The 144,179-nt window shown below is 48.0% G+C and overlaps 1 protein-coding gene across 1 annotated transcript; it reads left to right on the top strand.

Moving 5' to 3' along the window:
* The first annotated feature begins 31,442 nt into the window (after window positions 1–31,442).
* On the top strand, window positions 31,443–123,511 carry WDR74 (WD repeat domain 74). Its single transcript, XM_063945010.1, is given in 12 exon segments — window positions 31,443–31,573; window positions 31,837–31,943; window positions 32,163–32,284; window positions 40,528–40,591; window positions 74,155–74,298; window positions 75,099–75,200; window positions 104,319–104,419; window positions 107,552–107,607; window positions 107,692–107,747; window positions 107,749–107,835; window positions 116,555–116,611; window positions 122,777–123,511. Coding segments are annotated over 12 exon segments (1,134 nt in total). The 5' UTR covers window positions 31,443–31,515; the 3' UTR covers window positions 122,957–123,511.
* The last annotated feature ends 20,668 nt before the right edge of the window (window positions 123,512–144,179 follow it).

The raw sequence follows: 144,179 nt of genomic DNA, 5'->3' as shown, positions 1-144,179 counted from the left end.
ATGTGTAAAACAGGGGACGCCGTCTACTGTAATGTGTAATAAGGGCACACTGTCTGCCGTAATGTGTAAAACAGGGGACGCCGTCTACCGTAATGTGTAATAAGGGCACACTGTCTGCCGTAATGTGTAAAAAGTGGACGCTGTCTACCGTAATGTGTAAAAAGTGGACGCTGTCTGCCGTAATGTGTAATAAGGGCACACTGTCTGCCGTAATGTGTAAAAAGGGGACGCTGGGGTAAATTTACTAAGATTCGTGTTTTCCCGTTTGAGGTCAAAGTTCAATCACGAATGACATCGAAAGTGTAAATATGCAACTTTTTGAATTGATTACGACTAATTTACTAAGCTGCCGTATTCTGCATTTTCGGGTTTTCCGATGTCGATGTCATTCGTTTTTTTTGGCAGTGTTTTACGTGAGTGACTTGTAAAACACTGCCGACTTTAATACAATGAATCTCGGCCGGATCTGAGAGATCCGTGCTGGGCTTCATTGTGCACTTTGTTAAAAAAAAAAAAAAAAAAAGTTTAAATGTAAAAAAAAAATTGCGTGGGGTCCCCCCTCCTAAGGCAAACCAGCCTCGGGCTCTTTGAGCCGATCCTCGTTGCAGAAATATGGGAAAAAAATGGACAGGGGTTTCCCCATATTTAAGCAACCAGCATCGGGCTCTGCGCCTGGTCCTGGTTCCAAGAATACGGGGGGGAAAAGAGTAGGGGTCCCCCGTATTTTTGAAACCAGCACCGGGCTCCACTAGCTGGACAGATAATGCCACAGCCGGGGGTCACTTTTATACAGTGCCTTGCGGCCGTGGCATCAAATATCCAACTAGTCACCCCTTGCCGGGGTACCCTGGGGGAGTGGGGACCCCTTCAATCAAGGGGTCCCCCCCCCAGCCACCCAAGGGCCAGGGGTGAAGCCCGAGGCTGTCCCCCCCCATCCAATAGGCTGCGGATGGGGGGCTGATAGCCTTTGTGAAAAGTGATTGATATTGTTTTTAGTAGCAGTACTACAAGGCCCAGCAAGCCTCCCCCGCAAGCTGGTACTTGGAGAACCACAAGTACCAGCATGCGACGGAAAAACGGGCCCGCTGGTACCTGTAGTACTACTACTAAAAAAATACCCCAATAAAGACAACACACACACACCTTGAAAGTATAACTTTAATACATCCATCCACACCTCCATATACACATACTTACCTTATGTTCCCACGCAGGTCGGTCCTCTTCTCCAGTAGAATCCATGGTGTACCTGTAGAAAAAATTATACTCACATAATCCAGTGTTTTCGGCTCCTCTGTAAATCCTTTTGTAATCCACGTACTTGAAAAAATAAAAAAACGGATACCCGACCACGAACTGAAAGGGAACCCATGTTTTCACATGGGCCCCCTTTCCCCGAATGCCAGAAACCCACTCTGACTGATGTCTAAGTGGGTTTCTTCAGCCAATCAGGGAGCGCCACGTTGTGGCACCCTCCTGATCGGCTGTGTGCTCCTGTACTGTCTGACAGGCGGCACACGGCAGTGATACAATGTAGCGCCTATGCGCTCCATTGTAACCAATGGTGGGAACTTTCAGGTCAGCGGTGAGGTCACTTTCGGTCAACCGCTGACCTGAAAGTTCCCACCATTGGTTACAATGGAGCGCATAGGCGCTACATTGTAACACTGCCGTGTGCCGCCTGTCAGACAGTACAGGAGCACACAGCCGATCAGGAGGGTGCCACAACGTGGCGCTCCCTGATTGGCTGAAGAAACCCACTTAGACATCAGTCAGAGTGGGTTTCTGGCATTCGGGGAAAGGGGGCCCATGTGAAAACTAGAGATGAGCGCCGGAAATTTTTCGGGTTTTGTGTTTTGGTTTTGGGTTCGGTTCCGCGGCCGTGTTTTGGGTTCGAACGCGTTTTGGCAAAACCTCACCGAATTTTTTTTGTCGGATTCGGGTGTGTTTTGGATTCGGGTGTTTTTTTTAAAAAAACACTAAAAAACAGCTTAAATCATAGAATTTGGGGGTCATTTTGATCCCAAAGTATTATTAACCTCAAAAACCATAATTTACACTCATTTTCAGTCTATTCTGAATACCTCACACCTCACAATATTATTTTTAGTCCTAAAATTTGCACCTAGGTCGCTGGATGACTAAGCTGGGCGACCCTAGTGGCCGACACAAACACCGGGCCCATCTAGGAGTGGCACTGCAGTGTCACGCAGGATGTCCCTTCCAAAAAACCCTCCCCAAACAGCACATGACGCAAAGAAAAAAAGAGGCGCAATGAGGTAGCTGACTGTGTGAGTAAGATAAGCGACCCTAGTGGCCGACACAAACACCGGGCCCATCTAGGAGTGGCACTGCAGTGTCACGCAGGATGTCCCTTCCAAAAAACCCTCCCCAAACAGCACATGACGCAAAGAAAAAAAGAGGCGCAATGAGGTAGCTGACTGTGTGAGTAAGATAAGCGACCCTAGTGGCCGACACAAACACCGGGCCCATCTAGGAGTGGCACTGCAGTGTCACGCAGGATGTCCCTTCCAAAAAACCCTCCCCAAACAGCACATGACGCAAAGAAAAAAAGAGGCGCAATGAGGTAGCTGACTGTGTGAGTAAGATAAGCGACCCTAGTGGCCGACACAAACACCGGGCCCATCTAGGAGTGGCACTGCAGTGTCACGCAGGATGTCCCTTCCAAAAAACCCTCCCCAAACAGCACATGACGCAAAGAAAAAAAGAGGCGCAATGAGGTAGCTGACTGTGTGAGTAAGATAAGCGACCCTAGTGGCCGACACAAACACCGGGCCCATCTAGGAGTGGCACTGCAGTGTCACGCAGGATGTCCCTTCCAAAAAACCCTCCCCAAACAGCACATGACGCAAAGAAAAAAAGAGGCGCAATGAGGTAGCTGACTGTGTGAGTAAGATAAGCGACCCTAGTGGCCGACACAAACACCGGGCCCATCTAGGAGTGGCACTGCAGTGTCACGCAGGATGTCCCTTCCAAAAAACCCTCCCCAAACAGCACATGACGCAAAGAAAAAAAGAGGCGCAATGAGGTAGCTGTGTGAGTAAGATAAGCGACCCTAGTGGCCGACACAAACACCGGGCCCATCTAGGAGTGGCACTGCAGTGTCACGCAGGATGTCCCTTCCAAAAAACCCTCCCCAAACAGCACATGACGCAAAGAAAAATTAAAGAAAAAAGAGGTGCAAGATGGAATTGTCCTTGGGCCCTCCCACCCACCCTTATGTTGTATAAACAGGACATGCACACTTTAACCAACCCATCATTTCAGTGACAGGGTCTGCCACACGACTGTGACTGATATGACGGGTTGGTTTGGACCCCCACCAAAAAAGAAGCAATTAATCTCTCCTTGCACAAACTGGCTCTACAGAGGCAAGATGTCCACCTCATCATCATCCTCCGATATATCACCGTGTACATCCCCCTCCTCACAGATTATCAATTCGTCCCCACTGGAATCCACCATCTCAGCTCCCTGTGTACTTTGTGGAGGCAATTGCTGCTGGTCAATGTCTCCGCGGAGGAATTGATTATAATTCATTTTAATGAACATCATCTTCTCCACATTTTCTGGATGTAACCTCGTACGCCGATTGCTGACAAGGTGAGCGGCGGCACTAAACACTCTTTCGGAGTACACACTTGTGGGAGGGCAACTTAGGTAGAATAAAGCCAGTTTGTGCAAGGGCCTCCAAATTGCCTCTTTTTCCTGCCAGTATAAGTACGGACTGTGTGACGTGCCTACTTGGATGCGGTCACTCATATAATCCTCCACCATTCTTTCAATGTTGAGAGAATCATATGCAGTGACAGTAGACGACATGTCCGTAATCGTTGTCAGGTCCTTCAGTCCGGTCCAGATGTCAGCATCAGCAGTCGCTCCAGACTGCCCTGCATCACCGCCAGCGGGTGGGCTCGGAATTCTGAGCCTTTTCCTCGCACCCCCAGTTGCGGGAGAATGTGAAGGAGGAGATGTTGACAGGTCGCGTTCCGCTTGACTTGACAATTTTCTCACCAGCAGGTCTTTCAACCCCAGCAGACTTGTGTCTGCCGGAAAGAGAGATCCAAGGTAGGCTTTAAATCTAGGATCGAGCACGGTGGCCAAAATGTAGTGCTCTGATTTCAACAGATTGACCACCCGTGAATCCTTGTTAAGCGAATTAAGGGCTCCATCCACAAGTCCCACATGCCTAGCGGAATCGCTCCGTGTTAGCTCCTCCTTCAATGTCTCCAGCTTCTTCTGCAAAAGCCTGATGAGGGGAATGACCTGACTCAGGCTGGCAGTGTCTGAACTGACTTCACGTGTGGCAAGTTCAAAGGGCATCAGAACCTTGCACAACGTTGAAATCATTCTCCACTGCGCTTGAGACAGGTGCATTCCACCTCCTATATTGTGCTCAATTGTATAGGCTTGAATGGCCTTTTGCTGCTCCTCCAACCTCTGAAGCATATAGAGGGTTGAATTCCACCTCGTTACCACTTCTTGCTTCAGATGATGGCAGGGCAGGTTCAGTAGTTTTTGGTGGTGCTCCAGTCTTCTGTACGTGGTGCCTGTACGCCGAAAGTGTCCCGCAATTCTTCTGGCCACCGACAGCATCTCTTGCACGCCCCTGTCGTTTTTTAAAAAATTCTGCACCACCAAATTCAAGGTATGTGCAAAACATGGGACGTGCTGGAATTTGCCCATATTTAATGCACACACAATATTGCTGGCGTTGTCCGATGCCACAAATCCACAGGAGAGTCCAATTGGGGTAAGCCATTCCGCGATGATCTTCCTCAGTTGCCGTAAGAGGTTTTCAGCTGTGTGCGTATTCTGGAAACCGGTAATACAAAGCGTAGCCTGCCTAGGAAAGAGTTGGCGTTTGCGAGATGCTGCTACTGGTGCCGCCGCTGCTGTTCTTGCGGCGGGAGTCCATACATCTACCCAGTGGGCTGTCACAGTCATATAGTCCTGACCCTGCCCTGCTCCACTTGTCCACATGTCCGTGGTTAAGTGGACATTGGGTACAACTGCATTTTTTAGGACACTGGTGAGTCTTTTTCTGACGTCCGTGTACATTCTCGGTATCGCCTGCCTAGAGAAGTGGAACCTAGATGGTATTTGGTAACGGGGGCACACTGCCTCAATAAATTGTCTAGTTCCCTGTGAACTAACGGCGGATACCGGACGCACGTCTAACACCAACATAGTTGTCAAGGCCTCAGTTATCCGCTTTGCAGCAGGATGACTGCTGTGATATTTCATCTTCCTCGCAAAGGACTGTTGAACAGTCAATTGCTTACTGGAAGTAGTACAAGTGGTCTTACGACTTCCCCTCTGGGATGACCATCGACTCCCAGCAGCAACAACAGCAGTGCCAGCAGCAGTAGGCGTTACACGCAAGGATGCATCGGAGGAATCCCAGGCAGGAGAGGACTCGTCAGAATTGCCAGTGACATGGCCTGCAGGACTATTGGCATTCCTGGGGAAGGAGGAAATTGACACTGAGGGAGTTGGTGGGGTGGTTTGCGTGAGCTTGGTTACAAGAGGAAGGGATTTACTGGTCAGTGGACTGCTTCCGCTGTCGCCCAAAGTTTTTGAACTTGTCACTGACTTATTATGAATGCGCTGCAGGTGACGTATAAGGGAGGATGTTCCGAGGTGGTTAACGTCCTTACCCCTACTTATTACAGCTTGACAAAGGCAACACACGGCTTGACACCTGTTGTCCGCATTTCTGTTGAAATACTTCCACACCGAAGAGCTGATTTTTTTGGTATTTTCACCAGGCATGTCAGTGGCCATATTCCTCCCACGGACAACAGATGTCTCCCCGGGTGCCTGACTTAAACAAACCACCTCACCATCAGAATCCTCCTGGTCAATTTCCTCCCCAGCGCCAGCAACACCCATATCCTCCTGATCCTGGTATACTTCAACACTGACATCTTCAATCTGACTATCAGGAACTGGACTGCGGGTGCTCCTTCCAGCACTTGCAGGGGGCGTGCAAATGGTGGAAGGCGCATGCTCTTCACGTCCAGTGTTGGGAAGGTCAGGCATCGCAACCGACACAATTGGACGCTCCTTGTGGATTTGGGATTTCGAAGAACGCACAGTTCTTTGCGGTGCTTTTGCCAGCTTGAGTCTTTTCAGTTTTCTAGCGAGAGGCTGAGTGCTTCCATCCTCATGTGAAGCTGAACCACAAGCCATGAACATAGGCCAGGGCCTCAGCCGTTCCTTGCCACTCCGTGTGGTAAATGGCATATTGGCAAGTTTACGCTTCTCCTCCGACAATTTTATTTTAGGTTTTGGAGTCCTTTTTTTACTGATATTTGGTGTTTTGGATTTGACATGCTCTGTACTATGACATTGGGCATCGGCCTTGGCAGACGACGTTGCTGGCATTTCATCGTCTCGGCCATGACTAGTGGCAGCAGCTTCAGCACGAGGTGGAAGTGGATCTTGATCTTTCCCTAATTTTGGAACCTCAACATTTTTGTTCTCCATATTTTAATAGGCACAACTAAAAGGCACCTCAGGTAAACAATGGAAATGGATGGATACTAGTATACAATTATGGATGGACTGCCGAGTGCCGACACAGAGGTAGCTACAGCCGTGGACTACCGTACTGTACTGTGTCTGCTGCTAATATAGACTGGTTGATAATGAGATGTAGTATGTATAAAGAAGAAAGAAAAAAAAAACCACGGGTAGGTGGTATACAATTATGGATGGACTGCCGAGTGCCGACACAGAGGTAGCTACAGCCGTGGACTACCGTACTGTACTGTGTCTGCTGCTAATATAGACTGGATGATAATGATATGTAGTATGTATAAAGAAGAAAGAAAAAAAAAACCACGGGTAGGTGGTATACAATTATGGATGGACTGCCGAGTGCCGACACAGAGGTAGCTACAGCCGTGGACTACCGTACTGTACTGTGTCTGCTGCTAATATAGACTGGTTGATAATGAGATGTAGTATGTATAAAGAAGAAAGAAAAAAAAAAACCACGGGTAGGTGGTATACAATTATGGATGGACTGCCGAGTGCCGACACAGAGGTAGCTACAGCCGTGGACTACCGTACTGTACTGTGTCTGCTGCTAATATAGACTGGATGATAATGAGATGTAGTATGTATAAAGAAGAAAGAAAAAAAAAACCACGTGTAGGTGGTATACAATTATGGATGGACTGCCGAGTGCCGACACAGAGGTAGCTACAGCCGTGGACTACCGTACTGTACTGTGTCTGCTGCTAATATAGACTGGATGATAATGAGATGTAGTATGTATAAAGAAGAAAGAAAAAAAAAAACCACGGGTAGGTGGTATACAATTATGGATGGACTGCCGAGTGCCGACACAGAGGTAGCTACAGCCGTGAACTACCGTACTGTGTCTGCTGCTAATATAGACTGGTTGATAATGAGATGTAGTATGTATAAAGAAGAAAAAAAAAAAAACCACGGGTAGGTGGTATACAATTATGGATGGACTGCCGAGTGCCGACACAGAGGTAGCTACAGCCGTGGACTACCGTACTATACTGTGTCTGCTGCTAATATAGACTGGTTGATAATGAGATGTAGTATGTATAAAGAAGAAAGAAAAAAAAACCCACGGGTAGGTGGTATACAATTATGGATGGACTGCCGAGTGCCGACACAGAGATAGCTACAGCCGTGGACTACCGTACTGTACTGTGTCTGCTGCTAATATAGACTGGATGATAATGAGATGTAGTATGTATAAAGAAGAAAGAAAAAATAAACCACGGGTAGGTGGTATACAATTATGGATGGACTGCCGAGTGCCGACACAGAGGTAGCTACAGCCGTGGACTACCGTACTGTACTGTGTCTGCTGCTAATATAGACTGGATGATAATGAGATGTAGTATGTATAAAGAAGAAAGAAAAAAAAAACCACGGGTAGGTGGTATACAATTATGGATGGACTGCCGAGTGCCGACACAGAGGTAGCTACAGCCGTGAACTACCGTACTGTGTCTGCTGCTAGTATAGACTGGATGATAAATAATGATATAAAAAATATATATATATCACTACTGCAGCCGGACAGGTATATATTATATAATGACGGACCTGCTGGACACTGTCTGTCAGCAGAATGAGTTTTTAAATTTTTATAGAATAAAAAAACACCACACAAGTCACACGACGAGTGTACTTTTTCAGGCAGACATTCAATCACAATATACTATACTGGTGGTCAGTGTGGTCAGGTCACTGGTCACAGTGGTCAGTGGTCAGTCACACTGGCAGTGGCACTCTGGCAGCAAAAGTGTGCACTGTTTAATATGTACTCCTGGCTCCTGCTATAACCTATAACTGCTCCCCAGTCTCCCCCACAATTAAGCTGTGTTAGCACAGTCAGATATTATACATAGATGATGCAGCACACTGGGCTGAGCACAGATATGGTATGTGAGTGTGACTGAGTCACTGTGTATCGTTTTTTTCAGGCAGAGAACAAGAACAGAACGGATTATTAAATAATAATAAATTATAAAACTGCACTGGTGGTCAGGTCACTGGTCATCAGTCACTAGTATAACTCCTCCTAAGCTCCAGTAAGTAAATGAAGTGTCTCACTCTCACTCTCCTATCTATTTTAATTTCTAAACGGAGAGGACGCCAGCCACGTCCTCTCCCTATCAATCTCAATGCACGTGTGAAAATGGCCGCGACGCGCGGCTCCTTATATAGAATCCGAGTCTCGCGATAGAATCCGAGCCTCGCGAGAATCCGACAGCGTGATGATGACGTTCGGGCGCGCTCGGGTTAACCGAGCAAGGCGGGAAGATCCGAGTCGCTCGGCCCCGTGTAAAAAAAACTGAAGTTCGGGCGGGTTCGGATTCAGAGGAACCGAACCCGCTCATCTCTAGTGAAAACATGGGTCCCCTTTCAGTTCGTGGTCGGGTATCCGTTTTTTTATTTTTTCAAGTACGTGGATTACAAAAGGATTTACCGAGGAGCCGAAAACACTGGATTATGTGAGTATAATTTTTTCTACAGGTACACCATGGATTCTACTGGAGAAGAGGACCGACCTGCGTGGGAACATAAGGTAAGTATGTGTATATGGAGGTGTGGATGGATGTATTAAAGTTATACTTTCAAGGTGTGTGTGTGTTGTCTTTATTGGGGTATTTTTTTAGTAGTAGTACTACAGGTACCAGCGGGACCGTTTTTCCGCCGCATGCTGGTACTTGTGGTTCTCCAAGTACCAGCTTGCGGGGGAGGCTTGCTGGGCCTTGTAGTACTGCTACTAAAAAATAAGAATTTACTTACCGATAATTCTATTTCTCGTAGTCCGTAGTGGATGCTGGGGACTCCGTAAGGACCATGGGGAATAGCGGCTCCGCAGGAGACTGGGGGAATAGCGGCTCCGCAGGAGACTGGGCACAAAAGTAAAAGCTTTAGGACTACCTGGTGTGCACTGGCTCCTCCCCCTATGACCCTCCTCCAAGCCTCAGTTAGGATACTGTGCCCGGACGAGCGTACACAATAAGGAAGGATTTTGAATCCCGGGTAAGACTCATACCAGCCACACCAATCACACCGTACAACCTGTGATCTGAACCCAGTTAACAGCATGATAACAGAGGAGCCTCTGAAAAGATGGCTCACAACAATAATAACCCGATTTTTGTAACAATAACTATGTACAAGTATTGCAGACAATCCGCACTTGGGATGGGCGCCCAGCATCCACTACGGACTATGAGAAATAGAATTATCGGTAAGTAAATTCTTATTTTCTCTGACGTCCTAGTGGATGCTGGGAACTCCGTAAGGACCATGGGGATTATACCAAAGCTCCCAAACGGGCGGGAGAGTGCGGATGACTCTGCAGCACCGAATGAGAGAACTCCAGGTCCTCCTCAGCCAGGGTATCAAATTTGTAGAATTTAGCAAACGTGTTTGCCCCTGACCAAGTAGCTGCTCGGCAAAGTTGTAAAGCCGAGACCCCTCGGGCAGCCGCCAAAGATGAGCCCACCTTCCTTGTGGAATGGGCTTTTACAGATTTAGGCTGTGGCAGGCCTGCCACAGAATGTGCAAGCTGAATTGTACTACAAATCCAACGAGTAATAGTCTGCTTAGAAGCAGGAGCACCCAGCTTATTGGGTGCATACAGGATAAACAGCGAGTCAGATTTCCTGACTCCATCCGTCCTGGAAACATATATTTTCAGGGCCCTGACTACGTCCAGCAACTTGGAGTCCTCCAAGTCCCTAGTAGCCGCAGGCACCACAATAGGCTGGTTCAAGTGAAATGCTGAAACCACCTTAGGGAGAAATTGAGGACGAGTCCTCAATTCTGCCCTGTCCGTATGAAAAATTTGGTAAGGGCTTTTATAGGATAAAGCCGCCAATTCTGAGACACGCCTGGCTGAAGCCAGGGCTAACAACATTACCACTTTCCAAGTGAGATATTTTAAGTCCACAGTGGAGAGTGGTTCAAACCAATGTGATTTTAGGAACCCCAAAACTACATTGAGATCCCAAGGTGCCACTGGTGTTAGGCGCCGGGGTCCGCTCGTCGGTGCGGCCCGGCGCCTAGCAACCAGGGACGCCGTGCGCGTACAGCCGCCGGCTCCCTGGCAACGCTAGACGCCGGGCGCACGGAGCCGCTCTGACCCTAGCAACGGGGACGCCACGTTCGGGCCGCGTTCCCCGTTGCTGGGTCTGTTCTAATTGTATCATGATGTGCTGATTGTATCATGGTGTGCTGGCCGTGCAGCATGCAAGCTGCACGGCATTAATTGTGATGACCCAGTTTGGCTCCTGATTGGGGAGCTCACACTTATAAGCACCCTTTGGACTTCTCACAGACGCCGGTGATAGCTTCCTGTTTGCCTTTGTCAGTTGCAGAGTGTTTCCAGTCCTGCTCAATCCGGTTGTTCCTGTTCTCAGTGGTCCTGTACTCGGATATTTGTCATCTATTCCTGGAGTCTGACCGAGCACCTTTAACATCCTGTGGTGTTCGTGAGTCGCGGCGCAGCCGTGTGTTGCGGCTTGTCCGCTTACTGTTTATTATTTAGTTTATTTGTGTTCTGGAGCTTTTGCGGAGGATTCCGCTCCCACAGATCCACTCTGGTATCCAGCGGTGCTGGATAGGAGTAACGGATCAGTGGATCTTTGGTTGTCCTTTTCCCTGGCGGCTAGTCCGCACATACCTTGGTTTAAGTTAGTTAGCTTGTAACCCCTGGCCTGGTTGCTTAGTCAGAGGGCCCCTTGTTATCACCCTGTCTCGGATTTCCCTTTGTCTCCCATTAAGACCTGAGGGGGCATCGGGGTTGGGCAGACATAATCCGCCCTTCGAACGCGGCTGCCATGGGCTCAAGCAACCATAGTCTCGCAGGGGATTTCTGATAACACGGGCGAGACAACGGAGTTAGGGCGCAAGGGGTTACTAGGCTCTCCTGCTCCCACAACCAGCAAATCTTCCCAGTACTCAGACCTCTGCCATTAGATCTCCTCTGGTCTGGAGTACGGGAATCATAACATTATCACCGGCCAGACAAAAAAGAAAATTAAAATTAACAGGAGTTGATTTTTTTTTACTTATTCAGTTGGGAGATTTTTGTCGGCCTCATGAATCCCACCGGTGTTGGGCCAAATCCTGGCCAGCTTCTAGTTAGTCAGATTCAAGAACTTACTCAGATGGTTCAGGATCTGTCCCTCCGGGTGAGGTCACAGGAAGATCTGTTACGGACTTCCCCGAGGGTCATTCCTGAACCAAAGATGCATCTGCCTGACCGTTTTTCTGGGGATAGAAAACAGTTTTTTAATTTTAAAGAGTCTTGTAAACTTTATTTTCGTTTAAGACCAGTCTCCTCAGGTACGGAGGCTCAGCGGGTTGGAATTATTATTTCTCTGCTTCAGGGGGATCCTCAGACCTGGGCTTTTGGTTTAAAGACAGACGATCCAGCCTTATTGTCTGTAGACGCCTTTTTAAAATCGTTAGGGCTACTGTATGACGACCCTGATAGAGAGGCGTCCGCTGAGAGTCAGTTGCGTGCTCTCAGACAGGGTAGGAATCCCGCAGAGATTTATTGTACGGAGTTTCGCCGTTGGTCGAACGACTGTGGATGGAATGACCCAGCCCTGCGCAGTCAGTTTCGCCTCGGCTTATCTGAATCTATTAAAGACTGTCTCCTTCAGTATCCCGCTCCTGAGACTCTCGATAAACTCATGGAGCTCTCTATTAAGATAGATCGTCGGCTCAGAGAGCGGAGGGCTGAAAAAGGAGCGTCTGTCGGGTCTACTCCTTGTGTTTTTTCCATCCCTGTGGACATGGAGGAGCCTATGCAGATAGGTCTCTCCAAATTGTCTCCTGAAGAAAGAACCAGGAGGCAAAATTCTGGTCTTTGTTTATACTGTGGAGGTAAGGGACATTTTGCCCGTAGTTGTCCGAACAAGTCGGGAAACTTCCTGACCAAGTGAGTTGTGAGGGGGTTCACTTTGGTCTGCAGCTTATCTCCTCAAATAATTCACTGTTAGTTCCTGCTAAAGTTTCCTTTGGCAGCCTCTGTTCCTCGGTCTCTGCTTTTGTGGACAGTGGAGCTGCAGGGAACTTTATGGATTTAACATGGGCCAAGGCCTTAGGTATTCCTCAGTTAACCTTGGGTAGGTGTGTCACCATGCATGGTTTAGATGGGAGTCCCTTGTCCAATGGGGTTATTTCTCTCTGTACACCTCCTGTTTTACTTTCGGTAGGAGCTCTACATTCTGAAAAGATTGAGTTTTTCCTTACCCATTGTCCAGCAGTTCCTGTGGTTCTGGGTCACCCTTGGCTGGCCTTTCATAATCCCATCATTGATTGGCAGTCGGGGGAGATCTTACAATGGGGTACCATCTGTAATAAAGAATGTATTACGCTTCCTATCCGAGTAGCTGCCGCCGTTCCCGCACCCATTCCTGTGGAATACCAGGATTTTGTTGATGTATTTTCCAAGGGCAATGCGGATATTCTGCCTCCCCATAGGCCTTATGATTGTGCCATTGAGCTAATTCCTGGTGCCACGTTGCCTAAAGGAAGGTTATATGCATTGTCTGGTCCTGAAACTGTGGCCATGAATGAGTATGTGAAAGAAAGCCTTGGGAAAGGATTTATCAGGCCATCCAAATCCCCTTTAAGTGCAGGTTTCTTCTTCGTAGAGAAGAAGGATGGTTCTCTCAGACCCTGCATTGATTTTAGAGCTTTGAATAAAATCTCAGTAAAGAATACTTACCCTCTGCCGCTGATCTCTGTCCTCTTTGATCAGCTACGTTCGGCTGTGATTTTTTCTAAGATTGACCTGAGAGGAGCATATAACCTCATCAGAATCAAGTCAGGGGATGAGTGGAAAACGGCATTCAGTACTCAGTCAGGCCACTATGAGTATCTGGTCATGCCATTTGGCCTGTCTAACGCTCCGGCAGTCTTCCAGGATCTCATTAACGATGTGCTCCGTGAATTTCTTGGAAGGTTCGTTGTAGTCTACTTAGACGATATTTTGATATATTCTGATTCTGTAGAACAACATGTTACCCAGGTGCGTCAAGTTCTAAAAAAATTACGTGAAAATCACCTGTATGCCAAGCTGGAGAAGTGTGAATTTCATGTTACGGAGGTATCCTTTTTAGGGTACATTATTTCCCCTCGGGGATTCTGTATGGAACCAAAGAAGCTCCAAGCCATCCTTAGTTGGGCGCAACCCACCAACTTAAAATCAATTCAGCGCTTTTTAGGGTTTGCGAACTACTATAGAAGATTTATTCACTCTTTCTCTGACCTAGTTGCTCCCATTGTGGCACTAACTAAGAAGGGAGCAGATCCTACCAATTGGTCACGTGAAGCTGAGTTATCTTTTCAGGCCTTGAAACAAGCCTTTGTCTCAGCCCCTGTCCTCAGACATCCCAACCCAGAATTGCCTTTCATTGTTGAGGTTGATGCCTCGGAGGTTGGAGTGGGGGCTATCCTATCTCAGAAGGATCCGGATTCCCTTGAATTACATCCTTGTGCCTTTATGTCCAGGAAATTCTCATCTGCAGAATCCAACTACGATGTTGGTAACCGGGAATTGCTGGCTATTAAATGGGCTTTCGAGGAGTGGAGACATTGGCTTGAAGGAGCGACTCATACTATTTCAGTTTTGACTGATCACAAAAATCTTCAATACATTGAATCAGCTAAGCGACTGAATGCCCGGCAGGCTCGTTGGGCTTTATTTTTTACTCGTTTCAAATTCATTATCACCTTCAGGTCAGGTTCCAAGAATACTAAGGCAGATGCCCTGTCACGCAGTTTTCTTCCAGTTCAAGACAACAGTCCTGTTACTCCCATACTGCCGTCCTCAACCATTCGGGCAGGCCTCACACAGGATGTATTTACCCAGTTAAAGCTGCTTCAACATCAAGCTCCTGGAAATACTCCTGCTGGTCGTCTTTTTGTCCCTGAGTTTTTGAGAGCAACTGTTTTGACGGAGTTTCATGATAGCAAAGTTGCCGGGCATCCGGGAATCGCTAAGACTTTGGAATTAGTCTCCCGCTCAGTATGGTGGCCTGGTCTTTCCAAAGACATTAAAGAGTTTGTTTTTTCGTGTCAGGTCTGTGCACAGCATAAAGTTCCCCGTTCTTTACCCATCGGTCAACTTATGCCCTTGAATGTTCCTCTTAGGCCATGGTCGCATATCTCCATGGATTTTGTGGTGGACCTCCCTCTGTCAGCCGGATGCCGAGTCATATGGGTGGTAGTGGACCGTTTTAGTAAAATGGCCCATTTCATTGCTCTTCCCCGATTGCCATCTGCCCAGGGATTGGCAGTCTTGTTCCTCCGCCATGTTTTCAGACTCCATGGCTTACCCACTGATATTGTTTCTGATCGGGGTCCACAATTCATTGCACAATTTTGGAAGTCTTTTTGTGCTTCATTAAAGATGAAGTTATCTTTAACGTCCGGCTATCATCCCCAATCCAATGGGCAGACTGAGCGAGTTAATCAATCTCTAAAACAATATTTGCGTTTGTACTCGGCCAAACTCCAAAATGACTGGTCGGAGTTTCTTCCATTGGCGGAGTTTGCTTATAATAATGCCTGTCATTCTTCCACCAATGTGTCTCCATTTTTTGCAGTTTTTGGTTTTCACCCCAGAGCTAATTCATTTTTTCAACATTCCTCTGTCTCCTCACTGGCCCTGACCTCTCATCTTAAACTTATTTGGAGAAAAGTGCACCTGGCTCTCAGAAAAGCGGCATTCCGGGAAAAAAGATTTTCTGACAGGCTCCGGCGGCCGTGCACTTTTAAAGTAGGAGATAAGGTGTGGTTGTCGACTCGCAACATTAAACTTCGACAAACCTCAGCCAGATTGGGTCCTAAATTTATTGGACCATTTCACATTATCAAAAAAGTCAATCCAGTTGCTTTCCGGTTACGTTTACCAAAAACTTTACGGATCGGAAATACCTTCCATTGCTCATTGCTGAAACCATATGTTTCGTCCAGTAGATTTCCTCGTAAAATATCTCAGGGGAGATCACCTATAAATGTACAGGGTCAGCAGGAGTTCTTAGTGGAGAAGGTTCTCGATTCCAAGTTGTCCCGGGGTCGGCTTTATTTTTTGGTACATTGGAGAGGTTATGGGCCAGAGGAAAGGTCTTGGGTCCTGGATGAGGATCTTCATGCCCCGAGGCTCAAAAGGGCATTTTTTCGAGAATTTCCTCAGAAACCTGGCTTTAGGGGTTCCTTGACCCCTCCTCAAGGGGGGGGTACTGTTAGGCGCCGGGGTCCGCTCGTCGGTGCGGCCCGGCGCCTAGCAACCAGGGACGCCGTGCGCATACAGCCGCCGGCTCCCTGGCAACGCTAGACGCCGGGCGCACGGAGCCGCTCTGACCCTAGCAACGGGGACGCCACGTTCGGGCCGCGTTCCCCGTTGCTGGGTCTGTTCTAATTGTATCATGATGTGCTGATTGTATCATGGTGTGCTGGCCGTGCAGCATGCAAGCTGCACGGCATTAATTGTGATGACCCAGTTTGGCTCCTGATTGGGGAGCTCACACTTATAAGCACCCTTTGGACTTCTCACAGACGCCGGTGATAGCTTCCTGTTTGCCTTTGTCAGTTGCAGAGTGTTTCCAGTCCTGCTCAATCCGGTTGTTCCTGTTCTCAGTGGTCCTGTACTCGGATATTTGTCATCTATTCCTGGAGTCTGACCGAGCACCTTTAACATCCTGTGGTGTTCGTGAGTCGCGGCGCAGCCGTGTGTTGCGGCTTGTCCGCTTACTGTTTATTATTTAGTTTATTTGTGTTCTGGAGCTTTTGCGGAGGATTCCGCTCCCACAGATCCACTCTGGTATCCAGCGGTGCTGGATAGGAGTAACGGATCAGTGGATCTTTGGTTGTCCTTTTCCCTGGCGGCTAGTCCGCACATACCTTGGTTTAAGTTAGTTAGCTTGTAACCCCTGGCCTGGTTGCTTAGTCAGAGGGCCCCTTGTTATCACCCTGTCTCGGATTTCCCTTTGTCTCCCATTAAGACCTGAGGGGGCATCGGGGTTGGGCAGACATAATCCGCCCTTCGAACGCGGCTGCCATGGGCTCAAGCAACCATAGTCTCGCAGGGGATTTCTGATAACACGGGTGAGACAACGGAGTTAGGGCGCCAGGGGTTACTAGGCTCTCCTGCTCCCACAACCAGCAAATCTTCCCAGTACTCAGACCTCTGCCATTAGATCTCCTCTGGTCTGGAGTACGGGAATCATAACAACTGGAGGCACAAAAGGAGGCTGTATATGCAGTACCCCCTTGACAAACGTCTGAACTTCAGGAACTGAAGCCAGTTCTTTCTGGAAGAAAATCGACAGGGCCGAAATTTGAACCTTAATGGACCCTAATTTTAGGCCCATAGACAGTCCTGTTTGCAGGAAATGTAGGAAACGACCCAGTTGAAATTCCTCTGTAGGGGCCTTCCTGGCCTCGCACCACGCAACATATTTACGCCAAATCCGGTGATAATGTTGCACGGTCACATCCTTCCTGGCTTTGATCAGGGTAGGGATGACTTCATCCGGAATGCCTTTTTCCTTCAGGATCCGGCGTTCAACCGCCATGCCGTCAAACGCAGCCGCGGTAAGTCTTGGAACAGACAGGGTCCCTGCTGAAGCAGGTCCTTTCTTAGAGGTAGAGGCCACGGGTCCTCTGTGAGCATCTCTTGAAGTTCCGGGTACCAAGTCCTTCTTGGCCAATCTGGAGCCACGAGTATAGTCCTTACTCCTCTCCTTCTTATGATCCTCAGTACCTTGGGTATGAGAGGCAGAGGAGGGAACACATACACTGACTGGTACACCCACGGTGTTACCAGAGCGTCCACAGCTATTGCCTGAGGGTCCCTTGACCTGGCGCAATACCTGTCCAGTTTTTTGTTGAGGCGGGACGCCATCATGTCCACCTTTGGTTTTCCCAACGGTTCACAATCATGTGGAAGACTTCTGGGTGAAGTCCCCACTCCCCCGGATGGAGGTCGTGTCTGCTGAGGAAGTCTGCTTCCCAGTTGTCCACTCCCGGAATGAACACTGCTGACAGTGCTATCACATGATTTTCCGCCCAGCGAAGAATCCTTGCAACTTCTGCCATTGCCCTCCTGCTTCTTGTGCCGCCCTGTCTGTTTACGTGGGCGACTGCTGTGATGTTGTCCGACTGGATCAACACCGGCTGACCCTGAAGCAGAGGCCTTGCTTGACTTAGGGCATTGTAAATGGCCCTTAGTTCCAGGATATTTATGTGAAATGACGTTTCCATGCTTGACCACAAGCCCTGGAAATTTTTTCCCTGTGTGACTGCTCCCCAGCCTCTCAGGCTGGCATCCGTGGTCACCAGGACCCAGTCCTGAATGCCGAATCTGCGGCCCTCTAGAAGATGAGCACTCTGCAACCACCACAGGAGAGACACCCTTGTCCTTGGAGACAGGGTTATCCGCTGATGCATCTGAAGATGCGATCCGGACCATTTTTCCAGCAGATCCCACTGAAAAGTTCTTGCGTGGAATCTGCCGAATGGAATCGCTTTTAAGAAGCCACCATTTTTCCCAGGACCCTTGTGCATTGATGCACTGACACTTGGCCTGGTTTTAGGAGGTTCCTGACTAGCTCGGATAACTCCCTGGCTTTCTCCTCCGGGAGAAACACCTTTTTCTGGACTGTGTCCAGAATCATCCCTAGGAACAGCAGACGTGTCGTCGGAATCAGCTGCGATTTCGGAATATTTAGAACCCACCCGTGCTGTCGTAGTACTACTTGAGATAGTGCTACTCCGACCTCTAACTGTTCCCTGGACCTTGCCCTTATCAGGAGATCGTCCAAGTAAGGGATAATTAAAACGCCTTTTCTTCGAAGAAGAATCATCATTTCGGCCATTACCTTGGTAAAGACCCGGGGTGCCGTGGACAATCCAAACGGCAGCGTCTGAAACTGATAGTGACAGTTCTGTACCACAAACCTGAGGTACCCTTGGTGAGAAGGGCAAATTGGGACATGGAGGTAAGCATCCTTGATGTCCAGAGACACCATATAGTCCCTTTCTTCCAGGTTCGCTATCACTGCTCTGAGTGACTCCATCTTGAATTTGAACCTTTGTATGTAAGTGTTCAAGGATTTCAGATTTAAAATAGGTCTCACGAGCCGTCCGGCTTCGGTACCACAAACAGCGTGGAATAATACCCCTTTCCCTGTTGTAGGCAGGGTACCTTGATTATCACCTGCTGGGAATACAGCTTGTGAATGGCTTCCAATACCGCCTCCCTGTCGGAGGGAGACGTTGGTAAAGCAGACTTCAGGAACCGGCGAGGGGGAGACGTCTCGAATTCCAATTTGTACCCCTGAGATACTACCTGCAGGATCCAGGGGTCCACTTGCGAGTGAGCACACTGCGCGCTGAAATTCTTGAGACGACCCCCCACCGTACCTGAGTCTGCTTGTAAGGCCCCAGCGTCATGCTGAGGACTTGGCAGAAGCGGGGGAGGGCTTCTGTTCCTGGGAAGAGGCTGCCTGCTGCAGTTTTTTTCCCCTTCCTCTGCCCCGGGGCAGATATGAGTGGCCTTTTGCCCGCTTGCCCTTATGGGGACGAAAGGACTGAGCCTGAAAAGACGGTGTCTTTTTCTGCTGAGAGGTGACCTGGGGTAAAAAGGTGGATTTCCCAGCCGTTGCCGTGGCCACCAGGTCCGATAGACCAACCCCAAATAACTCTTCCCCTTTATACGGCAATACTTCCATATGCCGTTTGGAATCCGCATCACCTGACCACTGCCGCGTCCATAACCCTCTTCTGGCAGAAATGGACAGCGCACTTACTCTTGATGCCAGAGTGCAAATATCCCTCTGTGCATCTCGCATATATAGAAATGCATCCTTTAAATGCTCTATAGTCAATAATATACTGTCCCTGTCCAGGGTATCAATATTTTCAGTCAGGGAATCCGACCAAGCCACCCCAGCACTGCACATCCAGGCTGAGGCGATTGCTGGTCGCAGTATAACACCAGTATGTGTGTATATACTTTTTAGGATATTTTCCAGCTTCCTATCAACTGGCTCCTTGAGGGCGGCCGTATCAGGAGACGGTAACGCCACTTGTTTTGATAAGCGTGTGAGCGCCTTATCTATCCTAGGGGGTGTTTCCCAACGCGCCCTAACCTCTGGCGGGAAAGGGTATACTATAATGCCAATAATTTTTTAGAAATTAGCAGTTTTTTATCGGGGGAAACCCACGCTTCATCACACACCTCATTTAATTCATCTGATTCAGGAAAAACTACGGGTAGTTTTTTCACACCCCACATAATACCCTTTTTTGTGGTACTTGTAGTATCAGAAATGTTCAAAACCTCCTTCATTGCCGTGATCATGTAACGTGTGGCCCTACTGGAAAACACGTTTATTTCCTCACCGTCGACACTGGAGTCAGTGTCCGTGTCTGGGTCTGTGTCGACCATCTGGGGTAACGGGCGCTTTAGAGCCCCTGACGGTGTTTGAGACGCCTGGACAGGTAATAACTGATTTGCCGGCTGTCTCATGTCGTCAACAGTCTTTTGTAAAGTGCTGACGCTATCACGTAATTCCTTCCATAAGACCATCCAGTCAGGTGTCGACTCCCTAGGGGGTGACATCACTATTACAGGCAATTGCTCCGCCTCCATACCATTTTCCTCCTCATACATGTCGACACAACGTACCGACACACAGCACACACCCAGGGAATGCTCTGATAGAGGACAGGACCCCACTAGCCCTTTGGGGAGACAGAGGGAGAGTTTGCCAGCACACACCAGAGCGCTATATATATACAGGGATAACCTTATGTAAGTGTTTTTCCCTTATATAGCTGCTGTATTGATTAATCTGCCAAATTAGTGCCCCCCCTCTCTTGTTTTACCCTGTTTCTGTAGTGCAGGACTGCAGGGGAGAGCCAGGGAGCTTCCCTCCAACGGAGCTGTGAGGGAAAATGGCGCTTGTGTGCTGAGGAGATAGGCTCCGCCCCCTTCTCGGCGGCCTTTCTCCCGCTTTTTTAAGGAAAAACTGTCAGGGGTTAAATGCATCCATATAGCCCAGGAGTTATATGTGATGTATTTTTCGCCATCTAAGGTGTTTTTATTGCGTCTCAGGGCGCCCCCCCCCAGCGCCCTGCACTCTCAGTGACCGGAGTGTGAAGTGTGCTGAGAGCAATGGCGCACAGCTGCGGTGCTGTGCGCTACCTTATTGAAGACAGGACGTCTTCTGCCGCCGATTTCCCGGACCTCTTCTGTCTTCTGGCTCTGTAAGGGGGCCGGCGGCGCGGCTCTGGGACCCATCCATGGCTGGGCCTGTGATCGTCCCTCTGGAGCTAATGTCCAGTAGCCTAAGAAGCCCAATCCACTCTGCACGCAGGTGAGTTCGCTTCTTCTCCCCTTAGTCCCTCGGTGCAGTGAACCTGTTGCCAGCAGGACTCACTGAAAATAAAAAACCTATACTTAAACTTTTTCACTAAGCAGCTCAGGAGAGCCACCTAGTGTGCACCCTTCTCGTTCGGGCACAAAAATCTAACTGAGGCTTGGAGGAGGGTCATAGGGGGAGGAGCCAGTGCACACCAGGTAGTCCTAAAGCTTTTACTTTTGTGCCCTGTCTCCTGCGGAGCCGCTATTCCCCCAGTCTCCTGCGGAGCCGCTATTCCCCATGGTCCTTACGGAGTCCCCAGCATCCACTTAGGACGTTAGAGAAACAATATCAATCACTTTTCACAAAGGCTATCAGCCCCCCATCCGCAGCCTATTGGATGGGGGGGACAGCCTCGGGCTTTACCCATGGCCCTTGGGTGGCTGGAGGGGGGGACCCCTTGATTGAAGGGGTCCCCACTCCCCCAGGGTACCCCGGCAAGGGGTGACTAGTTGGATATTTGATGCCACGGCCGCAAGGCACTGTATAAAAGTGACCCCCGGCTGTGGCATTATCTGTCCAGCTAGTGGAGCCCGGTGCTGGTTTCAAAAATACGGGGGGACCCTTACTCTTTTTGTCCCCCGTATTTTTGGAACCAGGACCAGGCGCAGAGCCCGATGCTGGTTGCTTAAATATGGGGGAACCCCTGTCCATTTTTTTCCCATATTTCTGCAACCAGGATCGGCTCAAAAAGCCAGAGGCTGGTTTGCCTTGGGAAGGGGGGACCCCACACAATTTTTTTTCTGAAAATTTATAACATTTCCCCCCCGTTCCCACTGAAAAACATGCACGGATCTCATGGATCCGTGCATGCCTATACAAACACGGGATAAAAAAGCAGGTCTGTTTTTTTTTAGCACTTTTTCACGATTTGTATTTTATCACGGCAGTGTTTGGCTATTGTCGGTAGTGTTTGTGTTTTGCACTTTTTAGTAAATTCCCGATTTCTAGCAAATTGCAGGCGTATTTGACCGATGGTGTATTGATTCGTGATTTTTTCCTAGGACTTCCAAAATATTACGAATGCCCTCATCACTGCCGTGATTTTTGCTTAGAAAATTACCGAGATGACACTTTGATGAAAAAACGGCATCTCGGTCAAAATCGGGACCTTAGTAAATATTCCCCGCTGTCTGCCGTAATGTGTAAAAAGTGGACGCTGTCTGCCGTAATGTGTAATAAGGGGACGCTGTCTGCCGTAATGCGTAAAACGGGATGCCGTTTACCGTAATGTGTAATAAGGGTGACTCGCTGCCGTAATGTGTAAAAAGGGGGACTGGCTGCCGTAATGTGTAAAAAGGGGGACGCTGTCTGCTGTAATGTGTAAAAAGTGGACGCTGTCTGCCGTAATGTGTAATAAGGGGATGCTGTCTGCCGTAATGTGTAAAAAGAGGATGCTGTCTGCTGTAATGTGTAAAAAGGGGGGCTGGCTGCCGTAATGTGTAAAAAGGGGGACACTGTCTGCCGTAATGTGTAAAAAGGGGGACTGTCTGCCATAATGTGTAAAAAGGGGGACTCGCTGCCTTAATGTGTAAACAGGGGGAATGGCTGTCGTAATGTGTAAAAAGGAGGACGCTGTCTGCTGTAATGTGTAAAAAGGGGACGCTGTCTGCCGTAATGTGTAAAAATGGGGACTGGCTGCCGTAATGTGTAAAAAGTGGGACTGTCCGCCATAATGTGTAAAAAGTGGATGCTGTCTGCCGTAATGTGTAATAAGGGGACGCTGTCTGCCGTAATGTGTAAAACAGGGGACGCCGTCTACCGTAATGTGTAATAAGGGCACACTGTCTGCCGTAATGTGTAAAAAGTGGACGCTGTCTACCGTAATGTGTAAAAAGTAGACGCTGTCTGCCGTAATGTGTAATAAGGGCACACTGTCTGCCGTAATGTGTAAAAAGGGGACGCTGTCTGCCGTAATGTGTAAAAAGTGGACGCTGTCTGCCGTAATGTGTAAAAAGTGGACGCTGTCTGCCGTAATGTGTAATAAGGGGACGCTGTCTGCCGTAATGCGTTTAAAACGGGATGGCGTCTACCGTAATGTGTAATAAGGGCACACTGTCTGTCGTAATGTGTAAAAAGTGGACGCTGTCTGCCGTAATGTGTAAAAAGTGGACGCTGTCTGCCGTAATGTGTAATAAGGGGATGCTGTCTGCCGTAATGTGTAAAAAGGGGATGCTGTCTGCTGTAATGTGTAAAAAGGGGGGCTGGCTGCCGTAATGTGTAAAAAGGGGGACACTGGCTGCCGTAATGTGTAAAAAGGGGGACACTGTCTGCCGTAATGTGTAAAAAGGGGGACTGGCTGCCGTAATGTGTAAAAAGGGTGACTCGCTGCCGTAATGTGTAAAAAGGGGGACTGGCTGCCGTAATGTGTAAAAAGGGGGACGCTGTCTGCTGTAATGTGTAAAAAGTGGACGCTGTCTGCCGTAATGTGTAATAAGGGGACGCTGTCTGCCGTAATGTGTAAAACAGGGGCGCCGTCTACCGTAATGTGTAATAAGGGCACACTGTCTGCCGTAATGTGTAAAAAGTCGACGCTGTCTGCCGTAATGTGTAATAAGGGGACGCTGTCTGCCATAATGTGTAAAACAGGGGACGCCGTCTACCGTAATGTGTAATAAGGGCCCACTGTCTGCCGTAATGTGTAAAAAGTGGACGCTGTCTACCGTAATGTGTAAAAAGTGGACGTTGTCTGCCGTAATGTGTAATAAGGGCACACTGTCTGCTGTAATGTGTAAAAAGTGGACGCTGTCTGCCGTAATGTGTAATAAGGGGATGCTGTCTGCCGTAATGTGTAAAAAGGGGATGCTGTCTGCTGTAATGTGTAAAAAGGGGGGCTGGCTGCCGTAATGTGTAAAAAGGGGGACACTGTCTGCCGTAATGTGTAAAAAGGGGGACTGTCTGCCGTAATGTGTAAAAAGGGGGACTCGCTGCCTTAATGTGTAAACAGGGGGAATGGCTGCCGTAATGTGTAAAAAGGAGGACGCTGTCTGCTGTAATGTGTAAAAAGGGGACGCTGTCTGCCGTAATGTGTAAAAATGGGGACTGGCTGCCGTAATGTGTAAAAAGCGGGACTGTCCGCCATAATGTGTAAAAAGTGGACGCTGTCTGCCGTAATGTGTAATAAGGGGACGCTGTCTCCCGTAATGTGTAAAACAGGGGACGCCGTCTACCGTAATGTGTAATAAGGGCACACTGTCTGCCGTAATGTGTAAAAAGGGGACGCTGTCTGCCGTAATGTGTAAAAAGTGGACGCTGTCTGCCGTAATGTGTAAAAAGTGGACGCTGTCTGCCGTAATGTGTAATAAGGGGACGCTGTCTGCCGTAATGCGTAAAACGGGATGGCGTCTACCGTAATGTGTAATAAGGGCACACTGTCTGTCGTAATGTGTAAAAAGTGGACGCTGTCTGCCGTAATGTGTAAAAAGTGGACGCTGTCTGCCGTAATGTGTAATAAGGGGATGCTGTCTGCCGTAATGTGTAAAAAGGGGATGCTGTCTGCTGTAATGTGTAAAAAGGGGGGCTGGCTGCCGTAATGTGTAAAAAGGGGGACACTGGCTGCCGTAATGTGTAAAAAGGGGGACACTGTCTGCCGTAATGTGTAAAAAGGGGGACTGGCTGCCGTAATGTGTAAAAAGGGTGACTCGCTGCTGTAATGTGTAAAAAGGGGGACTGGCTGCCGTAATGTGTAAAAAGGGGGACGCTGTCTGCTGTAATGTGTAAAAAGTGGACGCTGTCTGCCGTAATGTGTAATAAGGGGACGCTGTCTGCCGTAATGTGTAAAACAGGGGCGCCGTCTACCGTAATGTGTAATAAGGGCACACTGTCTGCCGTAATGTGTAAAAAGTCGACGCTGTCTGCCGTAATGTGTAATAAGGGGACGCTGTCTGCCATAATGTGTAAAACAGGGGACGCCGTCTACCGTAATGTGTAATAAGGGCCCACTGTCTGCCGTAATGTGTAAAAAGTGGACGCTGTCTACCGTAATGTGTAAAAAGTGGACGCTGTCTGCCGTAATGTGTAATAAGGGCACACTGTCTGCCGTAATGTGTAAAAAGGGGACGCTGTCTGCCGTAATGTGTAAAAAGTGGACGCTGTCTGCCATAATGTGTAATAAGGGGACGCTGTCTGCCGTAATGCGTAAAACAGGGGATGCCGTCTACCGTAATGTGTAATAAGGGCACACTGTCTGCCGTAATGTGTAAAAAGTGGACGCTGTCTGCCGTAATGTGTAAAAAGTGGACGCTGTCTGCCGTAATGTGTAATAAGGGGATGCTGTCTGCCGTAATGTGTAAAAAGAGGGTTGCTGTCTGCTGTAATGTGTAAAAAGGGGGGCTGGCTGCTGTAATGTGTAAAAAGGGGGACACTGTCTGCCGTAATGTGTAAAAAGGGGGACTGGCTGCCGTAATGTGTTAAAAGGGTGACTCGCTGCCGTAATGTGTAAAAAGGGGGACTGGCTGCCGTAATGTGTAAAAAGGGGGACTGGCTGCCGTAATGTGTAAAAAGGGGGACGCTGTCTGCCGTAATGTGTAAAAAGTGGACGCTGTCTGCCGTAATGTGTAATAAGGGGATGCTGTCTGCCGTAATGTGTAAAAATGGGATGCTGTCTGCCGTAATGTGTAAAACAGGCGACGCCGTCTACCGTAATGTGTAATAAAGGCACACTGTCTGCCGTAATGTGTAAAAAGTGGACGTTGTCTGCCGTAATGTGTAATAAGGGGATGCTGTCTGCCGTAATGTGTAAAACAGGGGACGCCGTCTACCGTAATGTGTAATAAGGGCACACTGTCTGCCGTAATGTGTAAAAAGTGGACGCTGTCTGCCGTAATGTGTAATAAGGGGACGCTGTCTGCCGTAATGTGTAAAACAGGGGACGCCGTCTACCGTAATGTGTAATAAGGGCACACTGTCTGCCGTAATGTGTAAAACAGGGGACGCCGTCTACCGTAATGTGTAATAAGGGCCCACTGTCTGCCGTAATGTGTAAAAAGTGGACGCTGTCTACCGTAATGTGTAAAAAGTGGACGCTGTCTGCCGTAATGTGTAATAAGGGCACACTGTCTGCCGTAATGTGTAAAAAGGGGACGCTGTCTGCCGTAATGTGTAAAAAGTGGACGCTGTCTGCCGTAATGTGTAATAAGGGGACGCTGTCTGCCGTAATGCGTAAAACAGGGGATGCCGTCTACCGAAATGTGTAATAAGGGCACACTGTCTGCCATAATGTGTAAAAAGTGGACGCTGTCTGCCGTAATGTGTAAAAAGTGGACGCTGTCTGCCGTAATGTGTAATAAGGGGATGCTGTCTGCCGTAATGTGTAAAAAGGGGATGCTGTCTGCTGTAATGTGTAAAAAGGGGGGCTGGCTGCCGTAATGTGTAAAAAGGGGGACACTGTCTGCCGTAATGTGTAAAAAGGGGGACTGGCTGCCGTAATGTGTAAAAAGGGTGACTCGCTGCAGTAATGTGTAAAAAGGGGGACTGGCTGCCGTAATGTGTAAAAAGGGGGACGCTGTCTGCCGTAATGTGTAAAAAGTGGACGCTGTCTGCCGTAATGTGTAATAAGGGGATGCTGTCTGCCGTAATGTGTAAAAATGGGATGCTGTCTGCCGCAATGTGTAAAACAGGCGACGCCGTCTACCGTAATGTGTAATAAAGGCACACTGTCTGCCGTAATGTGTAAAAAGTGTACGTTGTCTGCCGTAATGTGTAATAAGGGGATGCTGTCTGCCGTAATGTGTAAAACAGGGGACGCCGTCTACCGTAATGTGTAATAAGGGCACACTGTCTGCCGTAATGTGTAAAACAGGGGACGCCGTCTACCGTAATGTGTAATAAGGGCACACTGTCTGCCGTAATGTGTAAAAAGTGGACGCTGTCTACCGTAATGTGTAAAAAGTGGACGCTGTCTGCCGTAATGTGTAATAAGGGCACACTGTCTGCCGTAATGTGTAAAAAGGGGACGCTGTCTGCCGTAATGTGTAAAAAGTGGACGCTGTCTGCCGTAATGTGTAATAAGGGGACGCTGTCTGCCGTAATGCGTAAAACGGGATGCCGTCTATCGTAATGTGTAATAAGGGCACACTGTCTGTCGTAATGTGTAAAAAGTGGACGCTGTCTGCCGTAATGTGTAAAAAGTGGACGCTGTCTGACGTAATGTGTAATAAGGGGATGCTGTCTGCCGTAATGTGTAAAAAGGGAATGCTGTCTGCCGTAATGTGTAAAACAGGGGACGCCGTCTACCGTAATGTGTAATAAGGGCACACTGTCTGCCGTAATGTGTAAAACAGGGGACGCCGTCTACCGTAATGTGTAATAAGGGCACACTGTCTGCCGTAATGTGTAAAAAGTGGACGCTGTCTACCGTAATGTGTAAAAAGTGGACGCTGTCTGCCGTAATGTGTAATAAGGGCACACTGTCTGCCGTAATGTGTAAAAAGGGGACGCTGTCTGCCGTAATGTGTAAAAAGTGGACGCTGTCTGCCGTAATGTGTAATAAGGGGACGCTGTCTGCCGTAATGCGTAAAACGGGATGCCGTCTATCGTAATGTGTAATAAGGGCACACTGTCTGTCGTAATGTGTAAAAAGTGGACGCTGTCTGCCGTAATGTGTAAAAAGTGGACGCTGTCTGACGTAATGTGTAATAAGGGGATGCTGTCTGCCGTAATGTGTAAAAAGGGAATGCTGTCTGCTGTAATGTGTAAAAAGGGGGGCTGGCTGCCGTAATGTGTAAAAAGGGGGACACTGGCTGCCGTAATGTGTAAAAAGGGGGACACTGTCTGCCGTAATGTGTAAAAAGGGGGACTGTCTGCCGTAATGTGTAAAAAGGGTGACTCGCTGCCGTAATGTGTAAAAAGGGAGACTGGCTGCCGTAATGTGTAAAAAGGGGACGCTGTCTGCTGTAATGTGTAAAAAGTGGACGCTGTCTGCCGTAATGTGTAATAAGGGGATGCTGTCTGCCGTAATGTGTAAAAAGGGGATGCTGTCTGCTGTAATGTGTAAAAAGGGGGGCTGGCTGCCGTAATGTGTAAAACAGGGGACGCCGTCTACCGTAATGTGTAATAAGGGCACACTGTCTGCCGTAATGTGTAAAAAGTGGACGCTGTCTACCGTAATGTGTAAAAAGTGGACGCTGTCTGCCGTAATGTGTAATAAGGGCACACTGTCTGCCGTAATGCGTAAAAAGTGGACGCTGTCTACCGTAATGTGTAATAAGGGGACGCTGTCTGCCGTAATGTGTAAAAAGTGGACGCTGTCTGCCGTAATGTGTAAAAAGTGGATGCTGTCTGCCGTAATGTGTAATAAGGGGACGCTGTCTGCCGTAATGCGTAAAACGGGATGCCGTCTACCGTAATGTGTAATAAGGGCACACTGTCTGTCGTAATGTGTAAAAAGTGGACGCTGTCTGCCGTAATGTGTAAAAAGTGGACGCTGTCTGCCGTAATGTGTAATAAGGGGATGCTGTCTGCCGTAATGTGTAAAAAGGGGATGCTGTCTGCTGTAATGTGTAAAAAGGGGGGCTGGCTGCCGTAATGTGTAAAAAGGGGGACACTGGCTGCCGTAATGTGTAAAAAGGGGGACACTGTCTGCCGTAATGTGTAAAAAGGGGGACTGGCTGCCGTAATGTGTAAAAAGGGTGACTCGCTGCCGTAATGTGTAAAAAGGGGGACTGGCTGCCGTAATGTGTAAAAAGGGGGACGCTGTCTGCCGTAATGTGTAAAAAGTGGACGCTGTCTGCCGTAATGTGTAATAAGGGGATGCTGTCTGCCGTAATGTGTAAAAAGGGGATGCTGTCTGCTGTAATGTTTAAAAAGGGGGGCTGGCTGCCGTAATGTGTAAAAAGGGGGATACTGTCTGCCGTAATGTGTAAAAAGGGGGACTGTCTGCCGTAATGTGTAAAAAGGGTGACTCGCTGCCTTAATGTGTAAACAGGGGGAATGGCTGCCGTAATGTGTAAAAAGGAGGACGCTGTCTGCTGTAATGTGTAAAAAGGGGACGCTGTCTGCCGTAATGTGTAAAAAGGGGACGCTGTCTGCCGTAATGTGTAAAAATGGGGACTGGCTGCCGTAATGTGTAAAAAGTGGGACTGTCCGCCATAATGTGTAAAAAAGAGGACTCTGTCTGCCGTGCCCCTATATATTTTTTGCGCGCCTATGGCGCGCACTGCCCCTGTTTTGCATAGGGGGGGCGCCGAGGCAGTTTCTTGCACACAGCGCTAAAATGTCTAGTTACGGCACTGCCGAGTTCCTTCATTTCCTTTTCTCTCCCTTCGGAATTAGAAAACTGGTCACTATGATGTAATTTATATTTTGATTTCTACTGACTGTGTTATATCCCAGTTTACTCATACTTGCCTACCTGACCCTCTCCATGAGGGAGAAAATGCTCTGTTCCTGGACTTTCCTGGTAATGTATGATTGCCATCACCTGTGGTGAGCTAGTTAATTGATAAGAAAGGTGTTTCACCCAGAGGCGTATCTAGGGTAGGGCGAGCGGGGCACGTGCCCTGGGCGCCTTGGCAGGCCCAGGAGAGGGGGGCGCTGCCGGCGTCCAGGGCATCATGCCCCACTCGCCCCCGTCAACCCTAAATGTGAGGGGAGGAGAGCGCAGTGTCTCTCCCTCCCCTCACCGCCGCTGCCAGCATTAGCAGCGCTGTCAGCAGCGCTGCTGTGTCCGGTCTCCGGCGCTAGCCAATCAGAGCTTGCGGACCGGCTCCTGATTGGCTGCCGGTCCACGAGCTCTGATAGGCTAGCGAACCGGCGCCAGACAGCCGCCGGAGACCTGGAGCGGTGAGGGGAAGGAGAGGCGCTGCGCTCTCCTCCCCTCACATAACAACAAGCCAGCGGCCGGTGAGTGACGGGGGGGGGGGGGGGGGGGTCCGGCGGCACGGGGGGGGGGGGGGGGTCCGGCGGCACAGTGGGGCAAGTATCTGGCACCAAGTAGGGCAATGTAACTGGCACTGTGGGGCAATGTATCTGGCACTGTGGGGCAATGTATCTGGCACTGTGGGGCAATGTAACTGGCACTGTGGGGCATTGTATCCGGCACTGTGGGGCAATGTAACTGGCACTGAGTGGGGCATGTATCTGGCACTGTGGGGCAATGTATCTGGCTCTGTGGGGCATGTATCCGGCACTGTGGGGCATTGTAACTGGCACTGTGGGGCATGTATCTGGCACTGAGTGGGGCATGTATCTGGCACTGTGGGGCAATGTAACTGTGGGGCAATGTAACTGGCACTGTGGGGCAATGTAACTGGCACTGAGTGGGGCATGTATCTGGCACTGTGGGGCATGTATCTGGCACTGTGGGGCAATGTATCCGGCACCGTGGGGCATGTATCCGGCACTGTGGGGCAATGTAACTGGCACTGTGGGGCATGTATCCGGCACTGTGGGGCAATGTAACTGGCACTGTGGGCCATTTTCAGTGGCCACACCCCTTCTGGAGCGTAGCCACACCCCTTCTGGTGTGTGGCCACGCCCATTTTTTCGTCGCGCACACATGCTTCTTTGTGTGTGTTGTTGTTGGTTTTTTTTGGGGGGGCGCCATTTTCCATCTTGCCCTGGGCTCCGAAAACCCTAGTTACGCCTCTGGTTTCACCACAGGTGATGGCAATAATACATTACCAGGAAAGTCCAGGAACAGAGCATTTTCTCCCTCATGGAGAGGGTCAGGTAGGCAAGTATGAACTATGCTCTCTTCTCCATGTCAATGTTTCCATTTGCTGTGACCTTTCAATAAACTTTATATTAAAATGTTGTCATGGGGCCCACAATTGTCTTCACCCCTTGCTTGGTACACTATGGCCCTCATTCCGAGTTGATCGGTCGCAAGGCGAATTTAGCAGAGTTACACACGCTAAGCCGCCGCCTACTGGGAGTGAATCTTAGCTTCTTAAAATTGCGACCGATGTATTCGCAATAATGCGATTACTAACTACTTAGCAGTTTCAGAGTAGCTCCAGACTTACTCTGCCTGTGCGATCATTTCAGTGCTTGTCGTTCCTGGTTGACGTCACAAACACACCCAGCGTTCGCCCAGGCACTCCCACCGTTTCCCCGGCCACTCCTGCGTTTTTCCCGGAAACGGTAGCGTTTTCAGCCACACGCCCCTGAAACGCCGTGTTTCCGCCCAGTAACACCCATTTCCTGTCAATCACATTACGATCGCCGGAGCGAAGAAAAAGCCGTGAGTAAAAATACTTTCTTCATAGTAAAGTTACTTGGCGCAGTCGCAGTGCGAACATTGCGCATGCGTACTAAGCGGATTTTCACTGCGATGCGATGAAAAATACCGAGCGAACAACTCGGAATGAGGGCCTATGTATTAAGCAGATGCTCTCAGAAAAGGCGAAGCGGGTGATTGCCTGCAGTTCATCTTTCTGCCATTAGATGGCAATATATTTCCTTGTTATAAGCAGAAATATACCCCGGCCTGCGAGCTAGTTGGAACTACATTTCCCAGTAACCCCTGCGACTAGTTTGGAAGTCGCAGAACGGAAGTTTACCTATTACCCTATCCTTCACTTGATTAGTAAATATGGCGGCGCCCGCACGGAATCACGTGTGGGTCGGTACCGAGACCGGGATTCTAAAAGGTCAGGGGCCATATAGATTACTTTTTCCCATTAACGAAAAAGCGTACAGTAAATATCCACAACTTCTTGTTGTATGGTAAAATGAATGTAATGACACGGTATATTGTGTGTGCTCATTGGTGTTTGGTAATTGAAGTGTTTGCAGTATGACTGACAGTCAGCAACCCTGCACATAGAGACATCCTTTATACTTCCCATATTTCCCCTTGGGTATAGTGTAAGTGTAATAATAAGGTGTTTGCTTAATTGTTATCCCTTTTCAGGCATAAATCTAGTAAAGAAACAGGCCACTAACTACACAGAAGTTTCCTCTCTGAGCCATGGACAGGAGGTGAATGTAATGTGCTTTGGAGATGCGCAGGAATCTGAGGTGAGAGCGGATTTTTTCCCCACTAGTTACGTCCTTCTTTGTGTGTACCGTGAACCTGTCTACATTGCGGCTAAACAAATGTACTCTACATTTTATGAATTCAGAAAAATATATTTTCATTATTTAGCTGATTGTTGTGCTGTTATACTTGACTATATGTTTGAGTAGTATGACAGTCTGCCCCACGTCGTGCTTATGCAATGGTCTTCTCTTCTGCAGGTACTGATAGGGTGCCAAGATGGGACAGTAAAAGTCTTCAACACTGAAAAATCCAAATTTACTGAAGTTCATGAATGCAGAGGAGGCGATGGGGTGTTCCGAGGTCTTGGGGTCCTGGACAAGTGAGTAACTTCATACTTTCAACACTAAGGGGGACATTTACTAAGCAGTGATAAGAGCGGAGAAGTGACCCAGTGTAGAAGTTGCCCATAGCAACCAATCAGCACTGAAGTAACATCTATAATTTGCATACTATAAAATTATACAGAGCTGCTGATTGGTTGATGGGGCAGTTTCTCGGCTCTTATCACTGCTTAGTAAATGTCCCCCTTAGTCATGGGAAGTGGTCGAAGGGAAAATAGGATATGCTGGCTATGGCCAGATTGGCCCTCACCAATAAATTTTATTATATTGTATCTGTCGTGATGTAATGCATAGCGATGCTGACATGGGGCCATTCCATGAAAATAAGTAAAAATGTCCCAAGTTAATGTATAGCCCTTTCTCATCTTTTCATAAATAAAAAAATAACACAGGCTTTTCATTTGGAGTTGAGGGGAATTATCAAATACAAGTTTCCGTTACAAAACAGTGGTGGATTTGGCTTGTCCCATACTTGACAACTGTATCTTGTCAAATATTTTTCTCTTGCGTCCTAGAGGATGCTGGGGATTCCGTAAGGACCATGGGGTATAGACGGGCTCCGCAGGAGACATGGGCACCTAAAAGAACTTTTAGTATGGGTGTGCACTGGCTCCTCCCTCTATGCCCCTCCTCCAGACCTCAGTTAGATCTTGTGCCCAGAGGAGATAGGGTGCATTACAGGGAGCTCTCCTGAGTTTTCTGTAAAAGAACTTTGTTAGGTTTTTTATTTTCAGGGAGCTCTGCTGGCAACAGACTCCCTGCAACGTGGGACTGAGGGGAGAGAAGCAGACCCACTTCTTAAGAGTTTAAGGGCTCTGCTTCTTAGGCTACTGGACACCATTAGCTCCAGAGGGAGTTGGAACACAGGTCTCACCCTGGGGTTCGTCCCGAAGCCGCGCCGCCATCCTCCTCACAGATGCCGGAAAAAAGAAGCCGGGTGAGTAAAGAAGAAAGAAGACGTCAGGCGGCAGAAGACTTCAGATCTTCCTGAGGTAAGCGCGCAGCAGTAAGCTGCGCGCCATTGCTCCCACACTTTACACACATACAGGGCACTGATGGGTGCAGGGCGCAAGGGGGGCGCCCTGGGCAGCAATAATCCTCGTTTGGGCATAAAATTAAGTAGTTAGGCTGCGGAGGCAGTAAACTACAGATCCCCCGCCATTTTTTCAAATATACGAGCGGGACCGAAGCTTGATCCCTCAGCATTAACCAGCGCCATTTTCTCCAGAGGCTGCAGAGAACGCTGGCTCCCCGGACTCTCCCCTGCTGAACATCAGAGGGCTGGAAACAAAGAGAGGGGGGCACATAATTGGCGCAGTGAGTGGGGAAAAATCAGTATATATATGATATAAAAGCGCTGTCTGGGTGTTTTCCTGGGTCAGTTTGGCGCTGGTGTGTGCTGGCATACTCTCTCTCTGTCTCTCCAAAGGGCCTGCTTTAGGGAATTGTCCCCTCAAAGCTATATCCCTGTGTGTGTGGGGTGTCGGTACGTGTGTGTCGGCATGTCTGAAACGGAAGGCTTATCCAAAGAGGAGGTGGAACAGATGAGTGGTGGGTCCCAGTCGGCGGTGCCGACTCAGGATTGGATGGATATGTGGAATATGTTAAATGCTAGTGTAGCTAACTTGCATAAGAGGCTGGACAAAGCAGAGTCCAGGGTGTCGGCAGGTGGTCAATCTACGGATTGTGCCGACTCACAGGACTCGTCGGGGTCTCAAACGTCCATTCTCACAAATAGGGGACACAGATACCGACACGGACTCTGATTCCAGTGTCGACTATGATGAAGCAAGATTGCACCCCAGGGTGTCAAAAAGTATTCAGTGCATGATTATTGCAATAAAAGATGTTTTACATATCACTGATGAGCCCTCGGTGCCCGACACGAGGATACACATGTTTAAGGGAAAGAAACAGGTTATAAACTTTCCTCCTTCCCATGAACTTAATGAGTTATGTGAAAAAGCATGGGAAACTCCAGATAAGAAGCTGCAGATTCCCAAAAGGATTCTTATGGCGTACCCTTTCCCTACACAGGACAGGGTACGTTGGGAATCCTCTCCCACAGTGGATAAAGCCTTAACACGCCTTTCCAAGAAGGTGGCGCTACCGTCCCCTGACACAGCGGCCCTCAAGGACCCTGCGGATCGCAGGCAAGAGACTAGATTAAAGTCTATTTACACACATACTGGTACTTTGCTTAGACCGGCAATTGCGTCGGCATGGGTATGTAGTGCATTAGCAGCTTGGACAGATACCCTGTCAGCTAACCTTGATACCCTAGATAGGGATACCATTTTGTTAACATTAGCTCATATTAAGGACGCAGTCTTATAGATGAGGGACACTCAAAGAGACATTGGATTACTGGGTTCAAGAGCCAATGCTATGGCTATTTCGGCAAGAAGAGCCTTATGGATCCGCCAATGGACGGGGGCTGCAGACTCAAAAAGGCATATGGAGGTTTTACCTTACAAAGGTGATGTATTGTTTGGGGACGCCCTCGCAGACCTGGTTTCCACAGCTACCACGGGTAAGTCTACCTTTTTACCTTTTGTTCCCCAACAGCAAAAGAAACCTCCACAATATCAGATGCAGTCCTTTCGGTCGTAAAGATCCAGAAGAGGTCGGGGCTCCTCTTTCCTCGCCAGAGGTATGGGTAGAGGCATGAGGACACCTGCTGCGGCTAGTTCCCAAGAGCAGAAGTCCTCCCCGGCTTCCGGTAAGTCTACCGCATGACGCTGGGGCTCCCCTGCGGGAGTCTGCACAGGTGGGGGCACGCCTTCGACTATTCAGCCAAGTCTGGGTTCAGTCAGACGTGGACCCTTGGGTGATAGAAATAGTCTCCCAGGGCTACAAGCTGGAATTCGAAGAGGTGCCCCCACGCCGATTTTTCAAGTCGGCCTTACCAGCTTCTACCCCAGAGCGGGAAGTAGTGCTAGCTGCAATTCAAACGCTGTGTCAACAGCGAGTGATTATCAGGGTTCCCCTGAGCCAACAGGGAAAAGGGTATTATTCAACCCTATTTGTGGTCCCGAAGCCGGATGGTTCGGTCAGGCCTATTTTAAATCTAAAATCCCTAAACCTGTACCTGAAAAGATTCAAATTCAAGATGGAATCGCTCCGAGCCGTGATAGCCTGCCTGGAAGGGGGGGATTTTATGGTGTCACTGGACATAAAGGATGCTTACCTTCATGTCCCCATATATCCCTCTCATCAGGAGTACCTGAGATTCGCGGTACAGGATTGTCATTATCAGTTTCAGACGTTGCCGTTTGGGCTTTCCACGGCCCCGAGGATTTTCACCAAGATAATGGCGGAAATGATGGTGATCCTGCGCAAGCAAGGAGTCACAATTATCCCATACTTGGACGATCTCCTGATAAAAGCGAGATCAAGAGAGCAATTACTGGAGAACGTGTCACTCTCTCAGAGAGTGCTTCAGCAACATGGGTGGATTCTCAATCTGCCAAAGTCACAGTTGGTTCCAACAACTCGACTAGCGTTCCTAGGCATGATACTGGACACGGAACAAAACAAAGTTTTCCTCCTGTTGGAAAAAGTCCAGGACCTCCAGAACATGGTCCGAGACCTGCTAAAGCCAAAAAGAGTGTCAGTTCATCAATGCACTCGAGTTCTGGGGAAAATGGTTGCAGCTTACGAGGCCATTCCCTTCGGCAGGTTCCATGCGAGGACGTTTCAATGGGATCTACTGGACAAATGGTCCGGGTCCCATCTACAATTACATCAAAAAATAACACTGTCCCCCAGGGCCAGGGGGGGGGGGGGGTCTCTTCTATGGTGTCTGCAAAGTGCTCACCTTCTAGAGGGTCGCAGGTTCGGCATTCAGGACTGGGTCCTGGTAACCACGGACGCGAGCCTCCGAGGATGGGGAGCAGTCACCCAAGGAAGACATTTTCAAGGACTGTGGTCAGACCAGGAGTCCTGTCTACACATCAACTTGTTAGAATTAAGGGCCATATACAACGGCCTTCGACAAGCGGAGAGTCTTCTTCGCAACCTACCGGTTCTGATTCAATCAGACAATGTCACAGCAGTGGCTCATGTGAACCGCCAAGGCGGGACAAGAAGCAGAGTCGCGATGGCGGAGGCCACCAGGATTCTTCGCTGGACGGAAAATCACGTAAGCGCTCTGTCAGCTGTCTTCATTCCGGGAGTGGGCAACTGGGAAGCGGACTTCCTCAGCAGACACGATCTCCATCCAGGAGAGTGGGGACTTCATCAAGAAGTCTTTGCAGAGATAACAGGTCTCTGGGGAGTTCCTCAAATAGACATGATGGCGTCACGCCTCAACAAGAAGCTTCGGAGGTATTGTGCCAGGTCCCGGGACCCTCAGGCAATAGCAGTAGACGCTCTGGTAACGCCATGGGAATTCCAGTCGGTCTATGTGTTTCCTCCTCTTCCTCTCATCACAAAAGTGTTGAGGATCATAAGACGAAAAAGAGTACAGACAATACTCATTGTTCCAGACTGGCCTCGAAGGGCCTGGTACTCAGATCTTCAGGAGATGCTCACAGAAGATCCTTGGCCTCTTCCTCTAAGGGAGGACCTGTTACAGCAGGGGCCCTGCATGTTCCAAGACTTACCGCGGTTACGTTTGACGGCATGGCGGTTGAACGCCGCATCCTAGCTGAGAAGGGTATTCCGGAGGAGGTCATACCTACTCTAATAAAGGCTAGGAAGGAAGTGATGGCAAAACATTATCACCGTATCTGGCGGAAATATGTCTCTTGGTGTGAAACCAAGAATGCTCCTACGGAAGATTTCCATCTGGGTCGTTTTCTCCACTTCCTACAGACAGGAGTGGATATGGGCCTAAAGTTAGGCTCTGTTAAAGTACAGATTTCAGCCCTGTCGATATTCTTTCAGAAGGAATTGGCTTCTCTTCCAGAAGTCCAGACTTTTGTAAAAGGAGTGCTGCACATCCAGCCTCCTTTTGTGCCCCCAGTGGCACCATGGGACCTGAACGTGGTGTTGCAGTTCCTTAAATCACACTGGTTTGAACCCCTTAAAACGGTTGAGTTGAAATTTCTCACCTGGAAGGTGGTCATGTTATTAGCCTTGGCATCTGCGAGGCGTGTGTCAGAATTGGCAGCCTTGTCTCACAAGAGCCCCTACTTGATTTTTCATGTGGATAGAGCGGAATTGAGGACTCGGACTCAATTTTTACCTAAGGTGGTGTCTTCATTTCATATGAACCAACCTATAGAGGTGCCTGTGGCTACGAGTGACTTGGAGGATTCCATGTCCCTGGATGTAGTTAGGTCCTTAAAGATTTATGTAGCCAGGACGGCTAGAATTAGGAAAACAGAAGCATTGTTTGTCCTGTATGCTGCCAACAAGATTGGCGCACCTGCGTCGAAGCAGACTATTGCTCGCTGGATCTGTAACACGATTCAGCAGGCTTATGTTACGGCTGGAATGCCGTTACCGCATTCACTAAAGGCCCATTCCACTAGGAAGGTGGGCTCTTCTTGGGCGGCTGCCCGGGGCGTCTCGGCACTACAGCTTTGCTGAGCGGCGACTTGGTCGGGTTCAAACACTTTTGCTAAATTCTACAAGTTTGATACCCTGGCTGATGAGGACCTAGCATTTGCTCAGTCGGTGCTGCAGAGTCATCCGCACTCTCCCGCCCTATTGGGAGCTTTGGTATAAACCCCATGGTCCTTACGGAGTCCCCAGCATCCTCTAGGACGTAAGAGAAAATAAGATTTTAAACCTACCGGGAAATCTTTTTCTCCTAGTCCGTAGAGGATGCTGGGCGCCCGTCCCAGTGCGGAAAATCTGCAAGACTTGTATATAGTTATTGCTTACATAAGGGTTATGTTACAGTTAGAATCGGTCTTGGACCGATGCTGTTGTTTGTTCATACTGGTAACTGGTTATGTGTATTCCAGGTTATATGGTATGATTGGTGTGGGCTGGTATGAATCTTGCCCTTAGATCAGGCATTCCCAACCTCGGTCCTCAAGGCACACTAACAGTCCTGGTTTTAGTGATATCCAGGCTTCAGCACAGGTGACTTAATTAGCACATCAGTTATTTTGATTTAACCATCTGTGCTGAAGCCTGGATATCACTAAAACCTGCACTGTTGGTGTGCCTTGAGGACCGCAGTTGGGAATGCCTGCCTTAGATTAACAAAATCCTTTCCTCGTGTTGTCCATCTCCTTTGGGCACAGTTCTCTAACTGAGGTCTGGAGGAGGGGCATAGAGGGAGGAGCCAGTGCACACCCATACTAAAAGTTCTTTTAGGTGCCCATGTCTCCTGCGGAGCCCGTCTATACCCCATGGTCCTTAAGGAGTCCCCAGCATCCTCTACGGACTAGGAGAAAAAGATTTACCGGTAGGTTTAAAATCTTATTTTTTTCAGCCTAAAAAAATAAGCCTAATTAGACACTTTAATATTACATAATTTTTTATTTTTAAACTGTGTGTTAAGTATTAACACTATTTGATATTTTAAAACTTGTATAAATGTCCCATACGTGACAGTGGAATGGTCTGTTGGGAAACAGTTACAGTGGTAGGAGGCAGCAGTGTTCAAATGGAGGGTTATGGGTCGTTGGGTCGACAGGCATTAGGTCGACAGGTGAAAAGGGTTTTTGGAGGTTTTTTGTGTCGTTTTCTTTGTAAAGTGATGGGGAACCCGAAATAGTGCACCGTGTCCCCTCACATGGTTCGCTTCACTCGCCATGCTTCGGGCAAGGTACCTCGCACCGCTACTGCTTCGCTTGGCACAGGTTACCGATCCAATCGTAGTCCACGTGGATCGTCCAGTATGGAAAACTAAAAATAAAATAAAATTAAAAACTCATGTCGACCTAATGACCATGTCGACCTAATCTCTGTCGACCTAACGACCGTATCCCCAAATGGAGTTGAAGGAATGATGTGGAGGGGGAGGTGTGCATGAGCAGAAGGCGCAGGTTGGATATAGTGTCGCAAACAACAGCCACTCCGGTTCCTAGTGTCTGCCAGCTGTGACAGGAAAGCAGAGGCAGCACATCTAACACCGGAAGCTAGGCAAGGGGCATTGCTTGTGGCAGTGTGGGGGGGCACTTGGGTGTCAGCCCCATACGCCTCCTTTATAATCCTGCCCTGGATATGACTCCTCTCTCTATCACTAGATCATCTAGATGTATTGAGCTTAATGTATTTATATTTGCTCTCTTCTTTTTGCTGAAGTCACTAAACACTCTGGGGGTCATTCTGAGTTGATCGTAGCTGTGCTAAATTTAGCACAGCTACGATCATGTTCCCAGACATGCATGGTACGCCCAGCACAGGGCTAGCCCGCTCCACATGTCTGTCCGCACCCCCCCTCCACAAGTACAAAAGCATCGCTCAGCAGCGATGCTTTTGTACTTGTTGAGTAACTCCCGGCCAGCGCAGCTCCTGCGGCTGACCGGAAGTTGCTCGTCGCTGTGGCCCGCCCGGCCACGCCTGCGTTGGCCGGACCGTGCCCCCAAAACGGCGGGCAAATGCCGCTGTGCCACCCCCTCCCGCCTAGCGACTGCCTCTGCCTGTCAATCAGGCAGAGGCGATCGCTAGGGAACGACGGCCTTTGGCCGTCCGGCATGCGCCGGCGCACTGCGACGCCGGTGCATGCGCAGTTCCGTCCCGATAGCTGCGAACAACTGCAGTGAGCGATTGAGTCGGAATGACCCCCTCTCTTTGTTCCATGCAATGATTTGCCATGTATATAATTCGGTTGTTAACATATTTGCTCAGCAATGCAGGGAGATCACAAGACCTGTCTTCTCGTATGTGTACAGACCTTGGGGTAAATTTACTAAGATGGGAGTTCTATTTAAGATGGGATGTTGCCCATAGCAACCAATCAGATTCCAGGTATTATCTTCTAGAAGGTGCTAGATAAATGAGAAGTAGAATCTGATTGGTTGCTATGGGCAACATCCCATCTTAAATAGAACTCCCATCTTAGTAAATTTACCCCCTTGTGTCGGTCTTGCTGGCACCCCACTAACAGTTACTTCTTGGCAGATCCTCTCTCTCTTGCAATTGCGGGGCTTAACTACTTTAATAAACTATTTTCTTGTAAATTATAAGTCATGTCCTGCATAGGGAACACATACAAATCCCCTCTGTCCTAGTGCTCGGCAGCAATTTCAGATCACAGCTGTGCATTTTACACATAACCAATTGCAATGCCAATCGCCATTCTTTTGAATTCCAGTGCACTTCTTACCTGTGTGGAGTCAGGATTACTGAAGGTGTGGAAGGAAGGAGCATGTGATAATGTGAGTATATATGAAGGTAACAAACACAATTCAAATAGCTACAGATAGTTTGAGGTTCTGTGGTCTCACCCCTAAGAACCTTTTAACCTTGAGAAAAGTGTCACGTAAAACTCATAGGGATCTTTTTATTATTAATTGCTTATTCAATACAATCTGGCGTGATATTAACACCCAGGATCGCCTTGCAATATCATTTGTGTCAGGCCAATGTATTATAGAGCCACCCGCATGGGGCCCATTCCTGCAATATGCTGAGTGTGGAAGTGGGGCTACTGCGCATGTGCGGTTCCGCTGGCCACACATGCACAGCAGCAATTTCCTGGAAGGGTTCCGAGGGGAACCCTCTGCTAGATAGCTTTGCGATGTGTAGCCCATAGGCTACAGCAGGCTACCGCCATCTTCAGGTGGCAGTAGATCAGGGGTGGGGAACCTCTGGCCCGCGAAGCCGTTTGGTCCGGCCCACCAGCTTGTGTCAGTGAGACACGCTGCCGCTCAGTCCGGCGGCAGCGTGTCTCAGCTGTCAGAACAGGGAGGAGAGCGCGGCTGTCGGGTGGGAGCGGCGGCGTGTATGACTTGAAACCAGCCGCCGGTTCGTGAGCAAATCAGAGCTCGCGGACCGGCAGCCAATCAGAAGCCGCAGCTGCCGGTCCGCGAGCTCTGATTGGCTCTCGAACCGACGGCTGGTTTCAAGTCCTACATGCCGTCGCTGCGCTGTCCTCCGTGTCCCGCCGAAAGCAGCACGGTAAGCAGCACGGAGGGGGGGGGGGCAGGGCATGGCAGGGCATCTGTATACCTGGCACTGTGGGGGGCATCTGTATACCTGGCACTGTGGGGGGCATCTGTATACCTGGCACTGTGGGGGGCATCTGTATACCTGGCACTGTGGGGGGCATCTGTATACCTGGCACAGTGGGGGGCATCTGTATACCTGGCACTGTGAGGGGCATTTGTATACCTGGCACTGTGGGGGCATCTGTATACCTGGCACTGTGGGGGCAATTGTGGATCTGGCACCGCACTATTGGGGGCATATGTGTATCACGTCCCATTTTAACTGGCCACACCCATTTTTTGGCGCGTGCGCCTCCGGCGCGCACACACAGTACCTCTAAGGGGCAGACCTACTGGGGGGCAGGGTAATTTTTTAAGTTGAGAATTTTTGTATGGACCCCAAAGGATTATATAAATATCCAAATGGCCCTCGGTAGAAAAAAGGTTCCCCACCCCTGCAGTAGATGCTGGGGGGGGGGGGGGTCTTGGCGTTCCAGAAATGAATACATTTGTCAGCATTGCATCCCCCATAGAAATCTATGGAGGGAATTCTGCCAGCGGGAATGGAGGATCGCAGCAGGTATCCGATATCTGCTGCAGCCCCTCCATACATTTAGGTGATACTAAATATTTGTGGCTAACCCCCGAAAACGGAGGTTTTCGGGGGAACAAGCCACAAATATTTTTTGATAAATGGACCTATTAGTGTATTAGGTTTCATCATTGTAAAGGGGCAAATTCTGGATTTAGTAATAGCGTTATGACAGATTCCTTTATCTAAAGATGATTAACTAAGACAGCGTACATAATACTTTGATAAACCGTCGTTACCTGTTGCACATGAGGGCTAATTCAGATAAGTAGCCTGTTTTGAAAAGGAAGTAAAACTTATTTCTGCAGCGGGGTACACTGGGTTTCCACAGGGAATAAATTGGGGTGTAGAGTTGGATCTTGATCTGAGGCACCAACAGGCTAAAGCGTTGACTTCCCAGGATGCACTGCACCGCCTCTTCTATAGCCCCGCCTCCAGTCTTTGGAGCTTAGTTTGTAAGTTGCCTGCATAGCAGGTCACTAACAGGTGGGGCTGCGCTAAGCACCCCTGAAAAGAGCTTTTTAAGAAGACTTCAAGGGCCGCAACACTGTTTATGTCATTCTGACATTCTGTGCTCCGGCTCCATCACCTCCCCAGCAGCGCTGCATACTCCCGCGGGCGGGTTCCCGGGTACTTACAGCGGAGGCGCACCGGTCTTCAGGCACACCACCACTGACGCTCTCCCGGATCGCGTGGCTGCTCATCAGGGAAGGAGGTAAGAGGGTCCCCTAGGTGGGACCTGCCGGTAAATTGCAGTCCGGTCGCGGTCCCAGGAAACGGACCGGGCCGCTGGCGTGGACGCTGTACTGCTCAGTGACCCCACTATATCCTCCAGTGCAGGGAGCACAGGTCGGCTTTACTAAAATCCGTTTTACATAGGCTCCACAGTACCCATTGCTGAGGACCAGCATAGGGGATAAGGCTCTGACCTGTAGCCACTCCCCCAGCTCTGGGCACTATCTACTGCTGGTGTTCCCGAACTGGAGCTGCATTTCACTCTCCCTCACTCCCTGACAGAGGTTTTGGCGCCATCTTTACATAGCTGAGCTGATCTCCGGGACTGCAGGGCACTGTCTCCTCTGTAAAGGCGTCTGCCTCATCAATGTTGTGCATTTACAGGCACTTAAGTATTCTACATGTCATTTTAGACAGTGTTAGTTAAGAACAAGTGCACTGTTACCTGAATATTTAGTACGAGTATTCTGTGATATACATCCAATATCTACTGTGCATTGTTTTATCTATTGTTTATCTGTAATAACTTCTGCATTGTACCTGTGATTGAGTGTGCCTGTAGCTTCTGTGTGGATTCATCCTCGTTTGTCACACTTCTTGATATCACTATATTCTGTGCCCTGGGGGTTTAGGTGTGTGAGGGTCATATATATATATATATATATATATATATATATATATATATATATATATATATAATGTATAAGCTGTTTTTCTTTACAGGACTGGAGTGCCGAATACTTCTCTTTGATATATATATATATATATATATATATATATATATATATATATATATATATATATAATCTATATCAATGTGTTTATATTTCTCTTACGTCCTAGAGGATGCTGGGGACTCCGTAAGGACCATGGGGTATAGACGGGCTCCGCAGGAGACATGGGCACTATACAGAACTTTAGATGGGTGTGCACTGGCTCCTCCCTCTATGCCCCTCCTCCAGACCTCAGTTGTATCCTGTGCCCAGAGGAAACTGGGTGCATTACAGGGGAGCTCTCCTGAGTTTCTCTGAAAATAATTTTGTTAGTTTTTTTATTTTCAGGGAGCACTGCTGGCAACAGGCTCCCTGCATCGTGGGACTGATGGGAGAGAAGCAGACCTACTTAAATGATAGACTCTGCTTCTTAGGCTACTGGACACCATTAGCTCCAGAGGGTCGGAACGCATGTCTCACCCTCGCCGTTCGTCCCGGAGCCGTGTTGCCGTCCCCCTCACAGAGTCGGAAGATAGAAGCCGGGTGAGTATCAGAAGAAAGAAGACTTCAAAGGCGGCTGAAGACTTCAGATCTTCTCTGAGGTAACGCGCAGCGGTAACGCTGCGCGCCATTGCTCCCACACACAGCACACACAGCGGGCACTGACGGGTGCAGGGCGCAGGGGGGGCACCCTGGGCAGCAATATTAAACCTCTTGGGACTGGCTAAAGTATATAGATATACTGGGGAGGCAGTATATAAGATAATCCCCCGCCAGGATTGTGAATTTGAGCGGGACCGAAGCCCGCTGCTGAGGGGGCGGGGCTTGATCCTCCAGCACTAACCAGCGCCATTTTCTCCACAGCACACTGCAGAGAAGCTGACTCCCCTGCTGAACACGGTGACAGAGGGCAAAAAAGAGGGAGGGGGGGGTACATTAGATTGGCGCAGTGAGTGTATATACATATATTGGTATAAAAGCGCTGTTTAACTGGGAATTCTGTTTCCAGAGTCAGGTGGCGCTGGTGTGTGCTGGCATACTCTCTCTCTGTCTCTCCAAAGGGCCTTAGTGGGGAATTGTCTCCATATAAATATATCCCTGAGTGTGTGGGGTGTCAGTACATGTGTGTCGGCATGTCTGAAGCGGAAGGCTCATCTAAGGAGGAGGTGGAGCAAATGATTGTGGTGTCGCCGTCAGCAACGCCGACACCGGATTGGTTGGACATGTGGAATGTTTTAAATGCAAATGTGTCTTTATTACATAAGAGATTGGACAAAGCAGAGTCCAGGGATAGAACAGGGAGTCAATCCATGGCTTTGACTGTGTCACAGGGCCCTTCAGAGTCTCAGAAACGTCCCCTGTCCCAAGTAACAGACACTGATACCAACACGGATTCTGACTCCAGTGTCAACTACGATGATGCGAGGTTACACCCAAGGGTGGCCAAAAGTATTCATTCCATGATTATTGCAATAAAGGATGTTTTACATATCACTGATGACCCCTCGGTCCCTGACACGAGGGTACACATGTTTAAGGAAAAGAAACCTGAGGTAACCTTTCCCCCATCTCATGAGCTGAACGAGTTATTTGAAAAAGCTTGGGAAACTCCAGACAAGAAACTGCAGATTCCCAAAAGAATTCTTATGGCGTATCCTTTCCCTGCACAGGACAGGTTATGGTGGGAATCCTCGCCCAGAGTGGACAAGGCGTTAACGCGCTTGTCAAAAAAGGTGGCGCTACCGTCTCCAGACACAGCAGCCCTCAAGGATCCTGCTGATCGCAGACAGGAAACTACCTTAAAGTCAATTTATACACATACGGGGGCCTTGCTCAAACTGGCAATAGCGTCGGCTTGGGTTTGTAGATACCTTGTCAGCTGACATTGATACCCTAGATAGGGATACCATTTTATTCACCTTAGGTCATATTAAAGACGCAGTCTTATATATGGGAGACGCTCAGAGAGACGTTGGGCTACTAGGTTTAAGAGCCAACGCCATGGCAATGTCAGCTAGGCGAGCCCTGTGGACCCGCCAATGGACGGGTGATGCCGACTCAAAGAAGCATATGGAAGTTTTACCTTACAAAGGTGAGGATTTATTTGGGAAGGTCTCGCGGACCTGGTTTCCACAGCTACCGCGGGTAAATCTGCCTTTTTACATTATGTTTCTCTGACGTCCTGAGTGGATGCTGGGACTCCGTAAGGACCATGGGGAATAGCGGCTCCGCAGGAGACTGGGCACAACTAAAGAAAGCTTTAGGACTACCTGGTGTGCACTGGCTCCTCCCTCTATGACCCTCCTCCAGACCTCAGTTAGAATCTTGTGCCCGGCCGAGCTGGATGCACACTAGGGGCTCTCCTGAGCTCCTAGAAAAGAAAAAGTATATTTTAGGTTTTTTATTTTCATTGAGATCTGCTGGCAACAGACTCACTGCTACGAGGGACTGAGGGGAGAGAAGCGAACCTACCTGCTTGCAGCTAGCTTGGGCTTCTTAGGCTACTGGACACCATTAGCTCCAGAGGGATCGACCACAGGGCCCGACCTCGATCGTCCGTTCCCGGAGCCGCGCCGCCGTCCCCCTTGCAGAGCCAGAAGCAAGAAGAAAGTCCAGGAAATCGGCGGCAGAAGACTCCGGTCTTCATTAAGGTAGCGCACAGCACTGCAGCTGTGCGCCATTGCTCCCTGTGCACACCACATACTCCGGTCACTGATGGGTGCAGGGCGCTGGGGGGGGCGCCCTGGGCAGCAATTAGAGTACCTTAAAAGTGGCAAATCACACATAATATAGCCTAATAAGCTATACATGTGTAAAATACCCCTGCCACATTATTATTATAAGAGCGGGAGAAGTCTGCCGAAAAAGGGGCGGGGCTATCTCCCTCAGCACACTGGCGCCATTTTCTCTTCACAGTGCAGCTGGAAGACAGCTCCCCAGGCTCTCCCCTGTAGTTTTCAGGCTCAAAGGGTTAAAAAGAGAGGGGGGGCACTAAATTTAGGCGCAAAATTGTGTATTATAGCAGCTATAAGGGAAAAATCACTGTGGGTAGTGTGAATCCCTGTATTATATAGCGCTCTGGTGTGTGCTGGCATACTCTCTCTCTGTCTCCCCAAAGGACTTTGTGGGGTCCTGTCCTCAGTCAGAGCATTCCCTGTGTGTGTGCGGTGTGTCGGTACGGCTGTGTCGACATGTTTGATGAGGAAGGTTACGTGGAGGCGGAGCAGATGCCGATAAATGTGATGTCGCCCCCTGTGGGGCCGACACCAGAGTGGATGTATATGTGGAAGGTATTAACCGACAGTGTCAACTCCTTACGTAAAAGGCTGGATGACGTAACAGCTATGGGACAGCCGGCTTCTCAGCCCGCGCCTGCCCAGGCGTCTCAAAGGCCATCAGGGGCTCAAAAACGCCCGCTACCTCAGATGGCAGATACAGATGTCGACACGGAGTCTGACTCCAGTGTCGACGAGGTTGAGACATATACACAATCCACTAGGAACATCCGTTGCATGATCTCGGCAATGAAAAATGTGTTACACATTTCTGACATTAACCCAAGTACCACAAAAAAGGGGTTTTATGTTTGGGGAGAAAAAGCAGCCAGTGTTTTGTTCCCCCATCAGATGAGTGAATGAAGCGTGGGTTCCCCCGATAAGAAACTGGTAATTTCTAAAAAGTTACTGATGGCGTACCCTTTCCCGCCAGAGGATAGGTCACGTTGGGATATATCCCCTAGGGTGGATAAGGCGCTCACACGTTTGTCAAAAAAGGTGGCACTGCCGTCTTAGGATACGGCCACTTTGAAGGAGCCTTTTGATAAAAAGCAGGAGGCTATCCTGAAGTCTGTATATACACACTCAGGTACTATACTGAGACCTGCAATTGCCTCAGCATGGATAGTGCTGCTGCAGCGTGGTCTGATACCCTGTCAGATAATATTGATACCCTAGACATGGATACTATTTTGCTAACCATAGAGCATATTAAAGACGTCGTCTTATATATGAGGGATGCACAGAGGGATATTTGCCGGCTGGCATCCAGAATTAATGCAATGTCCAATCTGCCACGAGGGTATTAGGGACCCGGCAGTGGACAGGTGATGCTGACTTTAAAAGGCACATGGAGATTCTGCCTTATAAGGGTGAGGAATTGTTTGGGGATGGTCTCTGGGACCTCGTATCCACAGCAACAGCTGGGAAGAAAATTTTTTACCTCAGGTTTGCTCACAGCCTAAGAAAGCACCGTATTATCAGGTACAGTCCTTTCGGCTTCAGAAAAGCGAGCGGGTCAAAGGCGCTTCCTTTCTGCACAGAGACAAGGGAAGAGGGAAAAAGCTGCACCAGACAGCCAGTTCCCAGGATCAAAAACCTTCCCCCGCTTCATCTGAGTCCACCGCATGACGCTGGGGCTCCACAGGTGGAGCCAGGTGCGGTGGGGGCGCGTCTCGGGAACTTCAGCGACCAGTGGGCTCGCTCACAGGTGGATCCCTGGGTTCTGCAAGTAGTATCACAGGGATACAAGCTGGAGTTCGAGGTGACTCGCCGTTACCTCAAATCAGCCTTGCCTGCTGCCCTCGGAGAAAGGGGAGGTAGTACTGGCGGCAATTCACAAGCTGTACTTCCAGCAGGTGATAATCAAGGTACCCCTCCTTCAACAAGGCCGGGGTTACTATTCCACAATGTTTGTGGTACCGAAACCAGACGGTTCGGTGAGACCCATTCTAAAATTGAAATCCTTGAACACTTATATACGAAGGTTCAAGTTCAAAATGGAATCGCTCAGGGCGGTTATTGCAAGCCTGGACGAAGGGGATTACATGGTATCACTGGACATCAAGGATGCTTACCTGCATGTCCCCATTTACCCTCCTCACCAGGAGTACCTCAAAATTGCGGTACAGGACTGTCATTACCAATTCCAGACGTTGCCGTTGGTCTGTCCCTGGCACCGAGGGTATTTACCAAGGTAATGGCCGAAATGATGATACTCCTTCGAAAAAAGGGAGTTATAATTATCCCGTACTTGGACGATCTCCTTATAAAGGCGAGGTCCAGGGAGCAGTTGTTGGTCGGAGTAGCACTATCTCGGGAAGTGCTACAACAGCACGGCTGGATTCTGAATATTCCAAAGTCGCAGCTGGTTCCTACGACGCGTCTACTGTTCCTGGGTATGGTTCTGGACACAGAACAGGAAAAAGTGTTTCTCCCGGAGGAGAAGGCCAAGGAGTTGTCATCTCAAGTCAGAGACCTCCTAAAACAAATACAGGTGTCGGTGCATCAATGCACGCGAGTCCTGGGAAAGATGGTAGCTTCTTACGAAGAAATTCCATTCGGCAGGTTCCAGGCAAGGATCTTCCAGTGGGATCTGTTGGACAAGTGGTCCGGGTCGCATCTTCAGATGCATCGGCTGATAACCCTGTCTCCAAGGGCCAGGGTGTCGCTGTTGTGGTGGCTGCAGAGTGCTCATCTTCTAGAGGGCCGCAGATTCGGCATACAGGACTGGGTCCTGGTGACCACGGATGCCAGCCTTCGAGGCTGGGGGCAGTCACACAGGGAAGAGACTTCCAAGGACTATGGTCGAGTCAGGAGACTTCCCTACACATAAATATTCTGGAACAAAGGGCCATTTACAATGCCCTAAGTCAGGCTAGTCCCTGCTTCAACACCAGACTGTGCTGATCCAGTCAGACAACATCACGGCGGTCGCCCATGTAAACCAACAGGGCGGCACAAGAAGCAGGATGGCGATGGCAGAAGCCACAAGGATTTTCCGATGGGTGGAAAATCATGTGTTAGCACTGTCAGCAGTGTTCATTCCCGGAGTGGACAACTGGGAAGCAGACTTTCTCAGCAGGCACGACCTCCACCCGGGAGAGTGGGGACTTCATCCAGAAGTCTTCCAAATGATTGTACACCATTGGGAAAGGCCACAGGTGGACATGACGGCGTCCCGCCTCAACAAAAAGCTAAAACTATATTGCGCCAGGTCAAGGGACCCTCAGGCGATAGCTGTGGACGCTCTGGTAACACCGTGGGTGTACCAGTCGGTGTATGTGTTCCCTCCTCTGCCTCTCATACCCAAGGTACTGAGAATAATAAGAAGGAGAGGAGTAAGAACTATACTCGTGGTTCCGGATTGGCCAAGAAGAGCTTGGTACCCAGAACTTCAAGAAATGATCTCAGAGGACCCATGGCCTCTGCCGCTCAGACAGGACCTGCTGCAGCAGGGGCCCTGTCTGTTCCAAGACTTACCGCGGCTGCGTTTGACGGCATGGCGGTTGAACACCGGATCCTAAAGGAAAAAGGCATTCCGGAGGAAGTCATTCCTACGCTGATTAAGGCTAGGAAAGATGTGATCGCAAAACATTATCACCGCATATGGCGAAAATATGTTGCTTGGTGTGAGGCCAGGAAGGCCCCAACGGAGGAATTTCAACTGGGTCGATTTCTGCACTTCCTACAGTCAGGAGTGACTATGGGCCTAAAATTGGGGTCCATTAAGGTCCAGATTTCGGCTCTGTACATTTTCTTCCAAAAAGAACTGGCTTCACTGCCTGAAGTTCAGACTTTTGTTAAGGGAGTGCTGCATATTCAGCCCCCGTTTGTGCCTCCAGTGGCACCGTGGGATCTCAACGTGGTGTTGGATTTCCTGAAGTCGCATTGGGTTGAGCTAAAATACCTCACGTGGAAAGTGGTCATGCTGTTGGCCTTGGCGTCGGCCAGGCGTGTATCAGAATTGGCGGCTTTGTCATGCAAAAGCCCTTATCTGATTTTCTTATATGGATAGGGCGGAATTGAGGACTCGTTCCCAATTCCTTCCTAAGATGGTATCAGCTTTTCATGTGAACCAACCTATTGTGGTGCCTGCGGCTACTTGGGACTTGGAGGACTCCAAGTTACTGGACGTAGTCAGGGCCCTGAAAATATATGTTTCCAGGACGGCTGGAGTCAGGAAAACTGACTCGCTATTTCTCCTGTATGCACCCAACAAGCTGGGTGCTCCTGCTTCTAAGCAGACTATTGCTCGCTGGATCTGTAGCACGATTCAACTTGCACATTCTGCGGCTGGACTGCCGCACCCTAAATCTGTAAAAGCCCATTCCACGAGGAAAGTGGGCTCTTCTTGGGCGGCTGCCTGAGGGGTCTCGGCTTTACAACTTTGCCGAGCTGTTACTTGGCCGGGTTCAAACACTTTTGCAAGAGTCTACAAGTTTGATACCCTGGCTGAGGAGGACCTAGAGTTTGCTCATTCGGTGCTGAAGAGTCATCCGCACTCTCCCGCCCGTTTGGGAGCTTTGGTATAATCCCCATGGTCCTTACGGAGTCCCAGCATCCACTTAGGACGTCAGAGAAAATAAGATTTTACTCACCGGTAAATCTATTTCTCGTAGTCCGTAGTGGATGCTGGGCGCCCATCCCAAGTTCGGATTGTCTGCAATACTTGTATATAGTTATTGTTTAACTAAAGGGTTATTGTTGAGCCATCTGTTGACAGGCTCAGTTATATTTCATACTGTTAACTGGGTATAGTATCACGAGTTATACGGTGTGATTGGTGTGGCTGGTATGAGTCTTACCCGGGATTCAAAATCCTTCCTTATTGTGTCAGCTCTTCCGGGCACAGTATCCTAACTGAGGTCTGGAGGAGGGTCATAGAGGGAGGAGCCAGTGCACACCAGGTAGTCCTAAAGCTTTCTTTAGTTGTGCCCAGTCTCCTGCGGAGCCGCTATTCCCCATGGTCCTTACGGAGTCCCAGCATCCACTACGGACTACGAGAAATAGATTTACCGGTGAGTAAAATCTTATTTTCCCCACAGCAAAAGAAAACGGCGCATTATCAGATGCAGTCCTTTCGGTCGCATAAGTCCAGAAGAGGTCGGGGCTCTTCCTTCCTCGCCAGAGGTAAGGGTAGAGGGAAAAAACTGCCGACTACGGCTAGTTCCCAGGAGCAGAAGTCCTCCCCGGCTTCTACTAAATCCACCGCATGATGCTGGGGCTCCACTGAGGGAGTCCGCGCCGGTGTGGGCACGTCTTCGACTCTTCAGCCACGTCCGGGTTCAGTCAGACGTGGATCCTTGGGTGATGGAAATTGTATCCCAAGGTTACAAGCTGGAATTCGAGGACGTGCCTCCTCGCCGGTTTTTCAAATCGGCTTTACCAGCTTCTTCCCCAGAAAGGGAGATAATTTTAGCGGCAATTCAAAAATTGTGTCAACAACAAGTGGTTGTCGAGGTTCCCCGGGTTCAACAGAGAAAAGGGTACTAGTCAACCCTATTTGTGGTCCCGAAACCGGATGGCTCGGTCAGACCCATTCCAAATTTAAAATCCCTAAACCTGTACTTGAAAAAGTTCAAATTCAGGATGGAATCGCTCCGGGCAGTAATCTCCAGCCTGGAAGGGGGGGATTTTATGGTGTCACTGGACATAAAGGATGCATACCTTCATGTCCCCATATATCCCCCTCATCAGGCTTACCTGAGATTCGCTGTACAGGACTGTCATTACCAGTTTCAGACGTTGCCGTTTGAGCTTTCCACGGCCCCGAGTATTTTCACCAAGGTAATGGCGGAAATGATGGTGCTCCTGCGCCGGCAGGGAGTCACAATTATCCCGTACTTGGACGATTTCCTGATAAAAGCGAGATCGAGAGATCAGTTACTGAAAAGCGTGGCGCTCTCCCTGGGAGTGCTGCAGCAACATGGCTGGATTCTAAATCTACCAAAGTCACAGTTGGTTCCAACAACTCTTCTATCGTTCTTAGGCATGATTCTGGACACGGAACAAAAGAGGGTTTTTCTCCCAACGGAAAAAGCCCAGGAACTCCAGAACATGGTCAGAGACCTGTTAAAACCGAAAAGAGTGTCGGTCCATCAATGCACTCGAGTACTGGGGAAAATGGTGGCGACCTACGAGGCCATCCCCTTCGGCAGGTTTCATGCGAGGACTTTTGAGTGGGACCTTCTGGACAAGTGGTCTGGGTACCATCTCCAAATTCATCAGAAAATAAGCCTATCCCCCAGGGCCAGGGTGTCTCTCCTATGGTGGCTGCAGAGTGCTCATCTTCTAGAGCAGTGTTTTTCAACCACTGTGCCGTGGCACACTAGTGTGCCCTGAGCAGTCTCCAGGTGTGCCGCCATAGAAGCACAGCCAGGCCCGTCAGTGTTTTGCCACTACTGAGGCCCTGGAACGATCAATACTGGTGGGTTTAGTAGTTGCAGAGCCAGTTCTAATTTTGGGCCCAGGCAGTGTTGGGCTCTTCTGGCTTTCTCAGTTGTGGCTCAGGCATTACCAATGGAGAAGCTGCAACATGACATCCTAGTACACGCAACTGCACCGTGCATCACCATTATATTTGAATGTGCCTTGTCAATATTTAAAACTTGTTCCGTGTGCCGCGAGTTGTAAAAGGTTGAAAATCACTGTTCTAGAGGGTCGCAGGTTCGTCATTCAAGACTGGGTTCTGGTGACCACGGACGCGAGCCTCCGAGGGAGGTTGGGGAGCAGTCACACAAGAAACTTTCAGGGGATATGGTCAAGTCAGGAGGCTTGTCTACACATCAACGTACTGGAATTGAGGGCCATATACAACGGCCTACGTCAAGCGAAGAATCTTCTTCGTGACCTACCGGTTCTGATTCAATCAGACAACATCACAGCCGTGGCTCATGTAAACCACCAAGGCGGAACAAGGAGCAGAGTGGCAATGGCGGAAGCCACCAAGATTCTGCGCTGGGCGGAAAATCACATAAGCGCTTTGGCAGCAGTCTTCATTCCGGGAGTGGACAACTGGGAAGCAGACTTCCTCAGCAGACACGATCTCCATCCAGGAGAGTGGGGACTTCATCAAGAAGTTTTTGCAGAGATAACAAGTCAGTGGGGACTTCCTCAAATAGACATGATGGCTTCACGCCTCAACAAGAAGCTTCGGAAGTATTGTGACAGGTCGAGGGACCCTCAGGCAGTAGCAGTGGACGCCCTGGTGACACCATGGGTGTTTCAGTCGGTCTATGTGTTCCCTCCTCTTCCACTCATCTCAAAGATATTGAGAATCATAAGACGAAAAAGAGTACAGACAATACTCGTTGTTCCAGATTGGCCTCGAAGGGCCTGGTATTCAGATCTTCAGGAAATGCTCACAGAAGATCCGTGGCCTCTTCCTCTCAGGGAGGACCTTTTGCAACAGGGGGCCCTGCGTGTTCCAAGACTTACCGCGGTTACGTTTGACGGCATGGCGGTTGAACACCGAATTCTAGCTGGGAAAGGCATTCCGGAAGAAGTCATCCCTACTCTGATAGAGGCTAGGTAGGAAGTGACGGCGAAACATTATCATCGTATCTGGAGAAAGTATGTATCCTGGTGTGAATCCAAGTATGCTCCTACGGAAGATTTCCATCTGGGCCGTTTTCTCCACTTTCTACAGACAGGAGTGGATATGGGCCTAAAGTTAGGCTCCATTAAGGTACAGATTTCGGCCCTATCAATTTTCTTTCAGAAGGAATTGGCTTCTCTCCCAGAAGTCCAGACTTTTGTAAAGGGAGTGCTACACATACAGCCTCCTTTTGTGCCTTCAGTGGCACCATGGGACCTTAACGTGGTGTTACAGTTCCTAAAATCTCACTGGTTTGAACCTCTTCAAACGGTTGAGTTAAGATTTCTCACTTGGAAGGTGGTCATGTTGTTGGCCTTGGCATCTGCAAGGCGGGTGTCCGAATTGGCGGCTTTGTCGCACAAGAACCCCTATCTGATTTTCCATGTGGATAGAGCAGAATTAAGGACTCGTCCTCAATTTTTGCCTAAGGTGGTTTCATCGTTTCACATGAACCAACCTATTGTGGTACCTGTGGCTACGAATGACTTGGAGGATTCCAAGTCCCTGGATGTAGTCAGGGCCTTAAAAATTTATGTAGCCAGGACGGCTCGGGTTAGGAAAACAGTGGCACTGTTTGTCCTGTATGCAGCCAACAAGGTTGGCGCTCCTGTTTCTAAGCAGACTATTGCTCGCTGGATCTGTAACACGATACAGCAAGCTCATTCTACGGCTGGATTGCCGTTACCAAACTCTATAAAGGCCCATTCCACTAGGAAGGTGGGCTCTTCTTGGGCGGCTGCCCGAGGCGTCTCGGCGTTACAGCTTTGCAGAGCGGCGACTTGGTCGGGTTCAAACACTTTTGCAAAATTCTACAAGTTTGATACCCTGGCTGATGAGGACCTTATGTTTGCTCAATCGGTGCTACAGAGTCATCCGCACTCTCCCGCCCGGTCTGGAGCTTTGGTATAATCCCTATGGTCCTTACGGAGTCCCCAGCATCCTCTAGGACGTAAGTGAAAATAAGATTTTAAACCTACCGGTAAATCTTTTTCTCCTAGTCCGTAGAGGATGCTGGGCGCCCGTCCCAGTGCGGACATTTTTTCTGCAAGGCTTGTATATAGTTATTGCTTACATAAGGGTTATGTTACAGTTGAGATCAGTTTTTGGCTGATGCTGTTTTGTTCATACTGTTAACTGGTGGCGTATATTCCATGTTATACGGTGTGGATGGTGTGGGCTGGTATGAATCTTGCCCTTAGCTTAACAAAAATCCTTTCCTCGTATTGTCCGTCTTCTCTGGGCACAGTTCTCTAACTGAGGTCTGGAGGAGGGGCATAGAGGGAGGAGCCTGTGCACACCCATCTAAAGTTCTTTATAGTGCCCATGTCTCCTGCGGATCCCGTCTATACCCCATGGTCCTTACGGAGTCCCCAGCATCCTCTGCGGACTAGGAGAAAAAGATTTACCGGTAGGTTTAAAATCTTATTATTTATTTGCGCTACACAGTCTATACTGGTTTTTTTTTTATGTTTTACAGTGTATTTACTGTCACATAACTCAGGGGGTTAGTTGCAGGTATTATGTTTGTCTAGCTATACTGTATTGTTACGCTCTAAGGCTACATTCCCTATAATGTCTGTCACATAGGGCGGGAAATCCGCAGACGCTTCTGCATCATGCAGTGCTGGCACCATGGATTTACCTGAGGGGGAAGTTTTAACTGATGGTTCAGGCACTGGGTGCCATACATCTCCCAGTCAGCCCGTAGCATCTGTGGCCAATCAGGAACCACCTTGGGCAGCGTTCTCAAGTATGCTGAATACGTTTGTGACACATCTAACGCCCTCTGTGGGACATCCTGTGCCATTGCAGCCACATATTGTCCCTGTGGTTAATCCGCCCTGGGCGGACACTCTGTCTACCCAGTTACAACAATTAAATCAATCCTTGGTTAAACAAAAGTCTACCCCACGCCCCTCTGGGGTCAAGGGGTCATCTAATCGGACCTGTTGTTCCTCACAATCCACTAATATTTTGGATGTTTCTTCTGATGAGCATGGGGAATATACTGATCCGTCAGACACTGATAGTCACTTCTGATGAGGAATCTACAACTCAGGTTGATGTTCCTGGCCTAGTGGAGTCTATTAAGTTGATTCTCCAAATTGATGAGATCGATCCCACTACTGCGTCTAAGAAACCTGATAAGTTCAAACGTCAGAAGGTTACTAAAGTAGTCTATCCACATTCTGACCATTTAATTGACATTCATCAGGAATCCTGGTCGTCTCAAGGAAAGAAATTTTCCCTGTCTAAAAAGATGCTAGCTCGTTATCCTATTCCTGCGGAGTTGAGTAACAAGTAAGAAACTTCACCACCGGTGGACTCCCATGTCGCCCGTCTTGTGGTGTCATCTACTCTGCCTGTCACCTCACTGAAGGAACCGACGGATAAGCATGTGGAGGGATGCCTGAAGCATATTTACTCCCTTACCGGTGCTGTACATAGGCCCACTATAGCAGCCTCTTGGGCCGCTAAAGGAATTGAAGCATGGGTTCAGGCAATTGAGGATGAGCTGCCTCAGGATATTTCTGACACTGCCAGACAATATCTGTCTCGTATTACCACTGCCTCCCACTACATTCAGGAGGCGTCCTCTGAGGCAGGTGTAATGGAGGCCAAGGCATCTACTACGTCTATACTGGCTCGCCGAATTCTGTGGTTGAGGTCCTCGAAGGTGGACCTGGACTCTAAAAAGACCTTGGAGGTACTTCCTTTTAAGGGAGACATCCTATTTGGGGAGGATCTGAATAAGATTGTGACTGACTTGGCGACTGCTAAGACTGCGTTTCTTCCAAGTACTATTCCTTCTGCACCGAAGGCTAAGAGTACCACTTCTCGTTCCTTTCGACCTCCAGGGAAAGCATAGGTCAGACGTACCCGAGACAGGCTCGTGCTTCAAAACCACTAAGCCCAAACCTAAACAGTCCTGGGTCGCCCGTCAACCTGCTTCCAAACAAGACAAGCCTGCTGCATGGGGGATCCCATGGTGGGAGGCCAACTTCTGCAGTTCACCCAGGCCTGGTTAAAGACCGCTTCGGATGTCTGGGTGCGGGAAATTGTCTCTTACGGGTACGCAATCTCTTTCAAGAAACGTCCCCCTCGCCAGTTCTACTCAACAGTTATCCCTTCGGATCCGTTGAAAGTGCAAATTCTTCACCTGGTTTTGCGATCCCTCCTGGACACAGGAGTGGTAGTGCCGGTACCTCTGTCCCAGAGAGGCAGAGGGATACTATTTGACCCTGTTTTTAGTCCCGAAACCTAATGGGTCTTCCGGCCTATACTCAACCTCAAATCTCTGAATAAATTTGTGAGAGTGTCCAAATTCTGTATGAAAACCCAGTGCTCTATTGTACTGGCCTTGGAACTTGAAGACTATATGGTATCCCTGGACATACAGGATGCTTTACCTACATATACCTATTGCATTATCGCATCAGCAATATCTGCGGTTTGCTATTGGCAACCTACATTATCAATTTTGGGCTCTGCCATTTGGACTGGCCACGGCCCCTCGGATCTTCACCATGGTCATGGCGGTTATGATGGCCCTTCTCCGCCGTCAGGGAATCGGGATCCTGCCGTATCTGGACGACTTGCTGATCCTGGCGAACTCCCAAGATATCCTTCTCAGTCATCTGGAACTGACGGTCCAATTCCTACAAGCCCAAGGGTGGCTCATCAACTGGAAAAAGTCCTCACTGGTTCCTGCTCGGAGCATGGTGCACATGGGGGCACTGCTGGGGACACACAGTCAAAGATTGTTTCTGTCTCCTGAGAAAGTCCTGAAGCTTCAGGACAGGATCAGATACTTCCTCTCTCGCCCAAGAGTGTCGATACACTCGGCGATGCAAGTACTAGGCCTCATGGTGTCTGCTTTCGACATGGTAGAGTATGCTCAATTTCACTCCCGCCCTCTGCAGAGGTTAATCCTTTCCAAGTGGGACGGCCTGCCTCATCGGATCAGATCTCAAAAGATCTCCTTGACTCCGGAGGATCGTCTGTCACTGAGCTGGTGGCTACAGGACCAACGGTTGAGCAGGGGCCGCCCTTCTGGATCTCCCACTGGGTCCTCCTAAAAACGGACACCAGTCTGCGGGTTTGGGGCGCGATGTTAGAGCAACACTTGCTCCAGAGTTGGTGGACCAAGGAGGAATCTCTCCTCCTGATAAACATTCTGGAATTGCGGGCAGCGAACAATGCGTTGACACTTTCCCTGCCTCTGATACAGAACACGCCTGTTCAAGTACAATCAGACAACGCCACCACGGTGGTGTACATAAGTCATCAAGACGGCACTCGAAGGTATGACAAAGGTATCAAAAATCAAAAAGAGCGGTCTTTGGATGTGGTACGGGCTCTCCGTATTTACGTGGAGAGGACTGCCTCTCTCAGGAGGTCCGATACCCTTTTTGTACTTTTTGGTTTTCACGAACGTGGCTTGTCTGCGAATAAGCAAATCTTTTTGTGGCATTAGCTGCTGGTCCCTTCTCCTGTCGTGAGAACGGGGTTCTATGTGACTAACATCTGCCTTCTCTTTTACCTACTACTGTATTGGACTGGTTAACAAAACTGAGCTCCTGTGCACGGAGGTGGCGTTATAGAGTAGGCCATGCAATGCATCCTGGGAACAGTTAAAGCTTTAGTCTGATGGTGCCTCGGATCAAGATCCAACTCTACACCCTGATGTATTCCCTGTGGAATCCAGTGTACCTCGCAGAAAGATTTAACCATGTTAAGTCTACCATAGATCTCCTTTTCATTTTATTAAGTCTAGAAATATTATTAATCTGCTACGTCTTTAATATGTAATGTTAAAGAGTCTCAATAGGTGTTAAGAGGAATATAATGACGTCATGCATATAAAGTTTTTGTTGCAAAAGTCTGATTCTGCATCGTACATATTGTAAGAAATAGCTAAAGACTGAGAGCGCAATATAGTAAAAATTGATAAACATTTAATGAAGCATATTTTATACACAAAAATACAGTAATTAAAAATGCAATTCAAAGACAGAAAAATGAAATAAAAGTTAAAAAACACCATGTAAATTAGATGTACATGATGTGATTTTATATCTGGGATTGCTATGAAATAGAAAGGTTCCTTGGAAAAAACACCTGTTACTTTATACAGAATATTTGAGACCATGAATCTATAAACAGTTACAGTTGTCTAGTGTTCACTCTAGGAGTGAAAAGGGGCAGGGCGCCGGACTCAAAGGGGCACATGTGCAAAGCCGCGCGCGTGTCCGAAATGGGGGCGCGGCCACGCAAATTAGGGGGCGTGGCCACGCCTCCGTCATTTTAGGGGGCGGTGCGGCCCACAGACGCTACTATAGAGAGCGTCTGTGGCCGCCGACGTCACTGTTGGGGGCGTGCCCAGCACCTCCGTCGGTGCTGGGCTTCCCCCAGCCCTCTCCCAATGCGTGAATGGATGCACCGCGCATGCGCACGGCATCTATACACGCCGGGAGGGCAGGGAGCGGGCGGCTGTTCTAGCAGGGCGCCGCAAAAGGGGCAGGGCGGGTTTTGCCTGTTAAAAAACGGGCAGGGCGCGGCGCCCTGCTAAAACAGCCTAGAGTGAACACTAGTTGTCATCGCTCCAGGAAGCCTATTGTCTGTGTTTGCAAGCTTGCTAAAAAAAAGAAAAAAGTCCATGTGCGTAATCCAGGTTGAGGTGTTTTTACAGTGGTTAACTGAGAAGGCCTTTAACCCTTAGTAGGGAAGTGAACCTTTTGTCTCCTTTATATAGATCCAAAGATTTAGGCTGGGTATAAACTTGCCGATGTGTACCCTATATTGTTAACGATGCGCGTTCCCGCTGGTTGTTAACGAGGTACAATATTTGAAGTTTTCAACTTGAAATATAAAGATATTGTACGAGACAGCATGCACCTGGATGTGGGTGCATGCCGTCACTGACGAGACGCAAACGATATTGTTTGCGGGGGATTTTGCACGATGTCGCTGACATCGGCAAAGGTGTGTACCCAGCCTTATATTCACTGGGTGCTTGTTGGAAAACATTAGTACAGCAAAATCTTGCGGCGACTTTTTCCCACGTTGCCACAATGGCAAGCGTGCTGTGGTGCAGTCACAGGGCAGTACGGATGGTGTAATGGTTAGCATTACTGCCTCATAGCACTGAGGTCATGGGTTCAATTCCCACCATGTCCCTAACTGTGCGGTGTTTGTATATTCTCCCCGTACTTGCATGGGTTTCCTCCGGGTACTCCGGTTTCCTCCCACGATCCAAAAATATACTGGTAGATTAATTGGCTTTCAACAAAAAATAACCCTAGTGTGAATGTGTGTCTGTGTGTACATGTGATAGGGAATATAGATTGTAAGCTCCACTGGGGCAGGGACTGATGTGAATGGGCAAATATTCTCTGTACAGCGCTGCGGAATATGTGTGCGCTATATAAATAACTGGTAATAAATAAATAATAAATAAGTGATTGTGACAGTGAGGCCAGCTTTGTGTGTTGGTGGCTGTAACTGCTGTATGTCATCCTCTGCCGTGCAGAGGCTGACCACCCACTGTATCAGTTGCTATATCTGTCTCCGGCTGTATTTTTGTGTGTATAAATTATGCTTCATTATTTCCTTTTTTGAGTTTTTACTGTATTGCGCTCTCAGTCTTTAGCTATTCCTTTCATCTTGGTTTCTCTAGCATCCATAAGGGATATTGGGGGTAACTAGTACGATAGGGGTATAGACGAGGTCCAAAGGAGCCAGTGCTCTTTAAATTTCTTCAATTGGGTGTGCTGGCTCCTCCCCTCTATGCCCCCTCCCACAGGCAGCTTAGAAAAAGTGCCCTCAGGAGAGGATGCACATCTCTGCAGCGCCAGAGAGTTTTCTTAAACTTTCTTTTAAACTTTTTTATTTTCGGTGTGCTGTCTGGGCAACAGCATACCTGCGCCGTGGGAGTTAGGGGTGGGACGGTCACTGGCCTTACAAGGTGCAGAGCTGCTTCCCCGCTGCAGGGGTTGTTGTTCAGCCGGGCCCTGCGCCTTGGCTGTCACAGCTGCAGCACGCTGCACACCCCTAACGCTGCCTGAAGGTGACACCGGTGGTGACATCGGGTCCCCCAGTTCAAAGTGCGGCTGACCACGGGCGTGCCGTACAGGACCCTCCTGGGGGTGTCCCGCTAAGATCTTCCATGTAGAACTGACACAAATGGGCTTGACTAGCACTTGAGTGATGTTTTAAGCTATGAAGGAGCCTTTGCCAGTATAAATATTCATTATTTCTCCAGCGCCATTAGAGGGGGCGGAGCTAACTTGGAGTGGGACCTGAGGTGTTTTGGCACCTTGCTCTGCTTACAGCAGCCATCTACAGTGCACACAGCGCGTCTTGCCTCACAAGACACGCTGGAAAACTGGTACAGGGTGTAGCAAAGGGGGAGAGCCGCTTGTGTACACTATCCTGCTCCTCTGTAGGACTTAAATTGTTAGTGTTTACTGGGTTTAGAAAGCTGACAGCCTCACTGGGGCTGTGCAGCTCAGGGTGTGCTGGTGTCCTTCTCTCTGTGTCTCTCCTCTCACTTACAGTAGGGCAGACTTGCATTATAACTGTCTGTGTGTATGTTATTGTGCTTACTGTGAAATATGGGTAAAACCCAAGCGCTGCAGTGTATGTCACACCAGATTCTCTCCATTATCTAATGATTCTGTTTCCTGTGAACAATGCAGTCAATCTTCACAAATCAGTTAAGGGGCTGGGGGAGAGGGTCCAAAGCCCCACTGGTTAGGGTCTCTTAAGACTATGATGTCAAGATATGTCTTCCCAGCTCACTGCTAATGTGCAGAAGACTTAGCTACTGCAAAAAGCTTTTGCAGATTTAGCTGCTAGGAAAGATGCACAGCCCCCCTCTAGTATGCAGGTCCACAGAAGCGTGGTTTACCTGCTCTATCAGATTCAGATGATATTCAAGATGATGGGGATGACCTGGATCCCAATTCTACTCAGGATATTGAACCCCTCATTTTGGCTATAAGAGATGTGTTGAAGCTTCCTCTAGAGGATGCTGCATCACAGCAGACGTTTATCTTTGTCCAAAACAAGCCCAATGTCACTTTCCTTGATTCCCCAGAGTTAGTTGACTTATTCACACAGGCCTGGAAAAATCCAGACAAAAAAAAAATTCCAAGTGTCCCAAAAATTTTTGCGCACTTTCCCATTTGCTCCTCAAGATAGAAAATTTTGGGAGGAACCCCCTGGGGTGGATGCCTCAGTCTCTCGCTTGTCTAAGAAGGCGATGCTGCCTGCCCCGGGCTCCTTTACTATGAAGGATTCTGGGGATCGAAAGATAGAGACTACCCTAAAATCTATATACACTGCAGCCGGCATTTCACAAAGAACGGTCATTGCAGGATGAACCTTGCTGTTCATTCTTGGACCACGCAAATTCAGGGTGGCCTCTCGGGTGATATTTCCTTAGTTACTAAGGTAACCCTCCTGAAGCACATTCAGGACACTACTTGTGTCCTCTGTGATTCCCTCAAGGAGATGGGGAACATTAATGCTTGGACGTCTTACATGGCAGTGTCGTCGCACAGAGCCTTGTGGTTGCGTCGGTGGATTGCGGACACAGAATCCAAATGTAATGTGGAATCCCTTTCCTTTTCTGGGGAATGGCTTTTTGGGGTTGAACTGGATGCATGGATTTCCAAAGTTACAGCTGGGAAATCCACGTTTCTCCCCTCTGGGGCCCCGCCGGCGAGACACTCCTATCCGGGGCCGTCTGTCCAGTCCTTGCGGTCTCGTACATTTCGATCAAAGGCCAGAGGTGCCTCCAATTCGGCTAGAGGCACCAGAGGTAAGTCCAGAAACCTGCAAATACCGGTTCTCCGGAACAGCCCACCAGTTCTGCCTCAGCATGACGATGCCTACCCACCCCGAGGAGACCTCGAGGTGGGAGCCCGACTGCGTCACTTCAGCCGCGTCTGGGAGAACTCCTGGGTCAGAGAGCTCGCTTCTTAATGCTACAACCTGGAATTCGACAGTACTACCCCCCCCCCCCCAATGATTTTTCAAATCAAGCTTACCAGCTTTGGAGGATATGCAAGTTACGTTGCAACAGGCTATCCTAAAGTTGGTCCAGTCCCACATCATTATTCCAATACCACTTCCGCAATGCAGCAAGGGGTTTTACTCAAACCTGTTTGTGGTGCCGAAGCTGGACGGTTCGGTCAGACCCATTCTGAATCTGAAATCTTTGAATCCTTATTTAAGGGTGTTCCATCTCAAAATGAAATCCCTTTGAGCAGAGATTGTGGGCCTGGAAGAACAGGAATTTATGGTCTCCTTGGATATCAAGGATGCCTATCTCCATATTCCGACTTGTCCGCCTCATCAGGCGTACCTGCGGTTTGCATAAAGACCAAGAGAAGGAAGTATTCCCTATTCTGGGCACACTCAGACAATAATCTCAGTCAGATGTCAGTGACACCTGACCACTAATGTTAAAATATAACTTTTATTTATGGATTTCTTAAAACTTCTGCGAAAATATTGTGCAAGTGAAAGGAAATGTGAATGTGCTAAACAAATGTGAAAATAAATTAAAAGTTCAGCCACTGCAGCCTTCAATTATTTCACTCTCCCAAGTGTTCAGAATGTATGCATATTAGTTGTAATGTTTTCTTTCCTAATGGAAACAATTGTATCTTTTAAGTGTGGCACAGTGAGATAGCTAATTCCACTACCTGGGATTGGGTTGTCTTCTTAATCTATTGTCTCTCTCAGTATTGACAGTGTGCGCATCACTGTTACCACGAGAGTAATCTGTATATTGAGACAATACCCTATCCTATCTGGACGTATCGTTATGTCCTACTTTTCTGGTTCAAGTGGATGTCTATCACACAGGGTTATCCTTGATAGCCTCCCAATTCAAGAATAATGGTTTATGGGGACTCAAATATAATATGCCCCTTTTCCCTATGTTCTCAACCACTGACCCAGATCATCCAATAATAGAATTTCCTTCTTAATGAATGTGTGTGATACTAATCCTATATTGTGCTAATAATTGATGCACAAATAAGGCATAGGTATTACAGGTGAGATTGATATGTGTATGAATTTATGGTATTAATTCATACATACACTTCGTTCATTTTGTATGTCTTATGGGGTGAAAAGAATCCCCTATTGCTTTTAGTTTTCGTAGTCCCGCCAGTTGAAAATATGAGGCGGCGCTCTACTATCAGCTATTATCTGCTGGTCGTGGCTTGTGTTACCACAATCGCCCTCTATCTTTAAAACCCTGTCAATTGATGTATGTGACAGCTATGTCTTGCTAGTGTGCGTTTTATACAGAGATAAGTGGTGAGGACAGAAGTGATATAATATCCTACTACCACATATCCCAGTTAGTATCTATTGGTCGTGGTTTATATCCCCAAGACCACAACTGTAATTGTCAGCGTTTTATGATCTAATTATCATTCCTATCCAAGATAACAGGTGATTTAATTCATGATGCTCAGTATATCTCACATAAATAAATGGTATTTATCAGTCAGTGTAAATTCTTGAAATTAATGGAGGGCTGATACTATAGTTAGCTGGTGGCTACATATGGCAACTTTTGTATGCTATTCATAATAATACTGTTTCAAAGTTTATATATTCCCAATAGTGTTAAACAAGTATGTATAACTATAAGGGTGCAACGCGTCTCGGCGTGCATCCACTTACCGCGGCTCTCAGCTCCCAGGTCATACACGTTACAGACACCGTGTGAGACCAGCTGGGGCAAGGTTGATAGAGCCGCGGTCTGTTACAACGTGCAGCCGCCAGCCGCTGTTAGCCGTCTCCCTGATCACACACGCTGCAAGCAGCGTCTATCAGTGTAAAGCCGCCGGGTGTATATCCCGCTGCGGCCGCGGCTATTATATTGATCCGTGTCACAATAAGCATATAGAATACGTGGAGTGCAGTGGCTTAAACAGTTAAAATGACAGACACACTGCCGTGTGAGCTGTCACCCTAACGATCGTTTCGCATGAGCTTAGTCATAGGAAAACCGATTGTCGGGTTTGGGAGGGCTAAATACCCAGTCAGTCTCTCTCATTGGCCACAATCTTTGATTGACATATCAGATATCCAATCATCGTTTTTTTTATTAAGAAAAAGGTGTTTATTAATACATTTAATACCAAAGTGGATAGCTTGTTGATGTTTTACAGTTTATATTAATTTCAGAGTTTGATGTTTTAACTCTGTGATCAGCAAATTTTAATCCTTCTATGAATTTTATTTGTCTATATTTTCCAATTACATTTTCATAGGTATTTTTCAATTTATTTAACTATATTGTTATTTTATTGACCTCCATGTCCCCCAGTATCCAGAACGTGGTAACCAAATTCAACCTAATAATGTGTGAAGTTGCATATAAAATATATGATGGTCATTCATATCCATCTGATGTGAGATAGCAGTGCAATAATAAATAATACATAAAAATAAATAAAATTTAATTCCGTGATATAACTTAATGTCTGAAGTGCCATTCCAAATCATCTTTGATGACTATTGTGATAATCCGTGCATGTGCGGCTGTTAAACCGTCGTACAAGTAAATGTAGTTTAACTGTGTGTTAAGATATGAATATAGTTATACCAAAAGTGTGACAAAAATGTGACCTCCTGGGTCAGAGAGCTTGTTTCTCAATGCTACAACCTGGAATACGACAGACCCCCCCCCCAATGATTTTTCAAATCAAGCTTACCAGCTTTGGAGGATATGCAAGTTACGTTGCAACAGGCTATCCAAAAGTTGGTCCAGTCCCACATCATTATTTCAATAAGACTTCCGCAATGCAGCAAGGGGTTTTACTCAAACCTGTTTGTGGTGCCGAAGCTGGACGGTTCGGTCAGACCCATTCTGAATCTGAAATCTTTGAATCCTTATTTGAGGGTGTTCAAGCTCAAATTGAAATCCCTTTGAGCAGAGATTGTGGGCCTGGAAGAACAGGAATTTATGGTCTCCTTGGATATCAAGGACGCCTATCTCCATATTCTGACTTGGCCTCCTCATCAGGCGTACCTGCGGTTTGCCCTGCTGGACGATCACTTCCAATTTCAGGCACTGCCCTTCAGCCTGTCTACAGCCCTGAGGGCCTTCACGAATGTGATGGTGGAGATGATGCTTCAACTCCGGGTTCAGGGGGTCAGTGTGGTCCCTTATCTGGATGATCTTCTGATAAAGGCAAGATCCAGGGAGCTTTTGTTGCTCCATATCGACCACACCATCTGTCTTCTGTCCGACCATGGGTGGATCTTCAACTGACAGAAGTCCCACCTGGAGCCAACTCAGCGGATCCTGTTCCTGGGCATGTTGCTGGATACTGTGGCCAAGAAGGTATTTCTACCAGAGGACAAGGCGAAAACACTTCAGGAGATGGTCCGCATGGTGCTCCGACTTACTCGAGTGTCCGTACATCTTTGCATAAGATTGTTAGGAAAGATGGATGCCTCATATGAGGTGATCCAGTATGGGAGGTTCCATGCCAGAATGTTTCAGTTGGATCTCCTGAGCAAGTGGTCCGGATCGCACCTCCAGATGCACCAAATGATTCAGCTGTCACCTCAGGCCAGGATTTCCCTCCTGTGGTGGCTACAGTCCTTCAGTCTCCTGGATGGTAGATAGGAGTTTTGGATTCAGGATTGGACCCTCCTCACGACGGATGCGAGCCTGAGAGGATGGGGAGCTGTCACCAAGTGGCGCAGTTCCAGCACAGGTGGTCAGCCCACGAAAGCCTCCTTCCGATCAACATTCTGGAACTTCGGGCGATCTACAATGCTCTGCTTCAGGCCTCTCCTCTGCTCAAGGATCAAGCGATCCAGGTACAGTCGGACAACGCCACGGTGGTGGCGTATATCAATCGACAAGGAGGGACAAAAAGCAGAGCCTGCATGCGAGAGGTGTCAAAGATACTCCTCTGGGCGGAAAGAAATGCAAGTGCACTGTCCGCAATCTTCATTCCGGGAGTGGACTTCCTGAGTCATCACGATCTCCACCCGGGAGAGTGGAGGCTTCACCATCAGGTGTTTCAGCTGATCATCGACTGGTAGGGTTGCCCACATAGACATGATGGCTTCTCGACTCAACAAGAAGCTTTGTTGGTATTGCTCACGAACCAGGGACCCTCAGACGTGGTCTACCTGTTTCCTCCGATTCCATTGCTCCCACGGGTGCTCAATCGAATCAGGAATCAAAGAGTCCAGGAAATTCTGATTGCCCCGGATTGGCCTCAGAGGGCTTGGTACGCGGATCTTCTGGACTTGTCCGTCGAAGACCCTTGGCCTCTGCCACGGAGAAGAGATCTGCAACAAGGACCGTTCGTCTACCCGGACGTACGGCGGCTTCGTTTGACAGCATGAAGGTTGAGCGGAACATCCTAGCTCACAAGGCCCTTTCCAAAAAGGTTATTGGTACCATGGTGCAGGCCAGGAAGCCTGTGACGTCCAAACACTATCATCATATCTGGAGAAGATATGTCTCTTGGTGGGAGGAACGCATGTATCCGCCTGCCACGTATCCGCCAAGTTCCACTTGGGACGTTTCCTGCAGACTGGTGTGGATAAGGGCTTACGTCTGGTTTCCATTAAGGTCCAGATTCCAGCTCTCAATTTTCTTCCAGAAGAAATTGGCGGTATTGCCAGAAGTTTAGACTTTCTTGCAAGGAGTGCTTCACATTGAACCTCCTTTTGTGCCGCCCACGGCACCGGGGGATTTGAATTTAGTATTGGAATTTCTACAGTCCTCCTGGTTTTAACCTCTGTTGACGGTAGAAGACAAGTACCTCACATGGAAGACTGTGATGTTACTGGCCCTGGCTTCTGCTAGCCATGTCTCAGAATTGAGGGCCTTATCGCGTAAAATATCCTACTTGGTCTTTAATGAGGACAGAGCGGAGCTCAGGACTAGTCAGCAGTTCCTGCCAAAGGTTGTCTCTGTGTTCCACTTGAATCAGCCTACTGTGGTTCCGTCTAGTTCTGGCACTTCTGCTCCTCCAGAGGCTTTGGATGCTGTGCGAGCCTTGAAGATCTATGTCAAGAGAACGGCTCGAATCAGAAAGACCGAATCCTTTTTTCGTGCTATATGATGCGCAGAAAAAGGGTTGGCCTGCTTCGAAACAGTCCATTGCTCGTTGGCTTCGACTAACTATCCAACAGGCCTACGTGTGGGCAGCATTTACTGAGGTCTGGGATACCGGCAGAAGGCTTTTTGGTGCCTCGGCACCGTTTTTCAAACCCCCGCCGGCATTTTCATTTTTCAAATTTAGCGAGCTGAAGCGCGCCGGGAAGGGGCGGAGCATAGTCGCGCGGCTCACCAGCGCCATTTTCCCTCATACACGCGGCTGCATGAGACGCTGGCCCGGGACCTCTAAAAGCTCCACTACAAGTAACAGGGAGCTAATCGGGGGGGCACAGTTTTATGGTGCATATTTATTGTTTTATAGCAGCGCTTTTTACATATATTAGTTGGTGTGATATATGGGCGCTGGGGTGTGAGCTGGCATACTCCCTCCGTGTTCCTCTATCCGGGCTTCCTTGTGGGCCTGTCCCCTAGCTGAGACGTGTGTGTTTGTCGGTGTGTCGATACTCAGTGTCGGCATGTCTGAGGCTGAATGTTATTCACCGGAGGAGGTTACTGGGGGAGCTGATGCGGGTCTGGAGTTGACTCTGTCGGCGCAGCCGACACCTGAGTTATTCATTGTTAAGTACACTTAATACAAATGTGGCTTCTTTGTCAAAGAGGTTAGATAAATCAGAGTCGCAGACACAGGTGCGTAGAAAATCCATGGAGGATGCTTTGTCTCAGGTGCAGACCCCATCGGGGTCGCAAAAGCGTCCGTTTACCCAGGTAGATACTGATACCGACACGGATTCTGATTCCGAGGTCGATTTCACTGAGGCTGCTTTACATCCACGAGTGGTTAAGAGTATTCAATACATGATTGTGGCTATAAAAGATGTTTTACATATTTCTGACGAACCTGTGGTGCAGGAAACAAGGATTTGTTTGTTCAAAGGGAAAAAACCTGAGGTGAAGTTTCCCCCCTCTGATGAAATGAATACTCTTTGTGAAAAGGCTTGGGAGTCGCCGGACAAGAGGTGGCAGATTCCCAAGAGGATTTATATGGCGTATCCTTTCCCCTCTGATGACAGGGAAAAATGGGAGGCGTCTCCAAATGTTGACAAAGCTCTATCTCGTTTGTCTAAGAAGGTGGCGCTTCCGTCTCCTGACACGGCAGCTCTCAAGGATCCGGAGGATCGCAAGCTGGAGATGTCTCTGAAGTCCATTTTCGCTAATACGGGTGCATTGCTCAGACCTGCTGTGGCGTTGGTATGGGTGAGTAGTGCTATTGCTAAATGGGCTGAGAATTTAGCTGCTGATATGGATACCCTTGATAAAGATAATGTTCTTTTGACTCTTGGTTATATCAAGGACGCTGCAGATTACCTGAAGGATGCGGCGACGTATGTTGGTCTCTTGGGATCAAGAGGCAATGCCATGGCAATCTCGGCCAGGAGGGCGCTGTGTATCCATCAATGGAATGCTGATGCCGACTCCAAGAGAGCTATGGAAGCTTTGCCCTTCAAATGTAATGTCTTGTTTGGGGACGGCTTGGCTGACCTGGTTTCTACTGCTACTGCGGGTAAGTCGTCTTTTCTTCCCTATGTTTCCACACAACAGAAAAAGGCACCACATCAGCAGATGCAGTCCTTTCGTCCAAATAAATACAGGCGTGGAAAGGGTTCGTCCTTCCTCGCTTCAAAGGGTAGAGGAAGGGGAAAGAAGTCGCCTGCAGTGTCAGGTGCCCAGGACCCAAAGTCCTACCCTGCCTCTACCAAGTCCACTGCATGACGCTGGGGCTTCCCTGGGGGAGCCCGGACCGGTGGGGGGGCCGTCTGCGGATCTTCAGTCAGGTCTGGATTCGATCAGGCCTGGATCCTTGGGTCCTAGAGATTGTATCTCAGGGATACAAGCTGGAGTTTCAGGAGGCACCGGCTCACCGGTTTTTCATTTCAGCCTTACCAGTGTCTCTTCCGGACAGGGAGGAGGTGCTGGCAGCAATACAAAAGTTGTGTCAACAGAGGGTCATTGTTCCCGTTCCCCCGTCCCAACGGGGGGAGGGGTTCTACTCAAGCCTCTTTGTTGTACCGAAACCGGACGGTTCGGTCAGACCGATTCTGAACCTAAAATCCCTCAATCCATACTTGAAAGTTTTCAAGTTCAAGATGGAATCTCTTCGAGCTGTGATTGCCAGCTTAGAAGGAGGGGGATTTTATGGCATCTGTCGACATAAAGGATGCCTACTTACACGTCCCAATATATCCTCCACATCAAGCCTTCCTCCGGTTTTCGATACAGTATTTTCATTACCAATTTCAGACGTTGCCGTTTGGGCTTTCCACAGACCCGAGGATTTTCACCAAGGTCATGGCAGAAATGATGGTTCTCCTTCGCAAGCAAGGGGTTACCATTATCCCGTACTTGGACGATCTCCTGATAAAGGCGAGGTCCAAGGAACGATTGCTGAGAAGTGTGAATTTGTCACTATCAGTTCTGCGCCAGCACGGTTGGGTGCTAAATTTGCCAAAATCTCAGTTGATTCCGACCACTCGACTGCCTTTTCTGGGCATGATTCTGGACACTGCGTTACGGAGAGTGTTTCTTCCGGAGGAAAAAGCTCTGGAACTACGGACGATGGTCAGGGAGCTTCTGAGGCTGACAAGTGTGTCGATTCATCACTGTACTTGGGTTCTGGGGAAGATGGTAGCGGCGTACAAAGCCATTCCATATGGCAGGTTTCATGCCCGGGTGTTTCAGTGGGACCTGCTGAGCAAATGGTCCGGGTCTCACCTGCACATGCACCGAAGATAAGTCTATCTCCCAGGGCCAGGATTTCTCTCCTGTGGTGGCTACAAACCTCTCACCGCCTAGGAGGGCGCCGGTTCGGTATCCAGGACTGGGTACTACTGACAACAGATGCAAGTCTCCGAGGCTGGGGCGCAGTCACCCAAGGAAGAAATTTCCAGGTGAAATGGTCGCTCCAGGAAGCTTGTCTCCACATAAATGTTCTCGAGTTAAGAGCCATTTACAACGGCCTGCTGCAAGCAAGATGCCTTCTTCAGGGTCGACCTGTCCTGGTACAGTCGGACAACATCACAGCGGTGGCGCATATAAACCGTCAAGGCGGAACAAGGAGCAGGGCGGCTATGGCGGAGGCCACAAAAATCCTTCGCTGGGCAGAACAACATGTGAGCACCCTGTCAGCAGTCTTCCTTCCGGGAGTGGACATATGGGAAGCAGATTTCCTCAGCAGACACGATCACCAAGAGGTATTTGCAGAAGTGACGAAGCGTTGGGGAATTCCGCTGATCGACATGATGATGTCTCGCCTTAACAAGAAGCTTCCAAGGTATTGTTCCAGGTCAAAGGACCCCCAAGCCAGTGCAGTGGACGCCCTGGTGACTCCGTGGGTGTTCCAGTCGGTGTATGTGTTCCCTCCATTTCCTCTCATTCCAAAGGTACTGGGAATCATTCGACGAGCAAGAGTTCAAGCGATTCTCGTCGTTCCAGATTGGTCAAGAAGGGCCTGGTATCCGGATCTTCAGGAATTACTTGTGGAAGATCCGTGGCCGCTTCCTCTGAGAGAGGACCTATTATTGCAGGCACCATGCCTGTTTCCAGACTTACCGCGGCTGCGTTTGACTGCATGGAAGTTGAGCGCCAAATCTTAGCTCGAAAAGGTATTCCCGGGGAGGTCATTCCCACTCTCCTTAAGGCTAGGAAGGAGGTTACGGCGAAACATTATCACCGTATTTGGAGAAAGTATGTTTCGTGGTGTGAGACTAAAAAAGCTCCTGCGGAAGAATTTCACTTGGGTCGGTTTCTCCATTTTTTGCAGGCAGGCGTCGATGCTGGCCTGAAATTAGGTTCCATCAAAGTGCAGATTTCGGCTTTATCTATTTTCATTCAAAAGGAATTGGCTGCCCTCCCAGAGGTTCAGACCTTTGTGAAGGGAGTGATGCATATCCATCCTCCGTTTGTGCCCCCTGTGGCACCATGGGATCTTGAGGTGGTCTTACAGTTTCTTATGTCTTCCTGGTTTGAACCTTTACGCAAGGTTGAGTTAAAGTTTCTCACTTGGAAGGTAGTCATGCTGTTGGCTCTGGCGTCTGCCAGGCGTGTGTCGGAGTTGGTGGCCTTGTCTCATAAGAGTCCGTACCTGATTTTCCATTCGGATAGGGCGGAATTAAGGACTCGTCAACAATTTCTGCCGAAGGTGGTTTCATCGTTTCACATTAACCAACTTATTGTGGTACCCGTGGCTACAGATGCTGTGGCAGTTCCAAAGTCTCTGGATGTTGTGAGAGCTTTAAAAATCTACGTCGCCAGAACGGCTGTTGCCAGGAAGAAAGAGGCGCTGTTTGTCCTGTATGCTTCCAACAAGATTGGTCATCCTGCTTCAAAACAGAATATTGCACGCTGGATTTGTAGTACGATTCAGCAAGCTCCCTCTTCGGCTGGGCTGCCGGTGCCGAAGTCAGTGAAGGCCCATTCTACCAGGAAAGTGAGCTTATCTTGGGCGGCTGCCCAAGGGGTCTCGGCACTTCAGCTTTGCCGAGCAGCTACGTGGTCGGGTTCAAACACCTTTGCTAAGTTTTACAAGTTTGATACCCTAGCTGAGGATGACCTCATGTTTGCTCAATCGGTGCTGCAGAGTCATCCGCACTCTCCCGCCCGTGTTGGAGCTTTGGTATAGACCCCATGGTCCTTCTGGAGTCCCCAGCACCCTCTAGGACGTAAGAGAAAATAGGATTTTAGTACCTACCGGTAAATCCTTTTCTCCTAGTCCGTAGAAGATGCTGGGCGCCCATCCCAGTGCGGTCTGTTACTTGCAGTGTATTCTTGCTGGTTAAATTAGTTTATACACGGATTGTGTATTTATTGTTTTCAGCTTGTTGCTGTTATTAATTTATACTGTTATCTGGTTTACTGTTACTCCGGTTGTACGGTATGTTTGTGGTGTGGGCTGGTATGTTTGTAGCCCTTAGTTTAAACAAAACTCCTTTCCTCGAAATGTCCGTCTCTCCTGGGCACAGTTCCTATAACTGAGGTCTGGAGGAGGGGCATAGAGGGAGGAGCCAGTTCACACCCAGTTAAAGTCTTTTCAGTGTGCCCAAGCTCCTGCGGATCCCGTCTATACCCCATGGTCCTTTTGGAATCCCCAGCATCCTCTACGGACTAGGAGAAAAGGATTTACCGGTAGGTACTAAAATCCTATTTTTAGCTTGTAACACTTATTCAGATCACATAGGAATCACGATGCGACCGCAATTTACCCTAACAGCCGCCAATGCGCTCACTCAGGTAACATCCTACGCATATGTGTCCTGGCCAATGCGTTCGCCTTACTGACCGGCAGAGACGTTTGCGGAGCAGCGACTCGGTGGTGGGACGCCACAAACGGGGGCGGGGCAGCAGCGTTTTTGGGGTGGCTGTGTGACGTCACATGCAGCGGCTCAGGGGTTGTCCACAGTTGCTGTGACCGCTATAAAATTGCCAGCATGTAGTTTCTGTTTTTTAGAAGAATCTGCAATCCAACCTGAATAGGGTACATAGTCTGCAGTAATAGACTATGGGGGTCATTCCGAGTTGATGGCTCGCTAGCTATTTTTTGCAGCGCTGTGAACAGATAGTCGCCGCCTATAGGTGAGTGTATGTTTGCTTTGCAAGTGTGCGATCGCATGTGTAGCCGAGCACTATAAAAAAGTTTTTTGTGCAGCTTTTGAGTAGCTCAGAACTTACTCAGCCGCTGCGATCACTTCAGCCTGTTCTTGCCCGGAATTGGTGTCAAGATACCCGCCCTGCAAATGCTTGGACACGCCTGTGGTTTTCCAACCACTCCCAGAAAACAGTCAGTTGACACCGACAAATGCCCTCTTCCTGTCAATCTCCTTGCGATTGACTGTGCGAATGGATTCTTTTGTAAAATCCATCGCTCAGCAACGATCTGCTTTGTACCCGTACGACGCGCCTGCGCTTTGCGGTGCATGCGCAGTTCTGACTGGATCGCAGCACAGCAAAAAATCCTAGCGTGCAATCAAGTCAGAATGACCTCCTAGAACTGTTTTAAATTTATTATTATAAAAAATATATATTTTTTAGCAAATCTGTTCATGGGTGATCCACTGCAGAACTACTACTAGTCCCCTTTATTATGCTCTGCTTTGGTGCAGTGTCTTTATCATTTACGTTTTGGAGATGTTCCGTAGATGTTTCTGCAAGCAGTGTTTACTTATGGATAAGTAGCTAACTTTTTACAATGTATTTAAACTAGTTGGAGCTGCAAGTTGGCCCTGGTATTGAGAAGATGCGTCCGTGTAATGCTCAGCGTCACAAAGTTGGGACTGGAGGCAAAGAAAATGACTTAAAAATCTGGGATCTGCAAAAACCAGAAGAACCAATTTTCAGAGCCAAGAATGTAAGTTTCCTTATATGTGACATAATGCGTCTTCTAGCAATGGGACGTGCGTCATGCACACAGTCTAGCACTTACTGAAGTAAAGAAACGGGCAACTCCAGTGCCCTCTGGGTTATAGGTGCAGAGATGAAAGAAGACAGTGGCACCAGTGCATATATTGTAGTCATATGCGCCATGGTTCATGTAACTACAATGTATGAATTGGACTACATGGTAGTTTTATTTGCCGTCAGCTGTCGTGTTACTTCCTTCCTATAGATATGTAAGTTTGTCCAAATTTTGTGACCTTTCAGTATACAATGTAACAGGGAATATACAGGTGTGAGGTGCAAAATGTATATAAATAGCCAATGCAACAAAAATACAGATTAAATGCAAACAAATCCAGAGACTCTTAAAATAAAGTTTTAGCTCTTAAGGTGGGTACACACTTCGCGATAAAGTCAACTACGTTGCTCATTTTGACCCTTCCTGATCGACGTTGTTTACTTTATCGCTAAATGTGTGTATGCCGCCGAGGGACGTGCTGCCCTGCGGGTCGTTGACTACCCTCGGTCTCGGCTGTACATGCAGCTCAATTTGGACTCATCGTCCAAAACTGCATGCTCCAGCCGGCTGCGGCATGATGTCACTGTGCAATATCATTAGTGATATCGCACAGTGTGTTCAGCCCGGGAGAGGAAATACTAGGCAGCGCTCATCGAGCACATCGCCTAGTGTGTTCCCACCTTTATAGTCATATAAATACTGAAATGTTTCCTATCAAATCACAGTGCATTACTTAAAATTTCTCTTTTCAGTTGAGGAATGATTGGCTAGATCTTCGTGTGCCTGTGTGGATTCGTGACCTGGATTTCATCCCAGAGTCAGATAAAGTAGTCACCTGTACAAGCTATTATCAAGTGAGTGTGAAGTGTTTTGCTTGTCATGTGCATCAGTGCTCTGAAATACTAAGTGAAGCCATCTTGGAAGATTTAATAAAAGATAGGCAAACATTGGTATAGGTTATTTTCATTTGTTTGGAGTTCTGTAATATCGTATTTATAAATTAAATGAAGTCTCTATTTCCCATAAATTCCAAATGATATGGTTTTATATAACAGCACACTATATTAGAAAAAAAAATATTTCTGCAGCGGAGTACACAGGTTTCCACAGGGAAACATCGGGGTGTGAAGTTGATCTTGATCCAGAGGCACCAACAGGTAAAGCTTTAGCTGTCCCAGGATGCATGTCCCAGGATGCCTCCTCTATTACCCTGCCTCCAGGCACTGAGAGCTCAGTTTTTCAGTTGGTGCCTGCAGCAGCAGGTCACTGAACAGGGGGGCTGCGCTGAGCAGCCCTGAAAGCTTTCAAACAAAGAAGATATTTAGCTTTTCTGACAATGTCAGAGTGACATTCAGCGCTGCAGCTCCATCACCTCCTAAGCAGCGCCTCACACTCCCGTTGGCCTGGTTCCCGGGTACCTGCGGCGGAGGCGTCCCGACTTAGGCATGGTCGCAGACTGCTCTCCTGGATCGCGTGGCTGCTACGGGGAGGAGGTAAGAGGGTCTCCTAGGCAGGACCCGCCATTAAATCGCGTTCTGTTCGCTGTCTGGGGAGACGGACCGCGGCACTGGCGTGGACACTGTCACTGGGCATGGACCCCACTAGACCACCAGGGCATTCGGAGCACAGGTCAGGTGTTTAACAAGGCTCCACAGTACTTGGGGTGGAAGACCAGCATAGGGGAGGCGGCGCTTGACCTGTAGCCCCTCCCCCGGCCCAGGGCGCCATCTCCTCACAGATTTCCCGCCCTGGAGCGGCCTCACTCTTCCTCACAGAGACTCTGGGCGCCATCTTAACAGCAGAGCTGCAGTAGGTCTCCGGGAATTGCAGGGCAAGGTCTCCCATGTAAAGCCACCTGTGTACAGCGCTGAGACTTTACATTCACTTGAGTATCCTACATGTCTTAGACAGCGTTAGTTGAGAAAAGGTGTACATTGCAGAGTATATTGTATGAGTATTCTGCTATATCCTCCGGTCTGTCACCACTGTCACCTCACTGAGGGAGCCGACAGATAAGCGTGTGGAGGGATTCCTGAAATCTGTGTACTCCCTTACAGGGGCTATTCATAGACCCACTATAGCTGCCTCTTGGGCTGCAAAAGTTATTGAAACGTGGGTTCAGGCATTAGAGGTGGAGCTGCCCAAGGATATTTCTGACAATGCCAGACAATACCTGTCTCATATTACCACCGCCTCTTATTACATTCAAGAGGCGTCCTTTGAGGCGGCAGTATTGGTAGCCAAGGCGATTGCTATGTCTGTCCTAGGGCGCCGCAAATTGTGGTTGAGCTTGTAGAAAGTGGACCTGGACTCCAAAAAGACTTTGGAGGTCCTCCCCTGCACTGGGGACATTTTGTTTGGGGAAGACCTAAATAAAATTGTCTGAACTGGCAGCTGCTAAGACAGCTTTTCTCCCAACTACTAATCCTTCTGCACAGAAAGCAAAGGGATACCACTTTTCGCTCCTTTCGGCCCAAGGTAAAGCAAAAGGTCAGACATACCCCCGGGACAATCTCTTGCTCCCAAAACCGCCAAGGCGAAACAGTCCTGGGCAGCCTGTCGGCCTGTTGCAAAACATGACTAGCCTGCTGCATGACGGGGCGGGCTATTCCTGGGTGGGAGGCTGACTTCTGCCGTTCGCCCAGGTCTGGTTCACGACCACTTCAGATGCATGGGTACTGGAAGTTGTCTCTCACGAGTACGCTGTCTCCTTAAAGAGACGTTCCACTCACCAGTTCTGCACTACGGCTCTCCCTTTGGATCTCTTGAAAGCGTAGGATCTGCAAACGGTTGTAGGTTCCTGAGTACAGGAGTGGTTGTGCCGATACCGGAGTTCCAGAGGGGCAGAGGTTACTACTCGACCCTGTTTCTGGTCCCGAAACCCAATGGGTCTTTCCGGCCTATATTCAGCCTCAAATCTGAACAAGTTTGTGAGAGTATCCAAGTTTTGTATGGAAATGCTGCGCTCAATTGTGCTGGATATGGAACACGGAAACTATATGGTATCCCTAGATATACAGGATGCATATCTGCATATTCCTATTGCCATATCGCATCAGCAGTTCCTGCGGTTTTCTATTGGCAACCTTCACTACCAATTCCATGCTCTGCTATTTGGACTGGCTCCTCGGATCTTCACCAAGGTCATGGCCGTAATGACGGCCCACCTCCATCGCCAGGGAGTCAGAATCCTCCCGTACTTGGACGACCTACTGATTCTAGCAAATTCTCAGAAAGTCCTCCTCAGTTATCTGCAACTGACGTTGAATTTCCTGCAATATGGGTGGCTAATAAATTGGAAGAAGTCCTCGCTGGTCCTAGCTCAGAGCATGGTGCACCTAGGGGCACTCTTGGACACATACAGTCAGAGACTGTTCTTGTCTCCATACAAAGTCCTGAACCTTCAGGACAGGATAAGACACTTCATTCGTCGCCCCTGAGCGTCGATACACTCGGCGATGCAAGTCCTTGGCCTGATGGTGGCGTCTTTCGACATGGTAGAGTACGCTCAATTTCACTCTCGTCCTCTGCAAAGGTTGATCCTGTCAGAGTGGGACGACCTACCCCATAGGATCAGATACCAGATGGTCTCGTTGACTCTGGAGGTTCGTTAGTCGCTGTCCTGGTGGCTCCAGGACCAGCAATTGTGCTGGGGCTATCCATTCTGGATCCCCAACTGGGTCCTACTGACTACGGACGCCAGTCTACGGGGATGGGGAGCAGTGTTGGAGCAACACTTGTTTCAGGGTCGTTGGACCAAGGATCACTCCTCCTGATCAACATTCTGCAGCTGAAGGCAGTTTTCAATTAACTATCCCTTGCCCTGCCTCTGGTATGAAACAGGCCTGTTCAGGTATAGTCAGACAACGCCACCACGGTGTTAAACATAAACCATCAAGGCGGCGCTCGAAGCCGCATGGCAATGATGGAAATGTCAAAAATCCTTTGTTGGCCAGAACGCCATATGCCCGCCATATCGTCAGTGTTCATTCCTGGCATCCTAAACTGGGAAGCAGACTTCCTCAGTCACCAGGACGTTCAGTCCGGAGAGTGGAGCCTTCATCCAGAAGTCTTTGAACTCCTGGTGGACAGGTGGGGCCTACCAGACATAAACATCATGGCGTCTCGACACAATCATAAGGTTCCGGTCTTCAGATCACGGACCAGGTATCCTCAGGCAGCGTTCGGGGATGCACTGGCAGTTCCGTGGAACTTTCAGATGCCTTACATATTCCCTCCGGTGTCATGCCTTCCCAGGTTACTGCGGAAGTTCAAGCAAGAAGGCGGAATACTAATTCTAGTCGCTCCAGGGTGGCCTAGACTGCCCTGCCTATTTTGTCAGTCCCGGGCCCTGCAGTTTCTGATGGCAGCCCTGAATAGGGGAGTAGTACAAATATTATACCTCCCTCTTTCCTTCTGATATTCTCTCTCTCTCTCTATTATTTAGAGAGTGCTGGTGTGAATTGTATGCGTCTCCACTCTCCGTCACAATGGCAGACAAGGGACCAGCTAATAAGGCATCACAAAAACTATTTATCTGTGCTAAGTGTAAAAAAATAAATAAAAATAATCTCCCTCTCTCTCTACTGGTATCTTTCCCTCTCTGTTTAAACATGCAGTGATTACTCCCATTCTAAAAAAAAAAAACACAACTTTGACCCAAACACACTCTCTAACTACCGTTCCATTTCTCAGCTACCAGGTCCCTCCAAGCTACTTGAGAGACTTGCCTACACTCGCCTTACACACTTTCTTAACTCCCACAACTTATTGGACCCACTTCAGTCAGGCTTTCGTGCCCAACACTCCACAGAGACGGCACTGACCAAAGTAGTGAATGATCTAGTCACCGCTAGATCAAAAGGCCATTACACACTACTTATTCTTCTAGATCTCTCTGCTGCTTTTGACACTGTTGACCACTCTCTTCTCATACAAACACTACAATCCCTAGGTCTTCAGGACACAACCCTTTCTTGGTTCTCATCCTACCTATCTAATCGCTCTTTCAGTGTTCACTTCTCTGATTCTACCTCCTCTTCTCTACCTCTATCAGTTGGAGTACCGCAAGGCTCAGTCTTAGGTCCTCTGCTTTTCTCAATCTATACCTCCTCTCTTGGTAAACTAATCAGCTCCTTTGGATTTCAGTATCATTTGTACGCTGATGATACTCAAATCTACCTATCCTCCCCAGATTTGTCACCATCTGTATTGGCTCGTGTCACTGGATGCCTGTCTGCCATTTCATCTTGAATGTCATCTCGCCACCTCAAACTCAACATTTCCAAAACAGAATTAATTATTTCTCTAACGTCCTAGTGGATGCTGGGGACTCTGTAAGGACCATGGGGAATAGACTGGCTCCGCAGGAGACTGGGCACTCTAAGAAAGATTTAGTACTACCGGTGTGCACTGGCTCCTCCCTCTATGCCCCTCCTCCAGACCTCAGTTAGAATCTGTGCCCGGAAGGAGCTGGGTGCATTTTAGTGAGCTCTCCTGAGCTTGCTAATAAGAAAGTATTTTAGTTAGGTTTTTTTATTTTCAGAGAGCTTCTGCTGGCAACAGACTCTCTGCTACGTGGGACTGAGGGGAGAGAAGCAAACCTACCAACTGCGGCTAGGTTGCGCTTCTTAGGCTACTGGACACCATTAGCTCCAGAGGGATCGAACACAGGAACTTAACCTTGGTCGTCCGTTCCCGGAGCCGCGCCGCCGTCCCCCTCGCAGAGCCAGAAGACAGAAGCCGGCGGGTTGAAGCAAAAAGACGTCAAAATCGGCGGCAGAAGACTCCTGTCTTCATATGAGGTAGCGCACAGCACTGCAGCTGTGCGCCATTGCTCCCACACTAACCCACACACTCCGGTCACTGTAGGGTGTAGGGTGCAGGGCGCAGGGGGGGGGGGGGGGCGCGCCCTGGGCAGCAATTGAGTACCTCCTGGCAAAAAGCAGCATATATACAGCTGGGCACTGTAATATGCATGAGCCCCCGCCATTATTTTTACACAAAATCGCGGGACAAAAGGCCTTGTGGGGGTCCTGTCCTCATATAGAGCATCCCCTGTGTGTGTGTGGTGTGTCGGTACGCTTGTGTCGACATGTTTGACGAGGAGGGCTATGTGGAGGCAGAGCAGGTGCAGATGAATGACGTGTCTCCGCCGACGGCGCCGACACCTGATTGGATGGATATGTGGAAAGGTGTTAAATGATAATGTAAACTCCTTGCATAAAAGGTTGGATAAAGCTGAAACCATGGGACAGTCGGGGTCTCAGCCCATGCCTGATCCTACAGCGCAGAGGCCGTCAGGGTCTCAGAAGCGCCCACTATCCCAAATTGTTGACACAGATATCGACACGGATTCTGACTCCAGTGTCGATGGCGATGATGCAAAATTGCAGCCTAAAATGGCTAAAGCCATCCGCTACATGATTATAGCAATGAAGGATGTATTGCACATATCAGAGGTAAACCCTGTCCCTGACAAGAGGGTTTATATGTTTGGGGAGAAAACGCAAGAGGTGACTTTTCCCCCTTCACATGAGTTAAATGAGTTATGTGAAAAAGCGTGGGATTCCCCCGATAGGAAAGTGCTGATTTCCAAAAGGTTACTTATGGCGTACCCTTTCCCGCCAACGGACAGGATGCGCTGGGAATCCTCCCCTAGGGTAGACAAAGCTCTGATACGCTTATCTAAGAAGGTGGCCCTGCCGTCACAGGATACGGCCTCCCTAAAGGATCCTGCGGATAGGAAGCAGGAAAGTATCCTGAAGTCTGTTTATACACATTCAGGTACTCTACTGAGGCCGGCAATTGCGTCGGCCTGGATGTGTAGTGCTGTAGCAGCATGGACAGATAATCTGTCTGAGGAACTGGATACCTTGGACAAGGATACTATTTTACTGACCCTGGGGCATATAAAAGACGCTGTCCTATATATGAGGGATGCCCAGAGGGACATTTGCCTACCGGGCTCTAGAATAAATGCAATGTCAATTTCTGCCAGAAGGGTCCTGTGGACTCGGCAATGGACAGGTGATGCCGACTCCAAAAAGCACATGGAGGTTTTACCTTACAAGGGTGAGGAATTGTTTGGGGACGGTCTCTCAGACCTAGTTTCCACAGCTACGGCTGGGAAGTCAAATTTTTTGCCATATATTCACTCACAGCCTAAGAAAGCACCGTATTACCAAATGCAGTCCTTTCGGTCACAAAAAAGCAAGAAAGTCAGAGGTGCATCCTTTCTTGCCAGAGGCAGGGGTAGAGGAAAGAAGCTGCACCATACAGCTAGTTCCCAGGAACAGAAGTCCTCCCCGGCTTCCACTAAATCTACCGCATGACGCTGGGGCTCCACAGGTGGAGCCAGGAGCGGTGGGGGCGCGTCTCCGAAATTTCAGCCACCAGTGGGTTCGCTCACAGGTGGATCCCTGGGCTATACAGATTGTGTCTCAGGGATACAAGCTGGAATTCGAAGTGATGCCTCCTCACCGTTACCTCAAATCGGCCCTGCCAGCTTCCCCCATGGATAGTGTTAGCGGCAGTTCACAAGTTATATCTCCAGCAGGTGGTGGTAAAGGTTCCCCTCCTTCAACAGGGTAGGGGATACTATTCCACAATGTTTGTGGTACCGAAACCGGACGGTTCGGTCAGACCCATCTTGAATTTAAAATCCCTGAACATTTATCTGAAGAAATTCAAGTTCAAAATGGAATCGCTCAGAGCGGTCATTGCAAGCCTGGAAGAGGGGGATTTTATGGTGTCTCTGGACATCAAGGGTGCTTACTTGCATGTCCCCATTTATCCACCTCATCAGGAGTACCTGAGATTTGTGGTACAGGACTGTCATTACCAATTCCAGACGTTGCCGTTTGGGCTCTCCACGGCACCGAGAATATTTACCAAGGTAATGGCGGAAATGATGGTGCTCCTGAGAAAGCAAGGAGTCACAATTATCCCATACTTGGACGATCTCCTCATAAAGGCGAGGTCCAGAGAGCAGTTGCTGATCAGCGTAGCACACTCTCAGGAAGTGTTGCAACAGCACGGCTGGATTCTGAATATCCCAAAGTCGCAGCTGATTCCTATGACGCGTCTGCCCTTTCTGGGCATGATTCTGGACACAGACCAGAAGAAGGTGTTTCTCCCGGCGGAGAAGGCTCAGGAGCTCGTGACTCTAGTCAGAGACCTCTTAAAACCGAAATAGGTGTCTGTGCATCACTGCACGCGAGTCCTGGGAAAGATGGTGGCATCATACGAACCCATTCCCTTTGGCAGGTTCCATGCAAGGATCTTTCAGTGGGATCTGTTGGACAAGTGGTCCGGATCGCATCTTCAGATGCATCGGCTAATAACCCTGTCCCCCAGGGCCAGGGTGTCTCTTCTGTGGTGGCTGCAGAGTGCTCACCTTCTCGAGGGCCGCAGGTTCGGCATACAGGACTGGTTCCTGGTGACCACGGATGCAAGCCTCCGAGGATGGAGGGCAGTCACTCAGGGAAGAAACTTCCAAGGGTTGTGGTCAAGTCAGGAGGCTTGTCTGCACATCAATATCCTGGAACTAAGGACCATATACAACGCCCTGAGTCAAGCGGAGCCTCTGCTTCGCAACCAACCGGTGCTGATTCAGTCAGACAACATCACCGCAGTGGCTCATATAAACCGCCAGGGCGGCACAAGAAGCAGGGTGGCGATGGCGGAAGCCGCCAGGATTCTTCGTTGGGCGGAGAATCACGTGCAAGCACTGTCAGCAGTGTTCATTCCGGGAGTGGACAACTGGGAAGCAGACTTCCTCATCAGGCACGACCTCCACCCGGGAGAGTGGGGACTTCATCAAGAAGTCTTCACGCAGATTGCAAACGATGGGAACTGCCACAGGTGGACATGATGGCGTCCCGCCTCAACAAAAAGCTAAAAAGGTATTGCGCCAGGTCAAGGGACCCTCAGGCGATAGCTGTGGACGCACTAGTGACACCGTGGGTTTTCCAGTCGGTCTATGTATTTCCTCCTCTTCCTCTCATACCCAAGGTGCTGAGAATCGTAAGGAAAAGAGGAGTGAGAACAATACTCATTGTTCCGGATTGGCCAAGAAGGACTTGGTACCCGGAACTGCAAGAAATGCTCACAGAGGACCCATGGCCTCTGCCTATCAGACAGGACCTGTTGCAACAGGGGCCCTGTCTGTTCCAAGACTTACCGCGGCTGCGTTTGACGGCATGGCGGTTGAACGCCGGATCCTAGCGGAAAAAGGCATTCCGGATGAAGTTATTCCTACGCTAATAAAGGCTAGGAAGGAGGTGACCGCAAAACACTATCACCGTATATGGCGAAAATATGTTGCCTGGTGTGAGGCCAGGAATGCTCCTACAGAGGAATTCCAGCTGGGCCGGTTCCTGCACTTCCTAGAGTCTGGAGTGACTATGGGCTTGAAGTTGGGGTCCACAAAGGTCCAGATTTCAGCCCTATCCATTTTCTTTCAAAAAGAACTGGCTTCTCTTCCTGAGGTTCAGACGTTTGTTAAAGGAGTGCTGCATATTCAGTCCCCTTTTGTGCCACCAGTGGCACCTTGGGATCTCAACGTGGTGTTGGGTTTCCTGAAATCCCACTGGTTTGAGCCACTTAAGACCGTGGAGCTAAAGTATCTCACGTGGAAGGTGGTCATGCTATTGGCCTTAGCTTCGGCTAGGCGTGTGTCAGAATTGGCGGCTTTGTCATGTAAAAGCCCCTATCTGGTTTTCCATGTGGACAGGGCAGAATTGCGGACTCGTCCACAATTTCTGCCGCAGGTGGAGTCATCTTTTCATTTGAACCAACCTATTGTGGTGCCTACGGCTACTCGTGACCTGGAGGATTCCAAGTTGCTTGATGTAGTCAGGGCTTTGAAGATTTATGTGGCCAGAACGGCTGGAGTCAGGAAAACTGACACGCTGTTTATCCTGTATGCATCCAACAAGCTGGGTGCTCCTGCTTCAAAGCAAACTATTGCTCGCTGGATCTGTAACACGATTCAGCAGGCTCATTCTGCGGCGGGATTGCCGCATCCAAAATCAATAAAGGCCCATTCCACACGGAAAGTGGGCTCTTCTTGGGCGGCTGCCCGAGAGGTCTCGGCATTACAGCTTTGCCGGGCAGCTACTTGGTCGGGTTCAAACACCTTTGCAAAATTCTACAAGTTTGATACCCTGGCTGAGGAGGACCTTGTGTTTGCCCATTCGGTGCTGCAGAGTCATCCACACTCTCCCGCCCGTTTGGGAGCTTTGGTATAATCCCCATGGTCCTTACGGAGTCCCCAGCATCCACTAGGACGTTAGAGAAAATAAGATTTTACTCACCGGTAAATCTATTTCTCATAGTCCGTAGTGGATGCTGGGCGCCCGTCCCAAGTGCGGACTTTCTGCAATACGTGTATATAGTTATTGCTTAATAAAGGGTTATGTTATGTTGGCATCCGTGGTTGATGCTTTGTTGTTGTTCATACTGTTAACTTGGTATGTTATCACAAGTTATACGGTGTGATTGGTGTGGCTGGTATGAGTCTTACCCTGGATTCCAAAATCCTTTCCTTGTAATGTCAGCTCTTCCGGGCACAGTTTCCTTAACTGAGGTCTGGAGGAGGGGCATAGAGGGAGGAGCCAGTGCACACCAGTAGTACTAAATCTTTCTTAGAGTGCCCAGTCTCCTGCGGAGACCGTCTATTCCCCATGGTCCTTACGGAGTCCTCAGCATCCACTACGGACTACGAGAAATAGATTTACCGGTGAGTAAAATCTTATTTTTCCCACCAGCTAAGAGTAGTTACCAACCTGATATCTCCATAACTGTTGACAATGCAACTATCCACCCTACCCCACAAGCTCGTTGCCTAGGTGTCACCCTTGACTCTGAACTGTCCTTTGTTCCACACATTCAATCTGTCTCTAAATCATGTTACATGCACCTTAAAAACATATCCAAAATACGCCCTTATCTTACACAAGACACTACAAAAACTCTAATCCATGCACTCATCATCTCCCGCATTGATTATTGTAATATTCTCCTTACTGGTCTTCCCAAACATAGGCTCTCACCACTTCAATCCATTTTAAATGCAGCTGCGAGGCTAATCGTCCTCGCCAGACGTTCTTCATCTGCTGATCCGCTCTGTCAGTCCCTCCATTGGTTACCGGTATTCTACTGTGTCAAATATAAAATACTTTTACTTACATACAAGGCTATTAACCAAACTGCACCATCATACATCTCAAAATATCTCCCTACCAGACCTCTCCGCTCTGCACAAGATCTGCGTCTCTCATCCACATGTATTACCTGTTCCCACTCAAAATTACACGCACAATAAGACTCTCCTCTAGTCTCCAAACGTTCCCTGAAAACTCATCTCTTCAGACAAGCCTACAAAATTTCAGACCCACACACATAACCTTCAATGCTTCTCTATCAAGTTACATCCCCTCTGTACAGTCCACATAAACTCACATTTTGTCTTCCAACATTGCTGGGTGATCATATCATACAACCCATTAAGAACCTAGCAATCTGGGGAACCATTATGTAACAGGTAGCATCTATCCTTGTGTATCAATGCCTATTTCCCTATAGATTGTAAGCTTGCGAGCAGGGCCTTCCTACCTCTGTCTGTCTGTCTTTGCCCAGTTTTGTTCTATAACTGTTGTTCTAATTGTAAAGCGCAACAGAATATGCTGCGCTATATAAGAAACGGCTAATAAATAATAAAATAAAAAAAGCTCACGCAGACGATTCCTTCCTGTGTGAAGCATGTGCTTCAGAGGTTACGTTAGTTAATTCGTCCCAAGACGCTAATTTTCCTCCCTGGGCGGTAGCGCTCAAAGGTATCCATCTCACAATTGCATAAAGAGGTGTCTGCTTTACTGAAGGCGGTTAAGGAGATCCCTCAAAATGATGTACTTTCTATTGCTACAGAACCACCCTGGGTGGCAGGTCTTCTCTCTCAGGACGAAGCTGAAGAGGACGATCGTGAGTTGGGCGAAATTACTAACCCAGACGAAGTTCCACAGGAACCTTCTCAGGGGGTTGAACCTCTTATTTTCGCTATAAGCTAAGTTTTGAAACCAGATTCACCATATACTGCTTTATTTGGTAAAAAGCAGCGTTCATCGGTCGCTTATCCTTTTTCCAAGAAACTGGATGATCAACTGACGGAGGCTTGGGAACACCTGGACATACGTTTTCAGATGCCTAAAAGTTTTCTAAGTATTTTTTTTTTGCATCCATAAGGGTTATTGGGGGAAACTTACTACGATGTGGTATAGACTGGGTCCAAATGAGCCAGTGCACTTTAAATTTTTTTCACTGGGTGTGCCGGCTCCTCCACTCTATGCCCCCTCCCACAGGCAGTTTAGAAAAAAGTGCCCTCAGTAGAGGATGCACATCTCTGAGCCCCAATTTCTTTTTTTCTGTTTGTTATTTTCGGTATGCTGTTTGGGCAACAGCATACCTGCACCATGGGAGTTAGGTGGGGGGCGGTCACCGGCCTTTCAGAGGTGCAGAGCCGCTTCCCCCGCTGCAGGACAACCGTCCTGAGGGGGGATTGTTCAGCGGGGCATTGCGCCTTGGCTGTCATAGCTGCAGCATGCCGCACACCCCTAACGCTGCCTGAAGGTGACATCAGTGGTAAGTACAAACAGGGGGCCCCGGTTCACAGTGTGACTGATCACAGGCACGGCGTACAGGACCCCCCCGGGGGGGTCCCGCTAAGATCCCCCATGTAGACTGGCACAAAACCGCTAGAACTAGCACTTGTGTGATGTTTTTTAGCTGAAAAGAGACTTTGCCAGTATAAATATTCACCGTAGCTCTGGTGCCATTGGGGGGGCGGAGCTACCCCAGAGCGGGACCAGAGGCATTTTGGTGCCTTCCTCTGCTTAATGCAGCCACAGACAGCACACACAGCACTTCCTGCCTCACAAGACATGCTGGAAAACTGGTACAGGGTGTAGCAAATGGGGAGAGCCGCTATTGTACTCTATCTGGGCATAAATTCTGTGTTTACTGTGATCTAGCAAGCTGCAAGCCTCACTGGGGCTGTACAGCTTGGGGTGTGCTGGTGTCCTTCTCTTGTGTCTCCTCTCACATACAGTTAGGGCAGGCTTGCAAATGTCTTTTGTGTATGTTATTGTGCATACTGTGAACATGGGTAAACACAAGCTGTGCAGTGTATGCCACACCAGATTCTCTCCTCTGTCATCTGATTCTGTCTCGTGTGAAAAATGCAGCCAATCTTCACAGATCAGTGAAGGGGCTGAAGGAGAGTGCAGATCCCGCATGGTTGGGGTCTCTTAAAAATATGATGTCTGATATGTGATCACTGCTAATGTACAGAAAACTCAGCTACTACAACAAGCTGTTGCAGATTTAGCTGCTAGGGCACATGTTACACAGCCCCCCTCCTCTCGTGCAGGTCCACAGAAGAGTGGTTTGCCTGCTCTACTATCTGACACAGATGAGGATATACAGGAGGATGGGGAGGATTTGGACCCCGTAAGTGGGGATCCTGATTCTGCTCAGGTTATTGAACCCCTAATTCTGGCTATACGGGACGTGTTAAAGCTCCCTCTAGAGTACACTGTGTCACAGCAGTAGTTTTTCTTTACACAAAACAAGCCTAATGTCACTTTCCCTGATTCTATGGAGTTAGATGACCTATTTAAGCGCGCCTGGAAAAATCCAGACAAGAAATTCCAAGTGTCAAAAAAGTTTTTGCGTGCTTTCCCATATGCTCCTGAAGGTAGGAAATTTTGGGAGGAACCCCCGGGAGTTGATGTATCAGTCTCTCGACTGTCCAAAAAGGCGGTGCTGCCTGCATCGGGCTCTCTTACTATAAAGGATCCTGGGGATATGAAAATAGAAGTTACGCTCAAATCTATTTTACATGGCAGCAGGTGTATCGCAACGACCGGTCATTGCAGGTTGCTGGATGTTACATGCCATTCATTCATGGGCTACTCAAATTCAGGAGGGCCTCTCTGGTGGTATGCCTCTGGTCACTATGGTGACCCTCCTTAAGCACATTCAGGAAACTACCCGCGTCCTGTGTGATTCGCTCAAGGAAATGGGAAATATTAATGCTAGGACTTCTGCCATGGCAGTGTCGGCGCGCAGGGCCCTGTGGTTGCATCAGTGGATAGCAGATGCGGAATCCAAACGCAGTGTGGAAACCCTCCTTTTCAGGGGAAATGGCTCTTTGAGGTTGAATTGGCTACCTGGATTTCCAAAGTTACAGCTGGGAAATCCACGCTTCTCCCCTCTGGGGCCCCACCGGCGGGAAGCTCCTACCCGGGGCCATCTGTACAGTCCTTTCAGTCTCACAGATTTCGGTCTAAGGCCAGAGGTGCTTCCAATGCGACTAGAGGCACCAGTGGTAAGTCAAGAAAACCTGCTAGCACCAGCTCTCGGGAACAGACCACCAGTTCTGCTTCCACTAAGGCCTCAGCATGACGGTGCCCACCCACCCCGAGGGGATCTCGAAGTGGGAGCTCGACTGTGTCACTTCAGCTGCGTCTGGGAGGCTTCCTGCCAGGATACCTGGGTCAGGGATCTCATTTCTCAAGGCTACAAGCTGTAGTTAGACAGTGCTCCTCCCTTACGATTTTTCAAATCAAGCTTACTAGCTTTGGAGGCTATGCGGGTTACGTTGCAACAGGCCATCCTAAAGTTGGTCCAGTCCCACGTCATTGTTCCAATACCAATTCCACAACGAGGCAAGGGTTATTACTCCAACCTGTTTGTGGTGCCGAAACCGGACGGTTCGGTAAGGCCCATTTTGAATTGAAAGTTATTGAATCCTTACCTGAAGGTGTTCAAGTTCAAAATGGAATCCTTGCGAGCAGTGATTGCGGGCCTGGAATAACAGGAATTCATGGTTTCCTTGGATATCACGGACGCCTACCTCCATATTCCGATTTGGCTGCCTCATCAGGCGTACCTGAGGTTTGCCCTGCTGGACAATCGCTACCAATTCCAGGCTCTGCCCTTCGGCCTGTCCACAGCTCCGAGGGTGTTCACAAAGGTGATTGGCGGAGATGATGTTCCAGCTCCGGGTCCAGGGGGTCAACATTGTCCCTTACCTGGACTATCTTCTTATAAAAGCAAGATCCAAGGACCTCTTGTTGCTCCATATCGACTGCACTATCCAACTTCTGTCACATCATGGATCCAACTCAGCGGCTCCTGTTCCTGGGGATGTTGCTGGATACTGTGGTCCAGAAGGTGTTCCTACCAGAGGACAAAGCAAGAACACTTCAGGAGATGGTCCGCATGGTGCTCCTGCGTACTCGAGTGTCCATCCATCTTTGCTTAAGATTGTTGGGCAAGATGGTCGCCTCATACGAGGCGATCCAATATGGCAGGTTCCATGCCAGAACTTTTTCGTTGGATCTCCTGAGCAAATGGCCCGGTTCACATCTTCAGATGCACCGGATGATACGGCTATCGCCTCAGGCCAGGATTTCCCTCCTGTGGTAGCTGCAGTCCTCCAGTCTCCTGGAGGGCTGGAGTTCCGGGATTCAGGATTGGACCCTCCTCATGCCAGATGCAAGTCTCTGAGGATGGGGAGCTGTTACCCAAGGGGCGCAGTTCCAGGGCAGGTGGTCAGCCAACGAAAGCCTCCTTCCAATCAACTTCGGGCGATCTACAATGCTCTGCTTCAGGCCTCTCCTCTACTCGGGGATCATGCGATCCAGGTACATTCGGACAGCGCCACAGCAGTGGCGTACTTCAGTCGTCAAGGAGGGGCAAAAAGCGGAGCCTGCATGCAAGAGGTGTCAAGAATACTCCTCTGGGCAGAAAGAAATGCAAGAGCAATGTCCGCAATCTTCATTCCGGGTGTAGACAACTCGAAGCGGACTTTACTGAGTCGTCACGATCTCCACCCAGGGGAGTGGGGGCTACACCAGCAGGTGTTCCAGCAGATCATCCACCGGTGGGGCTGCCCACAGATAGACATGATGGCTTCTCGTATCAACAAGAAGCTTCACTGGTATTGCTCATGAATCAGGGACCCTCAGCCGAGGGCAGTAGATGCGCTGACGTCGCCTTGGCCTTACCAGCTGGACTACCTGTTTCCTCCGATTCCGTTGCTCCCAAGGGTGCTCAAACGAATCAGAAATCAGGGAGTCCAGGCAATTCTAATTGGCCTCAGAGGGCGTGGTACGCAGATCTTCTGGACATGTCCGTCGAAGACCCTTGGCCTCTACCATTACGAAGAGACCTTCTTCAAAAAGGACCGTTCGTCTACCCGGACATACGGCGACTTCGTTTGATGGCATGGAGGCTGAGTGGAACATCCTTGCTCACAAGGGCCTTTACAAGAAGGTTATTGCTACCATGGTTCAGGCCCGCAAGCTTGTGACGTCAAAACACTAACATCATATCTGGTGAAAATATGTCTCTTGGAGGGCGGAACGCACATATCCACCTGCAGAGATCCACTTGGGACGTTTCTTACGTTTCCTCTAGGCTGGTGTGGATAAGGGTTTGCGTCTGGGTTCCATTAAGGTCCAGATTTCAGCTCTCTCCATTTCTTCCAGAAGAAATTGGCAGTGTTGCCAGAAGTGCATACCTTCTTGCAAGGCGTACTCCACATACAACCTCCGTTTGTGCCGCCTACGGCACCCTGGGATTTGAATGTGGTGTTGAAATTTCTACAGTCCTCCTGGTTCGAACCACTGATGACGGTAGAAGACAAGTACCTCACGTGGTAGACGGTGATATTACTGGCCCTGGCTTCTGTTAGGCGTGCGTCAGAATTGGGGCCCTTATCGTGTAAAAGTCCCTACTTGATCTTTTACGAGGACAGAGCGGAGCTCCGGACTAGACAGTAGTTCCTGCCGAAGGTTGTCTCAGCGTTTCAACTGAATCAACGTGTTCTGGTTCTTCTGCTCCTCTGGAGGCATTGGATGCTGTGCGAGCCTTGAAGATCTATGTCATTTGGACGTCTCGAGTCAGAAAGACCGATTCCTTGTTCGTGCTCTGTTATGCGCAGAAAAAGGGTTGTCCTGCTTCAAAGCAGTCTATTGCTCGTTGTCTTCGGCCTATGAGTCTGCAGCCTTACCTGTTCCTAAGTCTCTGAAGGCCCACTCTACAAGATCGGTGGCGTCTTCCGGGCAGCTGCCCGTGGAGGCTCGGCCTTGCAACTATGACGAGCTGCTACCTGCTCGGGGAAGAACACTTTCATTAAGTTTTACAAGTTTGATACCCAGTTTGGGCAGGCGGTGCTGCAGCAGTCTCTGCACGTTCCCGCCTGTTCTGAATGCTTTGGGACATCCCCATCGTACTAAGGGGGTAATTCCAAGTTGATCGCAGCAGGAAATTTTTTAGCAGTTGGGCAAAACCATGTGCACTGCAGGTGTGGCAGATATAACATTTGCAGAGAGAGTTAGATTTGGGTGGGTTATTTTGTTTCTGTGCAGGGTAAATACTGGCTGCTTTATTTTTACACTGCAATTTAGATTGCAGATTGAACACACCACACCCAAATCTTTCTCTCTCTGCACGTTATATCTGCCTCCCCTGCAGTGCACATGGTTTTGCCCAACAGCTAACAAAAATCCTGCTGCGATCAACTCAGAATTACCCCCTAAATTTCCCCCAGTATCCCTTATGGATGCTAGAGAAAATAGGATTTTAAGCAGGTTCTCTTTTATGTGGTTACCTATTCAGCTGTTGCTGCTGTTGTCACCAGCTGTTGCTGGTTGTTATATGTTAGTGGTGTGCTGGTGGATAAATCGCACTACTTTTTTGTTCTCATAATTTCTTCTCTCATATATGTAATTTCTCCTTCGGGCACATTTTTACCTATAACATTTTTACCTATAAGGGGGCATAGAGGGGAGGAGCCAGCACACCCAGTGAAGAAAATTTAAAGTGCACTGGCTCCTTTGGACACCATCTATACCCCATCGTACTAAGTTTCCCCCAATATCCCTTATGGACTACAAGAAAAGGATTTACCGGTAGGTATTTAAGATACTATTATCTATTTCTCTAACGTCCTAGTGGATGCTGGGGACTCCGTAAGGACCATGGGGATAGACTGGCTCCGCAGGAGACATGGGCACTTTAAGAAAGAATTTAGGTTCTGGTGTGCACTGGCTCCTCCCTCTATGCCCCTCCTCCAGACCTCAGTTTGATACTGTGCCCAGACGAGCTGGGTGCTTTTCAGTGAGCTCTCCTGAGTTCGCTGAGAGAAAGTATTTTGTTAGGTTTTTTATTTTCAGGGAGCTCTGCTGGCAACAGACTCCCTGCATCGTGGGACAGAGGGGAGAGAAGCAGCCATACTCTCTGAAGCTAGGTCCTGCTTCTTAGGCTACTGGACACCATTCGCTCCAGAGGGATCGTACGCGGGATCTCACCCTCGCCGTCCGATCCCAGAGCCACGCCGCCGTCCCCCTCGCAGAGCCGGAAGACAGAAGCCGGGTAAGTATGAGAAGCAAGAAGACTTCAAATCGGCGGCAGAAGACTCCGTTCTTCACTGAGGTAACGCACAGCACTGCAGCTGTGCGCCATTGCTCCCACACACCTCACATACTCCGGTCACTGTAAGGGTGCAGGGCGCAGGGGGGGGGGGGCGCCCTGGGCAGCATTTGGATCCTCTTTTTGGCAAAACTAAACATATATACAGTTGGGCACTGTATATATGTATGAGCCCCCGCCAAGAAAATGCATATTTAAGCGGGACAGAAGCCCGCCGTCGAGGCGGCTGGGCTTCTTCCTCGGCACTCACCAGCACCATTTTTTCTCCACAGCTCCGCTGAGAGGAAGCTCCCCAGGCTCTCCCCTGCAGATTCACGGTAGGAAAGGGTAAAAAAAAGAGGGGGGGCACATAAATTAGGCGCAAAAACACAATATAACAGCAGCTACTGGGTTAACATTAAGTTACTGTGTTATTCCTGGGTTATAGCGCTGGGGTGTGTGCTGGCATACTCTCTCCCTGTCTCTCCAAAGGGCCTTGTGGGGGAACTGTCTTCAAAAAGGGCATTCCCTGTGTGTGTGGTGTGTCGGTACGCTTGTGTTGACATGTCTGATGAGGAAGGCTATGTGGAAGCAGAGCGGGAGCAAGTGAATGTGGTGTCTCCGCCGACGGCGCCGATACCTGATTGGATGGATATGTGGAAGGTTTTAAATGATGATGTTAATTCCTTGCATAAGAGGTTAGATAAAGCTGAAGCCTCAGGACAGTCAGGGTCCCAACCCGTGCCTGATCCTATGTCGCAGGGGCCGTCAGGGTCTCAGAAGCTCCCACTGTCCCAAATTGTTGACACAGATACCGACATGGATTCTGACTCCAGTGTCGATGACGATGATGCAAAGTTACAGCCAAGGTTGGCTAAATCACTCCGATATATGATTATAGCAATTAAGGATGTTTTGCACATCACACAGGAAACCCCTGTCCCTGACACAAGGGTTTATATGTATAAGGGAAAGAAACCTGAGGTAACTTTTCCCCCCTCACACGAACTGAATGAGTTATGTGAAAAAGCTTGGGAATCTCCAGATAAAAAAATGCAGATTTCCAAACGGTTTCTTATGGCGTATCCTTTCCCGCCAACGGACAGGTTACGATGGGAATCCTCCCCTAGGGTGGACAAAGCTTTAACACGCTTATCCAAAAAGGTAGCCCTGCCATCACAGGATACGGCTACCCTCAAGGATGCTGCTGATCGCAAACAGGAGGGTACCCTGAAGTCCATTTATACACATTCAGGTACCTTGCTCAGACCGACAAAATCCTCCCCTAGGGTGGACAAAGCTTTAACACGCTTATCCAAAAAGGTAGCCCTGCCGTCACAGGATACGGCTACCCTCAAGGATGCTGCTGATCACAAACAGGAGGGTACCCTGAAGTCCATTTATACACATTCAGGTACCTTGCTCAGACCGACAATCGCGTCGGCCTAGGTCTGTAGTGCAGTAGCGGCATGGACTGATACCTTATCAGAGGAGTTGGATACCCTAGATAGGGATACTGTTTTATTGACCCTGGGGCATATTAAAGACACTGTCCTTTATATGAGAGATGCTCAAAGAGACATTAGTCTACTGGGTTCTAGAATAAATGCTATGTCAATTTCTGCCAGAAGGGTCCTGTGGACTCGGCAATGGACAGGTGATGCCGACTCAAAAAGGCATATGGAGGTTTTACCTTACAAGGGTGAGGAATTGTTTGGGGAGGGTCTCTCGGACCTGGTCTCCACAGCTACTGCTGGAAAGTCACATTTTTTGCCATATGTTTCCTCACAGCCTAAGAGAGCACCGTATTATCAAATGCAGTCCTTTCGATCACAGAAAAACAAGAAAGTCCGAGGTGCGTCCTTTCTTGCCAGAGGCAGGGGCAGAGGAAAGAAGCTGCACAACACAGCTAGTTCCCAGGAACAGAAGTCCTCCCCGGCCTCTACAAAATCCACCGCATGACGCTGGGGCTCCACAGGCGGAGCTAGGCCTGGTGGGGGCACGTCTTCGAAATTTCAGCCACAAGTGGGTTCACTCCCAGTTGGATCCCTGGGCAATAGATATTGTGTCTCAGGGATACAAGCTGGAATTCGAGGAGATGCCCCCTCACCGATACCTCAAATCGGCCCTGCCAGCTTCCCCCCACGAGAGGGAAATAGTGTTAACTGCAATTCACAAATTGTATCTTCAACAGGTGGTGGTCAAGGTTCCCCTCCTTCAGCAGGGAAGGGGTTATTATTCGACCATATTTGTAGTCCCGAAACCGGACGGTTCGGTCAGACCCATATTGAATTTAAAATCCCTGAACATATACCTGAAAAGGTTCAAGTTCAAGATGGAATCGCTGAGAGCGGTCATCGCAAGCCTGGAAGGGGGGGATTTTATGGTGTCTCTGGACATAAAGGATGCATACCTTCATGTCCCCATTTATCCACCTCATCAGGCGTACCTCAGATTTGTGGTACAGGATTGTCATTACCAATTTCAGACGTTGCCGTTTGGTCTCTCCACGGCACCGAGAATATTTATCAAGGTAATGGCAGAAATGATGGTACTCCTGCGGAAGCAAAGAGTCACAATTATCCCATACTTGGACGATCTCCTCATAAAAGCGAGATCAAGAGAGCAGTTGCTGATCAGTGTAGCACTTTCTCTGGAAGTGTTACGGCAACACGGCTGGATTCTAAATATTCCAAAGTCGCAGTTGGTTCCTACGACTCGTCTGCCTTTCCTGGGCATGATTCTAGACACAGACCAGAAAAGTTTTTATCTCCCGATTGAGAAAGCTCAGGAACTCATGACACTGGTCAGGAACCTATTAAAACCAAAACAGGTGTCAGTGCATCACTGCACTCGTGTCCTGGGAAAGATGGTGGCATCATACGAGGCCATTCCCTTCGGCAGGTTCCATGCGAGGACCTTTCAATGGGACTTACTGGACAAGTGGTCCGGATCACATCTTCAGATGCATCGGTTAATCACCCTATCCCCCAGGGCCAGGGTGTCACTCCTGTGGTGGCTGCAGAGCGCTCACCTTCTCGAGGGCCACAGATTCGGCATTCAGGACTGGGTCCTGGTGACCACGGACGCAAGCCTCCGAGGTTGGCGTGCAGTCACACAGGGAAGAAATTTCCAAGGTCTGTGGTCAAGTCAAGAGACTTGCCTTCACATCAACATCCTGGAACTAAGGGCCATATAAAACGCCCTACGTCAAGCGGAGACCCTGCTTCGTGACCAACCGGTTCTGATTCAGTCAGACAACATCACCACAGTACAGAAACAAAAATAGGAATAATTTGTGCGCAATGTCTGATAGCAGCTGGTAATGTCTCAAAGGCTCCTAGAGGTTTCCTTCACCCCTCACCCATAAAGTGCACAACAAATAAAAAATGGAGACTGAGACTTAACTAGCGCTTCTTGTTCCTGATGATGTTTGTTTTCCACAGGCTTCCGTCACTCACTGATTCAGACTTTTTGAACCTTGAGAAAGACCCCAGCCCGGGGTGGAAACGCGTAGGTTACCTCCTAACAAGCCGAAGGACGGACATAAGGACCGGTATCCAGTAAGAACTAACGTGTGTGTGGTGGGATTATCCGGAAATCCCTATACCATCTCCCATGCGCTTTTAGAACTGCTTAACCACAGTTCTAAATGATCCGGTAATTAGCCTGTCTTTCTTATGCTGCTTGAAGAGAATTGTGCAATATCTGACCTTTTGTTCTTTTTAATGTGTGGTATATGTGTATGCGATTAAAACGTTATTTCACTATATGCACTTTATATTTATTTTTATGATTTATATCCGTGAGTGACGGAAGCCTGTGGAAAACAAACATCATCAGGAACAAGAAGCGCTAGTTAAGTCTCAGTCTCCATTTTTTATTTGTTGTGAACATCACCGCAGTGGCTCATGTAAACCGCCAAGGCGGCACAAGGAGCAGAGTGGCGATGGCGGAAGCCACCAGAATTCTTCGCTGGGCGGAGAATCACGTAAGCGCACTGCCAGCAGTGTTCATCCCGGGAGTGGACAACTGGGAAGCAGACTTCCTCAGCAGACACGACCTCCACCCGGGAGAGTGGGGACTTCATCAGGAAGTCTTCGCACAGATTACAAGTCGGTGGGAACTGCCACAGGTGGACATGATGGCATCCCGCCTCAACAAAAAGCTACAGAGGTATTGCGCCAGGTCAAGAGACCCTCAGGCGATAGCTGTAGACGCCCTGGTGACACCGTGGGTGTTCCAGTCGGTCTATGTATTTCCTCCTCTTCCTCTCATACCCAAGGTGCTGAGGATAATAAGAAAAAGAGGAGTGAGAACAATACTCATTGTTCCAGATTGGCCACGAAGGACTTGGTATCCAGATCTGCAAGAAATGCTCACAGAGGACCCGTGGCCTCTTCCTCTAAGACAGGACTTGTTGCAACAGGGGCCCTGTCTGTTCCAAGACTTACCACGGCTGCGTTTGACGGCATGGCGGTTGAACGCCGGATCCTAGCAGAGAAAGCCATTCCGGATGAGGTTATTCCTACGTTGATAAAGGCTAGGAAGGACGTGACAGCTCAACATTATCACCGTATATGGCGAAAATATGTTGTTTGGTGTGAGGCCAGGAATGCTCCTACAGAGGAATTCCAGTTGGGCCATTTCCTTCACTTCCTACAGTCCGGAGTGAATTTGGGCCTAAAATTGGGTTCCATTAAGGTCCAGATTTCGGCCCTATCCATTTTCTTTCAAAAGGAGTTGGCTTCTCTACCTGAAGTTCAGACGTTTGTAAAGGGAGTGCTGCATATTCAGCCCCCTTTTGTGCCTCCAGTGGCACCTTGGGATCTTAACGTGGTGTTGAGTTTCCTGAAATCCCACTGGTTTGAACCATTCAAAACGGTGGAGTTGAAATATCTCACGTGGAAGGTGGTCATGCTATTAGCCTTGGCTTCGGCTAGGCATGTGTCAGAGTTGGCGGCTTTGTCACATAAAAGCCCCTATCTGGTTTTCCATGCGGATCGAGCAGAATTGCGGAACTGTGCACAATTTCTGCCGAAAGTGGTTTCATCTTTTCATATAAACCAACCTATTGTGGTGCCTGTGGCTACTACTGACTTGGAGGATTCCGAGTTACTTGATGTGGTCAGGGCTTTGAAGGTTTATGTAGCCAGAACGGCTAGGGTCAGGAAAACAGAGTCTTTGTTTATCCTGTATGCTTCCAACAAGCTTGGTGCTCCTGCTTCAAAGCAGACTATTGCTCGCTGGATCTGTAACACGATTCAGCAGGCTCATTCTGCGTCTGGATTGCCGCTCCCGAAATCAGTTAAGGCCCATTCCACTAGGAAGGTGGGCTCTTCTTGGGCGGCTGCCCGTGGGGTCTCGGCATTACAGCTTTGCCGAGCGGCTACTTGGTCAGGTTCAAACACTTTTGCAAAGTTCTACAAGTTTGATACCCTGGCTGAGGAGGACCTTGTGTTTGCTCAATCGGTGCTGCAGAGTCATCCGCACTCTCCCGCCCGTTTGGGAGCTTTGGTATAATCCCCATGGTCCTTACGGAGTCCCCAGCATCCACTAGGACGTTAGAGAAAATAAGATTTTACTTACCGGTAAATCTATTTCTCATAGACCGAAGTGGATGCTGGGCGCCCGTCCCAAGTGCGGACTTCTTCTGCAATACTTGTATATAGTTATTGCTTCAATAAGGGTTAAGTTATGGTTGCATCAGGGTTTGACCGGATGCTCTGTTATTTGTCATAATGTTAACTGGTTGTTATCACTTGTTATACGGTGTGATTGGTGTGGCTGGTATGAATCTTGCCCTGGATTACCAAAATCCTTTCCTTGTACTGTCAGCTCTTCTGGGCACAGTTTCTCTAACTGAGGTCTGGAGGAGGGGCATAGAGGGAGGAGCCAGTGCACACCAGAACCTAAATTCTTTCTTAAAGTGCCCATGTCTCCTGCGGAGCCCGTCTATCCCCATGGTCCTTACGGAGTCCCCAGCATCCACTATGGACTACGAGAAATAGATTTACCGGTAAGTAAAATCTTATTTTCCATGAGCCATGACGGAATAATGGGAGATGTTGCCTCGAGTGGACTCCTCTCTATCCAGGTTGTCCAAAAAGACTGCATTACCTATTCTGGGAGCAACTTCGTTGAAAGACCCGTCTGACCGGAAGCTGGACACCATGTTGAAGTCCATCTGTTCGCCCGCAGGTGTCTCACTTAGACCAACCTTGGTAAGTTCCTGGGTGAACAAGGCAGTGGAGCATTGGGCCACTAAATTGATAAAGGACTTACAAGAGGGGTTCCGTTAGAAGAATTATTGATTTTAGCGGAACATATTAAGGAATCGGCTATATACCTAGAAGAAGCGGCTAGCGATATCGGACAAGTTAACTCGAGAATCTCAGCAGCAACTATTACAGCTAGAAGAGTTCTTTGGCTTCAGTCACGGCAAGTCAAAAAGAGCAACGGAAACACTTCCGTTTACAGGTGACATTCTTTTTGGAAAAGAACTAGACTCGTTAATTTCTCAGGCTACGGTTGGTAAATCTACCTTTTTACCAACCCTTCCGCCACCACCTAAGCACTCTTATGCTGGAATTTCAGTTCGGTCCTTTCATTCCACTAAGCCTTTTAGAGGACGCGGAAGAGTTACACCCTTACGAGGTAGAGGTCATTGCAAGCAACCAGTCGCTGCTCGTCGTCAAGACCCAAAGCTTGCAGAAAAGACTGGTATGACGGTCTCCCCTCCCCTCCCACCGGGGCCCAAGTACAGAGGGAGCTTCAAAACTTTCAGGATGCCTGGTTCAAGATATCAGACAGTGCATGGATTTGTAATATCACCTCCCAAGGGTACAAGTTAGATTTCGAAGTTTTGCCGCCAAAGAAATATTTTACGACAGGTCTTCCACTTCTTCTGGACAAACGTTTGGGCCAACAAGGTGCAATACAGTCCTTGGTAGAATCGGTTGTGTTAATGCCGGTACCATGGCTTCGACGAAAGAAGGGTTACTATTCCAATCTTTTCGTAGTAGCAAAACCAGACAGTACTGTGCAACCAATTCTGAATCTGAAATCGTTAAATCAGTTTCTGTCTTAATACTGGTTCAAGATGGACTAGCTCTACTCTGGGATCTCGATCCTGGAACCCAAGGAATTTATGGTGTCTCTGGACATCAAGGACGCATATCTCCACATTCCGATATGGGAACCACACCAAGCGTTTCTCAGGTTCGCAATTCAACAGGATTATTTTCAGTTCAGAGCCTTACCAAGGTCAAGTCTGTGATGATTGCTCACCTCAGATCATTGGGAGCCACAATAATACCATACCTAGACGACCTCCTCCTCAAAGCTCCATCAGATCTCATTCTCCAGGAGCATGAGCTATACAATGTGTTAGTGGAACACGGATTGATAATCGGCTTTCAGAAATCCAACCTTCAGCCGTCACAGCGTATCCAGTTTCTCTGTGTGATCCTGGACACCAAAGGCCAGAAAGTTTTTCTGCCTCAAGACAAAGCTCTGGGTATACAGAATCTGGTCCAAGCTGTCCTCAAGCCAAGGCTGGTATCAGTCCATTAATGCATTTGTTTGCTTGGGAAAATGGTAGCAGCTTTCGAAACTCTGGAGTTTGGACGTTCTCATTCGCATGCTTTCCAACTGTATCTGCTACATCAATGGTCGTGGTCGCATCTACACCTTCAACAGTTAGATCGACTAACTCCAGAGATGCGAATATCGCTTCTTTGGTGGCTTCAACTGCACAATCTCACTGCGGGCAGGCGGTTCAGTGTATGGGACTGGATGGTCCTAACGACGGATGCCAGCATCAGGGGATGGGGTGCAGTTGTGTTGGACTTCCATCTTCTGGGCCATTGGTCTCCACAGGAATCACTGTTGCCAATAAATGTGTTGGAACTGAGAGTTATCTACAATGCACTGATAGTCACCAAGCAATGCGACAGGTGAAACTTATTCTCCAGTGGGCCGAACGCAACGCTGTAGTCCTCTCCGCCGTATTCATTCCAGGAGTAGACAATTAGGAAGCAGACTACCTTAGCCACCAGGATCTACATACGGGAGAATGGGCACTTCACCCAGAGGTGTTTGATGCTCTGACACTGCGCTTGGGGTGTCTGGAGGTGGATTCCATGGTGTCCCATCTCAATCATTAGCTTCCTCGATACATCTCCAGAACACGGGATCCTCAGGCGGAAGCTGTAGACACTCTGGCCGTGCCTTGGCTGTACGATCTAGTATACGTGTTTCTTCTATTGTCTTGAATTCTCAAGAGAAGAGAATCAAACAGGAGTCAATTACGGTGATCTTGGTGACACCAGATTGGCCTTGGTCAGCTTGGTTTTCAGACCTGCGCCTTCTGCTAGCGGACGATCCTTGGCCTCTACCACTGCGAACGGATCTACTCCAACAAGGGCCCTTCCTGTATCCAGATTTACAACGACTACGTTTTAATGGGATGGCTCTTGAGGCAGACATCCTAAAACGCAAAGGGATTCCATAATGTCTGATTCCCAGGATGTTGCATGCACGAAAACCTGTTACTGCAGACCATTACCATCGCATCTGCCATTCTTATATTTGTTGGTGTGACCGAAAAAGGGTTTCAATCAGATTCTTTTCATCTCTCATGGTTCTTGCTCATTCTTCAGGCAGGTTTAGATTCCGGACTTCGTCTAGGACCCCGGGAAAGTTCAGGTATCTGCCTTATCGATTTTCTTTCAGAGACGCCTAGCGCTCCTACCGGATGTACAAACTTTCCTACAAGTTTGTTCCCCCTACAGCTCTTTGGGACTTGAATCTGGTGCTGGATTATCTGCAGTCACTCTGTTTTCAACCCTTGGAAGACGCAGATATCAACTATCTTACTTGGAAGACTGTTTTTCTATTAGCCATAGCTTCAGCCCGGAGCATATCTGAGTTAAGTGCCTTCTCTTGCACGCCTCCCTACTTGATTTTTCAGCCTTATAGGGCTGAGTTGAGAACACATGCTTCCTTTCTTCACAAGGTTGTGTCATCTTTTCATATCAGTCAGCCGATTGTGGTACGGTCCTTTCAGGAGGACTCTGAGACACCACCTTCTCTGGATGTAGTGAGAACGTTGAAGATCTATGTGGAATGGACAGCACCGTTACGAAAGACTTGCGCTTTATTCGTGCTTTATGATCTTCCGCGGCGAGGGTGGCCTGCTACTAAGTAGACCTTGGCTCGCTGGATTCGGATGATTATTCATCAAGCCTATCTACACTAATGTAGGCGACCTCCATTATCCATTGCGGCCCACTCTACACGCTCAGTTGGGTCTTCCTGGGCAGCTAGTAGGGGGTTACCAAGTTTCAACTCTGTAGAGCAGCCACTTGGTCCAGTATTTATACGTTTGCCAATTTCTACAAGTTTGATACTTTTGCGGCTTCATCTTCATGGTTTGGCCGTCTTGTTTTGGAAGTTCCTCAACGATCTCCCGCCCAGGGGGTAATCTTTGGGACGTCCCCACGGTCTTGAAGTTGTGCCAGTGTCCCCTAGTGGCTGACAGAAAAAGGAGGATTATGGTACTTTTTACGATAAATCCCTTTTTCGGAAGCCATAGGGGACACTGGCCGCCCGCCCGTCACGGTTCTCTTGCCTTCATTGTTGTTCTGTTCTGTTTGATTATGTGCTGTCTTCCCTCGTATAGTTCTGTTCTCTTGTTCCCATCTCCTCTCGGCTAATTCATAACTGAGGGATGATGGGGGATAGAGGGGGAGTAGCCTCTTTTACTTCTTGAATTATTTAAAGTGCCAGCTCCCTGTTAGCCGCCATCATCACCCCACGGTCTTGAAGTTGTGCCAGTGTCCCCTATGGCTTCCGAAAAAGGGTTTTATCGGAAAGTGCCAAAATCCTCCTTTCACCTGCTGTGCCGATAAGAATTATGACGCCGGTAGACTTAAAACTTCCGGAATTTTGGCTTTTCTGCAAAGAGGCTTGGACTTAGGTCTTCGTCTGACCTCCCTCAAGGTTCCACATATCTGCCTTGTTGGTATGGTTTTAGCGCAAGATTGCCTCTATACCTGATGTTCATGCATTCACTCAGGACGTTCTACGTATTCAGCCACCCTATGTTCCCCCTGTGGCTCCTTGAAATCTGTCTGTTGTTCTGAATGCCCTACAAGAGTATCCCTTTGGACCTCTTGAATCAGTGGACCTTAAGTGGCTCACGGCCAAGGTCCTGTTCTTGCTGGCTATTGCCTCTGCAAGACGGGTGTCAGACTTAGGCGCTTTGTCCTGTCATCCACCCATTCTGATTTTTCACCGTGACCAGGCAGTTCTACAAACTCGACCAGGTTATTTGCCTAAGGTGGTGTCATCATTTCACTTGAACCAAGAGGTTGTGGTAACGGCCTTTATCTCTTTGGACTTGTCAGCCAAAGAAGGTTCTTTGGATGTGGTTAGGGCTCTTCATGTCTATGTGGAGAGGACTGCCTCTATTAAGTGGTCAGATGCCCTCTTTGTCCAGTTTGGTTTCCACAAACGTGGCTGGCCTACGAATAAGCTAACCTTGGCCAGATGGATTAGAATGGTGATTGCACAAGCTTATGCGTAGGCAGTACTCCCATCTCCTGCTGCGCTTAAGGCTCATTCTACTTGGTCTGTTGGACCTTTTTGGGCGACCCGCCATGGTGCGTACACAGAACAGTTGTGCAAGGCAGCTACATGGTCCTCAGTGAACACGTTTCTTAGGGTCTATGCCTTTGATACCTTCGCCTCCCAGGATGCTTCCTTTGGACGCCGGATTCTCACATCCGCTAAGGCGCCTCCCCTCCCTTGAGGAACCGCTTTAGGATATCCCCGATATTTCCCTGTGGAAACCTGAGTACCCTGCTGCAGAAAAGAAGTGTTATGGTAGACTTACAATTGTAAACACTTTTTCTGCAAAGTACACGGGGTTCCACAGGGCGCCCACCCTGACGCACCTAGCTTCTTTGGGTTTGTATGGCATTAGCCACTGGTACCTTCTCCTGTCGTGAGAATGTGTTCTTATGTTACTAACATCTGCCTTCTCTCTTGCCTGCTCCTGCATTGGACTAGTTCTTAAAACTGAGCGCTCAGTGCCTGGAGGCGGGGTTATAGAGGAGGCCCCTATGAATCCTGGGACAGCTAAAGCTTTACCTGTTGGTGCCTCTGGATCAAAATCCACTCTACACCCTGATGTTTCCGTGTGGAACCGTGTGTACTTTGAGAAAAAGTGTTAACACTTGTAAGTCTATCATGACACTTCTTATTTGCTTACACAAAAATCCACCTGTTTTGGTTAAGTACTTGTGTTTGAGCCTGTATAATGCATACGCTGGAGCAGTTTTCATATTTGTTTTTTTCTTGTCAAATATGGTGGATTATGATTTGTCACACATGTAGTGAACTAAACTGTTCTGCAATGGGAATGTACAGCACTTGTACAACAATAAAAACTGTTACATATTTACATTGAGGCTGCTCTCCCATAGGTTAGGATCTATGACCCCAGCTGCCCACAAAGACGGCCGGTTTTGGAGGTACTTTTTGGCGAGGATCCATTAACTGCTCTGAGCATCACTCCGGATGGCAGGTCCTGTAGTTCTTTTTTTCTAAAAATTTATTTTTCTGTTATTTTGTGAGTGTCTTTCTACGCAATTTTATAATTTAGGTATCAATAAATGATTTTGTGTATTGTGGTGTTTATTTCCCATTTGTTTGACCTTTTTAACAGAATAGTGGTTGATACTCCTGATTAGTCCCTTTTTGTGTCACTGTTGCTTTGCAACTTTAGGAATATTTGTCTTTTTTTGTTTTCAAGTTCTTTGTTGAATATTTTCATTTTATATGCTGCATTTAGGAAAAGCTAGACCTTTACAATTAAGGGATCTAATGCTCTTTTATATTTGTTTCCTTTTATATGACCAAGTCCTCTGCACAGAACTATTCAGTACGATACTGTAAAAGTGTTGCACTTCTTTTAGTCAGAAGGGTAGATGACTGAATTACTGATGCAGAGTTGCACATACAGTAAGTCCGTGTGTATGGATCTAGCAGTTTTCAGCACTGTACTCGCTCCGTAGCATAGCACATATACATCTGAGTGATTCTGAGTCCCACGCATCTCATCTCTTATTTCAACTTGCGACTGAATGGGCATAACACGGTGGCATGTATGTGCGTGCGTATGTAGACTTTTTATAGCGTGGGCATGTAGACAGAATTGCTGGCTATACTGAGTTGTGGGTAAGCAGAGATCTCATATCAGTTACACCTCTTGCCCCATACATAGGATTGGTCCATGTGTGCTAATGATAATGGCTATGAAACCAGGAGTATGAATAGGGGTTATACTTTATGTCCGTATAGAGATACCCAGCCCCATGCTGGCATATATCCACATGTAGTTCTGTGCGGGATCCGGTCTATAGGTCGAAAGTAACTAGGTCGACCACTATTGGTCGACAGGGTTTCTAGGTCAAAAGGTCGACATGAGTTTTTCACGATTTTTTTTCTGTTTTTGAACCTTTTCATACTTAACGATCCACGTGGACTACAATTGGGAACGGTAACCTGTGCAGAGCACATCGGTAGCAGAGCGAGGCACCTTTCCCAAAGCATGGCGAGCTGAACGCGATGCACTAATTTGGGATCCCGGTCACTCTAAGAAGAAAACGACACAAGAAAACCATAAAAAACTCTTGTTGACCTTTTGACCTGTCGACCTAGGTATTGTCGACCAATAGTGGTTGACCTAGTTACTATCTACCTTCCATACCACACCCGTTCTGTGCACGGAATGCCGGTGTAATTTCAGAAGACTTGCATGCAAATTACATTTGTGTGTATGAGCAAAGTGGTAACTATACTGAGATGCGTGCTGGGTGGCAGCAGTAGCCTTTTCGCCATGCAAACGCCAAACTTGAGTTAAACGTTTTATTGATGCCTGATATCAAAAGCATTTTATGTAGCATTTTACAGCAAGTCTCTGTGTGCTTTGCTTTCTCAGAACTTCTATGCTAAGGACTTGGTTGTGATCCTTTACTGGGTTAGTCTGCCTATAATAATGAATATTAATTACTTGGGGATAACCTGATGGTCTGTAACAGTCAACTGATGTCCCCTTTACCCATTTCAAGTGTTATCAAAACCACTGATCCGTCAATGTGTCATTCATGTGAACAAGAAGCTCATGGAGCAAAGGCGTGACAAGACGCAGCCTGTTGGAAGAGAGCCCCGCCTCCACAGGGGTGACATTACTAGGCTCTTAAGAAATGGTATGGGAGCGCTGGTATATGCTATATTAATATCATTGCAAAGCTGAAAAGGAGGTGGTGTCCCTGCCTTGCTGTCCTTATCCTACCTTCCTTCCCAGCGGCGGTGGTCACTCGTGATAGCGGTCCTCCTCGGTCGTTCATTCCGTGACTTCCGGTATGATGTACTTCCGTTCCCGACAACCAACGCGTTTCGTGAACCTTGACAAAGTGATGTATCACGAAACGCGTTGGCTGTCGGGAACGGAACTACGTCATACCAGAAGTCACGGAACAAACACTTCCGGTTGACGTTAGAAGCCGGCCGAGAATGAGGACCGCGATCACGAGTGACCAGCGCCGTGGGGAAGGAAGGGCGACATGGGCTGCAGAAGCTATTGAAGCGTGGGCCCTAGAGCTGAAGCTGAAATCTCTTCTGACCATGCTAGACGGTGCTTGTCATATATTGTCACAGCTTCTCACTATATTAAAGAGGTGGCTTCTGATGCCGGTATTCTAGCAGCCGCTTCCCAGGATGCTTCCTTTGGACACCGGGTTCTTGTGCCCGCTACAGTGCGTCCCCTCCCATAAGGAACTTCTTTAGGACATCCCCAATGTCTATCCTTGTGGAGCCCAGTGTACCCCGCAGCAGAAAACGAGTTTTATGGTAAGAACTTATCTTTGTTAAAACTCTTTCTGCGAGGTAACACTGGGCTCCACAAGGCACCCACACTGACGCACTTAGCTTCCTTGGGTGGTATGGCATTACGCCGCTGACACTTCTCCTGTCGTGAGAATGTGGTGTTTGTGGCTACTAACTGTTGTCGTCTCTCTTCCTGCTACTGCATTGGGCTGGTTAACTAAAAACTGAGGAGCTGTGCAGGAGGCGGGGTTATAGAGGAGGCGGCGCTATGCATCTTGGGAACAGTCAAAGCTTTTGAGCCTGTAGGTGCCTCGGATCAAGATCCTACTCTACACCCCAATGTCGATCCTTGTGGAGCCCAGTGTACCTCGCAGAAAGAGTTTTAGCAAAGGTAAGTACTTACCATAAAACTCATTCCCCCCCCCCCCCCCCCCCCCCCTTTTCAGCTTTGCAATGATATTAATATAGCATATACCAGTGCTCCCATACCATTTCTTAACATTAACAATTCTGGAGCTGCTTAAACAACACATGCGCGGTATAACATATATTAAGCGATTACTAGGCTCTTACTGACAGGCTGCTCTATTGGGTAGATTGCTTCCTGGGAAGTGAGACTAATTCTTTATAGGCTTTTAGCCAATCAATAAGTGTTGAATCATTAAGGCAACAATGATAAAGTTTTAGAAGTTGTTGTGATTGTAAATTTCACTGTGTTGTTTATGGCTGTTGGGGTAATTTGCTGTAAAACAGAGGTTTATTTCTGATGTATACTGTTATGTTGTATGCAGACTTGTGTATTGTAATTGACTGAAATGTTCCCTTACAGGTCTGTAGTGGTTGGAAATTCTCATGGCAACATGGGTGTGATCGATTTGAGGAAAGGTAACGATTTGTTGTAATGGATGTGAGTCCCTACCTCACTCTGTCATCCTCACTCCAATTAATTGTATTTATTGTTCCTCTTAGGTCGTCTCCGGTGCGCCCTGAAAGGAAGTGCCGGCTCTGTACGCTCCATCCAATGTCCACCAGTCTATGCCTGTTGTGGCCTCCTGTGGCCTGGACAGGTTCATGCGACTCCATAACTTAAATGACAAGGAACTGCTGCACAAGGTATATGTTTGGGATACGTAATACATTTAGCTAGTCTCCCATTTTAGATTATATTTTACCTTTTTCTTTTCCCTTTTTTCATACTTTGTATATGAACTCTGCAGGTTGCCTGGGATATCCAACTAAAACCTAAAATATATTAGGCTGTAACTAATGGCACTGGTAGGAATACAAGTGTAGCAATTAGTATTAGGGGACATTTTACATTTAAATTTGGGAAGATCTTGAAAACCTTTAAGCACAGAGAGTTGATTTTGTATGAAAGTGCTGGCAGAACCAGTTGCCCGATGGTTAGTCTACTATGGTTGAAGTTGTTAGTGCTGTTAGTGCTTCTATCGGGAGGAGTTGCAGTGACAACAGTGATCATTTTCTGATGTTCTGTAAGGCAGGGTGACTACCCCTTTTCCACTAGCTCTTTAAAACACGGGTAAATGTGCGGGGGCGCGCATTTACCCGTGTTTTTCCCTAGTGGAAACGGGTCCCCTGGCAAATTCCCGGATCAAGTGATCCGGGAATCCTACCCGGGTAGCTAGCCGGGTTGAACACGTGTTTAACCCGGCTAGCTGTCTAGTGTGAACGGGAGTCGTGTCGAGGCGACACGGCTCCCGTTCACAGTGTATAGGGAGGGCGGCGCTGGGAGATCATGTGATCTCCCAGCGCCGCCCCTGCCGCGTCACTAGCTGCGTCACCAACCTGGCAATATGCCGGGTTGGTGAGCGCTGCTGAAAGGGGGCTGTAGCACGGGTCGCAGCCGTGTCAGGCGACACGGCTGCGACCCGTGCTTAAGTGGAAAAGGGGTATAAGGTAATATTGACATGGAAATCTAAACAAAACACATCATCAGTAGAGACCGCTGTGGAGGAAAGTTACATAGAGGGGCATGAAACAGTGTTCTCCACTAGCATTACCCGAGTAGCGTCTGTGCTCAGGGTGCTCTGTAGCTGAGGGCCAGTAAAGGTGACCTGATAACCTGCTGATATTGTTTACCAGTGTTTGTTATATCCATTCTTACCTGTTTAAATATACGTTATAGTAAGAACTTACCGATAGGGATGCAAGCAAGAAATAACAATGTTTCTCTTACGTCCTAGAGGATGCTTGGGTCCACATTAGTACCATGGGGTATAGATGGGTCCACTAGGAGCTACTGGCACTTTAAGAGTTTGAGAGTGTGGGCTGGCTCCTCCCTCTATGCCGCTCCTACCAGAATCAGTTTAGAAAATGTGCTCGGAGGAGCCGGTCACAGCTAGGGGAGCTCCTAGAGCATCTTTGTTTTTTGTTTTTTTACCTAAGAGTTAGTATAGGCAAGAGCCTCCCTGCTTCGTAGGACTATGGGGGGGTCGGGGGGTGGGGAGTAGTGTCCGCCCTGAGGGGTTTTGAGCCACTATCTCCGCTGACAGGACATAAGCACCTGAGGGTGCTGATCGCTAGCCGCCCCAGGCGACCGCTCACTCCCGCAGCATGCCGCCACCCCCCTACAGTGCCAGAAGATTCCGGTGGCAAGTGAGTCACCGGTGTGAAGATGGCAGCAACAGGGTGGGAGCGCAGTACTAACTGCGCTCTGGGGCTCAGCGGTACATAGTGCGGCGCTGTGAGGGGCGCCCTGAGCCAGCGCCTATACCCTACACTGGTCCATGGCTGTTAGGGACCTCGGTAACGTTGCCAGCGATAATCCTCAGGCCAGTATAAAGAAAGTGAAGAGTGGGAAGCAGCGCCATGTTTAGGGGGCGGAGCTTCTCCTTCGAGCGGACCCAACAGCGTACAGTTCCATTTTCCTGGCTGCAGTTCCTGTACACAGACGCTGACAGGGAGAGATGTCCCTCCAAACAATTCCAGCTATCCTTTGCGGTACCAGGGGTTTGTAGAAGGGGGGGGGGGAGGCTGTGTAAATACTGTGTAGTCTATTAAGGTACACAGTAAGCGCTGGGTAGTTGTGTTCTATCTACTCAGGAAGCGCTGTGTGTGGGTTGGCTCCAATCTCTGTGGCGTACTTGGCGGGAAACTGTGTCTGACATTTCCTTGTGTGTGTGTGTGGGTGTTTATTATCTCCCATAGCCATGTCTAGGGACTCTGTGTCATATGCTGCAGAGGATGTTTCCTCTCAGGAAGAATGTACACAGGAATGTAAAGTCTTGTCTCAGATCCCTATTGTTGAGCCTGAGTGGTTGACCCGCATTAAGGGAATGATCTCACAGATTTCTACTAGGGTAGCACATACTGAGACTGAAACTCAGGTGTTAAAGAAATCTATGGCAGTTTGGGCAGGATCTGTTCCTTTTCCGGCAAAATCCCCCAGCATGTTCCCGCAGAAACGTGCACTTGCCCAGATTATGCAAGATGACACGGATACCGACTCGGATACTGCAGACTGTGATGGGGACGTGCTGAAGGGGGCGGCATCCCTTGCAAAGCGGTTGCAGCTCATTTTTGATGCCATTAGAGATGTGTTAAACATTACTGACCCACCACCTGAGGAGGCTTACTTCACAGACGATAAGAAAGCCTCGCTGACCTTCCCTGCGTCTAAAGAATTAAACGCTATATTTGAAAAATCCTGGGTTCTGGTTGCTTTTCCCTTCCCTGAGGAGGATAGGAAAAAATGGGAAAACCCACCCATAGTTGATGCATCAGTTTCCAGACTGTCAAAGGTGGTTTTACCTGTGCCATGATCTATCGTGTTAAAAGAACCGGCTGATCGTAAGATTGACACTATGCTCAAATCCATATACATTGCTTTAGGGTTGGCGTTAAGGCACACTATTGCCTGTGCATGGATTTCTAAAGCCATAGTAAAGTGGTCAGGCACATTTCTAGAGGATTTGGATAAAATGGATAGAAGTGACATTGAATTGTTTTTACGTAACATACAGGATTCTGTGGGGTTCATGGTGGAATACATGAAGGACATGGGCATGCTGACTGCACGGATATCTTCCATGTCGGTCGCAGCTCACAGGGGACTCTGGCTACGCCAATGGTCTGCAGACGCGGAATCCAGGAGAAGTGTGGAGAACCTACACTACACAGGTCAGGCTCAATTTGGGGAAGCATTGGATGCGTGGATTTCCACGGCAACCGCGGGTCAGTCTCCTTTCCTTACCTCTGCTACACATTACACGAAGAGACCATTTTCTTCAACTGCGTCGCAGTCCATTCGGACAGCTAAGACAAAAAAGTCCAAGCCTACTACCACCTTCTTTAGAGGTGGTTGCGCAAAATCCAAAGCCACGTCTTGGGGTCATCTGGCCTGGATCCCTGGGTACAGGATATTGTGTCCCAGGGGTACAGACTCCAGTTTCAAGATATTCCACCTCACCGTTTCTTCAAATCAGGCCTGCCAGCTTTGCTGACAGACAGGGCTATGCTATCCTACAGGAAGCCATCCTAAAATTGGAAAAGTCACAGGTCATTTCCCCAGTTCCACCTCATGCAAACAAAGGGTTATTATTCAAACGTTTTCGTGGTACCGAAACCGGATGGTTCGGTCAGACCGATTTTGAACTTGAAATCGTTGAACCCTTACCTGATGATGGTCAAATTAAAATGGAGTCTCTCAGAGCAGTGATTTTTAGGTCTGGAGGAGGGAGAGTTTCTGCTATCCCTGGATATCAAGGATGCATACCTCCACATTCCGATACCAGGCTTATCTCAGATTTGCACTTTTAGACAGTCACTATCAATTTCAGGCACTGCCATTCGGCCTCTCCACAGCACCGAGGTTCGGGATTCAGGACTGGATCCTTCTAACCACAGATGCAAGTCTCCGGGGCTGGGGCGCAGTCACTCAAGGGGAAACTTTCCAAGGAAGGTGGTCAAGCCTGGAATCCAGTCTTCCAATAAACATTCTGGAACGAAGAGCCGTCTACAACGGTCTTTTCCAAGTGACTCAACAAGAAGCTTTGGAGGCATTGTTCCCGGTCAAGGGACCCGCAAGCCGTGGCGGTGGACGCCCTGGTGACTCCGTGGGTGTTCCAGTCTGTATACGTGTTTCCTCCACTTCCACGCATTCCAAGAGTTCTAAAACTCATAAGGAGAACAAGAGTTCAGGCAATCCTCATTGCTCCGGATTGGCCAAGAAGGGCTTGGTACGCGGATCTTCTGGGTCCTCTGCTGGAAGATCCAAGGTCTCTTCCTCTTCGGGAGGACCTGCTGCAGCAGGGGCCGTTCGCTTATCGCGGCTACGTTTGATGGCATGGAAGTTGAACGTCCGATATTAGCTTGGAAAGGCATTCCGAGCAAGGTTATTCCTACCCTGATACAGGCTAGGAAAGGAGTAACGTCTAAACCAGGCATTCCCAACCATGGTCCTCAAGGCACACCAAGTGCAGGTTTTAGTGATATCCAGGCTGCAGCACAGATGGTTAAATCCAAATAACTGAGCTACTAATTAAGTTACCTGTGCTGAAGCCTGGATATCACTAAAACATGCACTGTTAGTGTGCCTTGAGGACCGTGGTTGGGAATGCCTGGTTTAAACATTACCATCGCATTTGGAAAAAGTATGAATATTGGTGTGAATCCAAGAAGTTTCCTACGGTGGAGTTTCAACTGGGACGTTTTCTCCTCTTCCTGCAAGCAGGTGTTATAACGTGGTGTTGCAGTTCCTCCAATCGGATTGGTTCCAGCCTCTACAGGAGGTTGAGGTCAAGTTTCTCACGTGGAAGGCTGTCAGTTTGTTGGCCTTAGCTTCTGCTAGACGTGTGTCGGAGTTGGGGGCTTTGTCTTGTAAAAGCCCCTACTTAATCTTCCATGAAGATAGAGCTGAGCTTCGGACATGTCAGCAGTTTCTTCCGAAGGTTGTGTCGGCATTTCATATCAACCAACCCATTGTGGTTCCAGTTGCTACTGAGAATGCCAAATTGCTTTCTCACAAATATTTAAAATGCCCACTCTAATATATACTGCAGACGCCAGGCGCATCTTATTACCATATCCCATGAATGTGCGCTATATATCGCAAAACACTGCATCCCATAAGAGAAAACAATACACCCACACATTAGCTGAGTTTCAAAGCTCATTGATGTATATATTTGTTATTAAAAGGATATGGATTCAATATATTACAAAGTACAGTATACCTATAGTTACATGGTTACACTCACACAGTAAGCAGTTAAAACATACAGTTACATACAGTTAGTTACATACAGTTACAGGCCAGCGATACAATTACCATATATTTCAATGCATCCTCCTCTTAATATCTCTCTCAGCAAATAAATAGAGGAACTGATCTGGCAATAACTCCATCATCGTCTAGTCCAAACACAGCAACTGACCTCCTGTGTGATCAGCAATGTGTTATCTAGTTTTTGGGGAGGGAACTTACTCATTCATGATGAGTCACTAGTCTCTTTGAATATGCTAAACAGGTTCAGCCTTGGGGACGTCCAAAGGGGCTGACCTGAGCTTCCTGTCCACTACCTGTTTGGAATATCTATTGTTCTAATAAAAGTGATTTTAGCTTTTATACATTTAATCATAATTATTTGTTGCAATGTCCTACAACTTAATAACAAGTATCAAATGAATCTACACATTAATCTGCTTGCTTTAATAGTAAATCTGACAGGTGTATCTTGCTTCGTTCAAATAATACACATACATGACATTACTTCATTATATAATTTTAAATCATCATGATGTCTGGCGCTTGATATTATAATTATGTACTGTATGAAATAAGTGTCGAATCCATCTCTGGCATGTCCGTGTAAATGCGTGTGTTACCATATATTGCTGTGCTCGTTGCGCGTATTTGCAAGTATAGTGACTCACAATGTGTGTAGTTTGTATGTTCTTTCTATGTAATATTTTTGACTTCGACAGTCCACCCTTTGGCAGCAAACAATAACTGCCATCAATTATTAACATAAGAAAAAATAATATTTCATACAATAATCGGTGACCTAGACACAAGTATGTATTAATTTTGCAAATCAGACACTTGTCTATATTTGGGGAAGACAGGAAGGAGGACGAGACATCCTCTATATGCACTCGGCGGTCATGGGACCACTGGTTGGGTGTGGGACAACATTCAACCTATAGAGTATGCTGGGACATTGCTTTGACCTATAATGTCTGATTTGCGACGAACATTTCACACATACATGTACCTACGTCTTTGTACACTGATGTTTGGATTCGATTGAGGTTCTGCTGGGTAGATGAAGAAGACACAAACAAATCGTGACAGTGATATATAAAATTTTCATGATCTACATATTCCTATCATTTTTAGTGATGTGCACGGGAAATTTTTCGGGTTTTGGATTCGGGTCCGCGGCCATGTTTTGGATTCGGACGCGTTTTGGCAAAACCTCCCTGAAAATTTTTTGTCGGATTCGGGTGTGTTTTGGATTCAGGTGTTTTTTTACAAAAAAACCCTCAAAAACAGCTTAAATCATAGAATTTGGGGGTCATTTTGATCCCATAGTATTATTAACCTCAATAACCATAATTTACACTCATTTTCAGTCTATTCTGAACATCTCACAATATTATTTTTATTCCTAAAATTTGCACCGAGGTCGCTGGATGGCTAAGTTAAGCGACACAAGTGGAAGAAGTCTTCCAACTGATTGTAAACCGTTGGGAAAAGCCACAGGTGGACATGATGGCGTCCCGCTTAAACAAAAAGCTAGAAAAATATTGCGCCAGGTCAAGAGACTCTCAGGCGATAGCTGTGGACGCTCTAGTGACACCGTGGGTGTACCGGTCGGTTTATGTGTTCCCTCCTCTTCCTCTCATACCCAAGGTACTGAGGATAATAAGGAGAAGAGGAGTAATAGCTATACTCATTGTTCCGGATTGGCCAAGAAGAGCTTGGTACCCGGAACTTCAAGAAATGATCTCAGAGGACCCATGGCCTCTGCCGCTCAGACAGGACCTGCTGCTGCAGGGGCCCTGTCTGTTCCAAGACTTACCGCGGCTGCGTTTGACGGCATGGCGGTTGAACACCGGATCCTAAAAGAGAAGGGTATTCCGGAGGAAGTCATTCCTACGCTTATTAAAGCTAGAAAAGATGTAACCGTACAACATTATCACCGCATATGGCGAAAATATGTTGCGTGGTGTGAGGCCAGGAAGGCCCCAACGGAGGAATTCCAGCTAGGTCGATTTCTGCACTTCCTACTGTCAGGGGTGACTATGGGCCTAAAGCTGGGTTCCATTAAGGTCCAGATTTCGGCTCTGTCGATTTTCTTCCAAAAAGAACTGGCTTCACTGCCTGAAGTTCAGACATTTGTCAAGGGAGTGCTGCATATTCAGCCTCCTTTTGTGCCTCCAGTGGCACCGTGGGACCTCAACGTGGTGTTGGGTTTCCTAAAGTCACATTGGTTTGAGCCACTCAAAACCGTGGATTTAAAATATCTCACGTGGAAAGTGGTCATGCTTTTGGCCTTGGCTTCGGCAAGGCGTGTGTCAGAATTGGCGGCTTTGTCATGTAAAAGCCCCTATTTGATTTTCCATATGGATAGGGCAGAATTGAGGACTCGTCCCCAGTTTCTTCCTAAGGTGGTATCAGCTTTTCACTTGAACCAACCTATCGTGGTGCCTGCGGCTACTAGGGACTTGGATGACTCCAAGTTACTGGACGTAGTCAGGGCCTTGAAAATTTATGTTTCCAGGACGGCTGGAGTCAGGAAGACTGACTCGCTATTTATCCTGTATGCACCAAACAAGATGGGTGCTCCTGCTTCAAAGCAGACTATTGCTCGCTGGATTTGTAGCACAATTCAGCTTGCGCATTCTGTGGCTGGCCTGCCGCAGCCTAAAGCTGTAAAAGCCCATTCCACGAGGAAAGTGGGCTCTTCTTGGGCGGCTGCCAGAGGGGTCTCGGCTTTACAACTTTGCCGAGCTGCTACTTGGTCAGGGGCAAACACGTTTGCAAAATTTTACAAATTTGATACCCTGGCTGAGGAGGACCTTGAGTTCTCTCATTCGGTGCTGCAGAGTCATCCGCACTCTCCCGCCCGTTTGGGAGCTTTGGTATAATCCCCATGGTCCTTACGGAGTCCCCAGCATCCACTAGGACGTCAGAGAAAATAAGATTTTACTCACCGGTAAATCTATTTCTCGTAGTCCGTAGTGGATGCTGGGCGCCCGTCCCAAGTGCGCACTGTCTGCAATACTTGTATATAGTTATTGTTGACTACAAGGGTTATTGTTGAGCCATCTTTTGAGAGGCTCTGTTGTGTTCATACTGTTAACTGGGTATAGTATCACGAGTTATACGGTGTGATTGGTGTGGCTGGTATGAGTCTTACCCGGGATTCAAAATCCTTCCTTATTGTGTCAGCTCTTCCGGGCACAGTATCCTTACTGAGGTCTGGAGGAGGGTCATAGTGGGAGGAGCCAGTGCACACCAGGTAGTCCTAAATCTTTCTTAGCTGTGCCCAGTCTCCTGCGGAGCCGCTATTCCCCATGGTCCTTACGGAGTCCCCAGCATCCACTACGGACTACGAGAAATAGATTTACCGGTGAGTAAAATCTTATTATTACTAGCATGAGGCTTCTTCATAAATGGTGATTCAAAAATAGTGATTAAAGTTTTCTGGAAAGTGTAAAAAAAATATAAAAAAAATGACTCCATTTATTTCATTTAGCTTAATACTGAGTTGCAGAATTTTAATGCTGACTATTCTCTACAATACAATAAGAGTTCAGTAGCCGTTTATTTCTAGATTTGCCTCACTCTTTCTTGCTTCTATAGGTGTATCTGAAGTCACGGTTAAACTGTCTCTTGTTGACATCGCGTGACAAGTGGGAGGTAAGTGTAGCCGTTTTACATTTCATGTGGAGGAGCAAAGGACGAATGGACATTTTCCTTATTTTTAAAGGACAATTAAAGTTTTGCATAGAACACTGATACACGAGGCCTGCGTCACCATTTAATTCAGCCCCTCCAGGGAACAGGGCAGTGGAACAGAAATACGACTATAATAGCTCTGTCCCAGCGCCTTTGTTGCCCTGTATCTGCACTGTCCCACATTTCTCTAGCATCCATAAGGGATATTGGGTTGACTTAGTACGATGGGGTATAGACGGGGTCCAAAGGAGCCGGTGCACTTTAAATTTCTTCACTGGGTGTGCTGGCTCCTCCCCTCTATGCCCCCTCCCACAGGCAGTTTAGAAAAAAGTGCCCTCAGGAGAGGATGCACATCTCTGCAGCTCCAGAGAGTTTTCTTCAGTTTATTTTAAATCTTTATTTTCGGTATGCTGTTTGGTCAAGAGAATACCTGCACCATGGGAGTTAGGTGGGGACGGTCACCGGCCTTGCAAGGTGTCAGAGCCGCTTCTCCGCTGCTGGACCACCGTCCTGAGAGGTTGTTTGTACAGCGGGCACTGCGCCTTAGCTGCCGCAATCGCAGCACGCCGCACACCCCTAACATTAGCCTGAAGGTGATGCCAGTGGTGAGTACAAACCGGGGGGTCCCGCTAGGGGGATCCCCTGTTTCAAAGTGCGGCTGAAACGCAGGGGAGGCATACGGGACCCTCCTGGGCGGGGGACCCGCAATAGCCCCCTGTGTACACTAGCTAGCGGTGGCTTAAACTAGCACTTGTGTGATGATTTGAAGCTATTTGGGATTCGTTGTCAGTATAAAAAATGACTGTAGCTCCGGCACCATTGGGGTGGTTGGAGCTACCTCAGAGCGGGACCAGCGGTATTTTGGTGCCTTCCTCTTCTTACAGCAGCTGCAGCAGGCACACACAGCTCCTCCTGACACTCAGAAAATGCTGGAAAACTGGTACAGGGTGTAGCAAAAGGGGGAGAGCCGCTATTGTACACAATCTGTGTCCTATAAAGGACAGTAATCATAGGTGTTTCACTGTGATATAACAGCTTACAGCCTCACTGGGGCTGTGTAGCTGGGGTGTGCTGGTCTCCTATCTCTCTATCTCCCTCTCACATACAGTAAGGGGCAGGCTTGCTAGTTATTACTTGTCTGTATATGTGATTGTGCTTTACTGTGAACATGGGTAAACACAAACTATGCAGTTTATGCCACACCAGATTCTCTCCCTTATCTGATTCTCTATCATGTGAACAATGCAGCCAATCCTCCCAACTCAGTGAGGGGGCTGGAGGAGAGGGTCGCGAGCCTTCCTGGCTAGGTGCCCTTAAAAATATGATGTCTGATATGTAATCAGAACTCACTGCTAATGCTCCAAAAACTCCGCTACTACAACAGGCTGTTGCAGACCTAGCTTCCAGGGCAGATGTTACACAGACCCCGTCTCTAACTCAGGACCACAAAAGCATGGTTTACCTGCTCTACTCTCTGATTCAGATGAAGATATACAGGAGGATGGGGAGGACTTGGATCCCGTTAATGGGGATTCCACTTCTGCTCTGGGTATTGAACCCCTCATTCTGGCTATACGGGACATGTTAAAACTCCCTATAGAGGACACTGCGTCACAACAGTCGTTTTTCTTTACACAGAACAAGCCTAATGTCACTTTCCCTGATTCTGCAGAGTTAGATGACCTGTTTAAGTTAGCCTGGAAAAATCCAGACAAAAAAAATAGCAGTTGTCAAAAGATTTTTGCACACTTTCCCATTTGCTCCTGAATGTAGGAAATTCTGGGAAGAACCCCCGGGGGTTGACGTATCAGTCTCTCGACTGTCTATAAAGGCGGTTTTGCCTGCCCCAGGCTCCTTTACCATAAAGGACTCTGAGGACAGAAAAATAGAGACTACACTAAAGTCTATCTACACAACAGCAGGTGTATCGCAAAGGCCGGTCATAGCGGGTTGCTGGATGACCCATGCCATTCATACGTGGACTACTCAAATTCAGGAAGGCCTCTGCGGGGATATGCCTCTGGTCACTACGGTGACTCTACTGAAGCACATTCAGGACACTGCACGCGTCCTGTGTGACACGCTCAAGGAGATGGGCAATTTTAATGCTAGGACCTATGTCATGGCAGTGTCGGCACGCAGGACCTTGTGGTTGCATCAATGAATAGTGGACACAGAATCCAAGCGCAGTGTGGAATCTTTTCCCATTTCTGGGGAATGGCTCTTCGGGGGTTGAGTTGGATACGTGGATTTCTAATCTGCGGGCCCGCTGGCTAGGCGTTCCTACCCGGGGCCATCCGTTCAGTCCGTTCAGTCTAACAGATTTCGTTCTAGGGCCAGAGGTGCCTCCGATACGGCTAGAGGAACCAGAGGTAAGACGAGAAGACCTGCGACCTACGATTCTCATCAACAGAGCACCAGTTCTGCTTCCACCAAGTCCTCAGCATGACTGTGCCCACCCACCCTGATGGGGATCTCGAGGTGGGAGCTCGACTGCGTCACTTCAGCCGCGTCTGGGAGGGTTCCTGCCAGGATACCTGGGTCAGGGACCTCATTTCTCAGGGCTACAAGCTGGATTTCAACGGTGCTCCTCCCCAACGATTTTTCAAATCAAGCTTACCAGCTTTGGAGGATACGCAAGTTACGTTGCAACGGGCCATCCAAGAGTTGGTCCAGTCCCACGTCCTTGTTCCAGTACCAATACCACAACGAGGAAAGGGTTATTACTCCAACCTGTTTGTGTTACCGAAGCCGGACAGTTCTGTAAGACCCATTTTGAATCTCAAGTCTTTGAACCCTTGCCTAAAGGTTTTCAAATTCAAATGGAGTCCTCAAGAGCAGTGATTGCGGGCCTGGAAGTACAGGAATTCATGGTCTCCTTGGATATCAAGGACGGTTATCTTCGTATTCCAATTTGGCCACCTCATCAGGCTTATCTGAGGTTTGCCCTACTGGACGATCACTATCAGTTTCAGGCACTACCCTTTGGCCTGTCCACAGCCCTGAGGGTGTTCACAAAGGTAATGGCGGAGATGGTGTTCCAGCTCCGGGTCCAGGAGGTCAATGTGGTCCCTTACCTGGATGATCTTCTGATAAAAGCAAGATCCAGGGAGATTTTATTGCTCCATATTGACCACACTATCCAACTTCTATCACACCATGGGTGGAGCCTCAATTTACAGAAGTCCCACATGGAGCCAACTCAGCGGCTCCTGTTACTGGGGATGTTACTGGATTCTGTGGCCCGGAAGGTGTTCCTACCAGAGGACAAGGCGAGAACACTTCAGGAGATGGTCAATTTGGTTCTCCGACCTGCTTGAATTTCCATCCTTCTTTGCATAAGATTGTTGGGGATAATGGTTGCCTCATACGAGGCGATCCAATATGGGAGGTTCCATACCAGAACATTTCAATTGGATCTCCTGAGCAAGTGGTCTGGATCACATCTTCAGATGCACCGGATGATACGGCTGTCACCTCAGGCCAGGATTTCCCTCCTGTGGTGGCTGCAGTCTTCCAGTCTCCTGGAAGGCTGGAGTTTCAGGATTGGATCCTCCTCACAGCAGATGCGAGTCTGAGAGGATGGGGAGCTGTTACCCAAGGGGCTCAGTTCCAGGGCAGGTGGTCAACCCACGAAGCCCTCCTTCCGATCAACATTCTGGAACTTCGGGCGATCTACAATGCTTTGCTTCAGGCCTCTCCTCTTCTCAGGGATCAAGCGATCCAGGTACAGTCGGACGACGCCACAGCAATGGTGTACATCAATCGGCAAAGAGGGTCAAAGAGCAGTGCCTGCATGCAAGAGGTGTCAAAGATACTCCTCTGGGCAGAAAGAAATGCAAGAGCACGGTCAGTAATCTTCATTCTGGGAGTGGACAACTGGGAAGCGGACTTCTTGAGTCATCATGACCTCCACCCGTGAGAGTGGGGGCTCCACCATCAGGTGTTTCAGCAGATCATTGACCGGTGGGGCTCTCCTCAGATAGACATGATAGCTTCTTGACTCAACAAGAACTCCTTTGGTACTGCTCCCGAACCAGGGACCCTTAGGCGAGGGCAATGGATGCACTGATGTCGCCTTGACCTTACCAGCTGATCTATCTGTTTCCTCCGATTCCATTGCTCCCAAGGGTGCTCGAGCGAATCAGGAATCAAAGGGTCCAGGCAATTCTGATTCCCCCAAATTGGCCTCGGTGAGCGTGGTACGCAGATCTTCTGAACATGTCTGTCAAAGACCCTTGGCCTCTACCACTAAGAAAAGATCTTCTTCAACAAGGACCGTTCGTCTACCCGGACTTACGGTGACTTCGTTTGACGGCATGGTGGTTGAGCAGAACATCCTAGCTCACAATGGCCTTTCCAAAAAGGTAATTGCCACCATGGTGCAAGCCAGAAAACCGGTGACGTCAAAACTATCATATCTGGAGAAGAGATGTTTCCTGGTGCGAGGAATGCACGTATCAGCCTGCGGAGTTCCACTTGAGTTGTTTCCTACGGGTCCTGCAGGCTGGTGTAGATAAGGGCTTACGTCTGGGTTCCATTAAGGTTCAGATTTCAGCCCTCAATTTTTCTTTCAGAAGACATTGGCAGTGTTGCCAGAAGTTCATTCCTTCTTGCAGGGAGTACTTCACATTCAACCTCCCTTTTGTGCCGCCCACGGCACCCTGGAATTTGAATATAGTGTTGGAATTTCTACAGTCGTCTTGGTTTGAACCTCTGGTGATGGAGGAAGACAAGTACCTCACGTGGAAGACTGTGATGTTGTTGGCCCTAGCTTGGTCTATGTGTCGGTAGCCTTGCCTGTTCCTATGTCTCTGAAGGCCCACTCTACACATTCGGTGGGCTCTTCCTGGGCGGCTGCCCGTGGAGTCTCGGCCTTGCAACTATGCCGAGCTTAACGCTGCCGTTCAGCCCCCTCCCGCCCAGCGACTGCCTCTGTCTCAGAGGCAATCGCTAGGTAACGAAAGCTGCCATGTGCCGGCGCATGCGCAGTTTCTGACCTGATCGCTGTGCTGCGACAAACTGCCGCGAGTGATCGGGTCAGAATGACCCCCTAAATCTCCCCAATATCCCTTATGTTCGTGGTGTGCTGGTGTATAAATCTCACCACTCATTGTTATGTTCCTTCTCTCATATATGTCCTTTCTCCTTCGGGCACTGTTTTACCTATAACTGCCTGCGGGAGGGGGTATATAGCGGAGGAGCCAGCACACCCAGTGAAGAAAGTTATAGTGCAGCAGCTCCTTTGGACCCCGTCTATACCACATCGTACTAAGTCTCCCCAATATCCCTTACGGACTACGAGAAAAGGATTTACCGGTAGGTAATTAAAATTCTATTTTTGTGGTCTCTCTGTTGGGGCCCAGCCCGGCGGCAGCGGTGACAATTGCCAATTTGTCAGTGAGGTCAGTCTGGCAGAGTAAATGCACTGCAATCTGAGTCTCGGCCAATCCCCCACTTTATTACTGTGAGCGAGATTACATTTCCCTGCCTGTGGGGATAGGTGAGAAATGTGTGGGGGAATGTGTTACATACAGGGGGAAGTGTGGGTAGGTGGTGTCTTTATAGTGGAGCCATGGGAAGTTGATATGTTACTACAGGTGTGTAGAAGGACAGGTGTTACTATGCACACACTTCTCTTTCCTTAGGGTACAGTCTTCACATGTGCAGAGTGTGTGTTATACTGTTCTAGTGCCATCATCGGCTTATACCAGCTGGCTGACAACATCGCCAAAGGTTCTGCCCACTGCCTGTGCATCAATTCCATATGGTTTCGATTACATTAGACTTGTAGCTGGCAATAAGATTTACAGTATGATGGAGGGGACTGGGGAAGGGTCAGAAAGAGGAACTGGGCATTGGGGGACCATAATAGCGATGGGGAGGATGCAATAGATGTTCAAAAAGTAAGATTTCAATATATATCCATTTTTGGCTGAGGTCTGCTAAGCTATCCATTGTGTGTTTTTAGTGGGAGAATTTAAACTTCAATTACTAATAACCTGTGAAACCATCCAAATAAGTGACTTTTGCTGCATAATAACTGAGGGACTGGATGGTGTAAATGTATAGGTGAAGGGTGATCATGATAAAAGTAGGTGACCGCTTTCACTCTGAAACCTGCAGGAAGAAGAGATCGTACTCCCAGCACAGGATGTGAAAGACGAAGAGGAAGATGAGGTCTGGAACACTATGGAAACTGTGGCCGACAAAACCATCGCCAAGAAACGAGGAACAAAGGAAGCTAGTGTAGCGGATGGAACAACCGAAAATACGTCTAAAAAGAAGAAGAAAAAGAAACTCTGAATTATGCAAAACTTTACTTTATCTTTTTATAAGTTGCTGATGGAAGGTGCCCAGTGCAACACAAGATATTGCACGTTGTGAAGATCAGAGAAACGTGGCCAGCTTTTATACAATTTAAACTCTCTGCTTAGATTCATCAACCTCATTGAGAGAACAAGGGTGCAAGGTCTGCATGAGCCTTACAGCAACCACGTTACACAAACTAGTACCTTGTGGATATACATTTTTTAAATTAAGTGCATTTTCCACACACACACTAAACTTGGTGGTACTCCTTGTAAAGTTCATGAAATTGTTTAGGAATTATCTCTAAGAGCGTAAAAGGGTTGGCTGGTCTTGTTTACAGTAAAGTAAACATTATTTAAGACACTGATTTAATATCAATATAATTACAATACTGTCTGCACATATCTTTAACATTTGTGTCTTCCCATACATACAAGAGATGGATCATACCAACGTAAGATAAATATCAAAGCACATCTAAAGAGGTGTTTACAGTTTAGCCCACAGGATTTAAAACATCAACAATATTAAAGGGTTATTGAAGCTAGAGCAGAAGGTTGTCTGAGATTTGTGGCTGAAATGCGTGTAAGATAAATGTTAGTGAAAGCTTGTTAGATAGGAAGGTTGTGCATCTAACCACTTGACCAAGGATTTGTTACCTAGCTGAAAAGGCTCTCCACACTTAGGAGACATTGGCTCTCAGCAAGTGGGTGAGTCTGTCAGAGATCCAAAGGATGGTGTCTGGCTTTAATAGCTTGCCTGGAAAGTTTTACAAGATCTTATCAGACATGATTTGTGATACTTTTACATGATGTACGTAAGAACATTATTGAAATCCATGCCAGGGTGGAAGGGGAGGTAACCTGCCACACCCCCCACCCCACCCCCCCATACATAGCCCCCAGTGGGGTACACCAGCTCCGAGACCCTGCACACAGTGTGACTTTGCAGTGCAGCTGGGTCTCTGTGGAGCAGCATCTGCCGGAATCGCTGTCTGCTGCCTACACTGTAACACAGGGTACCAGGTCTCCTGTGTCACAGTGCAGGCAGCAGTCAGTCAGTGTTCCCAGCTGCTGCTGAAGTGCACAGTCGCACTGTATGCATGTCTCCACAACCTTGCACACAGCAAAACTGCAGTGCAGCAGCTGGGACTCTGAGATGCAGCATGCCTGCACTGTGACATAGGACTGCACACCAGAGTTGGTGGATGGTGAACACAGGTAAGGGGTCATTTGTGGTGGGCCCCCACAAGCTAGTTGCCCTTAAACCAGCAATGATTGCTTCCTTTCTATTTTGATTCGGCAAATATTAAGTTTTACCCAAACCTGGTGAGTAGAAGGAGCTTCCCAGTTCATAGACCCATCTCATTATTGGATGTCCGATATAAGATACTTACTCTAAAATCCTGTTTGGTTGAAACTGATCTTACCCAGTGTTTTTTCCCAGGCTGTATTTGGGGATGACACTCTGTTGTCAATAATAGAAGTGTTGTCTCTACCTCCATGGCAACCCTGAGAAAAGCAGATTCTACAGTGGTGATTTCAGTGGATGCAGAAAGCCATTACATTTCTTTAGTTTTCCAGATCAGTTTGTGACTGGCCTACCGACTTTGGGGGATATTCGATTTTCAGCATGAAAGAAAAATGGGGCATTATCGTGATTTCTTCTACGGGTTTCATAGGACTCCACAGGGGAGACAATGGGGCATTCCAGACTCTTGCAGCATCTGATCTTGCCCAGTGGAACAGACAACTCCATCTGATCTGGTCCCAGATGATGGTTCCCTCTCCGGAGGACCAACTGTCCCTAACCTGGTGGCTCCAGACGGACCGCCTCAACCAGGGATGATCTGCTGTCTCAGAGTCCCTGTCTCCACCCTGATCTACTCCATCTGTCATTAACGGCGTGGCTTTTATTCAAACCATGGCCAGAGCGCGGCAGCCGGCCTCCGCCCATATCGATTGCCATATCGGACTGGAGATCGTGGGATTCATAGAAGTTTAACCTCAGAGCAGGACCAGAGGCATTTTGGTGCCTTCCTCTGCTTAGTGCAGCCACAGACAGCGCACACAGCGCTTACTGCTTCCCAAGACATGCTGGAAAACTGGTACAGGGTGTAGCAAAGGGGGAGAGCCGCTATTGTACACACTCTGGGTCCTCTACAGGACAGAATTTATTAGTGTTTACTGTGATCTAGCAAGCTGCAAGCCTCACTGGGGCTGTACAGCTTGGAGGTGTGCTGGTGTCCTCCTCTCTTGTCTTCTCTCACATACAGTTAGGGCTGTTACTGTCTGTGTGTATGTTATTGTGCTTACTGTAAAACATGGGTAAACACAAGCTGTGCAGTGTATGCAACACCGGATTCTTTCCACTATCATCTGATTCTGTTTCGTGAAAAATGCAGCCAATCTTCACAGATCAGTGAAGGGGCTGAGGGAGAGTGTGCAGAGCCCACATGGTTGGGGTTTCTTAAAAATATGTCTGATATATCATTACAACTCACTGCTGATGTGCAGAAAACTCTGCTATTACAACAGGCTGTTGCAGATTTAGCTGCTAGGGCAGATGTTACAGCCCCCCTCCTCTTGTGCAGGTCCATAAAAGCATGGTTTGCCTGCTCTACTATCTGACACAGATAAGGATGGGGGGGACTTGGACCCCGTAAGTGGGGATCCTGATTCTGCTCAGGTTATTGAACCCCTAATTTTGGCTATACTATTATTATTATTATTATTACTATATTATTATTATTTGTGTTAAAGATCCCTCTAGAGGACACTGCGTCACAGCAGTCATTATTCTTTGCACAAAACAAGCCTAATGTCACTAACCCTGATTCTGCAGAGTTAGAGGACTTATTTAAGGTGGCATGGAAAAATCCAGACAAGAAATTCCAAGTGTAAAAAAAGTTTTTGCGCACTTTCCAATTTGTTCCTGAAGGTAGGAAATTTTGGGAGGAACCCCCGGGGGTTGACGTATCAGTCTCTTGACTGTCCAAGAAAGTGGTTCTGCCTGCATCGGGCTCCTTTACCATAAAGGATCCTGCGGATAGGAAAATAGAAGCTACACTCAAATCTATGTACATGGCAGCAGGTGTATCGCAACGACTGGTCATTGCAGGTTGCTGGATGTCACATGCCATTAATTCATGGGCCACTCAAATTCAGGAGTGCCTCTCCGGAGCTATGCCTCTGGTCACTATGATGACCCTCCTTAAGCACATTGAGGACATTACACTCGTCCTGTGCGATTCCCTCAAGGAGATGGGCAGTAATGATGCTAGGACTTCTGCCATGGCAGTGTCTGCGCGCAGAGCCTTATGGTTGCGTCAGTGGATAGCGGACATGGAATCCAAATGCAGTGTGGAAATTCTGAAAAGGGAATGGCTCTTTGGGGTTGAATTGGGTACCTGGATTTCAAAAGTTACGGTTGGAAAATCCACGTTTCTCCCCTCTGGAGCCCCGCCGGTGAGACGCTCCTACCCGGGGCCGTCTGTACACTCCTTTCGTTCTAACAGATTTCAATCTAAGGCCAGAGGTGCCTCCAATGCGACTAGAGGCACCAGAGGTAAGTCAAGAAAACATGCCAGCACCAGCTCTCAGGAACAGTCCACCGGTTCTGCTTCCACCAAGGCTTCAGCATGACTGTGCCCACCCACCCCGAGGGGATCTCGAGGTGGGAGCTCGACTGCGTCACTTCAGCCGCATCTGGGAGTCTTCCTGCCAGGATACCTGGGTTAGGGTTCTCGTTTCTCAGGGCTGCAAGCTGGAGTTCGACAGTGCTCCTCCACAACGATTTTTCAAATCAAGCTTACCAGCTTTGGAAGATATGCAGGTTGCTTTGCAACAGGCCATCCTGTTGGTTCGGTAAGGCCCATTTTGAATCCAAAGGCCTTGAACCCTTTCCTGAAGGTGTTCAAGTTCAAAATGGAAAACTTGCGGGCAGTGATTGCTGGCCTGGAAGAACAGGTATTCATGGTTTCCTTGGATATCAAGGACGCCTACCTCCATATTCCGATTTGTGTCTGAGGTTTGCCCTACAGGACGATCACTACCAATTCCAGGCACTACCCTTTGGCCTGTCCAGAGCTCTGAGGGTGTTCACAAAGGTGATGGCGGAGATGATGTCCCAGCTCCGGGTCCAGGGAGTCAATATTATCATTTACCTGGACGATGTCCTGATAAAAGCAAAATCCAGGGAGCTTTTGTTGCTTGCTCCTTATTGACCGCACTATCCAACATCTGTCACACCATGGGTGGATCCTCAACTTACAGAAGTCCCACCTGGATGCGAGGATGGGAAGCTGTCACCCAAGGGGCGCAGTTCCAGGGCAGGTGGTCAGCCCACGAAAGCCTCCTTCCGATCAACATTCTGGAACTTCGGGCGATCTTCAATGCTCTGCTTCAGGCCTCTCCTCTACTCAGGGATCGAGCGATCCAAGTACAGTCGGACAATGCCACAGCAGTGGCGTACATCAGTCCACAAGGAGAGACAAAGAGCAGAGCCTGCATGCGAGAGGTGTCAAAAATACTCCTCAAAGCCAGAAAGAAATGCAAGAGCAATGTCCGCAATCTTTATTCCGGGAGTAGACAACTGGGAAGCGGAATTCCTGAGTCATCACGATCTCCACCTGGGGGAGTGGGGTCTCCATCAGCAGGTGTTCCAGCAGATCATCTGCCAATGGGGCTGCCCAAAGATAGACATGATGTCTTCTCGATTAAACAAGAAGCTTCACTGGTATTGCTCACAAACCAGGGACCCTCAGGCGAGGGCAGTAGATGCACTGACGTCACCTTGGCCTTAACGGCTAGTCTACCTATTTCCTCCAATTCCGTTGCTCCAACGAATCAGGAATCAAAGTCCAGGCAATTCTGATTGGCCTCTGAGGCCGTGGTACGCGGATCTTCTGGACATGTCCGTCGAAGACCCTTGGCCTCTACCACTAAGAATAGACCTTCAACAAGGACCGTTCATCTACCCGGATTTACAGTGACTTCGTTTGACGGCATGCAGGTTGAGCGGAACATTTTAGCTCACAAGGGCCTTTCCAAAAAGGTTATTGCTACCATGGTTCAGGCCAGGAAGCCTGTGCTGTCAAAACACTATCATCGTATCTGGAGGAGATATGTATCTTGGTGCGAGGAACGCACATATCCATCTGCAGAGTTCCACTTGAGTCGTTTCTTACGGTTCCTGCAGGCTGGTGTGGATAAGGGCTTACGTCTGGGTTCCATTAAGGTCCAGATTTCAGCTCTCTTCATTTTTTTCCAGAAGAAATTGGCAGTATTGCCAGAAGTACAGACCTTCTTGCAAGGGGTACTTCACATCAAACCTCCTTTTGTGCTGCCTACAGCACCCTTGAATTTGAATGTGGTGTTGGAATTTCTACAGTCTTCCTGGTTTGAGCCTCTGATGAACGTAGAAAAGTACCTCACGTAGAAGACAGTGATGTTACTGGCCCTGACTTCTGTTCGACGTGTCTCAGAATTGGGGCCCTTATCGTGTTAAAGTCCATACTTGGTCTTTAACGAGGACAGAGCAGAGCTCCAGACTCGACAGCAGTTCCTGCCGAAGGTTATCTCTGCGTTTCACCTGAATCAACAGAGTGTGGTTCCGTCAAGTTCTGTCTCTTCTGCTCCTCCGGAGGCATTAGACGCTGTGCGAGCCTTGAAGATCTGTGTCAAGCAAGCAGATCGGATCAGAAAGATGGATTCCTTGTTCCTGCTCTATGATGCGCAGAAAAAGGGTTGTCCTGCTTCAAAGCAGTCCATTGCCCGTTGGCTTAGGCTTACTATCCAACAGGCCTATGTGTCGGCATGGCAGCCTTACCTGTTCCTAGGTCTCTGAAGGCCCACTCTGCTGTACTACATCGGTGGGGTCTTCCTGGGCAGTTGCCCGTGGAGTCTTGGCCTTGCAACCTTCCCGAGCTGCTACCTGGTCGGGGAAGAACTTATGTTAAGTTCTACAAGTTTGATACCCTGGCCAAAGAGGATACTCGGTTTGGGGAGTCGGTGCTGCAGCAGTCTTCGCATGTTCCGGCCCGTTCTGGAAGCTTTGGGACGTCCATTCGTACTAAGTCTCCCCCAATATCCCTTATGGATGCTAGAGAAAATAGGATTTTAAATAGCTACCGGTAAGTCCTTTTCTCGTAGTACATAAGGGATAGTGGGCGCCCGCCTTAGTGCGTTAACTTTTCTGCAGGTTCTCTTTTCTGTGGTTACCTGTTCAGCTGTTGTTGTTTCCAGCTGTTGTTGTATATTAGTGGTGTGCTGGTATATAAATCTCACCACTCTTTATCATATTTCCTTCTCTCGTTTATGTCCTTTCTCCTTTGGTGACGTTTTTACCTATAACTGCCTGTGGGAGGGGGCATAGAGGGGAGGAACCAGCACACCCAGTGAAGAAATTTAAAGTTCACAGGCTCCTTTGGACCCGTCTATACCCCATCGTACTAACAAGAAAAGGATTAACTGGTAGGTATTTAAAATCCTATTTTTGTTGTGTGCATCATGTGAAACAACCCCTGATAACTGCCAGCATTGTCGATAATTGAATTTTCCCACTAGGCTCAATTAAAATTAAAATTGGTTCTGTTGAATCTAACATGTAATTTTCTTTATCATCCACTAGGAGTCACTGGAGTACTCTTGGGATATGGATGGGGCTTTAGCTGGGATAGGCACATTTTAACTATTTAAATTAGTAACCCTCCACCCCCTTCATATTCCCAAGATGCCTCAGTGTTGTTTTGTGCCTTCACAGGGAAGGGCTCAGTCTAGAAGTCTCTAGACTTTACTTTTTTTCTAAGGATTGTTACTTTTTTAATTTTACTTGCACAGTCCCTTCCCAGCTTATTAATAAGCTTGGTTCCAGGTCTGTTTGCTGCTGTTGTGCAGCATAGGCTTGTCGGCGCTCAGCAAAGGAGCCCTGCCATAGACCTACATCAGCTTTAGCTTATTCAGCCTAAGGCTGCAGGAGCTGGACAGTGGTTGAACGTAGAAGCCCTATCAGAGCCTCCACTTACTCTCCAATGGTAAGGAGTGGGCAGGCAGTTCACACTGCCGCCGCTCCGTTTTACAGAGGGGAAAGTTTCCTAAGGCGCGGGGTGGTCAGCATGCCCGCCGTGTGTAGGATTGGATGTTCCTGTTGTACGGTGACCGCTGCCCCTGCATCCCTCTCAGCGATGCTCGGTCAGCCACAGTCGGCACCAACGACAAAGTTAGTGGTAGGTGGGATGTCCTTAAGAAAGATTATAGGGCTTAGGTCAAAAACTAAAAGAGAGGATATCTAAGGTAATATTCTCCGAAATATTACCAGTGTCACGCACTAGCCTAGGGAGACAGAGGGAGATCAGGTAGATAAATGCGGCTTAGAGACTGGTGTGGGAAGGAGGGGTTTGTGTTTCTAGAACACTGGGTGGACTTCTCAGTCAGGCGCCATCTTTTTTGTCGCGATGGTTTGCACCTGAATGAGGAGGGGGCTGGGGGGGGGGGGGGGAGGATGGTTAGTAGGTTAGAGGAGCTTTTAAACTAGGAGCCTGAGTGGAGGGTTTAGTTAGGAGCTATGGGTCATGCAGCAAAAATAGTGAAGATGGTGGTAGTGAGCTAAATGGGGGTGGATAAGGGGGGAGGGAAAAAGCAGCCAACAAGAGTATTTGCATGGGTTCTAAAAAGGGTAGTAACAAAGGTACTGCCAAAACATTAACATTTATGTGTCATCATTACAGCATATAGAAAAGGATGTATGTAGCATAAGGGAAAATACTTATGTCGAGGCAGAGAATTTTGGCCTTAACACTGGGTTGATCAAAGAGAAGAGTAAGGTGAGCAGTATTAAGTATGGTGGAGGTGGAATGGGAGCGAAAAGGACAGTCAGTAAGAGTAACTCTAGGGAGGCTCTAGTAAACCATGATGGGATACCTTTAAAAAAACAGGTGACAAGTTAACCAGTAAAATAAAATGTATGCTTGCAAACGCAAGCAGTCTAGCAAGTAAAATGGGAAAATTGGAATTGTTAGCATCAAGGGCTGAGTATGATATAGGTATTATAGAAACATGGTGGGACGACTCTCACAACTGGTTTGCAAACATGGAGGGGTATTCTCTTTTCAGGAGGAACAGAGCAAGCAAAAGAGGAAGAGGTATATGTCTTTATGTTAAACCATCTCTTAAACCATACTTAAAGGTTATTTATGAGGGGACTGGCGATAATATGGAGTCACTGGGTTGAAGTCTCAAGTGGGGGTATTAATGCAAAAAAAAAAACTAGTTATAGGAACGTGCTACAAGCAGCCAGATATTAGCATACATGAGGAAGAACAACTCTTGCAGAAAATTGAAAGTGCTGCGGGATTGGGAACATCCTAGTGATTGGGATTTTAACTATCCTGATATAAATTGGAGTAACGATTCATGTGTTAAAGCTAGGGGCAACAGGTTCTTGTTAAAGGATCATTACTTGTCTCAATTAGTCGAAGACCCAACTAGGGGTAAAACTACTCTGGATGTAGTAATTACTAATAATGTGGACATCATATTGAATGCTAAAGTTGGAAAGACTTTGGGTAACAGTGATCACTATATGATCACATTCGACATCAGTTTTAGGAAACAGCTATTAGGGGTTAACAAAAATATTTAACTTTAAGAAGGCTAAACTCAGTATGCTGAGATGTGCACTAAACGACATTGAGTGAGAGGTTTTGTTTCATGGTAAGAACACTTCGGAAATGTGGGATGCTTTAAAAGGGTTGCTAGATAGCAATATTCACAAGGTCAAGACAGAAATAGATAAAAAGAAGTGTGCTTTAAAAGCATTTAAATCTAATGGACAGTACTACAAGGAATGCAATAAAAGATGCAAAAGCAATAAGAGCAGCTAAAATTGAAAACGGAAAGCAAATTTCTATAGAGTAAAACCAATCCTAAAAAATGTTTTAAATACATAAACAGCAAAAGATTAAAAAAGGAGAGCATAGGTCCAATAAAAGATGAATTTGGAGTAGTGATAAATGATGATGAATCAAAAGCGGAAATACTGAATACATTTTTTTCATCAGTGTTCACCAAAGAAGAACTGAGAGTGGGAGTAGTGCATAGCGATAATTACAGTAAGGATTCGTGGTTAGATATTTGTTTAAGTGAAGTAGTAGTCAGGGAGAGACTATGCAAAATAAAGATTAATAAATCACCTGGCCCGGATGGACTTCATCCGAGGGTTCTTATGGAACTACGGGCACAACTAGTAAAACTCTTATACTTGATTTTCAATAGTTCACTTAGATCTGGCATGGTACCGAAGGATTGGCGTATAACAGAGTTAGTGCCATTATTTAAAAAGGGATCCAAAAATCATCTGGGTAACTACAGACCGGTTAGTTTGGCATCTATAGGGGGAAAAATATTGGAAATAATTATAAGGGATAGCATACAGGAGTATCTGCTGTAAATGCTGGTTTACTTACAGGACTCAAAGCAATACCTTAATACACTCAATACACTTAAATTCGAGCCGCAGAGGCCGCAGTATGTAATCCTTAACCTACGTACTTTTTACTCAGCGTACAAAAGGCCTGTACCGTGTATGCACTTTACATACACACGACGCGACGGACATACAAAGTACATGCAGTGCATACACACACACACACACCGACACACAGAGCACAATGCTGCTACACGTGTGACTGAAATACACTTTAAACCTTAGCAGGAATGAGACACGACACCAATTGTATTTAAGATGTTGGGATCCGACCCACCAACATATAATTGCTGAAAGGGGGTTACAACAGATATACAATCACAATAACAGAAAAGAGGCTACAATCAATGGTACATACATTTTGTTTCACCAGCGCCACACGGTCCCAGTGCTCAGTCAATCAAGCAAGATGACCTTCAGAGAGAGATGAATGACCAGCTAGGCAGCTTGGCTTTTATACAGTTGGTCAAAACATAATACAATAGAAACTGTAACCTCTTCATCTATAGGTCAAAGGGATGGTCATTTGCAGTACAGGAGGGGTCATAGGTTGGTTTGAATAGGTGGGCGATGTCTGGTCCAGGTGTGCTTGCAGTTGGTCTCCACTGGGTTCCCGCCGAATATCAGAGTACAGTAAACACAGTATAATATTAATATCCTGTTCCTGCGCATAATTATGCACAGGAGCGTGCTATCTTCTGCAAACTGCTACCGGAATGTTGCCCTTAAAATACCCTACAGTTGGATACCAAACACCACCTCAACCTAATGCTGTCCCCTCATATCCTGTAAAGGTGAATCCCTTTGTTGTTATACCTTTTAAACAAGTATAACTTGCTGGTGTGGTGCGTGTGGGCTATGTGTACATTGTGCACTATGTGGATTAAATATGAGATCTGTCTTTGTGGCTTTTCCATGCGAATACAAATGCTACCGTAATTACTCATACCACGCGCTAATACGCAGGACTGTGTGAGCTGTCATACGCAACTTGTGAATATACGCACGCACGGCAGAGCAAGTACGCGCACGGAGGCCATCTGTGTGGTTGCACGTGATGTGTTTACTGTAATATTTTCCGACTTCGACAGTCCATCCTTTGGCAGTCATCAATAACTGCCAGTCTTAACTAGAGATGAGCGGGTTCAGTTCGTCGAGATCCGAACCCCCCCGAACTTCACCTATTTTACACGGGTCCGAGGCAGCCTCGGATCTTCCTGCCTTGCCCGGTTAACCCGAACGCGGCCGAACGTCATCATCCCGCTGTCGGATTCTCGCGAGATTCGTATTCTATATAAAGACCCGCGCATCGCTGGCATTTTCACTCATGCATTGGAGATTGAACGGAGAGGACGTGGCTACGTTCTCTGCCTGAAAAGCTCCATATCTGTGCTCAGTGTGGTGCTAATATCTACGTTCTCTGCCTGAAAAACTCCATATCTGTGCTCAGTGTGCTGCATTTAGGTGACCAACAGTATATAGTTGTACAGTAGGCCATTGCTGTATCTTGCAACTCTGTGTCACTGCAAGTATCCATTCCATATCTGTGCTGCATTTTTGTGAGCAGTATATATAGTAGTACAGTGCAGCATTTTGGTGTCCAACAGTATATATTTGTACAGTAGGCCATTGCTGTATCTTGCAGCTCTGTGTCACTGCAAGTATCCATTCCATATCTGTGCTGCATTTTTGTGAGCATTATATATAGTAGTACAGTGCTGCATTTTGGTGACCAACAGTATATACACTGCTCAAAAAAATAAAGGGAACACTTGAACAACACAATGTAACTCCAAGTCAATCACACTTCTGTGAAATCAAACTGTCCACTTAGGAAGCAACACTGATTGACAATCAATTTCACATGCTGTTGTGCAAATGGAATAGACAACAGGTGCAAATTATAGGCAATTAGCAAGACCACCAATAAAGGAGTTGTTCTGCAGGTGGTGACCACAGACCACTTCTCAGCTCCTATGCTTTCTGGCTGATGTTTTGGTCACTTTTGATAGCTGGTGGTGCTTTCACTCTAGTGGTAGCATGAGACGGAGTCTACAACCCACACAAGTGGCCCAGGTAGTGCAGCTCATCCAGGATGGCACGTCAGTGCGAGCTGTGGCAAGAAGGTTTGCTGTGTCTGTCAGCGTAGTGTCCAGAGCATGGAGGCGCTACCAGGAGACAGGCCAGTACATCAGGAGACGTGGAGGAGGCCGTAGGAGGGCAACAACCCAGCAGCAGGACCGCTACCTCCATCTTTGTGCAAGGAGGAACAGGAGGAGCACTGCCAGAGCCCTGCAAAATGACCTCCAGCAAGCCACAAATGTGCATGTGTCTACTCAAACGATCAGAAACAGACTCCATGAGGGTGGTATGAGGGCCCGACGTCCACAGGTGGGGGTTGTGCTTACAGCCCAACACCGTGCAGGACGTTTGGCATTTGCCAGAGAACACCAAGATTGGCAAATTCACCACTGGCGCCCTGTGCTCTTCACAGATGAAAGCAGGTTCTCACTGAGCACATGTGACAGACGTGACAGTCTGGAGATGCCAAGGAGAATGTTCTGCTGCCTGCAACATCCTCCAGCATGACCGGTTTGGCAGTGGGTCAGTAATGGTGTGGGGTGGCATTTCTTTGGGGGGGCCGCACAGCCCTCCATGTGCTCGCCAGAGGTAGCCTGACTGCCATTAGGTACCGAGATGAAATCCTCAGACCCCTTGTGAGACCATATGCTAGTGCGGTTGGCCCTGGGTTCCTCCTAATGCAAGACAATGCTAGACCTCATGTGGCTGGAGTGTGTCAGCAGTTCCTGCAAGACGAAGGCATTGATGCTATGGACTGGCCCGCCCGTTCCCCAGACCTGATTCCAATTGAGCACATCTGGGACATCATGTCTCGCTCCATCCACCAACACCACGTTGCACCACAGACTGTCCAGGAGTTGGCGGATGCTTTCGTCCAGGTCTGGGAGGAGATCCCTCAGGAGACCATCCGCCACCTCATCAGGAGCATACCCAGGCATTGTAGGGAGGTCATACAGGCACGTGGAGGCCACACACACTACTGAGCCTCATTTTGACTTGTTTTAAGGACATTACATCAAAGTTGGATCAGCCTGTAGTGTGTTTTTCCACTTTAATTTTGAGTGTGACTCCAAATTCAGACCTCCATGGGTTAATAAATTTGATTTCCATTGATAATTTTTGTGTGATTTTGTTGTCAGCACATTCAACTATGTAAAGAACAAAGAATTTAATAAGAATATTTCATTCATTCAGATCTAGGATGTGTTATTTTAGTGTTCCCTTTATTTGTTTGAGCAGTGTAGTTGTACAGTACAGTAGGCCATTGCTGTATCTTGCAGCTCTGTGTCACTGCAAGTATCCATTCCATATCTGTGCTGCATTTTTGTGAGCAGTATACTGTATATAGTAGTACAGTGCAGCATTTTGGTGACCAACAGTATATAGTTGTACAGTACAGTAGGCCATTGCTGTATCTTGCAGCTCTGTGTCACTGCAAGTATTTATTCCATATCTGTGCTGCATTTTTGTGAGCAGTATATACAGTAGTACAGTGCAGCATTTTGGTGACCAACAGTATATAGTTGTACAGTACAGTAGGTCATTGCTGTATCTTGCAGCTCTGTGTCATTGCAAGTATCCATTCCATATCTGTGCTGCATTTTTGTGAGCAGTATATATAGTACAGTGCAGCATTGTGGTGACCACCAGTATATAGTAGTACAGTACAGTAGGCCATAGCGTTATCTTGCTGCACCATGTCACTTCTAGTATCCTGATCAGTGCTTAATATCTGTGCTCCGTGTCAGTGCTGCATTGTGGTGACCAGTATACTACAGTAAAATAGTCCAGTGCTGTTCTCGCTTCTCAGTGTCAGTTCTCCGTAGTATGATCAGTGCTCAGTATAATCAGTGCTCAATATAATCAGTGCGCTGTTAGACGTGTGCCCGTTTTCCGCCATTAGTGCATTGGGATTTAGACAATTGATGAAGTTATTGTGTCCCCGGTACAAAATCCCATCTAGATTCCACTTCACTAGGCAGGCGATAGCGAGATTTTACCAATTAATATTAGTGATTTATAATTATTAATTACAGTGATCTTGCCAAATAATTCCAGTGATTTTGTCATTTTCTTCCAGTGATTTGGACCAATAATACCATTGATTAGAACGAATAATTCCTGTGATATTGAGGTGTTTGTGTTGCTTAGCTTAGCCATCCAGTGACCACAATGCACCTCTTTTTCTCTTTTCTTTGCATCATGTGATGTTTGGGATCTATTTTTTAAGTGCCATCCTGTCTGACACTTCCGTATATGTCCAGTGGTACTTGATAAAATTCCCAACATTACTGCCATTTAATTCCAGTGATTTTGTCATTTTCTTCCAGTGATTTGGACCAATGATACCATTGATTAGAACAAATAATTCCTGTGATATTGAGGTGTTTGTGTCGCTTAGCTTAGCCATCCAGCGACCACAGTGCACCTCTTTTTCTCTTTTCTTTGCATCATGTGCTGTTTGGGGACTATTTTTCTAAGTGCCGTCCTGTCTGACACTGCAGTGCCACTCCTAGATGGGCCAGGTGTTTGTGCCACCCACTTAGCTTAGTCATCCAGCGACCTCGGTGAAAATGTTAGGACTAAAAATAATATTGTGAGGTGTTCAGAATAAGCTGGAAATGAGTGGTAATTATGGTTTTTGATGTTAATAATACTATAGGATCAAAATTACCCCCAAATTCTATGATTTAAGCTGTTTTTGAGGGGTTTTTGAAAATAAACACCCGAATCCAAAACATACCCAAATCCGACAAAAAATTTTCAGGGAGGTTTTGCCAAAACGCGTCCGAATCCAAAACACGGCCGCGGAACCGAATCCAAAACACAAAACCCGATAAATGTCCGGTGCACATCACTACTTGGCACTGACCGTTTACACAGTTAGAATATGCTGATTCAAATGTGTGGTATTTAATTTTGTCAAAACGCATCCGAATCCAAAACATGGCAGCGGAACCGAATCCAAAACCCAAAAAATTTCCGGTGCACATCTCTACTCTTAACTAATAAACTAAAAATATTACCTTTACAATATATACAAAGCTTGGATGATCGGGGGAGAGTTGTAGGTGGGAAATATATAGCCTAGTATAGGATAGTAAAAGCATGTATGTATGACTCAATGTCTGGGGGGGCATGTATCATCGTGCCTTATATGTTCTAAGTAAGCTTCGAGGTATTACGAAGTATACATTAAATCCTTATCCCGTATTAAGGGTATGTACTTGGGCAAACAAACACTACTGAGCTCCTTTCGGGCAAAGGCTTTTGACCCTCGCCTCTTCGGCTTCTAATACCAACAAATGGGGAGCACATTTAGTTGATGATACATGGAGGGGGAACATATGTGAATGCTACTCTATGTGTATAACACCTGTTGACTATGTGTGCCATTAACTGAGGGTTGCAGAGATGAAGATAAGACACATATATAAAAATACATTCACATAAACATTGGGTAGAGTTGACGTCTTTTCCGGTTGGATGTTTCTGGGTAAAGGGGGAGACCAAGAAAAATTGTGAAAGAAACAGGCCATGAAATTCATTTGCAATCCTTATCATAACACTGTTTCTATAGATGGATCATAAATCAAATCTGCTGTGGTAACAACGCCCTCGCTCCATAGACTCATCAAATTTGTGCCATGCTTGTGCCGCGTTAGAATTCTAACACACCTTAATATCAGGCCAATAATTATGATGACTCCCAGGATACAAAGGAGAAACTTTCCCATAATAACATTCTGTGCCCACTCTCCTAACCCTGAGAACCATTTGCGTGGGTTCAACCATGAGACCCAGCCGGTCAGTTCATTACCCACAGCTGTCAAGGTAAGGTTGTGCTTCCTCCTGAACTCCCACTTCAACTGTAAGATCTCATCCATCTTTTGATTGATGATCTCCGTGGGGTCATCAGTGATAATCATAATATACGTACAGCACTTCACGCTATATTGAGTTGACAGGGTAACACAGTACCCACCTGTCACAGCTGTAACGTAATTAAGGACCATTCTGTGCTGGATCAATTCCTTTTTGTAGGCTTGTAACTCCCTTCCTGTATACCTGAAGGTGTCATCATACTATCTATCAAGTTCGCCAGCGCCGGGATATACCTATAATTTATAGTTCCTCTGGCAGTACGGGTGATATCTAATGCGAGTAGGAACTGAATCCCGGTGGATTCGTGGATCAAATCAGAGGCTGCATGCTCTGTCCTATCTATGAGGTGTCTCTTGATTATGTGTTCATAATGGGTATGAGTATAAGGAGTCTGAGCGTTGCGGTGAACGTCTTTCATTTTGTCGTGGGTTATGGTCATGACCTCTGGTAGTACTCTCCCAATATAACACAATCCCTCAGAGCTCGGAGTAAGCCACTTGTACGCTTTCCTCCCACATATAAAATAGGCATCATCTGGGAGTCATAGGGGACAAAATGTAACAACACTATATTGCAAATCTTCCATGTAAAGAATCCAATCCCTAGTTCTCTCATTTGTTCAGTACAAGTATCTGGCTGGATGACATGGGCACAATACCCCTGCGATACCTTTCCAACCCACATGGGTTTGCTTCCACGTGTATACCGGTACGAAAATACTTCCCACTGTTGGCTATCTTGCGTACAAGTTCAGAGTCGATAGGTATCCCATCAGCTCTGTGCAAAAAGGTAATTGGTTATTCCACGTCACTTCCCAATTTCCTGGTTTTCGGAAATTGGAAATATTAAAACACAACAGTGACCTATCTACATGATACTGCTGGAGCTTCAAACTAGGGGGCTTAGATATATTGAATTTCTTGTCCACCGGTCTCCCACCCCGTAATTCGAGTACCTCATCTATTGCTAAAGGGTATGGCACTAATCCTGACTTACTCTGTCCTTGAGGTAGCTGTGAGCACACCCAACATTCTGTCTGGTTTAAGACCTTACCCACTAGTGAGTGGTAATCACTCAACGGATGTCGGTCCATGTCGATATTAATGTTGGACTGACATCTCTGGATGCACCCATCTTCGACTATATTCTCGCAATGCCTACAAATACAATATTCATCAGACAATAACCCCTCACATTGCCTCCGAGCTCCATGACTACCAGAGCGCTTACTGATATCAGCCTTTACTAGAGTGATGTGCTGCTCCTGCAATCCTACAAATCCATACTCACCATCAGAACCCATTCCAGATCCTTGCTCGACGTCTCTGGGACCCTCACCAAAACAGATTGTCCTGAGCAAAAACAGAATTACCAAAAAAAAACGAAACGCAGTCTCTTGAGGTAGATCCATTTCGTTAGAGAAAGAGAAGGAAAATAAGGGGGAGAGAGAGAAAAGGGCAGTGAGAGGTGAAAAAAAGAAAACTGGTACGACAACCGTGTTTGATCTTGTTGTTCTCCGTGATCAGGTGCCGTTTCAACAGTCCTGCCTCTCAGCTTTCCTGGCACAAACACTCTAGTGATACAAGGTTCTCTTCACCTTGCTCTTTGTCACAAGTTTTCTCCGGATCTGCGACCTTCTTGCAGTGGGACGAGTGGACCCAAGTCTCTCTTTCGGCGACCTTTAGTGCTGTTGTGCTGGTTAACAAGACTTGATACAGTCCTTCCCACCTGTCTATGAGGCAACCTGAGCGTAAAAAATTTAGAATCATCACATAATCCCCAGGCTCAATGTCATGACAATTACTGTTCGGTAGGTCAGGAATCGCCAGCTTTAGATTTCTTTGTTGATTTCTCAGCTGCTGGCTCATCCTAACCAAATATTTCACAGTTATTTCGTTATTGCATTTTAAATCATCCTGGGGGTCTATCATTACATGGGGTTGTCGACCAAAAAGAATTTCAAAGGGTGATAAGTTAAGCGGTGACCTGGGAGTGGTTCTGATGCTGTACAACACTAGTGGCAAAGCTTCTGACCACAGCAATCCAGTTTCAGCCATCACTTTGCTCAGCTTATTCTTAATAGTGCTGTTCATTCTCTACCTTCGCACTCGCCTGTGGTCAGTACGGAGTGTGCAGCTTGCTATTAATTCCCATCAGTTTGCACATGACCTGAAAGACTTCACCTGTAAAATGGGTACTCCTATCACTTTCAATCATTCTAGGGATACCGTATCTGCACACAAATTCCTGCACGATTTTCTTTGCAGTGAACACAGCAGTGTTTGTGGCAGCAGGGAATGCTTCTACCCAGTTGGAAAACACATCAGTACATACTAACACATATTTTAAATTCCTACAGGGTGGTAACTGTATGAAGTCGATTTGTACTACCTGCAAAGGTCCGTCTGTAGGAGGGATATGGGATGGCTCCGTTGGTATTGCCTTACCAATATTCTTCCTCAAGCAAGTAACACATGTCATTGCTTTCTTACCTGCATGAGAAGAGAATCCTGGCGCACTCCAGTAGGCTCTTACCAGCTTGCACATACCCTCCTTGCCCAGATGAGTCAGACCGTGTGCTGCATCAGCTAGGCTTGGGAGATATGCTCTGGGGGCCACTGGCTTACCATGTCCATCTGTCCAAAGTCCTGAGGACTCCTGACCATATCCCTTCGCCTTCCAGACTGCCTTTTCCTGTAGGGAACACAAATTTTGCATTTCAATTAACTGTTGCATGTTAACTGTTTCAAATGTCATCAGTGATGTGATGTTAGTTCGTATGGTTATGGTTCGTCTGCCCGGCTGTTACCAAGTGAGATTGGGTCTTGGTTGTAAGTGTGTGCTTTACACTTGATAAGAGCCACTCTGTCTGGTTCCTGTATTGCTGTCAGGAGCCTTTTGATGTGGGACGCATGCGCTACAGGTGTGTCAGCTGCCGTCATGAAATTTCTGAGGCGCCACAGGGCCCCAAAATCATGCACCACTCCAAAGGCGTACCTAGAGTCCGTGTATATATGAGCTGATTTACCTTTGGCCAACTCACATGCTCTGATCAGGGCAACCAGCTCAGCGACTTGTGCCGAGTGTGGTGGGCCAAGGGGTTCAGCTTCTATGATCCCTTCGTCATCTACAACTGCATATCCGGTGCACAGGTCTCCCGATTCTGTCTGTGGCAACTACCGTCAGTGTAGAAGGTAAAGTCTACTCCTTCCAGTGGGTTGTCACTGATGTCCGGTCTCGCAGTGAAAGTTTGGTTCAGGTATTCCATACAATCATGTGTATCAGTATCTGCACTAAATCCTCCTTCACCATCGTTCTCATCCTCCACCCTTTGTGCATGACCAGGCACACTTGGCAAGTAGGTTGCAGGATTTAGTGAGCTGCATCTCTTAATGGTGATGTTTACAGGGGCCATCAGTGATAATTCCTACTTTGTAAACCGAGCGGATGAGACATGTCTGGTTTGGGTGGAGTTAGCAAGGTTGATACTGCATGAGGTGTATGGATGGTCAAGTCGTGTCCTAACACTACGTCCTCGCTTTTACTTACCAGCAAATCTATCGCTGCAACACTTCGCAAGCAAGTGGGGAGATACCGTGCTATGGTGTCCAACTGTGCACTGTAGTAAGCTACCGGTCTGCTGGCATAACCATGTCTCTGTGTTAAGACTCCTGCCGCGCACCCAGCACTTTCACTACTGTACAATTCAAAGGACTTCTCATAATCTGGCATACCCAACGCAAGTGCTTGTGATAAACACTGTTTTAGTCTCTCAAATGCCAGTTCGGACTCATCTGTGTGTGAGACCCGTTCTGGTTTGTTTGAAGAGACCATCTCCTGCAAAGGTAGTGCCAATATGGAGAACCCCGGAATCCAGTTCCGACAGTACCCACACATTCCGAGGAAAGTGCGGATCTGTTACTGAGTTTGCGGCAGAGTCATGTCATGAATCACCTGTATCCTATCAGCGGTCAGGTGCCTAAGTCCTTGTGTCAAGCAGTGTCCCAAGTATTTGACCCTGGTCTGGCACAACTGCAGCTTATCCTTTGAAACCTTGTATCCTGTCTGGGAAAGATGAAATAGAAGCTGTTTAGTATCTGCTAAGGGCGACTCGAGTGAGTCAAAACACAACAACAAGTCATCAACATATTGTATTAGCACTGATACACTCTCAGGTTGAAAGGATTGCAAACAGTCATGCAAGGCCTGGGAGAAAATACTCGGGCTGTCAATGAAACCTTGGGGAAAACGAGTCCAGGTGTACTGTGCTCCCCTGTATGTGAAGGCAAAGAGGTATTGGCTGTCAGGGTGAAGAGGGACAGAAAAGAAAGCAGAGCAGAGATCAATGACAGTGAAGAATTTTGCGGTAGAGGGAATTTGCATGAGGATGACAGCTGGATTGGGCACTACGGGGAATTGGCTCTCAACTATTTTGTTTATCCCCCTTAGATCCTGCACTAGCCTGTAACCCCTCCCCCCACTCTTTTTCACAGGGAAGATGGGACTATTGGCAGTGCTGGACGTCCTGACTAGGATGCCCTGCTGTAGCAGCCGCTCTATGACAGGGTACACTCCTAATTCTACCTCTGGCTTCAGAGGATACTGAGGGATTTTTGGAGCTATCCTGCCATCTTTTACTTGTACTGCTACTGGAGCTACATTCGCCATCAATCCAGTGTCCTGTCTATCTTTGGTCCATAGGGAACCCGGTATTTGTGAGATCATTTCCTCTACCTGCGATGGACACGTGTCTATAACAGTAGAATGCAACATTAGCCTTTGAGGGGTGTCTAGTAGATCTTGCACTTCTTGTGCATGGATCTCGGGTATATCCAAGAAGACACACTCAGGAGTACAATATATGACACACCGCATTTTACACAATAAGTCTCTGCCGAGTAGATTAGTCGGAGCCGATGCAGCCAGCAGAAAGGAATGTTTCGTCTGCAAGGGCCCTATCATAATCTCTGCAAGTCTACTCAAAGGGTACTGTTGCACCGTTCCTGTTACTCCCATTGCCAAAATCGTTTTACCCGTGGTTTTTACACCTGATGTAGAATTCAACACTGACCTGGCTGCCCCTGTATCTACAAGAAAAGGTAATGGTACACCAGCTACATCAACCATGACCTCGGGTTCACTACCAAGGCTAGCAATCAACCTCACTGGCTGCAGACTACAGGTGTGGCTCAACCCCTATTGTGTAGTGGGACCCTCCCGCAGTGCATTGGCAGCTACAATATGTGAGGGGGTTAGCTGTGAGTTTTCCGAGGCCTGCAAGTCTCTCCTGGGTGGGTACCTCCTTGTTTCCCCTCTATGTGGCTCGTAATCTCTTCTATATGGTCCCTGATCTCAATTATGTGAATTGTAGTGTGGCTCGTATTCAGGTCTAGGGGGTCTGTATACGTTATGTGTCGCTTTACTCCTACAATCCCTTGCAAAATGTCCTTCCTTCTTACAATAGAAACATACCATTGACTGTGACTTACCATCAGGGGTCTGGAGTTTTGGCTGATAGGACTTTCCTGTAAGTGCCTGTATACTCACCGTCATCAGCTTATCCCCTTGCGACTCCCTGTGTTTACTGATGTTATGATCGTGCTCGATAGCGGACTCTCTCAACGCAGCCACCGAGATACCTCTCCAATTAGGTAGAGAGGTTTGCACCCTTATCCTCAGTGCCTCCTTTAAACCATCCATTAACACAGAGACAGCTACCTCCCTGTGGTGTGCATTAGCCTTAATATCCTCGATCCCAGTGTATCTA

The sequence above is a fragment of the Pseudophryne corroboree genome, chromosome 11 (assembly GCF_028390025.1).
Source record: "Pseudophryne corroboree isolate aPseCor3 chromosome 11, aPseCor3.hap2, whole genome shotgun sequence".
Lineage (NCBI taxonomy): Eukaryota > Metazoa > Chordata > Amphibia > Anura > Myobatrachidae > Pseudophryne > Pseudophryne corroboree.
The sequence above is the reverse complement of the archived record's forward strand: the minus strand, read 5'-3'. Positions and strand labels throughout refer to the sequence as shown.